General features: G+C 48.4%; 1 protein-coding gene across 5 annotated transcripts; it reads left to right on the plus strand.

Annotated features, from left to right (window-relative positions):
• Positions 1-17,218: 17,218 nt before the first annotated feature.
• ATP2B4 (ATPase plasma membrane Ca2+ transporting 4) lies at positions 17,219-117,307 on the plus strand. 5 transcript variants are annotated; one of them, XM_005891886.3, is made up of 22 exons: positions 17,220-17,641; positions 64,917-65,575; positions 77,538-77,735; positions 79,797-80,054; positions 80,534-80,659; positions 81,119-81,244; positions 84,041-84,076; positions 85,762-85,923; positions 88,233-88,447; positions 88,759-89,001; positions 89,501-89,742; positions 90,681-90,912; positions 92,004-92,183; positions 92,866-92,953; positions 93,588-93,694; positions 98,981-99,172; positions 99,608-99,821; positions 100,349-100,560; positions 101,510-101,617; positions 103,823-103,999; positions 107,651-107,758; positions 112,800-117,307. In XM_005891886.3, exons 2-22 carry the CDS (start codon positions 65,383-65,385, stop codon positions 113,112-113,114), a joined length of 3,732 nt encoding a protein of 1,243 aa, XP_005891948.2. In that variant the 5' UTR covers positions 17,220-17,641; positions 64,917-65,382; the 3' UTR covers positions 113,115-117,307. The 5 variants fall into 5 exon arrangements, with proteins under 5 accessions (XP_005891951.1, XP_005891948.2, XP_005891950.1 ...); XM_005891888.3 differs by having other exon boundaries at positions 107,651-107,831; positions 112,800-112,963; XM_005891889.3 differs by lacking the exon at positions 84,041-84,076 and having other exon boundaries at positions 17,219-17,641; positions 107,651-107,831; positions 112,800-112,963.
• Positions 117,308-125,539: the final 8,232 nt, after the last annotated feature.

Genomic DNA, 125,539 nt, shown 5'->3' on the forward strand with positions numbered 1-125,539 from the left:
CTTCAGAATCAAGAGAGACCTGGTTCAGCCTTTGGTGGACTTCTCTGCAACTTCCTTGAGTGTCAGTTTTCTCAACTGCAAAATGAAGCCAATAGTACTGATAATCTACCACTGTAATTCAGCTTTAAAATACAGAAGGCACAGCGCCTAGCCCACGGAATTCACTTAGCACGCATTAGCTCCCTCTGACTGCCTCCCTGTTACTTCCCTCCACATCCCGCTACAAGAAGCACCTTCCCTGGTGGCTCAGATGGTAAAGAATCCGCCTGCAGTGTGGGAGAACTGGGCTCCATCCCTAGATTGGGAAGATCCCCTGGAGGAGGGCATGGCAACCCACTCCAGCATTCTTGCCTGGAAAATCCCCACAGACAGAGGAGCCCGGTGGGCTACAGTCTATGGAGTCACAAAGAGTTGGACACAACTGAGCGACTAAGCACAGAACACCCTAGGCGTCCTGGGAGATAGACACTGACAACCAATATATCATGTTTACAAGGGCCAGGAGGGGAGCCCTAGGAAGGTAAAGGCTTTGGCGTAATGAGCAGGCTTCTGGCAAATGGGGCTTAAGTCTTCAAGTGAAAAGGGAGGACAGAGTCTGCTCCAAGTGCTGTCAGCATGCGGAGCTCACCTGAGACGAGAACGCCTGTTCTTGATTTAAAAAAAAAAAAAGCTTCTTTACGTAACTGAGCATATTACTTAAATGGCTTGGCTCAGCCCTTGGGAAACCTGGTCCTCGTTCTTTCAAAGAAGAAACTTAAACCAAAAACCAAAACAAACAAACAAGAAAAAACAGGCAGCATTAGCTGCAGAGTTCCTGCTCCAGCAACCAAGAGGCCTGAGGAGCCCACGGATGTGGGGCCACTAGGTGTGGCAACATCAGGATGACTTCATTCACTGAGTTATCAAAAACCACAGGGTCTGCCAAGAAAGAGGGTGAGTCACCAGGACCCACAGGAAGGAGGATCAGGGGTGGGGTGGGCAGCAAGATATGGGGAGACAAGTTTAGTATTCTGAGGACACACAGCTTCAAATCCTGACACAGCTTTGGGGTCTTCAGCTCTCTGAGCCTCAGCTTCCTCATCTTTAAAAATCAGGGGTAATCTAAATGCTGATTGCATAGCATTGTTTTAGGGATTAAATGAGTTGATGCATATAAAAGACTTTAGCAATAAATGTTACTTATTTTGACAAATGAGTTCCTAATCTTCCCCAAAGTTAGAGAAAGTGTCACATTCTCTCATCTTCCACTGCCCCTGACAAGAACCTTTGGCTTCATTTAGGCCGACCTCAACTTGAGTATTCTTCAGGAGGATGATTTCCCCAAAGTTCAGGCCTCCCTGAATTCCAGCTACTCCCTATAATTTCAGACCCACTTGGTCCATATCCTCCAAAGCTTCAAGACTTGCATCAACCCAGACAGACATCCCCTAACAGTCAGAGCGCCAGGCATCACACCACCCTCGGAACACCCTCAGCACTTCCCTTCTGATTCAAGCAACGACAAATCACAGACCATTCCGGACACTCTGTGTCATTCACATCTCATATTATTATGTGTGCATGCATGCTCAGTAACTCAGTCATGTCCTGTTCTGTGTGACCCCCTGGATTGCAGCCCACCAGGTTCCTCTGTCCATGGAATCTTATTATGCTGTTGGGTAATTTTCATAGGTTTTTCCAGTAGTCATGTATGGATGAGAGAGTTGGACTATAAAGAAAGCTGAGTGCCGAAGAACTGATGCTTTTGAACTGCGGTGTTGGAGAAGACTCTTGAGAGTCCCTTGGACTGCAAGGAGATCCAACCAGTCCATCCTAAAGGAAATCAGTCCTGGATATTTATTGGAAGGACTAATGCTGAAGTTGAAACTCCAGTACTTTAGCCACCTGATGCAAAGAACTGACTCGCTTGAAAAGACCCTGATGCTGGGAAAGATTGAAGGCAGGAGGAGAAGGGGATGACAGAGGATGAGATGGTTGGATGGCATCACCGACTTGATGGACATGAGTTTGGGCGGACTCCAGGAGTTGGTGATGGACAGGGAAGCCTGGCGTGCTGCAGTCCATGGGGTCGCAAAGAACCGGACATGACTGAGCGACTGAACTGAACTGAACTGACTGACTTTTCATAGGTGTAAGTTTTTATAGTCAACTACACCACAGACTTTCCATAACTCCTCATGCAGCTATAACAAAATTAGGCACAGACTTTATGCTAAAGCTGCTTTGAATGAGCAAATGAGCTGAGCTTAGTTGGAGCATTAGGCTAACGAGATCAGGGCTTAGGGTCCAGGCTATAGATGGCTCAGAGTCCAGGCCACCCCGGCTGACCGTGCTGCTGGTCAAGCAAAGATGGGACAAATGAGTGTGGGCAAAGCGGCCACTGCCACAAGCAGAACAAAGATGCCTGCCCTGCAGAGGGGGCTCAGAGCCCCCTTCACCTTACTGCTTTCTGTCTTACTGATCTAGTTCAAGGTGACTGGGACCTTGAGAGAGAGGAGATAACCAGATGGAACCAGATTGAGACAGAAATGCGGATGCTGCTGAACAAACTGGGCCTGGAGAAAACCTCAGGCAGCCTGGGACCAAAAGAACAGGGGCCCATGTGAAAATGGACGGCGCTGGGCGTCCAATCAGCCTAACAGGGAACAGCAGTGGGGAGTGAGGGGGACGTTTACCTGGAGTCCGTGAGGGTGCTGGCCGATGGGAGATCAATTCAAATACAGAAAGAACCCGGCCAAGGTAGCATCTAGGCTTGGGGCGGTACCTGTGGACGAAGCCACAACCAAGCTGGAGACAGAAAGACACTGGTTCCCTGTCGGATTGGAAAGAGCTCCCAGGAGCCTGTTGGGCATGGCTCCCTCTTTAGTCCTTGGTTGGAACATTCTTCAGCTTCCCTCCCGCAGGCATTTCTAGCTAGGATGTTCTTCCTTTCATCTCAGCACAGGCCAGAGGGGACGAATATTGTGCAGATAATTAATACAAGTCCCACTTCTCTCGATGGTAATTCAGAAACTGAATCTAGCCAGAAGCCAAGATGGGTACAGGAGCCAGGGAGACAGAGGAGTGGAGCAAACAGGGGAGCGCAGCAAACAGAGGAGCGCCTGACAAATCTATCTGCAACACCCCAAAGAGAGCTGCTGGTCTGATGCACTAGAACAGTATTTTGTACTTAGAGAAATCCCCTAATAGGGTAATCTGTCCAAAATGTGAGCTTTAGATTTAATACCCATAACCACAAATTTTCAGGTCCCTTTGCTCTGGTGGGTAAAATCACCCCCAGCTGATTCTCTGAATGGCAGGGTCTTGGACAGAAAAGGATAGAAACAAGACCTCCGGGTATTGTGGAGTTTTGAAGCAAAGAGAACTGTGATCTCAGTATCAAGAGTCAGAAGGTGCAGGGTGGACACCTCATTAGGCTGCGTAATTGCCCACTGAGGCCCCGCTGCTCCCTCGCCCAAGCTTAGTGACCTGTCATCCTGAGGGCTGTTTCTGTGACTCCGTGCAGCGGGAGCCACCCTGAACCGAGGGCTTTCCTTCTGTGTCCCCCCCATGGCCTCACCTGCCCCACCAGGACAACACTGTCTGGAAACTTGTTCGTTCCTCCATCATCTACACACACTAACACGCTTATCCTGATGAAATCCAGTTAAACCAAACCCTGGGGTAACCTGAAAGGGGAAAGGAAGTAAGAAAAGGCCAATGTATAGCAGAAGATGTAGGAGGGAGGAGAATTTGCTCCTGTTCCCTCAGGCCAGTAGAAAAAGGCAACTTTTTTTTTTTTTTTTTTTTTTTTTGGTAAATGATATGGGCCTCAGTCCAATATTAGTCTGGATTTTTTTCCATTACAATGAAAAGAAACCTAACTAAACCTGGCCTGAGCAAAATCCATGAGTATATGAGGCCTGGCTGCCTACAGAAATCTCACTGTCAGCATTGGTTCCTCTGCCACTTGCAGCTGGACTTTCACCGCTGGCTCTCCAGGAGGTATTGCCAAGACGGCCCCACATATCCAGGTGTTAACCCTACTTGCGTGAATTCTACTGGAAGGAATTTTGACCAAAGTTCCAGAATTGAGTTTCATCCCTTGGTTTGAAGTCAGGAGTAGGGCCAATTCTTCCCAAACTGCAAGATTTTAGCAAGAGGAAGCAGTAATTTTTCTTTTTTTTTTAATTGTATTTTATTTTTAATTGGAGGATAATTGCACTACAATATTGTGACGGTTCCTCCAGCAGTGATTTTTCAAAGAAAAAAATCCATGTGCTGCCACTCAGGGAATCAGCTCGGGGGTGATTTTACCCACCAGAGCAAAGGGACCTGAAATTTTGCAGGTGTAGGTATCAAATCTGAAGCTCACATTTTGGACACGTCACCCTATTAGGGGATTTCTCTACATACAAGGGCCCCAGATCCTGGAGTAAACAGCTGCTGTTACCAGAAGCAGACCAAGATACAAATGACCACTACAGACCCTGTCTTGAATCAGTGGGTCAAGGTTCTTAATATGAAGACATCCAGTGTAACTACTAAAGTATTTGTCAGGTGAAGCATTTATACAAATGGACGCCATGAGGAGCTTTTGACAAACTCCTGGCCCCTCAAGAACCAGAGTCAGTCTTACCCACCTTTGTTTCTTCAATCTTAAACCAGAACATTTGACTCGACTACCTCCAAGGCATTTTAAAAGACTGTGAGTTCAAGAAAAATGAATATTTAGCAAAACTTTCATTGCTCCTAGGCATCCAGACGAGGCAGAAACCTCTCGCAAAATACCAGTTTTCACAATGTAGGGGACGCGATGACTTTGAATTGAGAGAGCTGTTATGAAAATCAGGGTAACTTTTTTGCCCAGACAGAGGAGGTTTTGTTCCTGTGTGACAGGAGACGTTAAGAGAAATATCCCTGGCCATGGTCTGGGACGGAAGGAATGGGAATCCAGGAGAGGGAACTGGCAATGTGGCTGTGCAAGCTAATGTGTGATAGTCAGTGTGTGATGTAGCCCGTGCCAGCCCATCCTGGATGGCAGAGACTGCATCAGTTACCTCTTTGGGGTTGAGTTTATCCACCAAGATGCCAGACCCAGAAATAAACTGTTTTGTGAGTTCTATACTTAGAGAGGGCACGTAGAGGCAGAGGGATGGGGGTGGGACAGTCAGAAGTCCAGGAGCCACGGGCCCCAGGCTTTGGAAGAAAAATATGGGCATTCCTTCCTAGTAAGAAAACTAGGTTTGAAACCAAGTACTGCTACATACCAGCTATGTGCCATTGGATAAGTTAACAAACCTCTCTGACCTTCACTTTCCTCTTCAATAAAATGAGGATGATACTAACCCCTCAAGTTTTCATAGACTCAAATACAGTAGCCTAACTAAAACCTTTATCACAGTGGAAATTCAGAAGTGTATGATCAATGGTGGGTGTAGACCCCACCCAAGACTTCCTATTTCAAAGGATTTTGAAACTTTATTCTGCAACAAGCAGCCTCAGAAATAGATGAGGGAGCAGAGGGTGAGTTCCCAAAGGGAGAACTTTGACCCTACTCTTTACTTCCCTTGTTTAACATCTGTGGCTTGCAAGATCAGAGACTTATATCCCTGGCCTGGCAAAACCAAAATTAGCCCATACCAGGCAGATGGCAGGGCTTCCCTGATGGCTCAGTGGGTAAAGAATCCACCTGCAATGCAGGATACACAGGAGACATCGGTTTGATTCCTGGGTTGGGAAGATCCCCTGGAGAAGGGCATGGCAACGCGCTCCAGTATTCTTGCCTGGAGAATCCCATGGACAAAGGAGACTGGCAGGCTAGAGTTCAAAGGGTCACAAACAGTTGGACACGACTGAGTGACTACACACGCACACACACACACACACGCATTGTGCTCCTTCTTAAAGACCTCCAGGTGGCAGACTTCTTGGCCTGCCTACCTCTGGAATCTGATGGGATGCTCTTGTGACTAACTCCAAACCTTTAGCACCCACCACAGTTTATATTCATTCATGTATTCAGTCAGCTGTTGATTCATTTTTGCTATAATAAATTGTCAGGCACCTGTTGTGCCAGGCACTGTATCAACTACTGGAAATACAAAGTTGAGTAAGATGCTTTGCCCTCAAGGAGCCTGGAGTGTAATGCGAAGGAGACCCAGCAACAGGCCATCATTGCAGTACACAGTAAGTGCCTTAATAAAGGTCACCTCTGAACACTTTTGAAGCCTCAAGGGGCACCTAACCTGTGATTGGGAGAGGGGACTCAGGGAAGGCATCTCAGAGGAGGTTACACATAAGCTGAGGGACTGCTGAGCAAGCAGATCTGAGCAACAGTTATTTTGAGAACTATTGCTCAGCCTTTATCATACAAGAAGCCTAACAAGTTGGTTATTGCCAGGCTGGTTATCTGATGGAGATGATATCAAGCTGACGGCACTGGGGTAATTACCAAGCAGAAGTTATACCCCAATGCCTATGATTCTAGGGTGATGACGACTTGGGCACCAAGGACTCCAATGGGCTCCAGAAGCAGGTGGTCCCGTTGGAATGCACCTGTAGGTTGCTGCATCCGCCATAGTCAACGAAAAGTGAAGGAATAGAGGCCAGCCTCACGGAGACTGGGTGTGGTGGGGAAGGGTATGGAACAACTTTCTCTTCATATAGAATCAGCTAGATTGGATGGTGACAAGAACCTTCCAGCCTGGAATGTGGAAGGGGAGAACCAGATGACCTCTGGAGGCTCCTCTGTTAAGAAGAGTTTCAGAATTTGACTCTTTATTTCTAACTTATCCCAAGGATCTTGGCTCAGTCCTTCAAACCAGTTAACCAGGTTTCACACACCAGGAGAGACATGCATGCATCCCACTTCCAGGCTCCCAAACCACAGGTGTGGGGAGCCCACCGAGGCCTATAGAAGCTGAACACTTTGCAAAAGGTCACTCAAGGAACCAAAAATAGAATATTGTCTGAAGCCGCTTGAATTGGTCAGATAAGCCACACCCCTCCACACAATGCAAAGAAAAATAGCTTTTCCTACCGACATACTTTCTCTCCACTCCACAACCACCAAATCCCAGAAGAAACTAAGATGAAGGGAGCCAGCCTGGGGCCACCAGCTGCAGCAGCCCCTCTTTGTCCGTCCTCGACCCTGGACGCACTCTTTCTGGTACCTTCACTTCCAGCTCCAGCAGACGAGAGTGCCTCTAAGGTAGAGCTCCAGACTCCAAATACCAGTGTGGAGTCGGGTGCCAGGGAAGACAGCTAAGCAAAAGTCTTAAAATGTGCTCTATCTCATGTATCATCCTCTTTCTGTTTCTGGTGAGTGCCGACCAGAATCTGAATAAGAAGGATTCTGGTTAGTCCTTCTGAAGAATTTACTTATTTCTAATGGATAAAAAAGGAATGTGTAATGCAAGCAGGCAGCAGAATCTCCTTCTTCAGGGGGATTTTCAGAAAGAGGGCTCTCTACCTGGTGAGCCTTAGCAGGATTGCCTGGAGACAGGGGTGTGGACTGAGTGACTTCCTAGAAGCACAGGGTGCAACACCTCCAGAGGTCAGGCTGAGACCCAAGAGCTCTGGGGTAGGTGGTCACTGGGGAGAGACAGCACCCCAACCCTCAGAACCCTCCCTTCACCTTGGGGTCTGCCCTCCATCTGCTTACTCCCCCCGCCCCCCCACACACACCCAGGTTAAATACACAGAGTAGGTGTTCCCGTCCCTCTTCCTTCTCTCTTGACCAAAAGGCTGTACACTGGTCACAGAAACGTTCACCATCCTCAGTCCTTGCTTTCTGGAGGCTGTTACACTGAGATGGACACACAGACAAGCCAAACATTTAAAATCTCTTTTTCCTCCCTGAACTGGCCACTCTGGCTTTGTTGCAGGAAGGGGGACCCCTTCCAGGGCCTGAAAGGGGGCTCTTGTCTAACACTCAGAAATGAATTCCCCAAGGAAACACACATGCTGACAAAGCAAGAGACTTTATTGGGTAGGGGCGCCCGGGCGGAGAGCAGGAGGGTGAGGGAACCCAGGAGCACTGCTCTGCCATGCGGTTCACAGTTTCATGGTGATGGGATTAGTTTCCCATTGCCCTTGGCCAATCATTCTGACTCAGGGTCCTTCCTGGTGGTGCATGCATTGCTCAGTCAAGATGGCTGCCAGCAAGGAGGATTCTGGGAGGTGGTAGGACACGTTGCATCTCCTTATGACCTTTCCTGAACTCTTCCGGTTGGTGGTGGCTTGTTAGTACTGTGTTCCTTACCAGGACCTCCTATCATAAAATAATCCACACAAATGGTTACTATGGTGCCTGTCCAGAGTGGGTGCTTTCAGTTAGTGTGGACACCACACTCATATGTCCATTGTTTCAAGTAAAACAGAAGTGTGCGGGCACAACAGGCTTGGTCAGAATGTCTAGAGGTTGAACCAGCTCTATGACTTACTGGTTAGCAGCTCTCTCTGAGCTTCATTTCCCATGAAATTAGTGTAACGACACTTACTTCTTAGGACCTCCAGAGTGAAAGGAGATAAGGCAAGTGAGTTGGCTTGCCCATTGTCTGTAAATATTAGTCGGAGAAATGACTGGAAGGTAAGTGCTCAGCCTAAGCATTTACCCAGGTCCCCGTGGGAACCCTTCAGCTTACTCTGTGTTTGGAAGGAAATGAAGATGGGAGCTAAGGAGCTGCCTAAATAACAGGAGGGACTGAAGGGCCCTAGGTCCTGGAGTAAACAGCCTAAGCCTTCCCTGCAGAGCAAATTCCACTCTGGGTTTCTGCGAGGGCCCACCTCCTGTGGTCTTCTCCAGATGAAAACATGAAGGAAGGAGGATTTCTGGAATCTAGGACCCAGTGTCACTTTGAGAACAAACGGGAGGGGCTAAAATTCAGGTTTCTGGGATGGAGGCAGAACCACTGCTGCCTCCTCTTTCCTGCAGCCCTTCCCAGCCAGGGCTGTTCTCCCCAGGTCTCCACAGCACCTCCTGAGCCTAGAGGGTCTGAAGTCCGAAGAACTGACCCAAGATATGCAGGGTGAGAAAGCCTGTCAACTCAAGATAGGGGACAAGCACCTTGGCTGAGCAGGCAGCGGACCTGCCACACAAACTATGTGATATCGGTTCCCCGCCTGGAAAACGGGAATAATAGCTCATACCCTATTCTGCAAGGATCCAATTATTCTATGCAGAAAAAGCACTTTGTAAACTGCAAGTACTCTGCAGACATGGAAGAGCTATTAAAGACTCTGGAACAGAGGACCTGTGAGATGGGACAGATTATAAACTCTTCCTGTCTGGCGTGGAGGCCAGAAAGGATCCTTCCAATTGGCTTTTCTTTGATCTTCGTTTGAAACTTAATGAGCACTTAAGGCACTGCTGACACTCTAATTAGGTTTAAAAATTAAATGTAAAAGTCATCACTTGTTCCCTTCTTTCTACATTTACTTTCTCAGCTCTACTGAACACAGACAGTAACCAAAAATTATTTTTAAATGACACTGATTTGATGTAGACTGAAACAAATGCAAGACAAATATATCGTTAGAAAAATAAATCACGAACCAAACTTGAGTTAAAAAAAAAAAAAAAAAAAACAAAAACTAGTTAATGAGTTCAAAGTGAAATTAAAACCAAACCACTGAAGTTTCCGAAACAACTGAACAAGAGTAAAACTGAAACAGTAAAACATGCTCCCAAGTAAATCAAACCAATTTTACACATCATCAAAAGCGCTGGATCCCGCAACTGCTGCTGGCCCTCGCCTCTGCTGGCCCAGGCTTTCCCATGTTAGACCCCACACTCCTCCATTCACAGGATGCCCCGGACATCTCAGACGTGCTCAGTCACCAGGGAGGCAGAGATGAGGAAGAGAGGATTCCTTCACTCCAGGAGGGGCTCAACACACACGTTTTTCCTACTCAAACACGCTCCCACTGCCCGTCTCAACTCTTTCCCCACTATACACCCTCTTCTGCCTGAGATCACAGAAGGAGGTGGAGTTCTCGGCACCCCTACTAAGCCTCATTGTTGCCAGAATCAGAGCATTAAACCAGCAACACAACAAAACACCACAAATCCAGCGAATAACAGTTGAGTCCCAAAGGCCTCTGTGGTGACAGAGACTGGTGATCCTGAGACCAGCTCCTGAGACCAGTAGAGAAAGCATCCTTTGATTTAATCCTGCCTCACCCTTTACAGCTCAGACATGCTTTCTAACGATCTCAGTAAAGACTGTCCCACCCAGTCCTCTCCACAGAAATCCCAGGAAGTGGAAAAAATGAAATTGTTGCTTGTCTAGGGTAGATGACCACCCACACTCAGCAAGGGGTGAGCTGGAAGCCTGGCCTCCTGTGGAGGGCCCAGCAAGTTTCCTGCAGTGGAAAAATAGCCCCAGCTTGTTGCTGCGATTGCTGCTGAGACAGCTGCTGTGATTTGCGTATCTCTCATATCACCAGCCAGAGCTAGCCATCCTTTCACTGCCCTTGGACCCTCCCAGCCGAAATCATTATTGCCTTCCTGGATAGAGTGCTCCCTATCTGGTTCCTGGAACAAACCTCACCACAGAGTTGAGAGTTCCTTGTTTGAGCAGATGGGCTTGTCTTGGCTATCTGTGTTCTCATCTACCTGCAGTCTTCTTTCATTACCTGTCATCTTGACCCAGGCTCATTCAGTAGGCTTGTTTTGATGTCTTTGCCTAGCACACTGACTCCCAGTTGCTAGCAGGCATTCTTGTCCCCCAGTTTTGGGGACCAACCTCAGCCAAACTGCTTTCCTAAACTCTGTCTTCCAGTTTCCTTTCCATCAGCAGCCTTGTCTTGGGTTATGTATAAGGACACAAAAGGGCATGGGGGCAGATGTTGCTTGGATAAATGCCTTTGTCTACCCTGCCTTCAGCCATCACCAGAATTGCTCTGCAGGGGAACGAGAAGAGAGACCTTGGATAGAATTTTGAAGTGCAGCAGGAGTCCCACCAACTCTAAAAAGCCTTCCCCAAAGGCTCCAGCCCATCATCAGCTTTCCTTTCACTAGATCTTCGTTGGATTTTTCATCTGGATCCAAGCTTTAGACTTAATCACACACTTTGTTTTGTGATCTGTTTTATGTGTCTCTACAACTAGATAAGAGGCTTCCAGAGAACAGGGACTATGTTATATATAACTACACTACATAAAATTGCCCAGTGTTGCCCTGGGTATGGATTATCCCTGCCTCCCACCTAGGTTTCCAAGCTATCTACACGCTGCTGCCACAGCCAGCTTGCTAAACATAGACTTGAAGAGGCCACTCAGGGCTCTGGAGAGTCCATACCAAGCCTACCTCCCAGCCTCCACTCTGCTCTTCCTACCTCTGGACTTTTGCTCACTGCTCCAGCCCGCCCCTCTCCCCCCACCTCCCCCAGTCCAAAACAGGCTAAAGCTTACTCTTCAAGATTTTTCAGAAATCTCCAAATACCATCTATTTTCTAGAGCGTTCTAATGTTTTTGTCAAAAGTTATCACTCCCTGGAATTTCCAGAGAAGTATTTTCATACTTCAAATTTCACCATATACTATCTAGCACATAGTAAGCATGAAATAAACGTTTAAAAGAATAACTATAACACCTTCTATTGTTGTTATTTATGCTGTGAACATCTTTTTTCCGCCACTAAATGATAAGCTTTATTATCTCTGTATGCCTCATCTAGGCCCAGTGGATGTTAAAACAGTAGCCATTCAGTAAATGTATACTGAATTGAATAGTAGGTATTCAGTAATGAATAAATGAATGAATAAAATTCACTGAAATGAATGTATCTTCATTGGAAAAGACCCTGATGCTGGGAGGGATTGGGGCAGGAGGAGAAGGGGACAACAGAGGATGAGATGGCTGGATGGCATCACTGACTCGATGGACACGAGTTTGGGTAAACTCCAGGAGGTGGTGATGGACAGGGAGGCCTGGCGCGCTGCGATTCAGGGGGTTGCAAACAGTCGGACATGACTGAGCGACTGAACTGAACTGAAATGGTATGTATCGACTTAAAAGATTTCTGTATTACTATAGTACTTAGTACAAGTGATCAAAAAACCCAATTTAGTCTAGATTATGCATTGATAATGAGTCACGTAACTAACTCATTTGTAGGAAAAGCAAGGGTATAGTAGGATATGAGGTCGAGTGGATTCAAATGCTTCCAGAGCTCGCTCCTCAGCTTTCTTCTCTGCCTCTCTCTGCGTCTAAGCTTTACTCTCTCATTTACTCTCTGCGTGTAAGCTTTACTCTTACGATGGCAGGCTTCTTTCATGTGGCAGGGAACATAGTACCTCAAACTTCCAGAGCTTCATTCCTCTGAATGTCCTTGCTGGACGGAATCAAGCCTCATTTTCACTTTGGCCTTTTAGTCAAAAATCTCAGAAAGGGATATAATTGGCTCACTTTGGGTCAGGTAGGGATGGGCCTCTAATAAAAGGAGTTCCCATATTAACAGTGAGGAGAAAGACCGTCTTAAAGAAGAACTAGTTCTGGGTGTCGGGGGGAAGGTTGGTGTTCTAGACAGATAAAACAGTAGATACTCAGAGTAAGGAGAGGTAGAGTCTGCATTCAAGAAAGCTGGGGAGAACTGCCATAGGTGATTTGGGGAACTCAAGGCGGGGATCTCAAGAGGCCAGAGGAACGTGCTTTGTTAAACACCTAAGGGAGAGACAAGGCTGACTGCATTTTCTTCAAGTAAGAGTCAGCGTGGGGACAGGGTCGACAGTGATGGAAGCCCACTGGCCTGGCCTGCTCTGGGGAGGCCATGACACCTGCTGAGGAGAGCCAGGCTACAGCTCAAGGATCGGAGAACATGTGAAGGCAGGGGCACAGCAGGGAGAAGAAGGAAAAGAGTCTAGTCAGAGGCTAGTCAACCAGCCATCCACAACAGCCCGGCCAGGAATTTTCAGTGCGAGAGACGACACCCTCCCCTCTTCGTGGTGGGAGAAGGGGCACGCCTCGGCTCTCCCACGCTGGGCAGTTATTTTTATGGTAGATTTATTTTTGTCTGTTCTAGACCTCAAGCCCGCTGCTAGAAGAAAGAAGGCATGGAGGCTTCTGGGCGTCCAGCAAACACTGGCTTCAGGACTGGTTCAGTTACAGAGATGAAGCCTCGGCCACTCCACACTCCCTCCTGGTTTCAAGGGGCTGGAGTTGGGCTGTGCTGGGGGGCTCTCCCCTCATCCCACAAGCCCCACGAGGGACGGGGACACTGGGAAGATCTACCTGACACGGCCTAGGGACCCCAGCCAGCCATTGGGACCTCTTTTGACAGAACCCACCCCCCCTCCCTGCACAGCCTGCCTCCTTCGAACCCAGGGAGTCTGAGGAGACTCTCTAGCCTTTCACATACTAACCAGGCATCATTTCCCAGCCCCTACATGCCAGGCCGCCAAAGTAGATCCTTCCTTAAATGGGACCACACATCTCGTCTAAATTGTTACTCCTCCAAGGCAAACTTACAAAACAGTCAGGCAAGGCCTCCACACACAGCCACTGCAGACAAGCTTAAAATACACTTTAATCCATATAAAGCACATTTCAGAGACTGGCTTTCTCATGAATGATAAAGATGCAACTGACACTCACTGGGGACTAAAATGTCAAGTTGCTGCAATCTGGCAGAGAGCCTGACAGCCATTAAATACGAAGTTCTGTTTCGCTGATTCCGTTCCTTGCATTTCCCTGTCTTCCTCAACAATTGATCTGGGCTCCTGAAGCTGACAGTTTAGTAGGACCTTAGAAACGCTAACATCTCTATCCCTACCACCAGTTCTTCCACCGAAACGCTCTGGAGAGTGGAGTGGGATGGACCAGAGGAGTTGGAAGAGAGGTGGGGACCGAGTGAGCGGACACCTCACCTTCGGGTTCCTCTAATGCCAAGTGGAGGGGAGACTTCCACTCCCTAGGAAGAAAGGGCTGCTTGAGAAACAATCCATGATGCCTTCCAGAGAGTGCGACCCTAAATGTCCCTCCACACCTCTGGAATCCTCCATCTACTGGACTGGGAAAGACAGGCACAAGGGTAGGCAAGGGATTTATTTTGGATTCAGTTCCCAAGATAGATGGGAGCAGGCAATCTAGCACCACATTAGGAAACTCTGAGTTCTGAGCCCAGCCAACCACTCTACACAGTTTCTTTACTTTTGTCTGTTTAACCTTCCCTGGCTCAGAAATAGGACATAAATGAGTTCCTGAGAAATATTAGAATAGAAAAGTAGAGGAAAGAAAGGACCCAAATGGTAGGACACTGGCAAGGGTGCGAATAGGCAGAGGAAAACCAGACCACGAGGCTCCAACTCACAGCTCTGCTCTTCCACGTGGTTTTTCACGCTTGGGCCTGGAGGGTGGATGGCAAAGGAGGGCAGGCGTGGTGTGTGTGAGGAGCTGGGTTAAGATGGGAAGATCAAAGAGGTCTCTTCCCAAACCCTGAAGCTGTGGCCACTCACCTTCTCTACATCGTAGTTTACGGCTCTACCCTGTGAGGTGTGTTTTAATCAGCCTTCCATTAATACATGAGTGTGTGCGTCTGCCTGTGCTCACATGCCTGCTAAGGGAGGTGTGGGAATGTGTCAGGCAGTGTAGATGTGCACCAGTTGATGGTGCCTGTTTGCACTTGACAGCCAGAAGGTTTTAGGCAAAATCTAGGGGTGGCACTGTTACACAATGCTGGTGAGTGTGTGGCTGCTGGGTGTGATTAGCAGTCTATAGTCTGTGTGTAAGTGTGCGTGAATATCTGCGTGCAAGTTAAAATGGAAATGTGCGCTGGAACTTGATGCAAGTGCAGGGAAGCCCATGGGCTTTGGAGCCAGTCTGACTCAGCCTCACATCCTCACTCTGTTATTAACCAGATGTGTAACCTTGGACGAGTCACTGATCCTCAATTTCCTCAACTTAAATGAAGATAATAAGTACCTCTCAAGTTTGCCATGAGATTACCTCATACCGGTTAGAATGGCCATCATTGAAAAATCTACAAACAATAAATGCTGGAGAGGGTGTGGAGAAAAGGGAACCCTCTTGCACTACTGGGGAGAAGGAAATGGCAACCCACTCCAGTGTTCTTGCCTGGGGAATCCCACGGACAGAGGAGCCTGGTGGGCTACAGTCCATGGGGTCACAAAGAGTCGGACACAGCTGAAGTGACTTAGCTAGCTTGCACTATTGGTGAGAATGTAAACTGATACAGCCACTATGGAGAACAGTGTGGAGATTCCTTAGAAAATCTAGGAATAAAACCACCATATGACCCAACAATCCCACTACTGGGCATATACCCTGAGAAAACCATAATTCAAAAAGGCACATGTAGCCCAATGTTCATCGCAGCATTATTTCAATAGCTAGGAAATGGCAACCCACTCCAGGACTCTTGCCTGGAGAATCCCATGGACGGAGGAGCCTGGTGGGCTGCAGTCCATGGAGTTGCTGGGAGTCGGATACGACTGAGCGACTTCACTTTCACTTTCATGCATTGGAGAAGGAAATGGCAACCCACTCCAGTGTTCTTGCCTGGAGAATCCCAGGGATGGGGGAGCCTGGTGGGCTGCCGTCTATGGGGTCGCACAGAGTCAGACACAACTGAAGCGACTTAGCAGCAGCAGCAGGACATGGAAACAACCTAGATGTCCATCAACACATGAATGGATCAAGAATCTGTGGTATATACACACAATGGAATATTACTCAGCCATAAAAAGGAATGCATTTGAGTCAGTTCTAATGAGGTGGATGAACCTAGAGTCTATTATAGAGTGAAGTAAGTCAGAAAGAGAAAAAACAAGCATCATATATTGACGTATGTATAGAATCCAGAAAGATGGTACTGACCAACTGATTTGCAGGGCAGCGGTGGAGACACAGGCACAGGGAACAGACTCGTGGACAGGAAGGGCGGGGGAAGGAGAGGGCGGGACGGTGGAGAGAGGGGCGTGGAAACACACACACCACCACATGGAAAAGAGCCAGTGGGAATTTGTTGTATGATTCAGGGAGCTCACATCGGTGCTCTGTGACAACCTGGGGGACGGGTGGGAGGATAGGGTGGGAAGTGGGAGGAAGGTTCAAGAGGGAGGGGACCTATGTACACTGATGACCTATGTACACGTATGGCAGAAACCAACACAATATTGTAAAGCAATTGTTCTTCGACTAAAAATAAATAAATTTTTTAAAAAGATTGTCATGAACATTAGAAATGATGTATACAAAGCTTTTGGTGCCATAGCCCACACATAGTAGGATTCAAATTAGGCAGCTAGTATCACGCACTGGGGATGTGCCCCTGGTGGTTACTGAGGCGGTTAACTATTCTGAGGTGGTTAACCAGGCAGCAGGTTTGTGAGATCTGGGTGAGGATTGTGCACCAAGGTGTGTGTACAAGCAAAGCCATGTCTAGGTGTATTCAACCAAAGCAATTCCTTCTCCTCCAGTAGGCTCCCTACTCAGGGGAAGGAGGGTGCAGGGGCTGGACCATGTTCTCAGACACCTAGACCTCTGGGTTAGCCGAAGAATTGATGCTTTTCAACTGTGGTGTTGGAGAAGACTCTTGAGAGTCCCTTGGACTGCAAGGAGATCCAACCAGTCCATTCTAAAGGAGATCAGTCCTGGGTGTTCTTTGGAAGGAATGATGCTAAAGCTGAAACTCCAGTACTTTGGCTACCTCATGCGAAGAGTTGACTCATTGGAAAAGACTCTGATGCTGGGAGGGACTGGGGGCAGGAGGAGAAGGGGACGCCAGAGGATGAGATGGCTGGATGGCATCACTGACTCGATGGACATGAGTTTGAGTGAACTCAGGGAGTTGGTGATGGACGGGGAGGCCTGGCGTGCTGCGATTCATGGGGTCGCAAAGAGTCGGATACGACTGAGCGACTGAACTGAACTGAACTGAGACATCTGGGTCCGGTGTCTAAGGCAGTAAGAGGTTGAGAGGAGGTGCAGGAAGCCAACGACCTGCAGAAGCTTCCTTTTTCCCCTCCGCCCAGCAACCGTTGAACACCGCCACCCACACCCACTCTTCGCTCCACCCCTGCGCTGCTTTCGACAAGGGAGAGCAGGGCGGAAAGGAAACCCCACCGGAAAGAGGATTCCTCCCCTCCTTTCCCCAAGCCGCCTTAAGACAAACCAGGAAGCCACCGCAGCTTGCAACCGGGCCACCTTAACAGCAAGGAATGGCCTGGCTCCCCGCCAAGCCCCACCCGGCCCGGCCTCGCTCCGCCCCTTCTCCTCCCGCTCGGGCCGGGCTGGTGAGCCAGAGTCTGGCCCGAGTTGGCTGGAGCTGTTGCCATGACAAGCATTTTCTTAAGAAAGCTCTGCTGTTGAAACCGTCTAAATCCGGGCGTTGAAAGGGGGCGCGAAGTTCCCGGGGAACCGTCCCTCCGGGAAAAGCAAGACCAGGGACACCCGCCCAGCTCCCCGGCGCCCCTTTCATTCCAGGAACCTGAGAGGTCCTTCCCTTGGGAGGGCCGGCGGAGACCCAGCCCACTCCCTGGTCTCCGCGGGGAAGGCAGAAGAGACCAGCTCACAACTCCGGCGTGGTTGCCACACTAGGGAGACCGGTGGGTAGACACCCCCCACGGTACCCCTGTCCATGGAAGGCTGGAGGGGGAGTCCCGCGTGCAGAAGCCTGGATCTTTGCTAAGAAAGAGAGGTAGGCTTGCAGAGAATGAATTGAATCGTGATTTGCAAACTTAGTTTTTCTTTTCTCTCAATGACTTCTTTAACTCCCTGAATTTCTTCTTCTAGCATATTTCTTGCGACTGGGTTTAGGGTGTGTGTATGTGTGTATATGTGCACAGATTTGTCAAATACTGTATTTCCTTCCTAGATTCAGTTCTTAGAAACCATATAATCAAACAAGTGATTTCTCCTTCCCCCCCCCCCCAGTTGTCATTCTTAGGCTGTGGGGGTAGGGAAGTGGAGGGTCTGTATTTTTCATACCCAAATTGAGCTTTTGGCAAAAGCATTTGTTTTCCCCCATTCGTTCCTGCCCTCCCTGCCCCCTCCTCCCCCTTGGCTTGGGAATGAGACACAGAATGGAAAACTGTTGCAGAAATATTTTCCGTGTCTGTTCCCTTTCTTGAAAGCCCTAAAGAGAGATGGAAAAAAAAAAAGAACTGAGTATGAAATCTTCAACAGGAAGGAGGGGCAGCTCTGGGGGCTGAGAAAGGGCTCACTGGGGGGTGAGTGGCGGTTAGAGCTAGGAGAAGTTGGGGGTGGGGAAGGGGAATGCATACATTTTCTTTGGCTTTGTAGAGAAACCTCAGCAGTTTCTCTCTACCGCTTACAAAACATCCTCAGACTTTCACGTCTATAATTAGTCGTGGAAAAAGCTGGGAGTTCCCTCATACCGTTGTTGTTTGAGTGTATGCAGAGCATCAAGAACCAACTGTATGAGTGTCTCTGAGGGCACCGCCCCATATATAGCTGTTCCCAAAGAGGAGAAAGGCGAAGGGGTGAAGTTGGAAAGTTTGCAGTTTCACGGGGCTGGCGAATGTTTGGTGGTTAGGGTGGGCCACAGGCAACATTAGGAAGGTCCCAGCATCCTGGGCCACTGTGCTGTCTTGATGAAGAGCTAGAAATTCATGCTGGGATTGTCCCTCCTTTTGGTTCACAAACACACTCGCTCAAATACTTGGCTCGCCCCTGGGGTGGAGGAGGCAAGCTGGCATCCTCTGCAGGCGAGTCCAGCCTCACATACGCCTCCGTCATCTCTCTGAAGGATCCACCGCTCTCTTGCCGGGTGTGGAGGGTGCGGGAGTGGCTGGCCACATCCTGGGAGAGAGTGGGCACTCTGCTGGCCAGGATCACCGCCCTCCCGGGCATACCTGCCAGACTCACAGTAACTTGAAGTTAGTGCTCGCCAGCCTGGTAGGGGGGATCTCAGCTGACGCAGTAGGCCCCGCGGCGGTGAGGGCGCCAAAGGGACCGGAAAACCCCACCGCACCCACCTCGCCTGGGTGGAGTGCCTGGCCGGGAGAGACGGTCTCCCTCCCTCCCGAAGCCTCCCCCCAGAGCCGCCCCTTCTGGTCCTTACCACTTGGAGCCCCCTGCCCCCATCGCCCCCTCACCTCAAGGCCCTCTTTACAAGGAAGGAAGGGACGAGACCAAGGTCATCCTAGGCTGCGGCAGGCCCTGGGGAGAGGGGCCTCCGGGGCAGGGGGCCGGGGAGAAAGTGTAGAGGGCCGGCTCCCTCGGCGGCCAGCCCGGGCTGGCGGCCCGCGGAGCGCGCTCTGGGGCGGGTGAAGGGTGCTGGGGAGCCGATCCTGCCCCCGAGGCTGGGGAGTGCAGGTGTGTGGAACCGAGCTCCCGCCCTCGCCCTCTCAGCCAGTTTGGTCGGAAGAGTCTTAAAGGCGAGAGGTTAGAACCTGGAAAGAAGGAAGCAGAAGATTTGGGGGAGAGCAGACATAGAGGCCGGGAAGCAACAGGAACCCGTTTCCACTCTGGGGTTCTGGATGACGGGGCTGCCTGCACTCCTGCAAGGTCAGACCGCGCCTCTCCCTAGACTCTGCGGGAGGAGCCAGGGGGACATTACCCTGCGGGCAGAGGGCCCACGGCAGGACCCCGCCTGGGTTCTGAGGAAAGCCAGGGAAAGGAGCTCATCTCTTGGCCCGGGAGCCCCGTCCTCCGCGCCACCATCTTGCAGAAGCACAACCCCGAAACCACCCTCTTCTCCGCGCCCCGCGCCCTCTCCCCGGCCCGCGCCGTCTCCCACTCGGGGGGCCCGTAACCCCGGCGTCCGCGCGGCCGGCCCCCCACCCAGGGCCCTGACCCGGGGTCAACCCCGGCGGGCTCGCCGAGGCGTCTCCCGGACGCGCAGGGCGCGCCCGCCGCTTTGAGCCGCGGGCGGGGGCCGAGGGGCTCCCCGCTCCCCACGCCCTCCCCGCGGGCCAGGGGCGTGTCCGCGCTGCGCCCCCTCCGCCGCGGCCACGCCCGGCCTCCGCCCCGCCCCGGGCCTGCCGGGTCGAAGCGCGCCGGGCACCCCGGGCACCCCGGTCTCCAGGCCGAGCGCGGTTCCCTGCCCCCGGGGGTGCCCGGAGCCTGGTTCCTTCCCCTCCCGGTTACCGTCTCCGCGGCCCTGGCTGGGTTCAGAACCCAGCAGGACAAGCACAGTTGGCTTATCCACCCGGGCTTCTCAGCACTGAGGGCGCAGTCAGTGTTTGGGGGCAGGAGAAGGTGGCGTCTGGGGGGTCTGGGAACCCGGCTGACTCCTGGCTTCCCTGCGGTCTCCGGCCTCCCCTCGGGACGGGAACGCCCGCTCCCCCGGTGATGGTGGGAGGGAGTGCTGAGTCAGGTTTGTCAGGGGTCGATGGCCTTGGGTGTCCAAGAAAGTCAGAATGGGAGGGCCCGGGGTGGGGGGGGGCCGGGCGGGTAGAAGTAGCAGGTGCTGCGGGCGGGGACCCCGAGCAGGCGCTGAGGACCATGACTCTGTGCCTCTCTCGCCGCGGCCCCTTGAGAAGAAGAGGGGTCCTGGGCCACTCAACCCAGCCCTCATCCGCTGCCACCTGCCAGAGTTTCAGATCTTACAGAGGAAACTGCCTCTTATTCGAGAATAATTCAGCTTCTCTCAGCAACCCCCGTGGGCCCTTTTCTCTTTTTTTCTATTCCCCTGGCCCTTGAGCCAGAAGGCCTGCCCGCTGAGGGCATTCCAGACCCACCAGGCCTTGGAGGGAGAAAGTGAGGGTGTTCCTTCTTGGTCCCAGCACCTTGAGTCCTGTCTGGCTTAGGTCGGCCCCAGTGTTGGGTTCAGCTTGTTAGAGGAATGCCCCTCCTAGGCCCCATTGCCTTCCCTGGGGAACTCCCCGCCTCCGACCTCCTCCACCAGCCCGCTGGGATAGGGCTCCCTTTCCTGCCGGCTCCGCTCCTCAGACCCACACTGACTCCTGTCATCTCTGATGCGTATTTGCTGGGTGGGGGTAAGAAGGAGGGAGGGATGAGCAAGACAGTGGTCCCAGGGAAGCAGAACACTTGGGCAGAGTCAGCTGCGATGCCATCCCTTCCCCGCTCATTTCCCCCGGCTGCAGAGGGGATTAGAGGAGGAAGGCAGGCTGCGGTCCAGAAGGTGCGGAATGCTTTGTGCTCCACTTCCTCTCCCGGCATCTCTCTGTCTCCTCTTTCCTCTTTCCCTGCATGAGCCATTGTTGTTCCACTGACTTATTTCCTCTGCACGTGGTGAAGCAGAAATGACCAGCGCTGTTGCCCCCACTGTAAGCCAGTCCTCTGTGTTCAGCCCACAGAGACGGGGCTGAGGAGGGAAACGAGGGGACCTACTTAGAACCAAAGCCAAGGACTGCTAGCCAGTGGAGGAGCTGATGCAGGCAGTTTGTGCTGGAACAGGGGCGGATCAGACAGGCCAAAGGAGAGAAAAGGGAGGTGAGAACACAGGTGTTGGGGGCAACAGTTCCCCCATCCACCCCACCCCTGTTTGGACTCTCTTCACTCTTAAATTTTCTCTGGCTATAGTCTTCAGCCTCATCATTTCTCTCTGCTCTGGTTTCCCAAGTTAAGTACAAAACGGACTGGGATGAAATCAGTGAGACTCCTTTGCTTTGGCCTTCTTGAGCTGCATCACTCAGGGCAGAGGGAGCTTAGGGTAATGTGTTAATAGGGAGGAGGTTAAAGACTCTCAGATAAGCTCAGGGAAACTCTCAGCTTAGAACACTTCATAGCATCCTGCTGTGATCTTCCACCTGCAAAATCAGTGTCCGGGATGCTGCTGCTGCTAAGTCTCTTCAGTCGTGTCTGACTCTGTGTGATCCCATAGACGGCAGCCCATCAGGCTCCCCCATCCCTGGGATTCTCCAGGCAAGAACACTGGAGTGGATTGCCATTTCCTTCTCCAATGCATGAAAGTGAAAAGTGAAAGTGAAGTCGCTCAGTTGTGTCCAACTCTTAGCGACCCCATGGACTGCAGCCTACAAGGCTCCTCCATCCATGGGATTTTCCAGGCAAGAGTACTGGAGTGGGGTGCCATTGCCTTCTCCAGTCAGGGGTGCAAACTAGTACAACTCTTATGGAGAGCAAGTTAGCAATGTCTAAAAAAACAACATATGCATTTACCCAGCAGTCCTGTTTCTAGAAATTTATCCAGAAAATGTACTTCCACAAATACAGAAAGACAGGTGCACAAGGTAATCATTTAAGGCATATTTGTAATAAGGAAATCATTGGAATTATCGATGTCTCTTTGTGTGTGCACTCAGTTGTGTGTGATTCTTTGCGATCCCATGGACTATAGCCAGGCTTCTCTGTCTGTGGGGTTTTCCAGGCAAGAATAGTGGAGCAGGTTGCCATTTCCTACTCCAGGGGATCTTCATGACCCAGGGATCTAAATCATGTCTTCCATGTCTCCTGCGTTGCAGGTGGATTCTTTACCACTGTGCCACCTAGGAAGTCTGGAAACTGTCAATGCCCATCTTTAATAGACACAATGGAGTACTGTGCAGTCAAAAACATGAGTAGGAGCTCTATGAACTGATATGTGATACCTAGGATATGCTATTAAGTAAAAACAGCAAGATGCAAAAGAGTGTGCATGCATAGTACGCCATCTTTGGGTTGAGGAAGTGGGAGAAATACGGCTTTTTTTTTTTTTTTGCAAACTGATACATGCATACACACAGGAAGGATAAACCAGAAATTAATTAAAATGGTTACCTATAGGGGGTAGGTAGAAACATGTTAGAGAGGCTAGCGATTGGCACAAAACTTTACTGATACCTTTTTAGACTGTTTTGAATTTTGAACCAGGTAAATTTTATGTATTCACAAATTAAATTAGATAAAAAAGAAAGAAAAAAGCAGACTCTAAAGCTGACTGCAACAGAAATAAAGATCCTAACTGAATATCAATTTGATTACAAATAAGAGAGTTAATTCTAGTAGTTTTTTAGTTTGGTGCCCTGACTATATCTATATTGAAATGTATATTCTAAGGATAAAAAGAACTGCAAAAAATCTCAGAGAACTTTGTGGTAGTTAGACTGTTATTTGATGTCATCAGCCTGAAATGTTGAAAAACCTAGTAAGAAATAAGGCAGGCATCTCTGGATGTTAGCAACAAAAAAAAAAAAAAAAACCTGCTGGGGTAGAATGAGAGTCATTCTCCATGACAACTGAGACTTCAAAAAAGTGAATTATTAAAAAAAACATTAAAATTGTGTGTTTGGAGAGAAGGGTAGGGAGGCTGAAACCTCTTTGGATTTAAAGAGGTATTTTAGTCAAATACAATGCATAAACCTTAATTGGATCTTGGGTCAGAAAAAAAAATAAAAGGACGTTAAAAGAGATTCTGGGACAACTGGGAAATTTTTAATATAGATATTAGATGACATGTAATTATTGTTAATCTTTAAAGGTGTGCTAATGGCCATGATAATGATTTTATAAGAGAATATATTTATGCAAAAGTATTCAAGGGCACAGTGTCTGCAAGTGGTTTTCAAATGGTTCAGCAAACATAAGTGTGTGTGTATGTGTGTGTGTATTTATATACATCAGGAGGGCACACAAGATGCTAACTATTGGTGAATCTAAGTGAAGGGTCTGGAGTTGTTTATTGCACTGTTTTTTTCAACATTTCACATTTGAAATGTTTCCTAACACCAAGGTAGGGAGAGAAGTACATGCCAGGGAGGACCCTTGGATTCCTAGATTCCCTCACTCACCCCTGTGACTGAACCAACAGCGCGTCTGCTCTCAGCTCCCTCGCTGGCACACAGCACCCTCCGGGAAGTTTTTGTTTTCCCCTCACCGCCTTAGCATCAGGCTCTTCTTTCTGGGTGGGAGCAGCTCGGGCAGCCTGGAGTAGCAGGTGGACGCAGGCGCTTGCCCGTGGGGCTGCGATCTGCCGGGGAGGCCAGGGGGGCTGAGGCTTCCAGAACCACCGCCTGCCCTCTGAGAATGGCCCTCCGTGTAAGAGGAGGGACCCGCCACAGTTCAGAAGTTGCTTCTGCCAACCTTTCACCTCCCTTCGGAATTCTGCAATGAGGTGCCTCTGAGGGAACCCAGCTGTGCCTTCCCTGAGCCTTCTAGATGGGCTAAGCAGGGTCCCCTGCTGGAGACAGCACAGGGGCTGCACGGTCACTAACCCAAATCACGTGCTGTCACCGCTGCCTTCAGCCTGGCTCTAACTCCGGAGAGAGAGCAGGTTTCCAGGACTGCCTGCATTCTCCTCTCTTCTCTCTTCTCCCTGGGTACCCTGGGGCTTAGGTCCTGTGTGCTCAGGGCCCTTCTCAGGTAGGAGAGGACTCTGGATCCTTCAGTCAGTTCCCCTCTGTCTTGCTTGAGGAGCCTGAAAGAGCAGCAGCCAGGAAGTTGGAAGGGGCACACAGGGACGGGTTTGTTCTATGTGTTGCCAGAACTGCCAGAAGAACTCGGGACTGGGAGTCAGAAAACTGGTGATCTGGGCTTATGACTACTGAGTGACCTTGACTGAGGCAGGTGACGTCTCTGGGCCTTAATCGCTCCCACTGTAAAATGAAACCAAGGTTGGACAAACAGGCATTTCTGGTTCAAGGCTCCTTTTCTACAAAGAGGGAAAACTCAACACCCAAACCAAGCTGTTTTATCATAGAGTCTAGCACAATGTAACATCCTGTAGCTAAGTTCCATCCTTCTTCCCAGGATGACCAGTTGTAAGGAGACCTAAAAGCATCTGCCTTGTGGACAGCCACACTCTCCAGGTCTTGGAGTAGAACAGAGTTCTTAGATTCCCCATCACCACTGGCCTGAAAGTTAATTGAGTACATACTCAGCGCCTCCAAGGCCACAGTTCTGTTATGTCCTAAACCAGACATTAAGAAAGATTGGCTGGAGATACAGAAATCCAAGACTTCAAGGAGTTTACTTAGTTCCTAAGAAACATGCTTCCCCCAGAGAGTTATTAGGTCAAACTATATAAAATTGCCAGTTTGCAACTTCTTTTGACCTATAAAAGGCAATTTAATATGATTCAAATTAACGTTAATATTATTAAACACTGGAAGTCAGGAACTCCAGTCAGTACTATGGAATGGAGAGATGAGATTTCCATCTGAACAATGGATTGGGTTTAGAGAAATTTGGGTAGAGTCACCAGCTGCTAGACCGGTTTGTCCTCTCTCTCAATCCAGGCTTTTAGCCCTGGAGGTAGACACATTAGCCAGGTCCTTGTCCAGACTCTAGTTGAGATTTCAGCAGTAGTTTTCCTGGTAACTGGCCAGGGCAGTTGCCCGTGGGTAGAGAGGAGAGTGCTGTCCATCTGTAGTTGACTATCCTGTGCCCTGCTTCATATCTGCAGAGTTGGGAATGGAGGAAACTAAGAAAGGAAGAAATAGGAAATATCGATCTAATTCTCCCCCTCTGGTGGCAGACCGCAGTGGGACACACACCTGAATCCTCATCTGGCACAGGATGCTGGGAGCTGAAGGAATTAGTAGGAATGTGGAGGCCAGAATTTGACAGGTCTGGAGACCTGGAGAATCCCAGGGACGGGGGAGCCTAGTGGGCTGCCATCCATGGGGTCGCACAGAGTTGGACACGACTGAAGTGACTTAGCAGCAGCAGCAGCACCCCATCCTTAGAGGAGGTAATTGCCAAATAGGATTGGGATGAGGAGAGAAAACAGCTTTGATGGAGGAGAGGATGGGGGAGGATGGGTGGATTGGGAGGAAGGGCTGTCTGCATGTGGCCCAGGACTCAGCATCATGGAGAGTCAGGCGCTCTAGCAGGTGAAGGGAGGCTGTCTGCTTCCTCCTGCTGGGATGCATCCCGTCCTTTGTCTGAGCCGGCGCCCAGGTCTCAGGGAGGTGGCATCCGGCCTCAGCTGCAGCCTGCTGCCTGCCTGCTCTCCTGGTACCGTGGACCTTTAGGATGATTTTTTTGATGTTCCCTCCCCGCTGTCTATACGGCAGCCTTCTTTGTGGGAAGCACTTGTAGGACATCTGTTGGAATGCTAGAATGGGCACAGCTGGCATCCAAGCTTTCAGGGGCTTTCTGACCTTGGTACAGGGGAGGTTGGTCACCAGGCTTTGGGCTGGGGAGGTTTTATTTTGTTGAGCCAGAGCATTTGAGATGGATCGAGCTGGAGAAATGGTCCAATTTCCCTTTATCCCAAGTGAGAAAACTGAAACCTAGAGACTTGTCCAAGAACACTGGACTAGTTGGAGGCCAAGCCCAGTTCTCCCCACTCCACGCCTGCGACTGGGCCCCTGGGCCCCTCCATGCGTTTCTGCGTGAGCCAGATGGATGTCGAATCGCCTTGGTACCCACTTTCTCTACCCGTGTAATTGGGACAATTATTCTAGCCCCTCTTGGGATGATGTGCAGCGTGAGATCATGTACGAGAAGCTTTTTCGAAGAAAGATGCCAGAAACCATAGAGTTGCTGTGCCGTGATTGTTACTGTTGCTGTTATTAGCAATTAAGGTTATTAGGACTAGAGAAAATGCAAAGGAGAAGTGCTTTGGCGCCACCCTTATCACTGTAGCTTCTCACGGGCCTGAGCTTTTCTCTTGGTCCTTTCCACATCCCTTCTCAGGCACCCGGGCCTTGAGCTGGGAAAGGCAGAGTAATGCGGAGCAGAAGCAGAGTCCTGGAAAAGGGTGGGCAGAGCCCTCCTCCTGCCTGGGTATCCCCAGCTCTACCCTTTTTTCAGAATGTGGACTCTTGGAAGGAGTGTGGAGGGAAAACACTCTGACCTTCACTTCTTCCTTGGCAGCTGACTAGCCTGGGTTGGCTGGGAGCTCTGATTTAGGGGCTAAGAATCAGCAGAGTCGAGCCACTTGTAATAGGACAGGACAGATTGATTTTATGGCCAGAGCCTATCTGTCATTCATTTGCTGGTTCATTTATTCACTTGTTCATTCAGCACACATAAAATGAGCACAAACTGTGTCTCAGGCGCGGTGTTAGAATTTGGGAAGGAGCGGTGTCCAGAAGGCAGGCAAGGACTAAGCATCGCCTACTTTCAGCTCGAGGACAAGTGAGCCGAGCCTGGGCACCCACAGCAAGCCCTGATCGTGGCAGTGTTCCTGAGAACTTGCATTTGTGTCCTTGAAGTATACCTTTAACCCCTGAGCTCAGGAAGATCAGGCTTAGATTCCGTGATGGACTGAGCTGGGAGGGGCACCCCTGTGTCACTGATAGGACTGGCCTGATGAGGACGGACTTGCCCTTGTCCTTTGTCTTCTGGGCCAGGGCCTGGTGCTGGAGCTGGGTGTTTGTCCAGCCTGGTATACCCAGTCCTTGGGCTGGCATGCCAGTGTTGTCCGACTTTGCAATCCCCTGCTTACATTCTCAGAATCTGATGGGAGATATTCTGTTGCTAGGATGTGCAGAGAGATCTGAATGGAACCTTTGAAAGAAAAAATAAACATCTAGAGAAGCCCCCCAGTTTCTCCTCCAATCTTTATTTCTTTTTTTTTTTTCAATCTTTATTTCTCATTTCAGCCCTTCCACCCTACTTGGCAGGGTGATATTGAAGGATAGTTCAGTTCAGTTCAGTCACTCAGTCGTGTCCAACTCTTTGCGACCCCATGGACCGCAGGACTCCAGGCCTCCCTGTCCATCACCAACTCCCGGAGTCCACCCAAACCCATGTCCATCGAGTAGGTGATGCCATCCAACCATCTCATCCTCTGTCATTCCCTTCTCCTCCTGCCCTCAATCTTTCCCAGCATCAGGGTCTTTTCAAATGAGTCAGCTCTTTGCATCAGATGGTCAAAGTATTGGCGTTTCAGCTTCAACATCGATCCTTCCAGTGAATACCCAGGACTGGTCTCCTTTAGAATGGACTGGTTGGACCTCCTTGCAGTCCCAGGGACTGTCAAGAATCTTCTCCAACACCACAGTTCAAAAGCATCAGTTCTTCAGCGCTCAGCTTTCTTTATAGTCCAACTCTCACATCCATACATGACCACTGGAAAAACCATAGCCTTGACTAGACGGACCTTTGTTGGCAAAGTGATGTCTCTGCTTTTAAATATGCTGTCTAAGTTGGTCATAACTTTCCTTCCAAGGAGCAAGTGTCTTTTAATTTCATGGCTGCAGTCACAATCTGCAGTGACTTTGGAGCCCCAAAAAATAAAGTCAGCCACTGTTTCCCCATCTATTTGCCACGAAGTGATGGGACTGGATGCCATGATCTTAGTTTTCTGAATGTTGAGCTTAAAGGATAAGACAGTGGATTTAGATTCGATGCATGTTATGCACATCTTCATTGAACCTCAGCTTTCCCATCTTTAAAGTGTGCATAAGATCATCTTTCCTTATCTACCCTGTAAAGTGTTGTGATGGACAAATGAGACATGGTGGATGACAGCGTTGGGTAAACGCCAAAGTGCTGGATGTACGTAAGGCTTATTACTCCAGTGCCCCTCCTCGTTTTCCAGTTTGCATTTCGGTCCTTTCTGCTGCCCAGTCCTCTGATCCTGCTCGCCAGTGTGTCCTTCTCTGAGCTCTCACTTCCACTGCAGATTCTGCTCTTACCATGTCTTCTCTACTTGCCTAGATCAAGATCTAAAATAACTCTTGTTGCATCTTAAATGATAACAACAGTAAAAAGTGATAGTCTAGTTATGTGCTAGGTATTAAATTTGGATTATCTCATTTAATATTCTTAGTTGACGATGAAGTCAGTACTAGTATTATCTTCATTTTACAGATTAGTAAAGATGTTCATAAAACACAGGCTGAGGTCCAGCCCTAGTTTAGCCTATCTCTGAATTTCCTCTTTCTACTGCTCAATGACTGACTGGCTGACAAGAACAGGGAGAGATTTGACAGCATTTATTGAATGTCGACTAAATATGCTGCTTTCAAATTATGTCACAACAACCACCATCGGAGACAGTTACTGGATTTGTCTTAGACATCATCTGGTTGCAGAATAGAAACCAGTCCAAAAAAGCAAAAGAGGACTCTAGTAGGTTACAGAGAAATATCACAGAATTAGCAGCAAGAGGTGCAGCTTCCATGTGGACAGCATCTCTCCTCTGCCCCCCAGTCCACATGCACAGCTCTCATCGTGGTTCACCAAGCAGCAGTTTCAGTGTCCAGACTGATGACCTTCCTGCTTAGCTCTGCAAAGTAAATTAACTCAAGTTTCTCAGCCCAAATATCAAGAGATGTTGATTTCCAGATCAGATCTGATGTCCATCCCTGCTAATTATCTGTGATCCGTGTGGCCTGCTTGAGGAGAGTGTGGACTAATCAAATCATGAACACCCAGGCCTGTCCCTCCGACAGTGGCTGTGGGTGGGAGCAGATGTTTCTCGAGGGGAAGTCCTTGACCTTAGACGGATGCAAACCTACCAAGCTGTTTATCACAGAAGACTGTCCCAACGGATGTCATAGAGGTGACACCCTGCCGCAGCCCCTAAAGAAGAGATGAGTCATTTGTCCTAGAATCTGCATGTTCAGGTGGGCCTGGAAAGATAAGAATACCATTTTTGAACCCTGCTATGTGCCAGGAATTTTGTGTGTATTATCTTTCAACCTTACAACATGTCATTGTTTTCATTTTATAAATTAGAAAGCTAATACTCAGCAAGCCAAGTGTCTTACCCAGAGGTCCTCTGGTTGGTTTGGGCTGGGCCAACGTTTGACCCAGGCCTGTCTGACAGTAAGACCCTTTCTATTAACCAAAACTCACCAAAGATGACTATTTGATGTTGATTCTGCTGTGATGTATGCTCCATGAGGGCAAAGATCTTAGTCTTTTTGTTCACTGATATATCCCACCTAAAACAGTATGTGGCTCATAGTAAATGCTCAATTAAAACGTCATCAAATGAATTTTGTTTTAGTATCTTCTATACCCCGGGCTTCCCATGGTCAGAGGGAAAAGGGTAATATTCTAACTGTTGAGAATGGGCCACTGAGTTAACTAGGGTAGCCCACTGGGTGTGCCTCTGGTCCCTAACTCAACTCTCCTTTGACAGGGGACTTTAGGAAGAGTCCCTCAACATAGAGCACTCTAAAGGTTGGTATAGCTCTATCTCCATCTGTGTTTCCTGTCCTGTACACCTGATCCAAGACATTTAGCCCTGTGAAGAAGGCAGGTGAAAGGAGGTTTCCCTAACGCTAGAAAATTCACTTACTGAAGCAGGACATAGAATGCCAGGGAAAATAATGCTAATTTCCACTGGGTTTTCAGCCCCATGGTTCAGTTTACCAAATCCTGGATTTCTTCCCATGCCTTTCTGTATAGCAGTGCCTTCTGCCCTCAGTCACCCAGACAGTGTTCCCAATTCCAGGTTTGGGAGAGTCAGATGGAACTGGGTTCAAGTCGGCCTTCCCATCCTTGTGACCATGGACAAATTTTTCATGTGACTGGACTCAATTTTCTCTGGAAAAGAGGATTATTTATTAATAAAGAGTGATCCATGTTCTAAGGGCCTGGCCCGAAGTAGGTCCTCATTGACTTTTGATTTTACCCCTTCCGTCCCTCCAGTTCTCCCTTCCTTCTCCATGGATCCTGGCTCAAACCTGCCCACCTGCTCCCTGCCAACCTTTGGGCACAGTACCTTTGGGGTCAGAGCCCACTGTCCCCAAGTCACTGAAAGGCCCGGAGGCCCCCGCTTCCTACAGCTCTCCACCAAATGGCTTCACGGGCTGACTGAGGACTCCGTGGTTTCCACATGGCAGCAGTTCCAAAATCGTGCTTGACCCTTGTACAGCAAGAGTCCTGGCAAAATAAGGAGGAGTGGCAGGGGGAGAGCTACAGTCCCCTCATTTTGTTTGCTCCTGCCCTGCATTGCTTCCCCTGGAGGTAGATGCTGGAAGAGCCATGCTGGGAAATCTCTTGTAGGAGCAGGAATGGGTGACAGTGCTCTACTTGCTTGTAGCAGCTGTGGCCTGAGGATGCCATCGCTATTTGGTCGGGCAGATCATTTGCCAGCTGCCCCTGGAATTGAGCAGGCTGCTTAATAAACAGGTAGGAGAGTCCCAGTCTGGGATCGCCTCCTCTCTCTCCAGCACGCACCCACACAGAGACTTTAGCTGTTGTGAAGTGCCAGCCTGGCCAAGGTAAGGCACGAACCAGCATTTGCTCTCCTGAGCTGGAAGGGGCGTGGCAGGGAGAGACTGGGCTCTTGCTTCTGCTTCCTGTGGATTACTTAAGTGCTCCAGGCTCTTTTGGAGTGGAGGAGATAGGTTCTCCAGCTGCCTCCTAGTCTCTCAGGGATGGCATCCTGTGATGGGAGATGCTTTCAGAAGAAGTGAGCATGTGAGTCGTAACCGAGTTCATGTGAGCAGGCCTATGGCAGCGTGGTTGCTGGGATAGATCAACTTGTCAGTTCTGGCTACAGCATCCGCTTAGCCCACGCACAGCCTGTGAGCCAGGACTGGTGCCCTACCTCTGTTTAGCCAGTGTTTAGCATAGTCCTTGGAGAAGGCAATGGCACCCTACTCCAGTACTCTTGCCTGGAAAATCCCATGGACGGAGGAGCCTGGTAGGCTGCAGTCCAGGGGTCTCAAAGAGTCGGACACGACTGAGCGACTTCACTTTCACTTTTCAGTTTCATGCATTGGAGAAGGAAATGGCAACCCACTCCAGTGTTCTTGCCTGGAGAATCCCAGCGACAGGGGAGCCTGGTGGGCTGCTGTCTCTGGGGTCGCACAGAGTTGGACACGACTGAAGCGACTTAGCAGCAGCAGCAGCAGCATAGTCCTTGGGCTTCCCAGGTAGCTCAGCTGGTAAAAAAAATCCGCCTGCAATGCAGGAGACCTCGGTTCAATTCCTGGGTCAAGAAGATCCCCTGGAGAAGGGATAGGGTACCCACTCCAGTATTCTTGGGCTTCCCAGCTGGCTCAGACAACAAAGAATCCACCTGCGATCCGGGAGACCTGGGTTCGATCCCTGGGTTGGGAAGATCCCCTGGAGGAGGGCATGGCAACCTACTCCAGTATTCTTGCCTAGAGAATCCCCATGGACAGAGGAGCCTGGCAGGTTACAGTTCATGGGGTCACAAAGAGTTGGATATGACTGAGCAACTAAGCACAGCGCAGTAAAGTCCCTGGTTCTTTACTGGATGATCATCAGTAAACGTTGGATGGATGAATAACTGAATAAACAAATAGAAATTTTTCTTCAGAGTCAAGGTCACAGCAGAGTTTACCTTTTTTCTTCCCAGGGTCATCATCCCTGTTCAGCATTTCATCATGTCATGCTGAATAATTGCAAAGGACTCCTAATGATGGACAGGGTGGTCTAGAAGGACAAATTACAGATTAGAAGTCGGGAGACCTGGAACTTCAACTATTTAAGTTGCTTTATCACTTTAAGGATAAATCATGTATAAAATGAATAGTTTGGCCTAAACATACTTTGAGGAGATTTTAACTCCCAATTCTCTGCCTCCTCCTGCCTAAACAACCCTGCAGATTAATTATAGTTGGTTACCAAATTTTAAAAATAAGATTCACCATAGAAATCCAAATTTCTTGCTTCTCAAAAAGTGGAAGCTCTCACAAAAGTTCCACCTTTTTTCCATGGCAACAGTTAGCAGGAGCTAAGTAACCGCTGCCCTGTTCAGACAGCGTCTGCGTTCCCGTTTGCCACAGACGCCTCCTCTCCCTGCTGCCTAATGCTCGGGCTGCTTCACTCGTTTTTGTGGCTGCCTGGTCCATGGAGGCATGTTAATTTGCAGACCTTGAATGGGGAAAACAAAACCTCGAAGGGTGGAGGGAGAGGCAGCTAGGATGGGGTGGCAGCTCAGTTGGGCTTAGGTGCAGAGAAGAGGGGATCTTCCTGGGAGGCGGTGGCAGGGATGCGAATGGGAACAGTGGCCAGTGCCCCAGGAGACTGCTTAGGGACTTGGCCTTCAAGAATTGTTAAGGCCTTGCCTGAGGAAGCCGTCCCTCTTCACCAGTTTCCTTTTTCTTGGACGCCTGCCGGGAGTTTGGAAGGCTCCCTAGGGCCTCCTTGGTATAACTGTATCTGCCACTACACGGTAGGGAGCTCAGGGCTCCATCTAAGAACCTTGCAAGGCTGGTAATTCCCTTTGCACTTCTTTCTGTTGTCCACCTTCTGTTAGTATTTTGGTCACACAACAGTTCACCCTGTTGGAGTAAATACAACATGAGGCAACCCAGGATCCCAGCTATATTCCTATCGGTGAAGTGCCTGTTCTCCTGTTAACTTACTCAGCTTATCTCATGCACCTGTTGCTATAAACAGCAGTACTTCAGACCTCCTCAGGGCTGGCTGATCCCAGAGTCCTTTGTCTAACTTGGAGCTTACTTGTGCCCCAGTGTGAGTCAGGGCTGTTTCTCACTCAGCTCCTTAATCATCCTGTCTGAGCCCTAGGCAACTCTGCCTTCTCTGTTACCCTAAGCAGGCAGAACCTTCTTTGCATACCCATTCATAGAATTTGTTTTTCCTACTTTCTGGTTTGCATGCTCTTGTTTTAATTAATTAATTTCTTTTTGGCTGTGCTGGGTCTTCGTTGCTGCGTGCAGGCTTTCTCTAGTTGCAGCGAGTGGGGGCTTCTCATTGTGGTGGCTTCTCTTGTTTCGAGGCACAAACTCTAGGGTGTGTGGGCTTCTGTAGTTGTGGCTCACAGGCTCAGTAGTTGGGGCTCAGGGCTCTAGAGTGCTGGCTCAGCAGTGGCGCATGGGCTTAGCTGCCCTGCTGCAGCATGTGGAATCCTCCCAGACCAGGGATCAAACCAGTGTCCCCTGCACTGGACCTCTAGGGAAATCCTACATGCTTTCCTTAAGGCAGAAGTAAGATTTCCATAAGTCCAAAGATAATTGTTAACATTCTGGTATATTCTCTTTATTCTTTTATATATGTTTGTGACTCTACACATTTTTTAAACAAAATTGGGGATAGTTTGAATATCAAGTTTCTGATTCAGATTTTTTCCAACTCAATACTATATCATGAGCATTTTCTTACAGCCTCAGGAATTGGCCACAAGTCAGTCACAAATATGGTTCTTGGAATCTGATGATAGTAGGCAACCTGAAGTGAAAGATTGATGTGATTTTGGAAGGAAAATAAAGATACTGATGCTTGCATCCTTTGTCTTGAAAGTTGACAGTCTGGAGCCAACCTAGGCTGGGCACAGGGGTCTGAACCTGGGATGGAAAGATCAGAAGAGGGAAAAAGCCTGGAACCCTTGAATTGCCTTTGAAAATTCCTTCTCTCTGTGTGTTTGGATCCCACATGAAGGTTCAGGCCAACTTGTGTTTGAAGTAAGAGTTTAAAATGTAAAGTGGCTTTTACACAGGCTCAGCTAGGGGTAGGCCTTTCTGGAAGAAGATGTGGAATACCGTAAGTCAAGTCCCTATAAAGCTGTGAGTGGAGTTACTCTTAATGGCAGAACGGCTGACTTCTCCTGCTGAGTTTGGTCCCTTATACTAGCCCCCTGGTTTGAAAGAACTGTAATGGCTTTTCCTGTCTTCTTTCTCTTGAGTTTATCTCGGGCTATATTTTTAAAGAAAGAAACTTTGTTTTTTCTTTTGATTTTAAATAATCATCCAAGCCTGGGTCAGGGAGGGGCAGAGAAAAAGGAGTTAGGAAGAGCAAGAGGCTGTCACCACCACCAAAATTAGCGAATATAGCGCTGGGGACAAAGACAAGGTCTGGTGAGTGCCTCTGATGGAGACAGAGAGTCCCTGTGCTTTTGGTAGGCAGCTCAACACCCCTCAACAGTTGGGATGCTTTGAAATGACAGCCTGAGATGTCAGCCTCTTAAAAGTTGTACCAACCAGCAATTATACATTTAAGAGTGACAAAGAGTCTTGATGACCATCATGATGAATGTAGGCTTATCTGAATAATATTGGTACATGTTCAGCGTAGGCTCGAGGGCTGGGACATGAAGTCTTGGTTCACCCATGAGTTGGTGCCGCCTCCCTGTGTGACTCGGGAAGCCTTCCACTATTGTCTCCTGGCCCACAGGGAGGTTTCACCCTTGCACTTTCCTCTTTCCTAAGGAGGTTTCATCCTTAACCTTCCTCCTTCCTCCCATCTAGGGAGATAGATGAGGGAAATGGAGGGAGATGCTTTGGTTTCCATTACAAAACAGGGGAATCTTTGTTATTCTGTCTTCTATTCCGTTTACTCCAGAACCTCTTGCCATAACAGAGGAAGATAACAGACTGGGTGTTATCATCACACGTGTCACCCAGCTTCTGAACTTCATCTTTTTCATCCTCCTTAAAATATCAGATAATATAATTTTGAATACCTTACAGGGTCATTACAAGAATCGCATGAGATAATGGGTGTGACAGTCCTTTAAGGTAGAGGGCCTACAAATATATAATTATTTACGAAGATTCTTGAATGAGGAAGTCCCTCCTCACCTGACTCCTCTGAGGTTGCTGCTGCTAAGTCACTTCAGTCATGTCCGACTCTGTGCGGCCCCATAGACGGCAGCCCACCAGGCTCCCCCATCCCTGGGATTCTCCAGGCAAGAACACTGGAGTGGGTTGCCATTTCCTTCTCCAATGCATGAAAGAGAAAAGTGAAAGTGAAGTCGCTCAGTCGTGTCTGACTCTTTGCCACCCCATGGACTTCAGCCCACCAGTCTCCTCCGTCCGTGGGATTTTCCAGGCAAGCGTACTGGAGTGGGTGGCCATTGCCTTCTCCACCTCTGAGGTTAGGAAGGCCTTCTTCCAGCTCATCTAAAATTTGAACCCTCTTTCTTGGGTAGGTGCTGTACCTCAGCTGTAGGTGGAAGGTGAGATGCAGCAAGTGTGAAAGATTTGTTCAAAGTGGGTGAAAAAGCTGGAACTCTAAAAAGAGCCCCTTAATTGAGTTCCACTCTTGACCATGCCACTAGCTAACAGCATGACTTTGAGCAAGCCCCTTAACCTTTGACCCTCATTTGCCATCTGTTTCTAACCGTAAGGATTATTAATAATCTAGGAGGACAGTGTAGAATGTAAACAGAAGTGTTCTGAGAAATTAAAAGCACTATACATGTGTGATAGTACACTATTAGAGCTCAGATGTGTTCCTGAAGATGTCAAGGGGAACCCGTGTTTGATTAAGATTACACATCCTAGAATCCTATTATATCAGAATCTGCCTGCAATGCAGGAGACCTGGGTTCAGTCCCTGGGTCTGGAAGATCCCCTGGAGAAGGGAAAGGCTACCCACTGCAGTATTCGCCTGGAGAATTCCATGGACAGAGGAGCCTGGTGGGCTGCAGTCCATGGATTGCAGAGTCAGATGTGACTGAGCAGCTAACAGACAACAGTACCTCGTATCAGCACTGGAAGGGGCTATCGCTCAACTCCCTGTTTTACAGACCATAAGAAACTGAGTCCAAGCAGTCCCCCCTTGTACCCTGACCAGGCCGCACTCTACGACTCTGGTTCCCCACATGGGTGGCCCTTCTATTTTAGGTCTCCCACATCCCAGTACTGCCGAAGGAAATGGCAACCCGCTCCAGTATTCTTGCCTAGAGAATCCTGAGGACAGAGGAGCCTGGTGGGCTGCTGTCCATAGGGTCGAACAGAGTCGGACACGACTGAAGCGAGGCAGCAGCAGCAGCAGCAGCATCCCAGGACAGATGGAAGACCATTCACTCTGTGTACCTTAGTGTCCTGCGTTAAAGCCTCTCCAATTTGCCACGCCCTTCCCTTCCACCGGGATGGGAGGTGCCTTTCATGCTAACATCTCAGAGTTGCCCAGATATTTGTCCTTCCTCTCTGACATCATGCATCCACCGATCATCAGCGTTCATGCCGTGGGCATGCCGGGCAGAACGGGGAGCCGGCGGTCCGGGCAGCTTCGGATCGGGGCTGGAAGGAACGGGGCTGAGCTCGCAGTGTGGAGGAGGCCGGGGATGGCGGGCGGGGACCTGGGGGGCGCCCGAGGGGAGGTGGAGAGCAGGTCCCGGGCGCGCCGCGGTGAGTCACGGCTCCTCTGGGCTACGGCGGGTGGGGCCGCCCGCCTTCTCCGGGCTCGGCGGGCCGGGCATCCGCTGCCCCGGGCGCCCCCGGGTTGGGCGCCGGACGCGGGCAGGGACTGGACGGGGCGGCGCGGGGCCTCCCCTGGGCTCCGCCCGAGACGGGCAAACGGGCGGGGACCTGCGCGGGCCGGGGCGCTGCGGCTCCTAGCCCCCACCCCGGGGCCCGCCCTGCGGAGCCCCGTGCCTGGGTGAGGCTCTGGCGGCGGAGGACCCGGAGTCTCTGTGGGGGCTCCCCTGAGCCAGTTCGCTCTGCGCCCCAGAGGACACTGGCGTTTCGGCTTCCTCTGTCCCCGGTTACTGTCTCCCGGCACTGTAAGATGAAATGCCTCCCTTCACCTCTCTCCACCCGGAGCCGGAGACCAGGTCCCTGCTGAGCTCTCCCTCCCACCTTCTTTCCCAGCCCCTGCCGCTTTCTGGCTCTCAGGTCTCTAGAGGAATAATGCAGATCCGAACTTCTGCCCTGCTTCCCTACCACCCCACCCCCGAAAATCAGAATTGCTACGTTGGTTGATAATGTTATTAGCTAACATGGTCAAATGAGTATATTCACTGTGTTGCTAAATGGCAATTTTAGACTGTGAAATTGATAACAGAAGGGCACATCTAAGAGCTGCTGGCTTTTGGGAGATCGATGACTTTCTTTGATCATGCAGATTACAAATGTTGCAGGCAGAAATAGTGGAAACATACCTCTCTCTCTGATCTCTACCTCAGTTTTTTTCTTCCTTTTATTTCTCTGATGCACAAAAATGAATGGTTCATGATACATTTTCTTCACTGGTTTATGCATGTCTCTCTTTTACTATTTATGTTAATATATTAATGTACCCGTTGAAGGCACCACCCAGTCCAAAAATGTTGAACTCGTCACCCAGTCCAAAAACGAGATCCTGCCCATATTTTGCATCCACCTATGCGCCCTTTCTCGGAGAAGGCAATGGCACCCTACTCCAGTACTCTTGCCTGGAAAATCCCATGGATGGAGGAGCCTGGTAGGCTGCAGTCCATGGGGTCGCTAAGAGTCAGACATGACTGAGCGACTTCACTTTCACTTCTCACTTTCATGCATTGGAGAAGGAAATGGCAACCCACTCCAGTGTTCTTGCCTGGAGAATCCCAGGGACGGTGGAGCCTGGTGGGCTGCCGTCTATGGGGTCGCACAGAGTCGGACACGACTGAAGTGACTTAGCAGCAGCATGCGCCCTTTCCATGCTAGCCCCTTACCTTATCACCTATCTCAACCACTATCCAGAATTTTGTGTTTACCATTCTTTTCATAAACCTATGTATGCCTAATCAAATATATTATTTAATCTTAGTTCATATTCTTTATTTAAAATATATACTGTGTACAGTCTTCTGGAGCTTATTTTTGTTCAATATTATAATACTAAGATTTGTCCCTGTTAAGTGTAGCTGCTGCTGCTGCTAAGTCGATTCAGTCGTGTCCGACTCTGTGTGACCCCATAGATGGCAGCCCACCAGGCTCCACCATCCCTGGGATTCTCCAGGCAAGAACACTGGAGTGGGTTGCCATTTCCTTCTCCAATGCAGGAAAGTGAGAAGTGAAAGTGAAGTCGCTCAGTCGTGTCTGACTCTTCGAGACCCCATGGACTGCAGCCCACCAGGCTCCTCTGTCCATGGGACTCTCCAGGCAAGAGTACTGGAGTGGGGTGCCAGCAGTTCATCCATTTTTACTGTTACATACTCTTTTATTGGTGAAGACTACCACCCTTTTTCACCATAAAGAACAGGATTACCACAGACTTTCTTGTTCATGTTTTCCTGTGCAATTCTCTTCTAGGTATCAGTCTCAGAAGGGAGTTGCTAGGTCTTGGTATGTGAATATTCAGCTTTACAAGATAACGAGAGATTGTTTCCCAGTATGTTTGTAGTGGTTTTGCTTCTAGCAGTAAAGTGTAAGAGTTGCTCTTGGTCCATGTCCTTAGAGTACCTGGTATCATCAGACTTTTAAATTTTTGCCAACTGAATGGTATAAATAGTGTCTCTTTGTTGTTGCTGTTAAGTTGCTAAGTCATGTCCAACTCTTTCCGACCTCATAGATTGCAGCATGCCAGGCTCCCCTGTCCTCCACTATCTCCTGGAGTTTGTTCAGATTCATGTCCGTTGAGTCAGTGATGCTGTCTATGGATATCTCTTAGTGGCCTTGATTTGCATTTCTCTGATTAAGTGAAGTTGAAAAACAAAAATAATACTTCACAGATCAGACCCACAAAAATTGCAAACATTGGAGTTATTGGATATAGAAAAATACAGAATATATTTAATATGTTGAAAGAAATAGGAGAGTATTGAAATAATACAGGGACAGGAAACTCAATTGATGAGGCAGATATTCAAAGAGAACCTCTAAAAATGAAAAAAATACAGTAAAAGAAATTAATATTTATGAATTACTTGAAATAGTATTTTGTGGCCAAAGATAAAATTAATGAGTTGTAAAATATTTCTGAGTAATTACATAGACAATGGAAGATGGAAGAAATGAAGATGGAAAATGCTGAAGAACTATAGAGGCATAGAATATAGAACAGAGACTGGCCAGATAGTAAATATGTTAGGCTTTGTGGTCCACGTGGTCTCTGTTATAACTACTCAACTCTGCTGTTGTAGAGCAGTCACAGACAATATATAAATGAATGGCTGTGGCTGTGTGCCAGTAAAACTTTACTTATAAAAAGAGATAGCAGGTCAGATTTGGCCCAGGTTGTACAGTTTGCCTGCACTGGGAATAGAGCAAAAAGATTCCAATATACACTTACGACAATGTTTAAAGAAGCAATGGTTTAAGAATGGATGAGGTATAATCATTATTTATATACTTTGAGGCCTAAAGAATCCCAAGAAGGATACGTAAAACTCACCATTAGACACACAATAATGAAACTACAAAATACCAGAGATAAATAATTTTTAAAGTAACCAAAAAGATAAATTACTTTAAGGGAATGACAATTAGACTAACAATAGATTTTTCAACTTCAACAATAAAAGCAAGAGGATGGTGAAATAGGATCTTCAAAGTTGTGAAGCAAAAACTGCTAACACAATATTCTGTCGTCAGTGGAAATCTGTGAAGAATGAGGGCAAAATAAAGCCCTTTGTAGACAAACAAAACCAGGTTTCTACCAGTAAGATTTCCATGGAAGCAACTTCTAAGGGAAATAGTTCAAGAAGAAGAAAAATTACCCCAAAGGAAGGTTCAAGGAGGAATGATGAGCAAAGGAAATTGTAAACATGGTGCTAAATCTAAATATTACTCACAAAGAAAATAAGGATGATGGTGTCTAATTTCTAATGATAAAATGAAGCTATACATTAAAATTGCCAGTAACAATAGCATATAAATTGGAAGATAGAGTCCAGGAGTTCTAAGCTCCTAGTGTAGTTTGGGAAGAGGTTAAAGATATTGATTATCAGAAGTTTCTAAGTTAAATGCACATTCTAGGATTCTTAAGCTTTCTAGGCTAACACAAAAACTAGGAATAATGTAACTTCCAAACTAGTGATGGGGATGAAAATGGAAAGAAAGAAAAGAATGAAGATAATAGGAAATGTGTTATTAAAAAAGGTTCAGACTGTGACACAGAAGAAAGTAATAGCTATTACCATTTATTGAGTAGATGCTGTTAGTCATTTTGAATCATTAATCTTCATAATTTCATGTAAAATACAAAGAAGACATTAAAATTTTCAGTTTCTCTTATTACTACATGCCTATGCTTAAAACAAGATCTGGAACTTAGTAAGCACTCATTTGTTGAAGAAAATTAAATGGGAGTGAATACTGATTCCTGTCTAAAGATGAGCAAACTGAGGCTCTGAGAAACATGAGAAAAAGAAACGCAACAGACAGTATGAGAGTGAAACCCGCCTCTTCAGAGGCTGTAACCACACAGGCCCCTCTGTTTTCCTGTCTGTGAAAGTAAGTCAACAGTGCTTGAGCCACAACAGTCGTCGTCGGATGCTCCGTGCCGCCAAATGATGAACACCGTTGCTGGGGGACTTGTGCAGAGTCCAGCCCAGGTGTGTGGACTTCAGCCATACCTACTTTCCCCTCTACCGTGTGCAGACTTGCCCGCTCTTCTCTGATGCAGAAGTGTCCGTATAATAGCTGAGAGCATGAGCTGTGGAGGCAGGCAGACCTGGGTTCATGGCCTGTCCTGACCGCTATAGGACTTTAGTTTGCTGTAGGACCTTGGGCCTCCACTTCTTCAACTGTTTAAAGGGGATGAAAACAGCTATTTAAAAAGGTGAGCTTCCCAGGTGGTGCAGTGGTAAAGAATCCACCTGCCAATGCAGGAGATTGGGTTCGATCCCTGGGTCAGGAAGAACCTCTGGAGTAGGAAATGGCAACCTGGTCGAGTATCCTTGACTATAAAACCCCATGGATAGAGGAGACTGGTGGGTGACAGTCCATGGGGTTGCAAAGGGTGGGGCACGACTGAGCGACTGAGCAAATGCATCTTAAGAAAGGTGGTTGGGCTTCCGGGGTGGTCCGGTGGCTGAGACTCCGCCTGCCAGGGCAGGGAGCATGGTTTGAGCCCTGGTCTGGGACGATCCCACCTGCTGCAGGATGACTAGGCCCATGCACCCACCATAACCACTAAAGCCAATGCGCCCTGGAGCCCACGCTGCACTGCGGGAGAAGCCCGTGTCCCACAGCCCGGGAGGAACTCCTGCTCGCGACAGCTAGAGAAAGGCCACACGCGGCAGTGAAGACCCAGCACAGCCAAAACTAAATAGTCTTTTTTTTTTAAAAAAAAAGGTGTTTGTAAGATTGTGAGACTGCATGCCAATCACTTGGATGGTAGAGATCACAAATTAGGTCCCAGTTTAATATAAGAGAGAGGAGGCGCTTTAGGGAACGCTCAGAAGAGAATCGTTTCTAACACTGGAGTAGAGATGAATCTGGGTGACCTTAAGGTGTTCATTTCTTCCTTAAGCAGAAGCAAGGGAAATACTGCAGTGCGTCGCCACTCACTCTCTGACTGGTGAGCAGGCCTCTAGTGACTCCAGACCCAGCAGTTGAAATGGACTGATTGATAGCATTAACTAATAACCATAGTAATTATGTTTGAGTGCTTACTACGTGGCAGCACTGTGTGCTTTTACAGAGGCTATTTAATGATCTTAAAGTCGTGTGAAGTGTTTTCGGTGGAGTTGCTGTTATTATCCCCATTTTATCCATGCCAAAATGGCAGAACAGAGACATTAACTTTCCCAGCGTCAAGCGGGTAGTGATTGACGGTGGGTCTCGGGTTTGAACCCAGCTTATCACTGCACTATATCTTAAAAGATGACTGAGCAGAAGAGCCCTCGTGTCTGGAAAGCACATTCAAGCTTTCCAGAAGAGCATGGCCCTTGTCAAATTTGGACTTGGATTCCGGCCCTACGTGGCCAGTGAAGTGAAGTCGCTCAGTCGTGTCCGACTCTTTGCGACCCCATGGACTATAGCCCACCAGGCTCCTCCATCCATGAAATTTTCCAGGCAAGAGTACTGGAGTGGGTTGCCATTTCCTTCTCCAGGGGTTCTTTCTGAACCGGGGATCGAACCCAAATATCCCGCATTATAGGCAGACGCTTTTACCATCTGAGCCACCAGGGAAGCCCTGTGGCCAGAGACAAGGTATTTAACCAGTTTTCTTCTTTGTAAAATAAGGGTGGTGGTATCTGCTTCCCAGGTTTGTTGGGAGGATCAAGAGAGGTCATACATGATGTACTCAGAAAGCCTGGGGACCCTCTATTTTCATAGTGAGTCAGGAAGGCCTTAGCTGTGCCTGTTCTAAGCGGAAACTGACGTGCTCTGAGCTGATAATGGGGTGACTTCGGGGGAACGAGTAGATGAAGGCTGACTTTTTTATCTGCTGCTTTAAAGGATGCATTGAGCATTGCCCTGATCACTCTTCTATGCCACCGGCCGCCCCAACACACAGAGCATGGTATTCAGAAAGCCCGGTTTCCCCTCCCCTCGGCATGGCCGCGCCTCCGTGTCAGGATGGTGCGTTGTCTGATGTGCTAGACCCTCCGTGGGCTCTCAGCTCTGTGCGAGTCTGGGGTAGCTGCCCTCTGGGCCACTGGGCCTCTGCCTCCGCTGCCAGGATGGGGCTGAGCTCCCGGTGGCCGCAGCAAGGGGGTTCCACAGTCCTGAGCTACACTGTTTCTTCCCTTCTCACCTCTTTGTACCAACGCTATTCCATTTGCTCTCTCATCTTTTTTTTAAAATTTATTATGGTAAAATACACATAAAATGTACCCTTTTTAACCATTTTTTACATGTATAGTTTCAGTGATATTTATTACACTCACATTGTTTTGCTACCATCACCACTATCAGAGCTTTTCATCATCCCAAATAAAAACTGTACCATTAAACAGCAATCCGTGTACATCACCCAACCCCACCCCCAGCTGAGCCTAGGCAGCCCCACGCTGCTTCCTGTCTCTGTGAATTCGTCTAGAGTAGGCACTTTGCATAAGTGAACTCATGACGTGCTCATCCTTTGTTTCTAACGTTTGTACTTTGCATAACTTTCTCAAGCTTTATTCATGTTGTGACATATATCAGAATTTCATTCCTTTTTAAGGCTGAATGATATTTCATTGTATCGATTCATACACTGTTCAATATGCAACATTTTGTTTATCCATTCATCTGTTGATGAATGCTCCCTTTTCTTTAATCTTTGGACTTCTTTAATCTTTTCTTTCGGCACATCATAATTTGCAGTCATATGGAGAGAGCAGCTTCTTTCCCTGCAGTAGAACACGGAGGGGGTCACTGTCCCAGAGGCTGAGGGCGGGTTCAGCTAAGCGTGCTGTTTGTAAACTCTGCGCTGAAGCCTCTACTGGGTTTCACCCTTCTAGAAGTCTCTTCCCAACAGGTACGTGCTGACATCAGCAAACCCAGAAGTGCTCGTGGGAACAGAGAGCAGAGTTACCTGGGGCAGCAAGCCTGCCTTTGCCGCCTTCCTGGGGACAGAGCCGGCCTTGCCCCAGGGGCGCTGCGTTGTCAGTGCTGTAGGCACAGGTATAGAGATTCTAGAGCAGCTTTGGATCTCCTGTTTATATTCTTGAGTTTTTGTACATTTTGTTTTGTATATTTCTTCTTACCAGTCTGTGTCATTTCTGTCTCCTGCTTGGCAGGTCAGTATTTCTGCGTGTACTATACTATACTCGCAGGGTTTCTGAACAGACATGTGTCCAGTCTTCTTTATTTAGACTTTTGTACCTGGGAGTTCCCTTAGAAGGCTCTCTTCCTTTCTCTGAGTCTTCCCGCCTCCTGTTTTTGTTCTCCCTTCTCTGCTTTCCCTCTTACAACCCCTCGATGCACCAGAGCTTTGGAGCCTTTATCTGGACCACAGTCTGTGTGCCCGAGGTGGCCCTGACTCCGACAGTGACGCATCTTCAGGGTGTCTCACAGCTCCCTCTCACAGGGCGTGGAGCACTATGCTAACCCTCTGAGCTCATCAGGGTAGGAATCTCCCAGCTCCGGTGTCCTGGGCGGGGCCTAAAATTATCTGATTGTTTCATATGGGCTGCTCTCATCTCTTATTCTGGTTTCTGTCCACTTTTTAAATAGGAACTTGTAACGTGTAGTGTGTCTTAGTTTCCAGGCTCTTCCTGTGCTTGTGTGCCTTAACTGAGTCATGTCACCTTTAAGACCATGTGTGATAAAATCTGTAGAAGGACTATCATCAGTCCTGTTTATCTTTTTTACTTTTATTTTTTTAGATTTTAAACTTTTGTTGGGACATAGCCAATTAACAATGTTAATTGTTTGCTAGTCCCCTAGTTTCACGGGACTAGCAAAGGGGTTCAGCCCAACATATACATGTATCCATTCTCCCCCAAACTCCGCTCACATGCAGGCTACCACATAGCATTGAACAGAGTTCCGTGTGCTATACTGTAGGTCCTTGTTGTTTATCCACTTTAAATATATTAATAGCAGTGTGTACTTGTCTATTCCAAACTCCCTAACTATCCCTTCCCACCATAGTCCTGTTTATCCTTAAAGGCTGTTTCAGATCACATCAAAGTGCTTTGAAACTATAAAGCAGTGTGCAGACATTACCACAGTCTTCTTTGACTCTGATGAACTTTTCTGCCTTCCTCCTTGGTTTTCCTGACACCAGTTAACAGAAAACCTCAGGCCAACTCCCCAGATATGGCTGCAAAAGTTGGAGATTCTGGAGAGATCCGAGAAGGGGGAGTATCAGTATCTTCCTGGTACATAGAGGTGGGTTCCAGAACAGGTAGTAAGAAGGGTAAGAACAAGGTAGCCAGAGGTGCCGGGAGCCCCTGACAAAGGGGCGGCCTTGGTGGCCTCCCTTCTGACAAAGCTTTTTAATGCACCTGATACTCCTCCAAAGGCAATGGGCCTTCGGATACGAAAGAAGTAGTCACCTCCCAACCTAATATGAGGTCAGTTACTTACTTTCACTATCTCCTTTTTTCACATGGGAAAATTGAGGCCTAGGAAGAATGGATTTGGATGAAAGTGGCCGAGGGGAGGCGAGTCTAGTGCCGCTCAGGAAGACCCACAGGGGCAGAGCCTGGGGCCGCAGGCAGGTCTGTGCCCAGCCAAGCCCAGCAGGGCCCAGGCCCGCGGGCCGGCCGCTTCGGGTGCAGCCTCCGTCACTTCTGCTTTTCTTCCTTAGGTATTTCTTAGAATCTAGTGACCCAAGGCAGTGTGTCAGGTTGACAGTGACATGTCACTGCCAGCCTGTAAGGCACCTCTATAATGATGTTAGCAAGGTGCTCCCTTCAGATGAACCCAGCCCATGGGTGCATAACCCACCCAGCAAAACTTAGCGTGGCTCATCTCCCAGTGCCTGGCTTACTATGGGCTCATCATTTTCAGGGCACACGTGCACACCCATGTGCTGTATGGAGCAGCTCTGGAAAGCTCCCCTTTGCATATGGTGTGGGTGGGGCCCAGAGTTGGGGGGTAGGGGTTCTGTGAGTGATCTCGTCCTGGCTGCCAGCTGGCCTGCGGGGCCGACCTTGGAGGTGCTGGATACACACAGGTGGATAGGTAAGGGGGGCATTTCCACCCTTCATTTGACGCCTAATGCAGATTTCTTTGCGTTATCTGCCCTGTTTTCCCATATAGACTGCAGTCTTTTTGTCCCAGCGCCCGGCACAGTGTTTGACTCATAGAAGTTTCAGTGTGAAATGAGGGGATTTCCATTAGGCTTTCCCCAAAGGGGAAGCACTGGGGTTCTGGGAGATGTTTGGTCTAGTTGGTAGGAAACACAGAGGATCTGCTCCCTGAAAAGGCAAGGAATTTAACTCTGGAGTGCACTCACTGATAAACCTGCCTCCTAGCTTGTGGCTGGTCAACCCCTGGCCCTACCCTGCTTTGAGAAGCTGGCAGGGCATACATGGTACTTAACCTACAAAGGTCCTACAGTCGCCACTTCTGGGTGTAGAGAATCCTGGTCAGCTCTGTCCTTTCCACCTCTCCAGTGTGAGTCAAGCTGGCAGGAACTCTGGAGGAGGCATCCAAGGGGTTCTTGTACAATGCAGAGAGCTGTCACGAGCATGAAAGGGAATTCCTAGGCCAGGTGGCCCCGTTCAGCTGAGCGCTCCTGCTGGAAAGACGTGGTAGCATTCTGGCACTCGACACTCTTCTGCCCCATCTGGTCCTTTGGAACGAGAATCGGGAGTCCCAACCGAGGGCCTGGGGAGACAGTACACTGATGCTGGTGTGGGAGGTGGCCAGAGGGGTAGGCCTCAGTTCTGGGGAAACACCACCTCTGTGTATCACTTCTGGGTGAAACTCAGGGGCTTCGGAGGGCCTTGCCTTTCCCGGAGCAGCTCACTTACAGCCTGTGTTCTCCTTGCCTCCTAGGTTAGCTTGGCTGGGCATTTGATATAGAAGAGAGGCTGCTCATCTTCCTATGTAATTCCTAGGTTTAACTCTTCCCCGACATGGTGCCTTATCATCCTAAACACAGGGCCTTCACCCTAGCCTCCCCAGGAAGAACGGGACCGATGAAGACTGACCATTTTCTTTCCCCTGTAACCTTCCGTAAACTTCGCTTTGTTTTACCGTACCCCACTCCTGTCTTGGCTCTTGAAACGACTCCAATCAGAAGAAAAAGGCGGTTCACCCTCCTACCCCTCTTTAGGGCCATATTCTGTTTGTTCTCCCGGAAACCATGGCAACCTGGCCTAAGAGGCCACTTCTACCATCTTGGGAGTTAATGTTCCAAAGCCTTGTACTCACAGCTCTGGACTCTCTAATACATTTTTCCAAAGTGGGACAGAAGCCTTCAAATTTTTAGTTCTGCTCGAAGAAAGTTTCAAACAAACCAACCCTTTTGGTTAGGAATGGAAGCAACATTTCCTGCAGGATTTGGAATATGAATGTAGGCAACATTAGCTGGGAATCCTGAAGCTGTGGTCCACGCATTTTTCACTTGCCTCTTTCTTCTTTGACTTTTCATAATTACTCAGTTACTTAGAAGACTGTTGGAGCTGGTTATCTTTTAGCTTGCCCCAACTTTTTTTTCTTTTCTCTCTTGACATGTTTGCTCTGGTGCTACCTTTTAAAGTCCCAAGTTGGGCATCCAGGGAGCTGTGATGATTAACTGCAGGAGCCCGGTAGAAGAATTCCACAGCCTTAGACGGCAAAGTTTCCGTGGCTTCGCTGCTGTGGGACGTCCCCGTGAAGGAATCCTCTTGAGCTGGCTGTTGGAGGAGGGAGGGCGGGAAGCGGGGTAGCCTGTCCTTGGCTCCTCTTTGGACATGGCAGCTTGCAGAGGGAGGGCTCAGGGGCTGAAGCCCTGAAGGGCGGGCGCTGACCTCCCCCCGACACTGGAAAGGATTGTTCTCTGCTGATATGGATCTTAACTGATTTGGAACAGCTGGCCAGGATGTGTGAGACTGGAGAAGCTGGGAAGAGTGCTCCAGCAAATTTTTGCTGAAGCAGATGTTAGACAAATAGTGTGAGATGCCTACAGAGGTCTGGCCCTGCTGGGTTAGGATGCCTTTTGCAGCTCCTCCACTGGTTCCCTCTGCGAATCCTTGAATACTTACTTGCGTAGTGGTAGGGAGAGCTAGGAGAAGGCGACTGTGTCACCAGGGAGCTGAATGTTCGCCTCCATCTGTCTATTCCCAGCCCCAATTTTATAGAATCACAGCGCAATTCAAGTGAAACAGTGGAGCCACTTTGCAGCTTGTGGTTGGGTAGGACTAGCTTATCATGTTCAGTTGTGAATTTTCAGCTTCTGTGGCGGCACAGAGAGGAGCCAGAGTCCAGTTGTGGCCCCAGATGTGTTTTGTATCTGTCTAATCTCCCAGCCTCTTCCTCCATCAGGTCACTTCCTATCTATACTGGATCAGGAACTTGGCTGAGCATACGAAATCCTGATTTCAGTTTGTTACCCGTAGGAATAGTCTCGCATCCTTCCTTTCCCACTGCCTGTGTTAGGGGGTCTTCACTTCTGAGTCCCCAGTGTTTGACTGTGCTTCAAGCATGATTAGATGCTACATATTCGACTTAGCCGGGCTTCCCTTGTAGCTCAGCTGCTCAAGAATCCGCCTGCAATGTGGGAGACCTGGGTTCGATCCCTGGGTTGGGAAGATCCCCTGGAGAAGGGGAAGGCTACCCACTCCAGTATTCTGGCCTGGAGTTGGACACGACTGAGTGGCTTTCACTTACTTATTTACTTACTTATTCGACGTAGCCAGGCAAGCTCCAGGAAGGTCTGGGAGAATGCAGGTTGGTTTGGAGTTCAGCCTGACTCTGTCCCTCCGTCTCTGAGGGTAGACTTGGCCCTGTGCTGGGACTAGCCATGGCAGCCCCGTGAGCGCCCCACTCGCCTCTGAGTGTTCCCAGACTCCTTTGCTGTTTGAGCCAATGTGGACTTGACAGGGCTGATTGGTTTCAGAAATTACCCAGGTAAGGAGGATGGAATTCTGTCCAATTAGATTGCCCCTGGAAATGTGGGAGAGAATGAGAGAGATTTTGAGATTGAGATAGATAGATAGGCAGACCGATAAATAGATATGTTGTGAGGGTGAGAGACAGAGAGAAAGCGAGAAGGAAGCAGGCAGGAAGAGAGGGAGAGATGTGGAAAGTGATGTACAGAAATATGAAAAAATAAGGCTTAGATTTGAGGTATAGAGAGAAAAATGAGGAGGTAAAAGAGACTGATACTGGCTGTTTTTCCCATGATTTCTGGCAGTGCAGTGCTTCAGAAATAATCCAGAAAACATGCTTTTCTGCCACTTCCTACAGACCTCTCCCCAAGAAACAATCACCATGGTTCTCCCAGGTTTTTCCTTGGAGGTATGGCAGTGATGTTTAAAATGCTGTGCGTGGGAGTTTAGAATTGAATGGGTATCAGGAGAACCTGAGTTCTGTATAGTTGGTCTTTGCTTCTGCCTAGAGGGTGGATGATTCCTGCAGTGATTCCTGCAGCTGGTTTCCCTTCCATCCGCAGCAGAAAAGCCCTGTGGCTGTGTCCTGGAGAGCGAGGGTGACGGGCCTCCAGTCCGCCAGCCCCGCAGCCCCCGAGAGGCCGGGGGGACGGGCCTGTGCTGAGGGTGGGCCCTTGGGACTGAACAGTGGCTTCTCTGTGCAGGTTGGGTCTCCTTCCCGGCCTTCCATCTTTCTCTTTCCCTAGGGACAGAAGCGCGTGGGAGCAGAGAGGGGTCGCTCACTCGTGACCTCCACGTTTTAGGTCAGGCACTGAGGCAGGAGCTGGGAGAAGGAGGTGACACACCCTTTCCACTTGCCCAGAATACACAGTACCTTGCACTTTCTCTTGAGATGCATAAACCACCGCCAGCTGGGGCTGACTCACCTCTCTGCCTGCCCGTTGTCTCTTTCAACAATGGGCCCTGTGTCCATCTGAGCCCTTTTGAATAAACACTGTTTATAACCGAGATTTTTGGAAGCTTAGTCTGCTGTGGGGGTTCTAGGACATGTCCGCTTCTTTGTCTTTAATGTATTCCTAAGCAACGACTGCTCAGCCTGAGTAAATGCGCTGAGACTTACCAACAGGAGCTCATGTTGGGCCCTCCCTTCCTGCCTTGCAGGGACAGTGGCGTGCTGGCGACAGCTGATTTGACAAGCCTAGAGACCATGCCCGCTCTGCTCCTTTGACCTCAAGGGTCTGCCAAGACTGATTGCTGTCCCAAGTTGCTGATTTTCCCAGCAAGATTGTATCAGCTAACCCAGACTGTCAGTTAGGACCTTGACCTCTCCTGGGGCAGCAGGGGGTGCTTCCCTTGTGGAATCAACAGCAGCTTCCCCCTCTGCCTCTCTTCCCCTTGAGGACTGTTCTCATTGATAGCCTTTCTGAGCCATAGTGGCATCTGGGAGGCATTCTGTTCCAGTCTGAGATGGAAAGAATTGAACCGTCTGTGTGATTTGCTCTTGTTAAAACTGCCCTAACTTTATTTTTAATCTGATTAATATGCCCTTCGGCAGGTGGGGTTTTTTTTTCTCCTACTAAGGATGTAACCATCTGAAAGGAACTAGAATAAGGTGGAGAAAGAGGAATGGTAAAATCCTTCAGCATCTTTTGTATTCCAACCAGCTGTTTCTGCAAGGTGGCTCTCTGTTCTTTAGATGTCATCTGATGACTGGCGTATTTATCAGTCAGCACACACTCTTAGCTCAGTTGTGTACGTGCACGGGTGTGGGTGTGAGATACCACACGGTAATCTTCCACCCTCTCCCTCTTGGGCTGCTTATGCCTGATGGCGCATTTCTTTGTTCGTATTTATTACTTCACATTTGCCGGGGCGAGTGGAGAAGGTAGGAGGCTGTGTTGCCCCATCCAGTAGCCAGAAAATACTCCCTACTTCTACCAAAAGCTTTCCCCACGTGCCTAGTGTCCTGGTGTCCAAGGATAAATCAACCTTGCTTTTGATCATCCTCCAGCATCTGAACCTTGAATGCTGGCTCCTTGGTGCTGGTGAGAGGTCCTTACCATCCTGATTTGGACCGTAAACCTTGTTCTACAGGAGTATCCTTTCCCCCCAGAGCTCCCTGAGAAGAGAGAATTGAATGAAAGTTCTCTGTACAAGTGGCAGAAACAGGTGTCCCTTCAGAGGTACCTCAGAAGTCATTTCCCACGGCCCTCCAGCCAGGAGTGTCTGGGATCCATGTCGGATGGCTCTGCACCCATGGCTGGGCTGGGACCGGAGGGTGATCGTCTTGAGACTGTCTTCCCACGACCCCGTGTCTTGGTCCTGACGAAACCTGCATCCGGCAGGGGGCTGGTGGGGAGACAGGGAACCTAAGGAATGCTGCTGGCTGGAGCCAGCTTTGACAGGAAGGCATAGGACAAAGCGTCTTTGTCTCTTCTCAGAGCCAGTGGTGCAGAGGTGAGAAAACCCAGAGTTGGGGCTTCCCCGTGCTGAGCTGAGGCAGAAGCATGTAGGGGCAAGAAGCCATACATTGCCCTCTTCAAAGGAGCTGACCATACTCCTTACTTCAGTCTTCCCCTTGCTGTTTCAAATCCCAGACTCTGTAATAGAGTCTTTTTCTTCTTGAGGAAAGATGCAGTGGCTCTTTTTTTTTTTTTTTTTTTTTTTAAGCAGTTTTAGGGGTTGGGAAAGGAAAACTTTGAAAGTAAAATAATAAAAAACCGGCCGCTCTGCCATTACAGGCACATAAATAGCTACACCATCGTGGGTCTGCACACTCACTTTGCCATAGCAACCTCAGCAAGTGTTTATAGCAGCCTGTCACCCCGGCTGGAAAACAGCAGCTGCTGCGGCTCACCCGCCACACCCGTGCCGCCTGGGCCTCAGAGCAGTGGGCACCACTCCCCCCAACCCGAGGTGTGGCGGGGCCGTGGGAAATGGCAGAGCCAGGGCAGCATGGGATCCAGATGTGCAGCTGTGTCCGACTCTGCAACCCCATGGACTATAGCCTTCCAGGCTCCTCTGTCCGTGGAACCTTCCAGGCAAGAACGCTGGAGTGGGTTGCCATTTCCTTCTCCAGGGGACCTTCCTGACCCAGGGATCGAACCCGAGGCTCCTGCGTCTCCTGCACTGGCAGGAACCCACTATGCCACCTAGGAAGGCCTCAGATGTGCCGAGGAGTGGTAATATCCTGAGAACCTGAAGTGAGGGGTGGGTGTCTTTCCTGCCTATTTCTTCTCTTTCCCCTGGGCATCACCCCATCTCTTATCTCCTGCAAAGTCGGAACCAAAGTGCAGAGGGTGCTTAGCTGCACATGAACCCAAAGGGGTCCGGGTTCTGAACCTCACGAGGCAGCTTGTTTGAACTTTCTAAATAAATCCTGGCTTCTGTTGCAGCCTATTCAGGGAGGTCCTCTCAAGTCTCTCAAGGACTCACAGGACAGAGGCTTCCCTTGAGAAGATCATGGGTCTCTCTGGGAACAAGGCTGCCCTGAGATGAACAGAAGCAAAGATCAACATTCTGGAAGGACTAAAGGAGGGGGAGATGGGACAAGACCCTTGTGTGACTCCCCTGTCAGCCTGGATCCGAGGACGGTGTTGGGCCTGGGCCTCCGCTGGGAGCCTCGGTTGCTTTATCTTGGTGTCGCTGGAGATTCTCACAAGGTTGTAAACTCTGCATCCTTCTCAAGTGTGGTACCCAGACCAGCAGCAGCATCCGCTTGTCAGGGAGCTTGTTTCAATGCACATCCTCAGACTTCCTGAACCAGCAACTCTGGGAACCCTCCCAGAAGTCTTTTTTTTTTTTTTTTTTTTTTAATTTATTTGCAGGGAAGCAATGGAAACACAGACACAGAGAACAGACCTATGGCCACGGGGTCAAGGAGAAAGGAGTGGGTGGAATGTATGGAGAGAGTAACATGAAAACCTACACTACCATATGTAAAATAGATAGCCAATAGGAATTTGCTCTAAGACCCAGGGAACTCAAAGCGGGGCTTTGCGACTTCCTGGGAGTCTTGATGTTCACGCAGGTTTCAGAACCGCTGCTCCAAGGCACAAGTGCAAGAAAGTATGATCTGCCCAATTTCAGAAGCCCCACCCTGACTTAGCAGCTCCTATCTATACAGTGTATAAACAAAGAAGAGTGAACCTGGGTGGTAAGGTGACTTATTCAGGGGTGCTCCCGGATCTCTGTCCTGATACATGCCATCTTCTCGGCGTGGAGCCGTTGCCCGTTTGTCTGGAGCTTCCGGGATCTAGCTGGGCTGAGAGGTCTGGATTAGACAGGGCCGGGGGTGGCTGTCTATACTGGCAAGACTGTCATGAAGCAGACGGAGGCAACAGGAGTGCCACCCAGGCAGTGTGGTACTCCGGGACACACAGGAATGTTGTTTTGCTTCCTCTCCTCCTGAGCCCCTGGGACAGCTGCCCACAGCACGCCGTTTGGTGGATGACATGTGACCTCCCTCGCACCTGAGGCTTCCACCAGAGCCTGGGGTCTAGGAGCAACGAGATGCTGACCAACTCCAATAGCCCAGGGAGACTGACCCTTCTCCCTCTTCGTAAGCATGACATGGTTCTCTTGAAATTTGTTCGTAAAAATAATACAGGATATAATCCAGCTGCTAAATAGCACTTCCCCCCTTTTTCCCATGGGGCCAAAACGTGAAAAAACCACCTCAGCACCAAGAAAGGCAGTCTGTTGCCCACGAGTCTGTGTGTCCTGGGTCTGCGAAAGCTGCTGCCCAAGGGTCTGCCTCCTGTCTGCTGACCTAGTGCAAGCAAGCTGCTCCTTGCTTAGTGTAGGAGGAAGGTGCCCTTTTAACCCATGTCCAGCGCATTTCCCACCATCTGGCCAGCACTCCTTGCATCAGACAACAGACCTTCTGGATGGGACGGTTACTCCCGCCTGAACTCAGCTCTTGTCCTCCTTCATCCACTGAAGGAGGTTACTGTTCCATCCTCTACATTTTTTTTTTTTTTTCCTGAGCTTCAGCTTTCTGTGAACACTCCCGTAACACCCCCTGAGTCACAGGCAGCCATAGCAGTGACCCAGGCCAGTATGACTCAGATTATTTGGAAATAGGGTATATTCCCTATGGCTCTAGGCCCAAGGGACTGCCCATTTTCATTTTGCTCTATTGGTGCTATTTTTAGGATGAATCTAGGAAGGTAACAGTGCCCTGTTAGGAACATTTCAGCTTCAGTTTCCCAACCCATGTCATGAAACTTCCTGTCTTCACCTTAATGGTTCTGGGGTCTCTGACAGGGGCTGGATCAATAGATATCAGGAGCAGAGTATCATCAGCCTTTGGCCAATTCTCGGCTTCACTGTCAGAGAGAGCTTGTGCTGTCTGTGGGCCTGACCTCTCCCTGCCACCTGAAGGCGTCTGGCCAGAACTGGTAAGTTTTGTTCTCATTGTCATGGCATATCTTAGACAGTGCAGTCCCTTCAGGTCTGAAAGGCTTCAGTAGCGTAGCATGTTTTATGTTTTTCCGGTTTCGGGTGCAGACTGTTGAGTCAATCGTACTGTGGATTCATGGTCCAGTATTATCGTGATCCATGCAAGGCCCTTCCTGTGCTGTTTCCCATATTCCACATCTTTTCCCTTCCCTCCCTGTGAGCAGCATTCTAATGTGTGTCTTTTTGTTTAAATATATCCCTTAAAATGCATGTTTTTAATTTTTGTTAAAGTATCCTTTTTTACCTGCACTAAGCACTGTTTTTAAGATCAGCAATATTGTATGTACATCTGATCTATGTTTCTGTTGCATGATATTCTCTGTTATCTAGCTCATGTATTTTTCCTGCCCATCAGTGGGAGAGGGGATCCCAGGTTGCCTTCAACTCTGTCACCACAAATAATGCATAGACTTAGTTTGGTCAAGTGCAAGGTGGCTCCAAGGAGGAGGGGGAAATTCTGAATCCCTGAGACCCAGGGCTTGAGGGCACCACATCTTCTCTACACAGATGCTTTGATTCTGGCACTGCATTTCTACTACTGAACTGAAGAAGACCTTCTCAGGGTAGCTTACCTGGTGGTTCAAATGGTAAAGAATCTGCCTGTGATGCGGGAGACCTGGGTTCAATCCCTGGGTCAGGAAGATTCCCCAAGAGAAGGAAATTGCAACCCACTCCAGTTTTCTTGCCTAGGAAATCCCATGGACAGAGGAGCCTGGCGGGCTACAGTCCATGGGGTCACAAAGAGTCAGACACTTTCACTTTCTCGAAGGCTTGTGGGGAGGGAGCGGGTAAGCCAGGAGGCCTCACATAAGCCACCTCCTCACCAGTAAGTGATGTCTTCGCTTTAGGAAGGGAGTACCCACCAGAACCCAGGTCCCAGGGGCTGGCAGAGAATTAGCATCGGGTTCCAGCACCACAGGCTGCAGTGTGCCATGCTGTGGTCAGTACGGAGGCCTAGTTTTGGTGCCTCAGCCCTCCCTTGGCTTCCTGGCACCAACCTGGCTGTTGCTGGCGATGAGAGGGGGTGCTGCCCACCACCTGAACTCCCGCCAGCATCCCCTGCCCTGACCTTCTGCCCATATGCCTCCACAGGGCCTCAGAGACTGGAGGAGGGTGTGCATGCAGGTCTGCTTGGCAAGCCAGCAGGCACTAGGGCAGGGGGATAGAAGGAGAGCCCTGAACCCCAAGCAGGGTGGCTGCGTGACCCGAGTGGTGAGAACTGACGCTGGTGGGCCAGCCTCTGGTCATGGGAATAAGAGGCCTGTCATGTCATGAGGATGAAGCAAAGCAGCCTCCGCGTGGTATTTAGACCTTCAGAGGAGGGCCAGCCAAGGATGTCTCATGCAGGGCAGCCTGCCCCGTGCAGGTGCTTGCCAGCTCTCATGAAAGGCCTCTTAGAGGTATGCCAGCAACGAGACAAAGAGTGAAGCTTAAGACACTGCAGGGAACTGCCCCTGCGGGAATAAGAAGAGAAGAGGTGTCTCTGTGCCTCTCCCCATCCCAGGGCTGATGCCCCGAGTGTGAGGTGATGGAGTGCAGGGAGCCCTCAGCCCCCTCCTTCAGCCTCTGAGTGGGAACTGGACATACTTGGAGTCATGCCATCCGGAGCCAAGGGCATTCTGGCCGGGGCATATGTATGTGGGGGCAGGGCTGGAGTGGAGGGTGTCAGCCCCTCATAAGCTGTGACCTACTGCTGTGGTTGCCCAGGAAGCTGAAAGAGGTAAGGAGGTGTTTCCCTGAGGTGTGGTAGAGCCTTTAGGGGCTCTGGGCCATATAGATTTATATGGGCTTCTCGTCAAGCTTTAGGTAGTAAATCTGTAGCTTTGTTTCCTTTTTCGTAGAGGATTGACCTTGTACTTGAGGCTTTGGATTCAGGCTAGGACACAAATCCTCGTTCTCAGAATCTGTATTTCCCTCCTATAAAATGGCTTGCCCTCCTTACAAGGCTGTTAATGAAGATTCAGAGAAACGATATGTGGAATAATGAGAATAACTATGTATGGACCAACCACTACATAACAGCTGCTATGCTAGGCTGCTGTTTATGTATCAGTAATAACACGTGTGTACTTACATGAATCATTTCTCTCTGAATGGGAAAGGGTGGGCCTGAAGCAGATTCCGTGCTCAGTTTGGCGCGTTATAAGGTGTCTCGATCCTGTTCCTGTGCCACCCCCATCTTAGCGGCCGCCGGCAGCCCAGAGGCTGGAGCTGAGCTCCTTACCATTCCCGGCAGGTCTCGCTGCGGTCGCCAGCCTGCAGCCTGGGCCCGCGGCCCCCTGCCATTTCCTTTCTCCTGTTTGCATTCATTCTTCATTTCCCATGCATCACGCCAGATTCATTAGCAGCCTTTGGCAGTGGAGATTCAGGGAGTGGGTTCCTTTCACATCCTCAAAATACCCTACTCTGTCCCCTACATAGGAAGTTAACTTTTTCCCTCATATTCTGAGGGCACTCCAGGAAGGTTTCTACGAGTAAGGGATTTCTTGGCAAAACTGGAGGGAACAGCGTCTGACTATTGTTTATGGCTTGGTGGCTTAAGACATGGTTTTTTTTTTTTTTTTTTTTTATCTCTGGCAGCTCCTCACTTTGGAACTTGCTAGGGAGGTTAGCTGCAAATTGAGTTATCAGGAAGTGTAGGGCGCTCTGCTTCTCAGGTATGTGTAGGAACTGGAGGGGATCTCTGATCCTGACTGTGTGGAATGTGAGGGAACTGGTTCTGAAAGAGAAAGAGCAAGTGCGAGAGTCAGTACTTCCTCTAAGTGGTGGTAAAGAACCTGTTAGATATTTGTCAGAAAATGAAGAGGCCCAGATTGGAGGGGAGGAGTAGGTACAGCAAGAGGACGGCACAGGAAAGGCCACTGACTTGCGGAAGAACAGGCACTTTTTAGGGCTTTGAATCTCAGCGTCTTCACCTGTAAGGTGGGAGTCACAGCCGTCCTACCTAAAATTGGTATGCCAAATCCTGTCACGTGTCACGACAGGTTGCACAACAGGTGTTACAGAACTTTAGGAGGAAAAAAATTACAATGATTTAGTGGTCATGTAAGCAGTAGGATTTCTTGACCCCACAGGAAGGGAAGAAAATTCCCTCTTCTATCCCGTCATCATTAGGCTGGCAAAATGCTAGAAACGGGGAGTGAGAACATGCCTTACCCAGAAAGCCCCGAGCAGCATGACTAATCCTGACTTGACGGGAGGCAGTGGCCTCCCGGACATCAGAGCGTTGCGCCCGGGGCTGAGGCTGCGTGAACACTTACCGGTCGTTCTTTGCCAGTTGCCTAATAAGGGTAGGGGCTAGGCAAGCTCAGCCACAGAGAGAGAGCAGTATTGGCTCTGGCTCCTGCAATGCCTCCAAATTCCAGAAGCACTTTCGCAGAGAGCCCGGCTTAAAAAGGGATCCCAGACGGGCAGCACCCCTTGCCTTTGTGCCAGCAGCTTCGTGCCTGGCCTGTGTGTGTCTCAAGGGCGGCCTGAAGCAGACCAGATTCACCCTTTTCTACCTGCCGCACGTGTTCTGACCTTAACTGGCCTTTTCGCATTGGTTGTCTGTGTGAGTGGAAGACTCTGGTCTCTTCAGGCTGCCCCTCCTTCTCTAGAGGCCCAAGGCTGCACTGCAGTAGTTGTTCCGTTGCCAAGTCACGGCCGACTCCTGCCACCCATGGACTGCAGCACACCAGGCTCCTCTGTCCTCCAGCATCTCCCAGAGTTTGCTCAAATTCACGTCACTGAGTCAGTGATGCTATCTAACCAACTCATCCTCTGCCACACCCTTCTCCTTTTGCCTTCAATCTTTCCCAGCATCAGGGTCTTTACCAATGACCCGCTCTTCACATCAGTGGCCAAGGGATTATAGCTTCAGCATTAGTCCTTCCAATGAATACTCAGGGTTGATTTCCTTTAGGATTGACTGGCTTGATCTCCTTTCAGTCCAATGGACTCTCAAGAGTCTTTACAACATCACAATTTGAAAGCATCGGTTCTTCAGCACCCAGTCTTCTTTATGGTCCAACTCTCACACCTACATGCCTGCTGGAAAGACCATACCTTTGACTTTACATACAGACCTTTGTTGGCAAAGTGACATCTCCACTTTTAATGTGCTAATTTCATGGCTGCAGTCACCATCCGCCGTGACTTTGGAGCCCAAGAAAAGAAAATCTGTCACTGCTTCCACGTTTTCCCCTTCTATTCACCATGAAGTGATGGAACTGGATACCATGATCTTAGTTTTTTGAATGTTGTTTCAAGCCAGGTTTTTCACTCTCATCAAGAGGCTCATTAGTTCCTCCTCACTTTCTGCTGTTAAAGTGGTATCATCTGCATATCTGACTTTATTGATATTTCTCCTGGCAATCTTGATTCCAACTTGTGATTCATCCAGCCTGATATTTCCCATTATGTACTCTGCTGCTGCTGCTAAGTCACGTCAGTCGTGTCCGACTCTGTGCAATCCCATAGATGGCAGCCCACCAGGCTCCCCCGTCCCTGGGATTTTCCAGGCAAGAACATTGGAGTGGGTTGCCGTTTCCTTCCCCAATGCATGAAAGTGAAAAGTGAAAGTGAAGTCGCTTAGTCGTGTCCAACCCTTAGCGACCCCAAGGACTGCAGCCTACCAGGGTCCTCCATCCATGGGATTTTCCAGGCAAGAGTACTGGAGTGGGGTGCCATTGCCTTCTCCATGATGTACTCTACATATAAGTTAAATAAGCAAGGTGGCCACAGGACAGGAAAATGTCAGTTTTTCATTCCAATCCCAAAGAAAGGCAATGTCAAGAATGGTCAAACTACCACACAATTGCACTCATTTCACACACTAGCAAAGTAACACAATTCTTCAAGCTAGGCTTCAACATTATATGAACCGAGCTGAATTTAGAAAAAGCAGAGGAACCAGAGAGCAAATTGCCAACATCCGTTGGATGATAGAAAAAGCAAGAGAATTCTAGAAAAATATATACTTCTGCTTCACTGACCATGCTAAAGCCTTTGACTCTGTGGATCACAACAAACTGTGGAAAATTCTTAAAGAGATGGGAATACCAGACCACCTTACCTGTCTCCTGAGAAACCTGTATGTGAGTCAAGAAGCAACAGTTAGAACCAGACATGGAACAATAGACTGGTTCCAAATCGGGAAAGGATTACATCAAGGATGTATATTGTCACCCTGTTTATTTAAGTTCTATGTAGATTACATCACGCAAAATGCCAGGCTGGATGAAGCACAAGCTCAGTCAAAATTTCCAGGAGAAATATCAATAACCTCAGATACTCAGATGACACCACCCTTATTGCAGAAAACAAAGAGGAGCTAAAGAGCCCTTTGATGAGTGAAAGACGAGAGTGAAAAAGCTGACTTAAAGCTCAACATTCAAAAAACTAAGATCATGACATCCAGTCCCATCACTTCATGGCAAATAGATGGAGCAACAATGGAAACAGTGACAGATTTTATTTTCTTGGACTCCAAAATCACTGCAGATGGTGACTACAGCCATGAAATTAAAAGACACTTGCTCCTTGGAAGAAAAGCTGTGACAAATCTAGACAGCATACTAAAAAGCAGAGACATCACTTTGCTAACAAAGATCCATCTAGTCAAAGCTATGGTTTTTCCAGTTGTTATATATGGATGTGAGAGTTGGACCATAAAGAAGACTGAATGCCGAAGAATTGATGCTTTTGCACTGTGGTGTTGGAGAAGACTCTTGAGAGTTCCTTGAACAACGAGGAGATCAAACCAGTCAATCCCAAAGGAAATCAATCCTGAATATTCATTGGAAGGATTGATGCTGAAGCTGACGCTCCAGTACTTTGGCTACCTGATGCAAAGAGCCGACTCATTGGAAAAGACCCTGATGCCGGGAAAGATTGAAGGCAGGAGGAGAAGGGGATGACTGAGGATGAAATGGTTGGATGGCATCACCAACTCAATAGAAATGAATTTGAGCACGCTCCAGGAGATGGTGAAAGACAGGGAAACCTGGCGTGCTGCAGTCCATGGGGTTGCAAAGAGTTGGACATGACTGAGCAGCTGAACATCAACAACAAAGCAAGGTGACAGTTTGCAGCCTTGTCATACTCCTTTCCCAGTTTTGAAACTGTCAATTTTTCCATGTCTGGTTCTAACTGTTGCTTCTTGACCCACATGCAAGTTTCTCCGGAGACAAGTAAGATGGTCTGATACGCCCATCTCTTTAAGAATTTTCCACATTTGTTGTGGTCCACACAGTCAAAGGCTTTAGTGTAGTCAATGAAGCACAAGTAGATGCTTTTCTGGAATTCTCTTGCTTAGTCCATGATCCAATTAATGTTGGCAATTTGATCTCTGGTTCCTCTGCCTTTTCTAAATCCAGCTTGTACATCTGGAAGTTCACAGTTCACATACTGCTGAAGCCCAGCTTGAAGGAGTTGGGGCATAACCTTTCTAACATATGAAGTGAGTGCAATTGTACAGTAGTTTGAACATTCTTTGGCATTGCCCTTCATTGAGATTGGAATGAAAACTGACCTTTTCTGGTCCTGTGGCCACTGCTTTCCAAATTTGCTGGCATATTGAGTGCAGCACTTTCACAGCATCATCTTTTAGGATTTTCCATAGCTCAGCTGGAATTCTGTTGCCTCCACTAGCTTTGTTCATAGTAATGCTTCCTAAGGCCCACTTGACTTCACACTGCAGGGTGTCTGGCTCTGGGTAAGTGGCCTCACCATCATGGTTATCATTAAGACCTTTTTAATATACTGTATTCTTGCCACCTCTTTTTAATCTCTTCAGCTTCTGTTAGCTTCTTACTGTTTCTGTTCTTTGTCATGCCCCTCCTTGCACGATGTCGCTAATGTTCTTAAGGAGATCTCTAGTCTTCCCCATTCTATTGTTTTTCTCTATCTCTTGGCACTGTTCATTTAAGAAGGCCCTTTTATCTCTCCTTGCTTTCCTTTGAACTCTGTATTCAGTTGGGTATATCTTTCTCTTTATCTTTTGCTTTTCTCTTCTCTTCTTTTCTCAGCTATTTGTAAGGCCTCTCAGACAACCATTTTGCCTTCTTGCATTTCTTTTTCTTGGGGATGGTTTTGGTCACTGCCTCCTGTACAGTGTTACAAACCTCTGTCCGTAGTTCTTCAGGCACTTGTCTACCAGCTCTAATCCCTTGAATTGATTTGTCACCTCCACTGTATAATTATAAGGGATTTGATTTAGGTCATATATGAATGGCCTAGTAGTTTTCCGTGTTTTCTTTAATTTAAGCCTGGAATTTGCAATACGGAGCTCATGATCTGAGCCACAGTCAGCTCCAGGTCTTGTTTTATAGAGCTTTTCCATCTTTGGCTGCAAAGAACATGATCAGTCTGATTGCGGTATTGACCATCAGGTGATATCCATGTGTAGAGTCATCTGTTGTATTGTTGAAAAAGGGTGTTTGCTATGACCAGTGTATTCTCTTGACAAAACTCTGTTAGCCTTTGCTGTGATTCATATTGTACTCTAAGGCCAAACTTGCCTGTTATTCTGGATATCTCTTGACTTCCTACTTTTGCATTCCAATCCCCTGTGATGAAAAGGACATCTTTTTTCGGTGTTAGTTCTAGAAGACAGTGTAGGTCTTCACAGAACCAGTCAACTTCAGCTTCTTCAGCATCGGTGGTTGGGGCATAGACTTGGATTACTCTGATGTTGAATGGTTTGCCTTGAAAATGAACCAAGATGATTCTGTTGTTTTTGAGGCTGCACCTAGGTACTGCATTTCAGACTCTTTTGTTGACTATAAGGGCTACTCCATTTCTTCTAAGGGATTCTTGCCCACAATAGGAGATAAAATGGTCATCTAAATTAAATTTGCCCATTCCCATCCATTTTAGTTCACTGATTTCTAAGATGTTAATGTTCAATCTTACCATCTCCTGTTTGACAATGTTCAAACTTGATTCATGGATGTAACATTCCAGGTTCCTATGCAGCACTGTTCTTTACAGCATCAAACTTTACTTTCACCTCCAGACACATCCACAGCTGAGCATCATTTCTGCTTTGGCCTAGCTGCTTCATTCTTCCTGAAGCTATGAGTAATTGCCCTCCACTCTTCCCCAGTAGCATATTGGACACCCTCTGACATGGGGGGCTCATCTTCCCATGTCATATCTTTTTGCCTTTTCATACTCTTCATAGGGTTTTTGCGGCAGGAATACTGTAATAGGTTGCCATTTCCTCTTCCTGTGGACCAAGTTTTGTCAGAACTCTTCACTATGACCTGTCTGTCTTAGGTGGCCCTGCACTGCATAACTTACAGCTTCATTCAGTTATGCAAACCCCTTTACCATGACAAGGCTGTGATCCATGAAGTGGTTTTTGCTAATGGTTATAACCTAGATAATGGTTATTGCTAATGATGCTGCTTGGAATTTTCCACTTGTTTGGGGGGTGAGGGAGTTTGCTCTCACAAGAAAAGATGGAGGGGCACATGGGGATTATTGCTTTTCTGCTTAAAGGACTAGATAACAAAAGTTCATTAAGATCAAATTAACCTTTTCACATCACTTGACTGTCCTATACAGGACACTGGTCATCTTTTTTTTTTTTTTTTTTGGTCATCTTTCATCTAAGATTTCCAGGTACTATTTCTATTTATAATGCCATTCATTTATCAATTTCTTCTCCCAGATAAAGGTGGGAGGAACTGAGCCCTAAAAAAAACTGAGCTCTAAGAAAGCTAAGTGACTTGTTCAAAAGGTTCTTGGGAAGATGGTAAATCTGGTTCTGAATCTACTATGAGTTATTCAGCCAAAAAAATTAGCTGAATGCCTGCTTTGTGTAGGTGATTGTCTGGGCACTGGGGAGAAAGCATTGAGCAAGACACATGAAAAATCTCTGCCTTCGTGAAACAGCCATGGCAGTAGGTGGTAGAGATAAAGAAAAAAAAAGGTTATAATTTCCAGTTAAGCTGTCAATCAGCACTGCCCTCAACATCCTCTCCAAAGGTTAAGGAGTTCCACTTAAGGGTCAAATGGGCTTCTTGCTGCTGTAGCCCTTCCCAAGGCTTCCAGGCTTGGAGAAGAAACCGAATTGGAGAGAAATGTCCGTGGTACTGCCTGTCCCGGTGCCAGGAGGATTGAAAGGAGTGTGATACACTGCCTCAGCTTCTCTTCTGTCCCCTAGGAATGTCACCTGAAAAGAAAAGGGAGCATGATGTTTGAAAAACAATAGCAACAAGAACAAAACAAAACGCTGCTTGTATAACCCTTTATAAGTCAGGGTAGCACTAGAAATTCACAGTAGAAGGAGTAAGCTGCGGGCATCCTGGGAGAGGGAGGGGTGTAACCGCCTCCATCCCCGCGGAATCTACTAAGAACAGTGCTGATTAGAATTAGTAAGAACTTTGGCCACATGTGATTTTTGGAAATTAATATAGTAGTCAAGCCCTTATCTGATGACCCTTGTACTTCCTGTTCATCGTCTAGAAGCAAGGACGTCATCCACGTATAAAAGAGGGGCTGACCAGGGCTGGGCCCTCAATGCTTTGGCGCCGTGTTCAGAAAGATCCCCTTGGCATTTAAGTGGCTGGTGTGTGGTGGTCCTCTTGCCTGAAGCTGAGGACAGGGCTTAGGCTTTTTCTCTCCTTCATCCTCCCCGTTCCCACCCATCTCTCTCTCCCTAGTCAACATGTGTGAGGTGACATATGGCTTCCCGAGAGAACTGCTGACCTGAGACCCTCCGTTGTCACTCACACACAAGCTGACTTTGCTCCCCTACTGACCTTGCTGTGGCCCTAGGCTCTGGCTGAATTGATAGCTGTCATATTCCTGCAATCCCAGAGAAACTTGAACACTCACAGGCTTCAAACTATCTTTCTTCCTCAGAGGTCTTTCTGTTCCCATTATGTATAAATGTTCCACCCTGCATCGCCTACTGCTGGAGGGTTTTACTCATCCTTTTCTCCCCAAAGCTTTTTAGACTCCAAGATCTGAACATAGTACCTGATCTATTGACAACTGCAATATTTCTATACAGAAATATATACAACTGCAGAATTTCTATACAGTGTCAGGCCAAGTGTTCTCAGGGGCTGCAGGGGATGTGGCCGTCTTCTCCCAGGTTGCCCTCCTGGTTTGTACATGGGTGTGTTAGGAATGTGGTAGGGTACAGGGTTTGGAGGAGGGTGGCAGACTGGCAGGCTACCCTCCAGATCACTCTGGTCTGGACTCCTTTCCTGATCTCTTCTCACCTCTTAGAGGTAAGATTAAAACATTCTAAGATTAAAAGAGACTAAAACATTCTGTTGCAGGGCCCTCAAATAGACAGGGAGAGCCATTAGAGGTCATATAACCCGTTATTTCCAAGTTTCTCCAGTTGTGGGGTTTGTGTTGCTTGGTTTAGCAGAGGTGAGGTGTGAAGGCTGGGGTGTATCTGAAGTTATTTCTCTACACTGGAGTTTACAGGCTGCCGAGGGGCCCCCAGGGAAGAAGGGGCCTCTCCTAAGTCAGTCCGCTCAGCTTAGGCCTGAGCTATCAGTTCAGCTCAGATATCAACTGTCACCTAAACCCTTGCGCTAGAATGAGTACCTCTTGTCCTTGCTGTTGCTGGATCCCATGCTGTTCTAATTGTTTCTTTATGTCTGCCTTTGAATCTTTATTCCAGAGACCCAGTTGTCACCGGTTTCCAGGGAGCCCTCCTCGTTCTCCTCTCCTGCCACCTCTCTGCCACTGCAGTTGCTGGTTGTTGCTAAGGTTGCCTCCATGGTAACATGGACATCCTGTTTATCCCGCCATCTGGGAAAGTTGGTCTAAACTAGGAACCTACCTACCCTGGACAACTGCTTCCATCACCACCTGGGGACACCAGTCATCGTAACACGTGGTCCGGCTCACACTCAGTTCCCCCCTCCTCTTCCTCCTTTGGCTGACACGCTTCATACACAAGAAAGGACCTGGACCACAGGCTGCTGCTCTGAAGCTTCCTGCACAAGATTTAGTCGGTCTTAATCGCATCTGGACTCTCAGAGAAGAAAGAAGTAAGAAGTGAGGAAGAGAAACGAGAGACCCTGAATCAGTGGAAGGGAGAGTTCACATTTTCTCTGTTGAGGGGCTTGGTAACAGCAGGCAAAATGACGAACCCAACAGAACACACCTTGCCGTCCAACTCGATACTTGAGAGCCGTGAAGGGGAGTTTGGCTGCACAGTGATGGACCTGAGGAAGCTGATGGAGCTGCGCTCAAGTGATGCAATAGACCAGATCAACGTCCACTACGGAGGAGTGATGAACCTCTGCAGTAGACTGAAAACCAACCCTGTGGAAGGTAAAGGCCACGCCAGGGGGGAGGAAGGCGGCCTGTGTTCTGTCTGCGTCTAGAGAAGGAATGTTTCTGGAAACCTTGCTGCTATATCTGTGCAGGCAAAGTACAGTCTCCATAGCACTGAAAAGATGTCAGGCTGTGGAGAGAAACATTATTTCTTTCCCAGAGATGAGGTTTAGTGACTGTGGTATTCTCTGAAGATCATTCTTTCCTTCTCTTGTACAGAAGGGGGAATGTCTCTTATAAATGTTTATGTTAGAGGTGTGTTTATCAGTAAATAATCAAGTCCCTAACTCAGTATCAGTCTTTGATTGCAAAGGGTTGAAGATATGATTCTTCCCTACCCTGATCTTACAGTATAATAGGAAGAAGGGTGGGTGAGTCCGTCTACCTAATGTAGTACTTCTCTATGGTACACAGTTAGAAACAGGGTGGAAAATCAAAATGTAGAGAGTTTACCCACCATATCTTTGGGTTACTCAGTTTTCTTTCAGGAAATTATTGATGACTTTTTCAACCCTGTCTGATGTATTTTTAGTATAGTTCTTCTTAATCTATTCTCTAAAGAAAATGAAAAATCCAGCTTCATGCTTACCTGGCTCAGCCCAATTGCCCAGTGAGCCATGGTAATTTTATTTTGTTGAAATGGAGATATTACTAGAGAAATCTTATTTGCTTCTTTCTGCCTAGTTTCAGCATCTCTGTTACGGGTCCTTGCTTGGCCCTATCAGTCAGGCAGGCCTTGATTGAGTAGCTTGAGGTGGAGCAAAGATCTTGTCCTTGAGATGCCTTCAGCCTCTTGAGGTGTACCATTTCTGACCCTTTCTTGGAAGCCACATCATATTTTTTGCCAATTCTAAGAAGTTGTGACCCCTAGCCAGTGTTATAAATTAGTGACTTGGAGTCCAGACTCTATGATTAAAAGGAAAAAGGGAGAAATTTTTATCTAGATATCTGTCCATTGCCCATGTTTTATTTTCTTTACCAGCAGGGAGAGCTGCCTTACATGGTCTCTGTACTTCTAGAGTTCACTTTCTTATCTTGTAGGCTTTGAGTTCAGTACTGGCTCTACCATTTACTAGCTGAATAACATTGAATAGTTTACTCATTCTCCGTAAGTAAAAATCATTTTCTTGTTTGCAAATGATATTAATACTTAGTCTATAGAGTTATTGGGATTAAATAATGTACGTACAATGCTTATTCTAATAATGGGTGTTCAATAAATTAGTTGTCTCACATTAAAACAGAGCCCATGCGTCTGATGATATTTGCCAGGATATGAGAGCCCATGGAGTGCAGGGTGTTATTCATCTGTCAGGCTGCTGCAGTCCACCTGCTGCCGCTGTCCATTCTCTGCATTCACCATCGATGTCAAAAGAAGCCTGCTTAGTGTGGCAGTGCTAAGCTGCTCTCGTGCGGCTCAGTCGTTGCCGTCTGTCCAGTTTCTCATGACTGCCCTTTGGGTAATGCCTTCTTCTTGTCAGCTGGATTTCTTTATTTTGCCACTTTCACAGTGGCTACTCCTATGTTTTCACTGAGATAATGCAGTACTTCAGGAACACTACTCAGAATTTAAGCAGGATCTTCCTTTCCCTCTTCCTGTTACGTTCTTTTCCCTTGGCTCAGTTGCTTCCTTCACAAAGTGAAACTCCGAATAAACTGGAACCTGAGAAACTTCCAAGAGCAGAGTCCAGACTTTCCTCCCAATTTCCCCGCCCCTTTCTCATAGCTGCTACTGTGTACTTCTAGTTCCCAGAGAGCTCCCATTCCCAAAGGCCAACATACGTGTTCTTTCATGTCAGAATCAGATATCAAATGCTTAGATTCTCTCCCAACCCCAGTTGTAGACCTGTAGTTGGAAGTCGCCTTCTGGTGTCAGGGGCTTCTGTTGCCGCAGACCCTGGCCACGCCAGGACCCCTGCCACCGGCACAGCTGTCTGCTGCCATTCCCCTGCTTCCTTGGATCGCAAACATGTGTCCTGATGGTTTTCAGTATTACAACTTACCATTGGGCTGGTCCTGGAACTGGGAAGCAGGCTGTCAGAAACAACTTTTCCATGAGTGATTTTTAGCGCTCAGGGCCAACAGTGACTCGCTCATGTGTGAGAAGGGTAAAGGGGTAAGAAAAGAAGCCACAGAAGAGCTATGACACGGGACTCTCTCCCCAGACAGAGGTGATGCTGCGCGGTTTGTTTGGACAGGCTGAGAAAAGAGTGTCAGTATCCAGGTGGCAGAAAAAGCCAGCCAGTGCACAGAGAGCACACGAGGGCGCCTGACAGCCAAGCACAGCTTTGTCTCCTGTGGTAGGTCCCTGCAGGCTGATAATAACATAAAGAAGTTTTCCCAGTGCTTGAATTCCGCTGATTGATTGGGAAGATCGTTCCCTAGAATATGACCCTTCCTCTTTATTTTCTGTTGGATTGATAGTATCTTTAGGATAGATTGTTTTACACCATAGCTACTAAGGGACCTTATGCAACTTGCAGTTTATAACTTTTCTGACACTAACATAGTTTTATTTCTCTCTCTCTCTCTCTTGTTGAGTGATCTCAACAGACCAAAAAAATTAAATGACTTGCCTAAAGTCTTACCACAGGGTAGAACTTGATGGAATAATTCGTGTTTTCTGACTTACAGACCATTAATGCTCTGCTGCCTCTTCAGCTAGAGCAGCAACACAGAGAGTCTCAGAAGCACAGATAGTTTTACAATTTGTTTTATATTCTGGTACCTGATAAAATGCCTAACTGTGACCCGATATTAATATGCATTTAATATTGGCTTGTGTTCCTTGAGGAGGAGGCAATGGCACCCCACTCTAGTACTGTTGCCTGGAAAATCCCATGGATGGGCTGCAGTCCATGGGGTCGCTAAGAGTCCAGTGACTAGTTGGAACAAGAGGCGGTGCCCCAGTGGCTAAGAGTTGGTTACATCTGAGATGACATGGAGGTGCTCAGCCCCCTCAGCACTCATCAGTGAGCAGACGAGGCTCAGCAGAGAGGCAGAGCTGATTGTGTCGGTTGGGTAAGCGGCTGCATTGTGTGTGTGTGTGTGTGCTCAGTCGTTCAGTCATGTCTGACTCCCATGGACTGTAGCCCGCCGGGCTCCTCTGTCTGTGGAATGTTTCAGGCAAGAACACTGGAGTGAGTTGCCATTTCCTCCTCCAGAGAATCTCCCTACCCAGGGATCAAACGCACACCTGCCGCACTGCAGGCAGATTCTTCACCGCCAAGCCGTCGGGGAGGCCCTAAGAGGTTGTGTTGCCTGAGGTTTATCAGCAAGAAAAACCTGAGCGTTTTGCACTGATGGGATCTTTTCAGTTTGCTCCTTTCCTCATTCCAGTTTCTCTCTCTCTTTTCACTGCCGCTTGGTTCCCGATTCCATCCCCACCCTCAGATTTTTCCAGTCCTCAAAGAGCCGGATGATACCCACTGGAAGGTAGCCTTTTATCTTCTGATTAATTTTCCATGCTATCTCCTGGCTTCCAAGAGCAAGAAAAACCTGTGTGAATCTGAACTGAGAAAACTGATAGCGCTGAAAAATTGATGCTTTGGAACTGTGGTTTTGGAGAAGACTCTTGAGAGTCCCTTGGACTGCAAGGAGATCCAACCAGTCCATTCTAAAGGAGATCAGTCCTGGGTGTTCTTTGGAAGGAACGATGCTAAAGCTGAAACTCCAGTACTTTGGCCACCTCATGCAAAGAGTTGACTCATTGGAAAAGACTCTGATGCTGGGAGGGATTGGGGGCAGGAGGAGAAGGGGATAACGGAGGATGAGATGGCTGGATGGCATCACCGACTCGATGGACATGAGTTTGAGTGAACTCCGGGAGTTGGTGATGGACGGAGGCCTGGTGTGCTGCGATTCATGGGGTCGCAAAGAGTCGGACACGACTGAGTGACTGAACTGAACTGAACTAAGGGGAAGAAAGAAGTCTTTTCCTTAGTCTCCCTTGGTGTGCAGGAAGAAGAGAAGATCTGGATGAGAGATTCTTCGGTGCAGATAGAAAGTTGTATGAATTCTCCTTCCCCACAGAACCTTTCCACATGGGTCCTCAGCTGTGTTACCCTTTTTCAGAGAAAGAATGATGTTTTCTGAGGAGGTGCTATGCCAATATTAGGGGAGTCAGGGGACCTGGGCCCAGATCAGAAAGGGCAGAGAAGGGGAGCCTTGACTAAACATTGAATAATTACCTGTGGGCTTCCTTCAGAAAGCTAAAGGCTATTTATATTGAATTTGGATCAAGAAGAACGTTGTTGGGAGTTTCTATTTCATCTTTCCTCTACATCCTGCTGTTTCTTTTCTCCTCTGCAGAGCTGAGGTATGGCTGTAGGACACAGGGATTCTAATTTCTTTTCAATGACAGTGAACAAATAGTGTCCAGCAGGTAGTGGGGACACAGTGGTGAACACAACAGGGACAGTTCTTCCTTCCATAGGGCTTGACAGGCACTAAGAGAATACACAAAAATTAAGTCAACTTCAGAAATAGTGTCATAGTGCTGTGATGGTATTATGGGGACCTGGAGGGGAGGACAGCTGGGCTTAGGAGTTGGAGATAGGACTCCTCGATCATGTGACTGTCTAGGGAAGCTCTGGCCTGGCTGTGCTCTAGGGTAATTGCTACCACTTACTAAATGTTCCTGGCGTAATTATTGAGCAGCTACTTGGTTTGGGAAGCTGAGATTCTTTGGGGAGTAAATGGCAGGAAGGGGAAAGAAACTGCTTTGAGACAGCCCAGATTTTGATTTTTGGTTCATTAACTGTAGGATTTGAGTTGATATCTCCCGCCAGCCTACGGCTTCTGGGGTTCAGCAGTGTCCCTGTTGTGCTTCTGTTGGCGTGCCTTTTGAGGCCAGCGGCATGTCCTACCATGAACTATTTTTCCAAAAGCTGGGACGTGCTGGGGTTGGGCTGTTCCTCAGTGCGGCAGATTGAAATTTCTAGTAGCATTGTCAATCTGGGAGAAAACTGCACAGGTAGCCCCAGTAAATGTTCAACTACATGCTACTGTACTTCTAACACTAATATCATTTACATAATAGACTCTGCAAGAAATAGGAATGGATGAAGTAATACAAAAAGTTCTAGTACCTTTCCCATGCTCCAACAGATGAATGCATGCCTCCTGTTTAGAGACCACTGCCTTGGAGAATGTTAATGTTGCCAGGGGGTGTATAAAGAAATTGGCAAGTGGATATGGGATAGAATGGATGTGAGAGGAAAAGGGGTAACTGGCTTCTCTGAGATTTTCCTCCCTATCATTAGTCTGTTTATTAGTCTGTTATAGAAAATTAGTCTGTTTCAGAAAATCCACTTTTCAGTTAGTTCGGTTCAGTCACTCAGTCGTGTCCGACTCTTTGCAACCCCATGGACTGCAGCCCGCCAGGCCTCCCTGTCCATCACCAGCTCCCAGAGCTTGCTCAGACTCATGAGCAGTCTGCTTTTAGGAGTCCATCCAGCTCAGCTTAGAAGTACAGCTAAGCTGCCTCTCTCCTTGTGCCCTCTGCCCCGTAGCTATCACCTTGAAGATGTCAAGTAAATTACCCTAAAAACCAGTCCCATGGGCATGCCTGCCAAGATGAACAGTCTGTGGTCCTCTCTGCCCATCATACGTTGGGTGCCTGCCAAGATGAACAGTCTGTGGTCCTCTCTGCCCATCATACGTTGGGTGGATATATTAAGTTTAAGGCATGAGAGAGACTCATAGCAGAACACTATCTTTGAGGGAGGAGAAGGGGGCAAACCAGCTCAAACAGCCAGAGAGCAACTACACTGTGATGAGAATAGCTGAGGCAAGTCCAGGAGCTTCAAAAATGAAATATTTAGTACATGGTAGAGGGGTGGAGGTTTTCACAAAACCTGTAGGAAGCAGCATCAACAGTGGGATGGTAGGTAGATGGTTGAGAAAGACAGGAGAGAAAAAGTGCCCTTGCTGAGTCCCGCCTACCCTGCAGGGAATTCCATGTTGTGTCCTGGGAATTCCTTGTCTGCTTTGAGTTATACGCCTAGGGCCGAATTAGGCCAACGGTGCATGACAGCCACGGGCCTGCTGTTTCCCAGGCCAACTCCAGGCTCTCTGAATTCTTTCCTAGCCAGCTCCTCCTTGCCTGGAGTGGGGCTTCTGGCTTAGCTGGCATAATGCTGCCAAGCAGGGGATAGGGAATTCTGGAGGCAGGGAGAGTCGCTGCGTCTTCTCAACCCGAGAACCCTCCCCGCTTTCTCCCCTTCTACCAGGCCTAAGACCTTTGGTGCTCCATTCATTTGGCAACTCAGCAGAATCTCTTGCAAGTTTTGTTTTGCTTTCAACCTTGCGGTTGCCTTGCTCTGAATGTCAGCTGGGGGTGGGAAAAAAGATAGCATTCCTTCTTCAGCCAAGACAGATGTTGCATCTGCCCTTGGAAGTGGGGCTTTCACTCTTTTTATTTAGCTACAAGGTGTGAGCACTGGGGGTGTGACACCAGAGGGGCGGATGAACACACAGCCTGGGAGAGGGCAACCAAGCAGAGGGTAAGGAGGGCACTCTGGGCAGCTCTCTCTTCTCTGTGCTGGAGTTGGAGAGTTCACAAAAGGTGCACAGCAGAAGCCCAGACGGAAAGACACACCCCCGGACAAAGCTGTCCACCAAGGGCAGGCTTTGGGATCGAGAATGAGGAAAGGGCCATTCTCTTCTCAATCCGTCACCTCTTGCTGTGGCTTTAGGGAGGCTGCCTACTCTCTACAGGCAGGAAGGCCATAGGCACAGAGCGCGTCTCCAAGCTGCGGGTGTGAGAAGTAGGAGACGCAGAAGCAGGAAATGCTCTGACTCCTCAGAGCAGTGGCAGTGGCTTAGCACAGGAGCTGGCTGAAGCCTTTCAGTCCTCATGCTGATTTTAAGCTGCTCTTCCCTCTTGGTTTCCCTTGTGGCTCAGACAGTAAAGAATCTGCCTGTCATGGAGGAGACCGGGGTTCAATCCCTGGGTTGGGAAGATCCCCTGGAGAAGGGAATGGCAACCCACTCCGGGATTCTTGCCTGGAGAATCCCATGGACAGAGGAGCCTGGTGGGCCACAGTCCGTGGGGTCACAGAGAGTCAGACACGACTGGGTGACCAAGACTTTCACTTCTCTTTTACCCCATAATCCAGGGTTTTAAGGTAGGACTTGAAAGATATTCTGATGTCTGTTCTTCTCATGAACCAAATAGGATTGGCTTCTAAGCAACCCAGAGAAACCTCTCCCTGGTACTATCTGTGCAGCAGAAGATTCTGCTCTCCCCTTGGCAAGGCGTCATCGCCCACACCGCTGGGAAGTCCCTCCTGATGTCTGACCTGGCCGCACCCTCTCTGCACTGGCTCTGATAAGGGGTGCCTCTGCCGACAGTCCTCGGCCGCCCCTCCCTCCTTCCCGCTGGAGCCAGGCCATGAGGGGCTGGGCTGCCGCTCCTCTTCCAAGCCACAGCCCGCAGGGGCTCAGAGCAGACACAGATTTTCCACCGCCGCCCATTCCATCTCCGCTGGCCGGGCAGGGGCCGGGTGAGTCCCCAGCCTGGGGTGCGGGCGGTGACTTCCCAGGCCGCCATTCTTGTCCCCTTTCCCGGCTCATGTGCTAAATCTGGCTGAGGACCAGAGGTACTCCCGGTCTGGGTGGGACTTTTTGTCATATGTTCTTGGGGACACGGTTTCTGCTCATTTTCTTGACATATTTCTAGGGGAAACCCCTTTCCAGTTTCCCGCATTCTCTTCCTGCCAAGTCCTCCTTCCCCACTTTGGGAAGCGGTGTACTTGAGAAGCAGCTGTGAAGATGAGGGACTAAAACCCCCTCCTGGCCTGGGCAAGTATTTATGTGAAATCACAGCTGCTGAGATCAAGGCCTGAGAGCCTCTTGGGGGCTGGAAGAATTGGAATGGAAAGCCCCACATTGGGGGTTGGCGGAGCTCCCAGTCCCACATGGCTCTCCTGTGCAATGCTGCATGTCAGAGGATTCCCAAGGGCACCCGCCAGCAGCCCCACACTGCCCCTCCCTGCCAGAGGGTGTGCGGGGTCCTGGGGCCACTTGACTTCTTAGGGGGGCTTTTATTTAAGAGCTGAGGGTGACTTAAGGTGGAGGAGAGAGGTGAGAGAAAATACAAAGAGGAAGTAAATGTGTGACTTTGAGAGCATCTAGGTAAGAGCAAGGCCTGACCTCTTTTTGTTTTCCGTAATGTATCTTGTTTCATTTGCTTGGGTCCAAAATAAGGCCAATAACGAAACTTTTATTGAATATAAAATTCATAGGTTGGACTCTTGACAGGCCTGGTGTCACCATGCCTGAGGACAGGAAAAAGACAGGACTCATTCACCTCAATTGTAAATAAAGGGTAGGAACAAGGCTGATTTGCCTAGAGGTGCAAGTGGGCCGGCCCTGCGGTAAATGAAGAAGGCTGACCAACCATTCCTGTTTGCCTGGAGCTGAGAGGTTGTCCCAGGAGACAGGCGCTTCAGTGATGAAATCTGGAAAGTCCTAGGCGAAGTAGGAAAGGTTAGTCACAGCAAAATGGAGCCTCAGCTGAGTACAGCTGCCTCCACGCCCCAGCCCCCTCTGTGTGTGAGTTGGAATCCAGCTGCTGCTTGTGGAGCAGCTACAGACTGCCACATATTTACTTGAGTAGTTACCAAACCTGTCTAGGCCTCAGGTTGCTTGAATGAGAAATGGGGTTAATAGCAGCTATCACTCAGGGCTTTGCAGTGTTTCAGTGAGAAGACACAAATGTGCCTAAATGTTCACGATAATATCTATTACTCATGCAGTTCATTCAACGAATTTGTGCACATGTCAGGCACTGCTTTAGACCTAAGGAACAAAGACAAAAACCCTGGCCTTGTAGAGGGAGATAAACAAATGTAGAACAAATATATCAAATAACCTATTCCAGGAGAGGACCTGTAGAGGGAAACAGTTGAGCAGGCCAAGGGGATCCCATGCGCTGGGGCAGAGACGTCCGCGTGAAATACGCTGGTCAGGGTTAGGGCGTTTGTCTGAAGACCTGAAGGAAGTGAAAGGACAAGCCCTAACTTGTGAAGGGAAATCTGAGAAAGAAAACAACATGTGCAGGGACCCTGAAATGGAAACATGTCTGGTGCACACAGAGAATCGCCGGAAGGCTAGCTTGGCGGGATCTCGGCGAACAAGGCGGAAATGGTAGCACTCCCCAGGTGGGGAGCTGGGTGCTCACAAAGGGGGCCACCAGGCCGGCACAGACTTCTGCTCCGTTTCATTCCACGCGAAAGGGCAGACGAGTGCCACGGGAGTGTTGAAAAAGATCATTCTGGAACCAGAAGAAACTGAGGGCAGAAAGCTAAGGCTGGAAGCAGGAGGCCCATTGGACAGTCGCCGTAGCCTAGCTGAGAGACGGCCAGGGCTTAAACCAGCATGGGAGCAGTGGGAGATGAGAAGTGAGGGGGACCTGGATGTATTTCGAAGGTAGAGATGATACATTTTCTGACTAAATGGGTATTGTAGATAAGAGAGAGAGAGGCGTCAAGGATGATTACGAGGCATTAATATGAGAACAGAGTGGGGCAGGGTTACCTCAGTGGAAATGAAAGTGTAAGTCGCTCAGTCGTGTCCGACTCTTTGCGACCCCGTGGACTGTAGCCCGCCAGACTCCTCTGTCCATGCGGTTCTCCAGGCCAGAATACTGGAGTGGGTTGCCATTCTCTTCTCCAGGGGATCTTCCCAACCCAGGGATCGAACCCAGGTCTCCTGCATTGCAGACAGATTCTTTAGCATCTGAGCCACCAGGGAAGCCCTTTCAGCTAGACTGGTGTTGAGTCTTTTGGCCTTTTGGCCTTCACTGGACTATTGGCATGTGATAACCTTCTGTATCTGATGTCTTGATTTGCCCTCATAGTCGTCTACTCGCCCTTCTTATGGAGGGAATAGCATCTCCTCCCTTTACGTCGTAAATCCTGCTTTCTTAAGAAACATCCCGGCTAGATTAACAAGTATCAGAACTGTTTCTCAAGAGCAGGCCTAGCCATCCAGCACAGCAGTTCCAGTTGGCACACATGTGTTATCTCAGGTCCCTGGGAGAAACACCCCACACGGCCCTGTTCCCTAGCAACTCTGCCTCTGCCCGCCTGGGGATCGAGATGCCCTGCCCAGGAACACTCCTTTCCCAGGCTCTGGCGTTTCTTGCCTGCTGAGAACCGACTCCTCAGAGTGGTGGGGGCAGGGAGCCTCTGGCAAGCAGCCCGTGTTGCTTCTAGTGCTTTGGCCAACCCCCACCCCCACCCCCCGCCCACCCGTTCCCCTGCAGACCTCTGCTGTGCCTCTCAGCTCTCTAGCCAGGGTCCTGCTCTTGGCCCCGAGGAGGCAGGAGGCCCTGGATAAGAGCATCAGGGGCCACTTCCCCAACCAGCTTCCTGCTTCTCTCTGCCGAGCGCTAGCAGGTAGAAGGAAGCAGTCTCCAGTCCCCATTCCACAGTCGTGGGTGCCAGTTCACACCCCTGCTGTATCTCCAGGCAGGGTCCCCAGGTATATTTCGATACCTCTCCTGATGGTTTTTGTCTTTAGGGTGGAGGATGGACCCTGCAAACAGTACTCCCTTGGGTACAGATTTTCCCATTTTCAAAATCCCTGTCTGAATGTCTTCCTTAGTTCTAACCCAGATCTCTTTCTTTGCCATTTAAAGTAAGGCGCTTGGGTCCTATTCAGTGGAGACAGAAGTCTGCCGGCCCCCAGTGTCCCTCTCCCCCCAGCGGACCAGCCCTTCAGTGTGGAGAGGGCTGAGGTCCTCGCATCAGTAGCCCGTCCTTTCCTTGCAGCTTCCAGGCATCTCCTCGTCCCGTGCCTCTGGGTAAAGCTATGTTAAGTGTCTCCATCCTCTGATTCTAACCCTCCACACTGCTGATCTTTTTTCAAGACAAAGGTTGCCTCACCCTGCCTGTGGGGAACCCATCAAGCAGTATAGCCAACAGCTAGTGCCAAAGCAAGGCTATTCGCTAATCAAGTTGTGTAAACAACTTGATAAATGCCGCCTGGCATTAATGTAAATTATATGCATTCTCCTCTTTCCTTAAAGTGTAACCCCTCCTGGGCGCATGAGAAGAGCCTAGGACTCTGGGAATAACTCTGCCTCTTATTCCCTCTGGGGCCGTGCCTGGACTCTGTGTGCACACTCACACGGGTATGTCAGCACACGTGTGTTAGTGGAGGGCGTGCTGCTGACCGCGGACTGAGCGCTGTCTGACTTTCCGGCTTTCACCTCCACTGTTCTCTCTTTTTTCACTCTGAACGACAGTGCTTCTCCCAGTGCTTTGTCTAAGCAGTACTCGTAGCACTTAGTACATCTCCAAGTACGTAGTTCTTAGTAGAACAGTAGTACCTCTTAAAGATGTGTGTGTCTGTGTGTGATGGAATGGGACGGCTCTGTATGCCTAAAGGGGATGTTTGAAGCTGGAGTCTCATGAAGTCTGTATTCTGTTGATGTCCTGAAACCTCTGGAACTTGGAGTCAGGACAATTGGTTGGGCTCTGTCTCCTAGCCTCCCAGCATGACCTTGAGCAAATAGCTTATTCTTTATGGCCTTTTTGTGTGAGCCAGTAGGTAGAAGCCACCTCTTCTTTTAAATCATGGCCAGCATTTACATGTTAATATAAGAGGAAAATTCTGTGTCTCAGGAAACATTTTAATGTACTCTTAGAGCTGAAGCCTGGTGCAAACTCAGTGAGGAAGAGATGAAACTGTAGGTCTGGGTTAGCTTACCCTGGAGACCAAGAGGAGTGAGCAGCCCCTGTGACCAGCTTGTCTTCGTTTGCCCCCATTTCACACCTGCTGAGTCTGGGGAAAATGAGGCTGGTTGGTCACCCTAATTGGATCTCATATTTGGGCAGATTGGGAAGCAAGGGATCCTTTTTAAAGGGCTCTTTTGACTGCCTTCCTCCGTCATTCAGCTCTTCCTCTTTTTTCTTGCTCGTTCACTCCGCTCCTGTCTCTTTTTCAGGCCTATCTGGAAACCCTGCAGATCTGGAGAAACGTAAACAAGTGTTTGGACAGAACTTGATTCCCCCCAAAAAGCCCAAGACCTTCTTAGAGTTAGTGTGGGAAGCCCTCCAGGACGTCACGCTCATCATCCTGGAGATCGCGGCCATCATCTCCCTGGTCCTGTCCTTCTACCGCCCCCCGGGGGGAGAAAACGAACGTGAGTACCTTGAACAAACAAGCGTGACTCCTGTCTGGGCTCTTTCCACTGTCACTGAAAAGCACGTAGTGTGTGTTGACAAATTTTATTAGGTTGGTGCAAATATAATTGCAGTTTCAGAGCATGAATTTTAAAACATAACTAGTTTTAATAGGAACCATTACAATAAACACATTTTTGCCAATGAGAAACGTTCATTTATTCCTGTAGTGTAAAAATCTGTGTTTCAGGATGCGACAAACTCTTGGGAAGCATTTTTCTGCATCCTTAGGATTGTGGAAGCATGTTCCCTGCAAAATGTTGTCAAGATGCTTGAAAAAGTAGTCAGTTGGTGAGAGGTCAGGTGAATATGGGCTTCCCTGGTGGCTCAGATGGTAAAGAGTCTTCCTGCAATGCGGGAGACCCGGGTTCGATCCCTGGGTCGGGAAGATGCCCTGGAGAAGGAAATGGCAACCCACTCCAGTATTCTTGCCTGGAGAATCCCATGGACAGAAGAGCCTGGTGAGCTACAGTCCTTGGGGTCACAAAGAGTCAGACATGACTGAGCTTTGAACTTTGAACATGGTGGATGAGGCAAAACTCTGTAGGCCAAATCGTTCAGCTTTTGAAGTGTTGATTGTGGAGAAGAATTGGGCCCTTTCTGTTGGCCGGTGCCAGCCGCAGGCGTTGGACTTTCCAGTGCATCGCGTTGATTTGCTGAGCATACTTCTCAGATGTAATGGTTTCTCCCAGATTCAGAAAAGTTTAGTGGATCAGACCGGCAGCAGACCATCAGACAGTGACCATGACTTTTTTTGGTGCAAGTTTGGCTTTGGGAAGTGCTTTGGAACTTCTTCTCAGTCCACTCACTGAGCTGGTCATCTCCAGTTGTCGTGTAAAATCCACTTTTTGTCGCACATCCCAATCCAATCGAGAAATGGTTCGTTGTTGTTTTGTAGAATGAGAGAAGATGACACTTCAGAATGACGATTTTTTTGATTTTCAGTCAGCTCACGAGGCTCCCACTTACCGAGCTTTTTCACCTTTCCAATTTGCTTCACGTGCCAAACAACCGTGGAATGGTCAACATTAAGTTCTTCAGCAACTTCTTGTTTAGTTGTAAGAGGATCGGCTTCAGTGGCGGCTCTCAGTTGGCCGTTGTCAGCTTCTGGCGGCCGGCTGCTACCTTCCTCATCCTCAAGGCTCTCATCCCCTCTTGGACCGCCACTGCCCTGCACGCTCGTCAGCAGTTCCTGTACCAGACATTACTGATGTTGCAAGTTGTCTCCACTGCTTTACAACCCATTTTGAACTCAAATGAGAAAAGCATTCAAATTTCCTTCTTATCTAACATCATTTCCATAGTCAGTATAAAATAAACAGCAAGAAATGTCATTAACAAAAAAAAAAAAAACGTAAAGCAAATAATGCACATTAAAATGATGTACAACATAACCACATTTATTAAGAATGTATTCCAGTAGCAAATGGCAAACTTCAATAATGCAAAAGCTGCAATGACTTTTGCACCAACCTAATAGCTTAAGTGTTGTGCATGTGCCTGCCCCCCACCCCGTTATCTGAGTGGGTTCTCCAAAGGAAACTAAAAAGTAACTAGTAGGCTATTCTTCCAACTCATCCTGATTCCAAGGTCTTCCCCCCCTTTCCTAGTAAATCCTTATTCAGAATGTTATGAATCCTCTGCCCTCTCTAAACCAACAAGACCATGCACCTCAAAGTTCCCCCGTCCCCCACGCTGGGCATCACGGGAAATAGCAGTGGGAACTGCCATGCTGGGGTCATAAGGCCTCTCTATGTGTCTTGCCTGTAGTTTTCATTGACCTGTTTCATGCTGTTTAGTCATATGCCTTTTTTGGGTAAACATAAGTAGTTATATATTGGTGACGAGACGATGCCCAATCCTGCCGTCCTCTGCTATCTTCAGGATAGCTATTTTACCCGAGTTTTCTGTTCTTCTCTTCCCCTGGCTTTCTGTTCTGGGGAGTTATGGAAGCACAACCCCCATTGTTAATGTCCGCAAGGGCCCCTCGGTGACCCTTTTCTCTCCTTTCCCTGGGCTAGAGTGTGGTCTAGCCGTCACTAGCCCAGAGGACGAAGGGGAGGCGGAAGCTGGCTGGATTGAGGGTGCAGCCATCTTATTCTCGGTGATCATCGTCGTGCTCGTGACCGCCTTCAATGACTGGAGCAAGGAGAAGCAATTCCGGGGGCTGCAGAACCGCATCGAAAAGGAGCAGAAATTCTCCGTTATCCGGAATGGCCACATCATTCAGCTCCCTGTGGCTGAGATTGTGGTGGGCGACATTGCCCAAATCAAATATGGTGAGAGCTCTGTGGTTCTTTTCTCTTTTAGCTCTGTTTTTTACACCTGTGCCACCCTCCCTATCGGAGGGCTAGGTCCTTTGGCATAAGGGGGCTAGGAATTGCTGAGGACCCAAAAAGATAAGACCCAAATTGTGTTAGCTTCTAGGTTAGAGTTTAAGGAGGTTATGGAAAAGAAATTCAAAGAAAGCAGTAACTGAAACTGCCAAAGACTGTCAGACTGTACCCTGTGTGTCTTAGATTTCAAGTATGTAATATTCAGGCCATGGGAAGGTGTTTGGGGATCAGTAACTGTTTGAATTTATAATACCCAGAGCAGAGTTTTATCGCAGGTTGTCAGATGTGAAGTTGTCTTTCAGAGGTTCTCCAGGCTCTCCCGGGCCGTTGCCTACAGGCAGGGCCCTGGGAGCAGCCCTGAGATGAGGCTGGATGGTCCTCACCTGCCCTCTCCCTGTCGGCCCTTCACCTCCATGTCCTAGGTGACCTGCTGCCTGCAGATGGGATCCTGATCCAGGGCAACGATCTCAAGATTGATGAGAGTTCTCTGACTGGGGAATCGGACCATGTCAAGAAGTCCTTGGAGAGGGACCCCATGCTGCTCTCAGGTGAGGCCCCGACTGCACCAGCGCCCAGCCCCCCTCCCCGCAGACACTCGGCCACAGAGACCATGTCCAGACCTTGCCCTGTCTTCCGATCGTGCCCCGTCTCCTGCCCCAAGGCTCAGCGGGGGCTGTAGCGTGTCAGTGGGTTGAATACAAGGATATTAAGCAACCTAACAGAGGTTGTCCATGGAGCAGATGCTACAGGAGCCTGCGAAGGGCTCTGCTGGCTGGAATGGGTGGTGGGAAAGGAGCCTTACCCCAAAGCCGTTACACACATTGTTCTCCTTACCCCCACATTGCTTGCTCTTGATCTTTTCCTACTCTCTGCCAAGTATAACACCATGCATGGGAGAGGAAGGTAGAGGGATTGCTTTTTTCCAAGTTTATGTTTCACACCAAAGAATGGCCAGGTATTAAAAAAAAAAAAAAAAAAACTCTTCTCCCATCTTCTTTCTCATATAGGGACCCATGTAATGGAAGGTTCTGGACGAATGGTAGTGACGGCTGTGGGTATCAACTCTCAGACTGGAATCATTTTTACCCTCTTGGGAGCCAGTGAGGGGGAAGAGGAAGAGAAGAAGAAGAAAGGTAAGGGGCTTTCAGAAGAGCCTCTCCCCTCCCAGCCCCACGGACAGACTAGGAGAGGGAGCGGGTCTGGAGTGGAACACCTGGTTGGCAGACTCTGCAGGATGATGAGGACAGATCTCCAAACCCCTTGTTTAGCTAACGGTTTCATCCCTGACTCCCCACGGTGCTCTAATGAGAACCGGATCCGGCTCTGCTCTGCGGTCAGGTTGCACTGGTTCCTGCATTTACTGGTCGACTGTAAGAGAATGAGGTGGAAGGCCCACGCAAACGGGCGAGCAGTGTGCTCTGGCTCCAGCCTTCACCACTTTCTTCTTCAGACACGGGGGGCTATACAAACCATCAAGGCGTCTTTGCCATTCACTTGTTCCTGAAAGCGAGAAAAGAGAGAAGGGAAAAGCAAAGGAGAAAAGGAAAGATATGCCCATTTGAATGCAGTGTTCCAAAGAATAGCAAGGAGAGATAAGAAAGCCTTCCTCAGCGATCAATGCAAAGAAATAGAGGAAAACAATAGAATGGGAAAGACTAGAGAGCTCTTCAAGAAAATTAGAGATACCAAATGCAAAGATGAGCACAATAAAGGACAGAAATGGTATGGACCTAACAGAAGCAGAAGATATTAGGAAGAGATGGCAAGAATACACAGAAGAACTGTACAAAAAAGATCTTCACGATGGTGTGATCACTCACCTTGAACCAGACATCCTGGGATGTGAAGTCAAGTGGGCCTTAAGAAGCATCACTATGAACAAAGCTAGTGGAGGTGATGGAATTCCAGTTGCACTATTTCAAACCCTAAAAGATGATGCTGTGAAAGTGCTGCACTTAATATGCCAGCGAATTTGGAAAACTCAGCAGTGGCCACAGGACTGGAAAAGGTCAGTTTTCATTCCAATCCCAAAGAAAGGCAATGCCAGAGAATGCTCAAACTACCACACAATTGCACTCATCTCACACGCTAGTAAAGTAATGTTCAAAATTCTCCAAGCTAGGTGTCAGCAATACGTGAACTGTGAACTGCCAGATGTTCAAGCTGGTTTTAGAAAAGGCAGAGGAACCAGAAATCAAATTGCCAGCATCCGCTGGATCATGGAAAAAGTAAGAGAGTTCCAGAAAAACATCTATTTCTGCTTTATTGACTATGCCAAAGCCTTTGACTGTGTGGATCACAATAAACTGTGCAAAATTCTGAAAGAGATGGGAATACCAGACCACCTGACCTGCCTCTTGAGAAATTTGTATGCAGGTCAGGAAGCAACAGTTAGAACTGGACATGGAACAACAGACTGGTTCTGAATAGGAAAAGGAGTACATCAAGGCTGTATATTGTCACCCTGCTTATTTAACTTATATGCAGAGTACATCATGAGAAATGCTGGGCTGGAGGAAGCACAAGCTAGAATCAAGATTGCCGGGAGAAATATCAATAACCTCAGATATGCAGATGATACCACCCTTATGGCAGAAAGTGAAGAAGAACTAAAGGGCCTCTTGATGAAAGTGAAAGAGGAGAGTGAAAAAGTTGGCTTAAAGCTCAACATTCAGAAAACGAAGATCATGGCATCTGGTCCCATCACTTCATGGGAAATAGATGGGGAAACAGTGGAAACAGTGTCAGACTTTATTTTGGGGGGCTCCAAAATCACTGCAGATGGTGACTGCAGCCATGAAATTAAAAGACGCTTACTCCTTAGAAGGAGTTATGACCAACCTAGACAGCATATTAAAAAGCAGAGACATCACTTTGCCAACAAAGGTCCGTCTGGTCAAGGCTATGATTTTTCCAGTGGTCGTGTATGGATGTGAGAGTTGGACTATAAAGAAAGCTGAGCACCGAAGAATTGATGCTTTTGAACTGTTGTTTTGGAGAAGACTCTTGGGAGTTCCTTGGACTGCAAGGAGATCCAACCAGTCCATCCTATGATGTTGAAGCTGAAACTCCAATACTTTGGCCACCTGATGCAAAGAGCTGACTCATTTGTAAAGACCCTGATGCTGGGAAAGATTGAGGGCGGGAGGAGAAGGGGACGACAGATGGTTGCATGGTATCACCGACTCAATGGACATGGGTTAGGATGGACTCTGGGAGTTGGTGATAGACAGGGAGGCCTGGCATGCTGCGGTTCATGGGGTTGCAAAGAGTTAGACATGACTGAGCGACTGAACTGAACTGTTCCTGAAAGAAGGAAAACAGAAGGCAGAAAGATAACAAACCAAGTCTGCACCTTTCCCTAAGCGTTCCTTCTCTTGGAGGAGAGAAGGATTTGTACTATTTGGCTGGAGGTGCATCTTGGGCTGTTTGGGGAGGGGCAGTTAATGAGAAGGCAACAAAGCTCATTCAGTTAGGAACCAGCCTGTTTCTGCAGCTGCCTTCAGAGTGAGTAAGGAGGCTTGCCTGGTGCTGGTGAGCTGACATGGAGGCACCTTGCGCGGCCTTTGCCACCAGGTGGAAACAGTTCAGACCTCTCACTCCCTAACCCCCACCCCATTTCTCCAAGTGGTTTGACTCAAGCCAGAAGCACCTCCTAACAGCAACTGTGCTCCAGGAGAAAGCAGCTCAGAAGGGGGTGTGCACTCCCCTGCATGAGTGGCCTGGTCCATACCCCAGGGATTTGTGAGCGCCTCTAATAAAAATGGGGATAAATAGAGGTGTGAGCTTCCTTTACATCCCCTTCGCTGCAACTCAGACCCTTTGATGTCGCCCTTTTAGGCTCTGAACAGGACCGGCAAATTGGATATCTGATCTCTGAATAGTCATTTTGGGTCCCCACCCCATTTTTTTCTTTCTTGTTCAAACAGGTAAAAAACAAGGAGTCCCTGAAAATCGCAACAAAGGTAACCTTTCCACTCACTCATTTACCATCTCTACCTGCCCACACTCAAACCAGACCTTTCCAGGCCATCTGCCTTCCCTCTCTTCCTCTCCATAAATCTGTTATCTGCTCCTGTGGCCCAGATGCCTCATCCTGAGGACGGTGCAGAGATCTGGGGGTGGTCCCAAGCTGCCAAACCCAATCTAAGGTGGGACGCAGCACCCTCTGCTGTTAGCTCAAGGGGCCTTCTGTCAAGATTTCTCTCGGGAAGCCTGTGTGGTGATCTGCTCTTCCCAGGGTGCTGACCTTGCTTCATTGCCCTTGGCCAGAGTTAAAGAGCAAGGATCGTTAGTCTCTGGGTTGGAAGTCTGCAGGGTCCTTATGGGGGAAGGGGTTAGGATGGGCAGTCCCTGCACCCTCTTCTTCCTCTTTTGGTGCTGTCTTCCCATCTAGATCCCTTCTCAGCTAGTCTTCTCTGGGGTGCAGAGAGCCCTTTCTCTGTAACCTCTTTCCCCACTTCTTTGTTCTCTCCACAGTCTGTTTTCTTCTTCCTAATTTGATGTGTGTTTCTTTTTTGGTGGCTGTGTTTACATCCTGTTTCTGTCTTATTTGTGAGTCTGACAGCAGAGACGATCTCTCAGGAAGGGCACCTAAGCAAAGGAGCAGAGCTCTTCAGGGTGAAGCTGGAGGGGTGCTGGGGGCCAGCAGGAACTGCTCTCTTGAGACAGCTCCTGGAGCCTTTTTCCTTTCATAAAGACATCACATTGGAAAACTAGGGCTCAACAAAAGTAATTCTTAAATTTCAGATCTCTTTAACTCTTCTTTTGAAAGCAAAATGGATTTCTATGTCTGTCTTTATACCTGCTTTCTCTTGTTCCAGAGAGTCCCTCATACCAACTTCTTCCCTTAGGGAAAGGTACTTTGTACCTCCCTACCTTCATCAGACAGGGGAGAAAGGAGATTTCCTTCCCCTATTGCTCAACTAACATAAGCGAGAACTGGAAAATACCCTGTGTCTGGGGTCTGTGTTTCTTCTATGAAAGTCTATATCTACGTAGAGAGAGAGGGGAACCTTTTAAAGAGCCAACTAAGACCCTAATGTGTTTCCCATGTGGCTCAGTGGTAAAGAAACTGCCTGCCAATGCGGGAGATGTGGGTTTGATCCCTGGGTCGGGAAGATCTCCTGGAAAGGGAACTGGCAACCCACTCCAGCATTGTTGCCTGGGAAATCCCATGGACAGAGGATCCTGGTGGGCTACAGTCCATGGGGTCACAAAAGAGTTGGACACGACTTAGCAACTAAACAACAAGACCCTTATGCTGTAGGAACATTTATCAACCTTCCCCTTCAGCCCCTTTCTGCAGTAAAGATTCACTGATTTAAGCACTGAATTCTAGGAAGGATGGCTGTTGGTAATAGCACTGACTGGCAGGACAAATCCTCTTGCTGGAACAAACCTGGCTCGGGGCTCTGAGACAGTGCCAGGAAGCTGCCACTGGAGAGGAGAGCCATCCATTTCACCTGCAGTTGTTAAGATACCGTTCCCAAGGCCCTAAGAGAAGGCCAAGCTCCCCGAGGTCAGATCTGATGCCAGAGGTCCAAGCTGTGTTCCAGAAGCAGACAGAACGGTGTGTTAGCTTCCCCTTGCCTACTACTCGGGCTGCTGCCTTGCCTGCTGACCTGTCCTCTTCGTGTGTGCACCCTAGCAAAGACCCAAGATGGAGTGGCCTTGGAAATCCAGCCACTCAACAGCCAGGAGGGGATCGACAGTGAGGAAAAGGAGAAGAAGGCCGCCAAGCTGCCCAAAAAGGAGAAGTCCGTGCTGCAGGGCAAGCTGACCCGCCTGGCTGTCCAGATTGGGAAAGCTGGTGAGTAGGCGGGGACTTCTCAGTGTGTCCGTCAGTCTTCCTCTGGGTCCTCGCCACTTTGACTGCCTCCTTTCTGTACCAACCAGGCCTGGCAGGAAGGAGCCGAAAATTCCAAGTGGCTGGTGCAGTTCAAGAATCCATGTCCCTCCCTGTGACTGTTGGACCCTTGGCTTTAGCAGAGAGACATGTCTTCCTATTTAGAGATAAAGGCCCAAAACAAATGGGAGATTAACATTAGCAAGAAGGAAGACTTTAATAACTGCTCACCTGCTCAAGTATTGGCTTGAAAATTCCTGAAGGGTAGAGAAGGCTGCTGTTGGCTGGGAGCAATTCTCTAGCATAGGAATGGCCAGGCACAGGACAATCAGTTCAAAATGAGGACTGGAAGGCAAAGGAAGACAATGATTAAAGAGGTGCTTTGCAGAGCAGAGGTCACTAAAGGTACTCCTGTGCATCGTGAGAGGAAACAGCTTCTCCATGCCTGACTCTGGAGAGGGTGGTGGGGAGGGGGCGGGGAGGGACAGAGCTGAAAGAGGCAGCGAAAGGAAGATTGCTCCCTCAGCGGGTATCTCTCCAAACAGTCTCCTCCCCCTGTTTACTTCCTGACTCCACCTCTGTGTTCACCACAGAGTCTAGCCCAATGCATCTCTCCGTGTACCGTTCACCTGGGACCTTGTTACGGTGCAGATTCTGACTCAAGCAGTCTGGGTGGGACCTGCGTTCCTAACAAGCCCCCGGGTGGGGCCCGCGCTGCTGCTCTGCTGAGCACATAGTGAGAAGCAGGGACCTGCGGCGATCCACTTGAGCATTCAGCTCCTCGGTCACATCAGCCTGTTTCAAGTGGTCGGTCACCACATGTGGCCAGTGGCTCCCTATTGGACAGTGCCAACAGAGAACATTTTGAACATCACAGAGTTTACAGAGCGTCAGCCTGGCCTGGCCATTCAGCTCCAGTACCCAGCTAATTTTGACCACCATGAAACCCCTTGCAAAGAGACAATAGATGAACAAGAAAAAGAAGTATGAAATCAAATCATTGAGCCTGGCACACAGGTTTGAAGCATTAAACACTTCCTGCCTCAGGCCTCCTGCTGTGCTCCTAATCCCCACCTTATTCTTTAGGGAGAACAGGCCACTGAGGGCTGTCAGTGGTGTCTGTGAACTTCCCACATCAAGCGAGGCCAAGGACCAGAAGGAAGCAAGGGAATGCACTACCCTGAGAGTGAAGGCCTTCCTGAAGTTTGCACCCTCGCTTGATGCCATGCTCATCCTGACCCTGAACATGCCTTCACTGATATAATCACCTCTAGCCTTGCTCTGATTTCCCTGAATCATTGGGCTCTCGGGAAAAGCAAAGATACGAATCAGAAAGCAGAACTCTTCCCGGATATTGTGCCACAGGTAGACCCAGGTGCCCACGTATTGATGCCCCAGCTCTCAGAGTAGCCAGGCAATACGTAACGGCAGTTGGAGCCCCCAGGCCGGTTGTTTTCTGACCCAGAGCTTATTCTTCTGTTATAGGATGTGTAGGATGAGCAACTGTGGCAGTTGGCTTGAGACCTTCTCAGTTTCAGTTCTGAAAGTCCCACAGCCCAGGAAACTGCTCAGTCTCTCAGGCAACCCAGGATGGTTGGTCCTCCTCTGGTGTGCCATACTAACACCTCCCCGTGCCTTCATCTCCTCATAAAAGAGGATGATAATAGTAACGTACCTCACAGGGTTGTTGTGAGGATTAATGAGTTCCTACCTGGAAGTGCTTGCCTGGCTCATAGTAAGCGCTGCCCGGACAGTTGCCGTTGTTGTCATCTTCTGTCTGTGCCACGTCAGGAGGAAGGCTGGGAGGCACACTTCTAAGGCTTAGTTATGTAGGTGTTGTGCTAACACCATAGGGCACCACTGTGAACACATGAATTGCCTGACATTCTCAGTCTACTAGAGAAAAAGTCAATAAACTGCTAAGGAAAGAGGTAACAGTAGTCACTACATTATGATTTCTGGGAAGATAGTAGCTCTGAGATAGAATCTTAAAATGCTGTTTTTGGAAAACTGTACCAACCCCCTTATTTATAAATGAGGAAATAGGCTCAGAGAGGGGTCAAGACCAGTCCAAAGCCACGAGTCAAGTTGGTAAGCACCGAAACTGATACCCATGTCTTTAGAATGCAAAACCATGTCTTTCGCCCACACCGTAATGTACAAGTACCAGAGACCAGCTAGGGCCTTGGGGTATGACCAGATAGAGATCTGTCTCAGTTAGGGCCCTAGGAATGCCCTCAAGCCTGGGTTCACGTGATTTCTTTCCTGGACAGGTCTGATCATGTCTGCAATCACAGTTCTCATCCTGATTCTGTACTTCGTGATCGACAACTTTGTGATCCAGCGCAGACCATGGCTGGCCGAGTGTACCCCCATCTACGTCCAGTACTTTGTCAAGTTCTTCATCATCGGCGTCACGGTGCTGGTGGTGGCTGTGCCCGAGGGGCTGCCCCTGGCCGTCACCATCTCACTGGCTTACTCTGTGAAGGTGAGGCTGGGGTGAGGCTCTGCTCTTTGAGAACACAGACCAGAGGGAAGGGCGCCAAGTAGCTCTGCTGAAAGGACGGCCACTTTGTCTTCATAAACTCTGGGTGATGCCTTCCAGGGGCACAAGCTGCTGAAATCAACGTTTACCTAACCCAGTAGCATCTTAAGAGGGTTTACAAAAATCGTATCTTGCATTTTTGTATGGGAGCGGGAAATGAAACGTGGAGAGTTGCTGGCTGGGAAATGGCCTCTGCCCTGTGTTTTGGAGAGCTCAGCTGGCCGCTCTGCAGTCTCCTCTGTTCTCCTTTGTAGAAAATGATGAAGGACAACAACCTGGTGCGGCACTTGGACGCGTGTGAGACCATGGGCAACGCCACAGCCATCTGCTCGGACAAGACGGGCACGCTGACCATGAACCGCATGTCTGTGGTGCAGGCTTACATTGGAGACACTCGTTACCATCAGATCCCAAGCCCTGATGACCTTGTGCCCAGGGTCCTGGACCTTATTGTCAATGGCATTTCCATCAACAGTGCCTACACCTCTAAGATTCTGGTAAGCTCTTCTTTTGCCAGGACACTTAAAATGGGTAGTTGGAAGGAACCATTGATTTTTCTCGTTTATTCTGCCTGAACTGCCATCCCAGTTCCCATTTGCCACTCCCCAGTGAACGCGTTTGGGGTGAGACTAGGGAATAATCCGTGGAAGGAGACTGGGAGATGGGGTGGGGGAGTGAGGCAGGTAGGAATCTGGGGCTGTGAAATCACCGTGGAAAGGCAGTATCTCTAAAAAGAGGCCTCATGCTGGTAGCAGAATTGAGCTTATCACGAGTAAATCACTTAGTTTCTGGAAGCTAAGAGACAGTGTTAGAGGCACCAGCACCAGCCCCACGGCGGCTAAAAACACCCCAGGCCCCGGGTGGCTCCAGGGCCAGGTCACCACGGCCATGGCCCGCGCCCCCGTGGGCCCCGGGCACACGCGCGAAAGCCTCCTGAGGGAGCCCTTCCCCGGCCGGCCCCTCGCCCCGCCGGCCCACCAGTGCCTTTCTTTCCAGCCTCCGGAGAAGGAGGGCGGCCTGCCCCGGCAGGTGGGCAACAAGACCGAGTGCGCCCTGCTGGGCTTCGTCTCGGACCTGAAGCAGGATTACCACGCCGTGCGCAGCGAGGTGCCCGAGGAGAAGCTCTACAAAGTGTACACCTTCAACTCGGTGCGCAAGTCCATGAGCACGGTCATCGAGAAGCCGGGCGGCGGCTACCGCATGTACAGCAAGGGCGCCTCCGAGATCATCCTGCGCAAGTGAGCCCCCCCAGCTTCTTCCTCCAGGGTCCTCTCCTCGGGGAGGTCTGGGTGTCGGCCCCATGCTGAGCCACCCGGATAATAGCTGACCCTCCTTCCGGGTGGTAACATCATGACAAGATCTGAGCTTGGTTCTGGCCAAGCCATGCAGTTATATACTTTGGATACTATACTTACACTTTACAACTCAGGGAGGCAGATGCTGCCATTATCCCTGTTTTACAGATGAGGAAACAGAAGTGTAGTGAAGTTCAGTAACTTGCTAGAGGGGATACAACGGATAGTGGTCCAGGCAGGATTCAGACCTAGGCAATCCATGCTTCCATTTCCTATTCTGAAGAGAGAATACCCACTTATCTCACAGGGTTACTCTGATTAAATGATTGAATGTATGAAAAACGCCTTGCACATAGTAAGCACGAGAAATGTTAGTTCTGTGTTCCTTTTCCTTTTCATTCTCAGTTCTGATCACAGGAAGTTGCATAATCAAAGTGGCTAGACGATCCATAGGGCATTAAAAGTTGACCTATGTGGATACAGGGCCAGTAGCTAAAAACCAGTGCCCCAGCATGGGTTAGCGCCACCATGGGTGAGACTCTGTCATTGCCCACACCCTCTGCCCTGAGCCCTCTAGAGACTGGGGATTGAGAAGGTCTCTCTACCACTGAGAAGCTCAGAAGAGTAGGCGACCCATGAACAGCTCTTGGTGTTGCGTTCCCAGATGAGTAGGAGCAGATGACAGGGGAGAGCGACACACTCTGCCCACCTATCAGCCACCCCACCCTGGATACAGGGGCTCAGCTTTGGGCAATGAGTGGAGATTACGGCCACCCAGTAGTGTCTTTAGGAGTCAGGCAGAGTGGTCAGGGTGTCTGCAATGTGTCGAAGCACACTGGGCGGGAGGTGGGGTGCTGTGTTCTGACTGTGCACCTCCCCAGGTGTAATCGAATCCTGGACAAAAAGGGGGAGGCCGTGCCATTCAAGAATAAGGACCGAGATGAGATGGTCCGCACCGTCATCGAGCCCATGGCCTGTGAGGGGCTGCGGACACTCTGCATCGCTTACCGGGATTTCAACGATGGAGAGCCCCCGTGGGACAACGAGAGCGAGATCCTCACTGAGTTGACCTGTATCGCAGTGGTGGGCATCGAGGACCCCGTGCGCCCGGAGGTGAGGCTCTGACTTGGGAACAGGTCTGGGAAGCATGAAGGGGAGTCTTCCAGCGGCCGTGGCCCCTGCACGTGACCTAATGAGCAGCCACGCAGGAGTCACGGGAACCGCGGTACCAGCTCCGTTTCTAGCTGTGACTTAGGAAACTTCGGCAAGTCACCTAACTGCTTCTCATTTGCTGGGATAGGTGTTTCTGTGCTTCCTGCTTCACAGAACTGCTGGAGCTCACTGAAGTTATACAAAGTGGCAATCCCACTTCCTGTGGTTCATGCCGTCTATGGGCTGAGAAGCACAGGTTTCACTGGGCTAATAAGAACAGTTTGGCACTCAAGAATAGTGAGGAGGTGGGATTAATTGAGACACCAGCTTTGGCTCTAGTCACGTCCCTTCGATCCACACATCTTGTCAGGCGCCCGTAGAGTAGCTCCACACTACTCGCAACTTTTGGAGGCGTGACAGGGTGTCATGCAGTTGGGAAACTTGGAAGAACTGATGTGGTTGGAGTACGTGCCAGGGGTGGAAGGTAGTTAAAACTTCTGCTGGAAAGGAAGGCAGTGGTAAAATCTCAAAAGGTCTAGCGTGCCTGCTAAGAAATCTAGATTGTAAGTGAGAGAATACACTTTTACACCTGGCTCCTGAAGCAGTACTCGTGGCCCATGCAATCGTGCCAAGTCACTCAGTTGTGTCTGACTCTGCGACCCCATGGACTGTAGCCCGCCAGGCTCCTCTGTCCATGGGATTCTCCAGGCAAGAACACTGGAGTGAGTTGCCATGCCCTCCTCCAGGGGATCTTCCCGACCTAGGGATCAAACCTATGTCTCCTGCATTGGCAGGCAGGTTCTTTACGACTGGCGCCACCTGGGAAGCCCTCAACTCATGGTGCAATAAGGCAAATTCAAATGTGAGTTTCATGGGTAGGCCAGAAGTAAGGGGGCACCAAGCAATATAAAGCTGACCAGACTCGGCCTGCGCCCCGGGGTTCTACTTCCAGGGTGCCTCTCTCCTGTCCGCAGTGAGGGACAGCTGAGCAGAAGCCGATGGCGGGCCTCGCCGCCACCACCTCTCCTTTCTGCTTGCCTCACTCTCCGCAGGTGCCAGAAGCTATTGCCAAATGCAAGCGAGCTGGCATCACTGTCAGGATGGTGACAGGGGACAACATCAACACAGCCCGTGCCATCGCCACCAAGTGTGGCATCGTGACTCCCGGGGACGACTTTCTGTGCTTAGAAGGCAAAGAATTCAATCGCCTCATCCGAAACGAGAAGGGCGAGGTGAGCTTTAGGTGGTGGGAATCAGAGCCTCCTTCATTAGGGGAAGGCTGATGCATGTGTAAGGCATCTGGGACAGCTAGGAGAAAGTAGATGGTTTTTAAATTAAAATCTATTCATAGTGAGACGTGCCTTTTACCAAAGCTGCTCAGACAGTAAAATTGGGAATTTTTTCTTCTCACTGTATTCATTCACAGGCTATTTTTGAGACTCACTTTTTACATCTCCGCATTTCCTCCAGTCGTGGGATGATTTTCCCTGATTTTCCTCTACCCCACCCCTCCTGTACCACTGCCCTGTGACTGGCAGGGCCTCAGGCTGGTGACAGGGTACGATCTGGGTGTGGGAAGGCCACAGCTCCTGGTCTAAGTAGAGACTGAAGCTAAGACCTCAGAGGCACTACTTCAGCCAATAGTGAAGGGTCTCACCTTCCGTCACGGGTCTCAAAACTAGGGGGTTGGCTCCCAGGGATGGAATTGGGAGGAAAAGGAGACAAGCAGGGCCTGAACGGTCAGCGTCCTTGAACCCGCCCTCAGAGCTGAGCTGGCTGCTTTGCCTCCGCTGGAGGCCAGGGTCACGCTCCCGGGGGGCCCTGGGACACCAGCTGCCAGGAGCTTGGCGCATGTGCAGACTTCCCTGGCGGCTGCTCTGAGCTTGACTGACCCAGGTGTGTCTGCTGCTGCAGGTAGAGCAGGAAAAGCTGGACAAGATCTGGCCTAAGCTCCGAGTGCTGGCGCGGTCTTCCCCCACTGACAAGCACACGCTGGTGAAAGGTGAGGTCGGCTCCTGAGCAGGTGCCTGGGATAGGGGAAGGCAGACCAGGGCGAGCACAGATAAAGAACCGAAGCCAAAGCAACTCTCATCCTGAATAGGGAGGCCTAGGAGAGCTTCCCAGCTCATGGGAAGAACATGCAGGTTAGCAAACGTCTGAGCACCTGGTGAGTATAAGCTATATGATGAAGTTGTTTTTAAACATTATCGTATCTTGTTTGTCGATAGTACTGGGAATTAGGCAATATAGGTTAAGCTCTTCCCATTCTGCAAAAAAGAAAGTTTGAGGCTGAGACGACACATAACTTATCCAGACTGCCCAAGTGGTAAATGGAAGTGTTATCGTTCAACCTCTGGGTCTCTGCCTTCAAATCATGCAGTGCTTTTCCGACTGCATTATAGGTGTCTTGATGTACCAGACAGGATATCTGACGAGGTCAGACTTTCTTAGCTTAGATTGCTACCTGTGAAACAATTTACCGCCATTTGGTGACGCTGTAAAACCTCCAGCATAGGGAAAAAGAAGGAAAGAGCGTAAAAAGGGAGGTAGTGACAGGGATTAGAGAGGAAGACCGAAAAAGCATCTTTTGTGGGAAAGCGGCCCCTGACCTCACTGTGGTGCACCTGTCTCCCCAGGCATCATCGACAGCACTGTTGGCGACCAGCGGCAGGTGGTGGCTGTCACCGGCGATGGCACCAACGACGGCCCAGCTCTGAAGAAAGCAGACGTTGGTTTTGCCATGGTAAGCAGCTCAGCGTAGCATCTCTCTCTGACTGCAAGCTGCCTGCGCCAGTGGGAAGCCCAGACAGGCTCTGATACCCTTCTGCTTCCTGGACCTTCACAGCCCGCTTTGTGCTCTTTTCTCTAACTCCATCTCACCTGCCTGCCTGGCCAATAATAATATATATAATGAGGGATTCATGAAGTATGAAGACAGGGAAATCACGAGGTTTCATTACCCAGGAAAATAAGACAAACTGAAACTTACCCATGAATATGGTAATATTGTCTGCCTAGGCACACTAGAGAAAATTCACATTCCATATGGAAAGTGTTTATTCTGTAGTTAGTGCTGTTCATCACTCTGCTTATGAGGCCAGGAGCATCAGAGTCACTTAGAAAGTTCATTTAAAATCACGTATTTCAAGGTTCGACAGTCAGCGATCTTGATTCAATAGCATCTGGGCCAGATCCCAGAACGTATGTTGTTGTTCATTTGCTAAGTTATGTCCGACTCTTTGCGACCCTACGGACTGCAGCACACCAGGCTTCCCTGTCCATCACCACCTCCTGGAGTTTGCTCAAACTCTTGTCCATCGAGTCAGTGATGCCATCCAGCCATCTCATCTCTGTCGTCCCCTTCTCCTCCTGCCCTCAGTCTTTCCCAGCATCAAGGTCTTTTCCAATGAGTCAGCTCCTCGCATCAGGTGGCCAAAGTATTGAAGCTTCACCTTCAGCATCAGCCCTTCCAATGAAGAGTCTTCTCTAACACTGCAATTTGAAAGCATTAATTCTTCGGAACTCAGCTTTCTTTATTGTCCAGTCTCACATCCATACATGACCACTGGAAAAACCATAGCCCTGACTAGACGGATCTTTGTTGGCCAAGTAATGTCTCTGCATTTTAATATGCTGTCTAGGTTGGTCATAGCTTTTCTTTCAAGGAGCATGCATCTTTTAATTTCATGGCTACAGTCACCATCCACAGTGATTTTGGAGCCCAAACAGAAATCTTTAGGTTTTTCTTAATAGGTACACTTGTTGATTCTAATGCTCAGGGACATTTAGAAGCCCTCAGATAGCAAAGTACATTCTCACATTCAAGTAGGTAATGATTGTAAGCTTCCCATACATTTTGAACTGTTGGTGATTTTTAAGCAGTAGAAGGTGATTCAAGAAGAAATCTATCTTTAGGATGCTCTCTTTACCCAGAAAATAAATTTTAAAAGTTTTTGTCCTAGGGAATTTCAAGAACATACAAAAATAGAATAGTTTATTGACTCCCCGTGTACCTGTTACCCAGAATAAATCTTGCTGGGTGGGCCAGTGTTGGCCCACACATACACATTTCCCCTTCTCCAGCTGGCTTACTCCAAAACATTTCCAAGATGTTATATCATTTCATCTAGTATGTGTCTCTGGAATAGAAATATGTATCAATAAAATATATTTAAAAGAATTGTATGCCATTGTCTCACAGCAATATTGATCCCTTGCTATCATTAGCTATCTAGTCCGTGTTCACATTTCTCTTCATAAGTTTTTGTTTTTCTAAATTGTTTGTCCAAATCGGAATCCAAACAAGATCCATACACTGTGGTTGGTTGATATATCTCTTAAATGTATGAATCTATAATAGTAGTTCCTGAAGTGTGCTCTTCCGCCTCCGCCTGGAAACCTACAGAAATGCAGATTTTTTCAGGCCTCGCCCCAGATCTACTGAGTCAGAAATCTTGCAGTGGGGGCCCAGCAGTCCATGTTTGAACAGGCCCTCTGGGTGATTCTCACGCATCCTAAAGTTTGAGAACCACTGACCCCATAGGACCTACATGTCAGGGGTTCCCAAGACCACCCTTTACATTTGTGGATTCACTGGAAGGGCTCAGGGGACGCGGCCTCTAACTGTGCTCGTAGCTAAGATTTAATCCACTGGTATACTAAGAATCTAGTAAAACAGAGTCACAGACAGGGTCTGGAATCCACATGCAGGCTTCCTGTGATTGCTCCCTGCAGTGAGGGGGTCAAAAAGAGGGCCTGCTTTCCCTAGCAACGAAAATGTAGCGATGCAGGTGATGTTTCTGCCCAGAGAGATACATCAGAGACTTGGTACCCTAGAGTTCTGTTAAGGTTGGCCATATAAGCACCATCAACCCAGCATATGCTAAGATTCCAGACTCCTAGAAGGAAGCAGGTTTTCAATGGAAAATAAGAAAAATTAGTGAATCACTAACTAATTTTCAGTTAATGTTGACTGAGAGCATTCTGAGAGCCAAGTTACCAGATGCTAACCAAGCGCCAACCTTGCAAACAGACGTTTCGCAAGATAGCAGTCTCAGCCATGCTGTTAATTCTTTTCTGCACAAGCCTTTGCGTCTTTTTTCCTAGCTATTTGATTTTGAAGGAAACAGTTTGTTTTTCTATGTAGGATATACCACGTCATGGATTTTGTTGATTATATTCCTATGTCCTTTAACGTGCCCTTGTATTTCCTATAAAGTAGTATTTAGTTCTGTGAGCAGTCAGATTCTACACCCCATCTTTCACTAAGGGCTGCAATATGACAATGTTCTGATTTTCTTTATTTATTAACTTGAATACTTCTATAAAAAGAAAATTACCCTCATCAACCCTTTGGTTCAGCTCCTATGTGAAAGATAGGTTAAATGCTTGATTTTTCTCCACTATTTACCAGTTCCCAAAGCAATGAGTTGATTTTTGGGGGATCCTCCACAGTTGTCCAATGAACCTCATGCAAAGAGTTGACTCATTGGAAAAGACTCTGATGCTGGGAGGGATTGAGGGCAGGAGGAGAAGGGGGCGACAGAGGATGAGATGGCTGGATGGCATCACCAACTCGATGGACGTGAGTTGGAGTGAACTCCGGGAGTTGGTGATGGACAGGGAGGCCTGGCGTGCTGCGATTCATGGGGTCGCAGAGTCGGACACGACTGAGCGACTGAACTGAACTGAAACTACTAAAAGTTAATTGTCTGTTTTTTTAAAGTATCATTATGAGCTCATATTCTTTTGAACGTATGTGATATATTTCCGTCCATTGCCCATATTATTATTTTGATGTTCATACTGACCCATCATTTGCCTCTTCCACACTGCTAAGCACTTGGAGTATAACCTCAGTTCTCTGTGTAATGGCATTCTTGGTCTCTTGCATGATAAGATGTTCCACATCCGTCATGCATATTTCTTGTTCTAGATCTAGAATTATCCACTTTTCAAAGGAGTTCTGCTTCATTTTAGTGAGAAATGGTATTTAGAGAACACAATCTGAATGTCAGTATGTTCTTTACTTCTGAGTAAATTATTGTTTCTAGAACTTTTCAGTGGACAAAGCTAAGAAATACGTCTTTTATATCCGTTTTTGGTTTTGTGTTTCTTTGTTTTAAAGGTAAAATACTTTATGAATTCATACTGGCATTTCCATTTCAAATTTAGAATTCTAGAACTAACTTCCTAATTTTACTTCCCTGATTTTACATTGATCTAAGGGTATTAACATAATTATTACTTGCTTTATCCTAATATATATGTAACAGTCTCAAGATAACCATAATAATACAATTCCTGTACTAAAAACAGTTAAAGATTTTTCTTAGAGTTCTTTTTATCCTGTAGGTATATCCTACTACAGATGTAGGATCAAAGTACTGTGTTTTTCGAAAAGTCATTGAGAACTTTTCATTTTGTGTGGTTTGCTATCAACCGGTTATACCAGTTCATTTATACCATGTGTTGGGTTGGTTTTTTTTTTTTTTTTTCCATTTTTGAGATTGCTTATTTTAAATTTAATGTTGTTTTATACCTATATGAAGTAGTTACATAATTCTAAACTTAAAGTATATAGAACAGGATCTGTTTATAGAAGTCTAGCTTCCATCCCTGTCACCTCTAGCCTGTTGCCTCCTTGATTTTTGGTTTATCCTTCTGTTTGCTCCTTTAAAAATAGAATCAAATGTGTAGTATATTTATATCCCATTCTCTTAAATAAGTGACACTTAGCTATATTTATCTGTATACACACTATATACTCTTTTTTTTTTTCCACTTTGCTGTTTTTCATATAACAACCTAACTTGGAGAGTATTCCATAGTAGTACATATTTAAAGACATCCTTTCTTTCTTTCTTTCTTTCTTTTCTTTCTCTTCTTTCTTCTAACAGTGCATAGTACAGCATTGTGTGGATATATTAGAGAATCTTTTGAAAGGGAAATTGAATTATATAGTATATCTAACAGATATTCATTTGTTGCAATCTGGATAGGAAAATAATACTACCAGGTAAACAGAACAAATAATCTAGTGGTACAGGTCAGATTCACAAACAGGCTCCTCTGTAGGCTTTAGGAGTTGTAAGACATGGCATAGAAGTACGGTCTGGGGGTGTTAGGAACAGCTTTGTTTAGCAAGCAGGGCTTAATTAATTTACAGGGGCCTTAAGGATAGATGTCGGACATGACTGAGCAACTTTCACTTCATTAAGGATAGATAGGATTTAAATGGAAGGGGAAAGAAGATGTTCCAGGCTTGGACAAAGGGTGTAAGTAGAAGACTGAACTCTCGAAGTGAATGAGAGAATTCAGGGAGTTGTGAATAAATCAGTAGGTTTTGAGCAGAAAGCTTATATAAGAGCAGTTTGGAAAATGAACCAGAGCTCACTTGTTGAAGGCTTTGACTACCTGATTAGAGAGTTTACTGTTTCTCAAGCTCTGCTTTCAACCACTGGTATGTCTATTTACAAACCTTGAGTGGCAAAGAGTCGGACACGACTGAGCGACTGAACTGAACTGAACTGAGTGGTTCCCCGGAAATCGGATTTTGAATAAGGACAGGATATCTGAACCATGCTGCTGGACTGCTCCTTCTAGGAAAGAACGTAGGGTGACTTCAAGGTGTGGGGGACATAAGGATTTAAAGTGGATATTTAATTTGAAGGTAGAACAGAAAGGACTTTTCCCCTATCTTCTAATTGCTTTCTGAGATGGAGAAGTAGGCGGGACAGGAGACCGGAATATCCAAGGTGGCTGTGATTTCCAGTCTCAGTTCAGGAGTGCAGTGCTGGCATCACGGCCCAGTGCCCTTTTCCATGAGTGACAGCGGCACATTCCCCTTCCTTTCCTCTGGGAGAGAAGACAGAACACGGTGGTTTAGTTTGTAGAACTCGTGTGGCTGCTGTGCCCTCTGATGTTTGTGCCGAGTTCTGAAGCTTCTTGGAGTTCAGGAAATGGGTTCCGAATACAGATGAGCTCCTTTTCCAGTTCCTCACTGTTTTCCTCCCCGCTCTTACCTAAGGGTATTGCAGGCACAGATGTGGCAAAGGAGGCCTCCGACATCATCCTAACAGACGACAACTTCACCAGCATCGTGAAGGCGGTGATGTGGGGACGGAACGTCTACGACAGCATCTCCAAGTTCCTGCAGTTCCAGCTCACCGTCAACGTGGTGGCCGTGATCGTGGCCTTCACTGGAGCCTGCATCACCCAGGTTGGATGAGCTGAGACGGGAGGGATGAGGCTAGGGCCAAGGAACAAGGGGTGTGACGTTACAGTGTGTCGGCTGAGGACCAAGGCCCAGCGTTTCTGCAGGGGTGTTGGGGCAGGAGTTCGCTCTCCCGAGTCTGCATCTGCTCCTGTGGGAGGATGATCATGTATTCACCATTAACGCAGCACTTACATGTTAGCCAGCATGATAAGCACTTATTTGTGGTTCTCTGATCTTCAAAAACAGCCTTGCAGAGTAGGTATTATCCCCGTTTTACAGGTGAAGCACCCAAGGCTCAAAGAGGTTAAATAAGTTTCCAAGTGTCACTCAGCTGGATAGCAGGAGGTAGGCCCTTTCAGGGGCAAAGGTGAGGCTGACGAGTGAGGTGAGGGGTAGTCTGCAAGGCAAGCTAAAAGGAGTGGTTCTTCTTCCTGCCAGGATTCCCCACTGAAGGCCGTGCAGATGTTGTGGGTTAATCTAATCATGGACACCTTTGCCTCGCTGGCCCTGGCCACAGAGCCTCCTACAGACTCTCTACTGAAGCGCCGGCCCTATGGCCGCAATAAGCCTCTAATCTCCCGCACCATGATGAAGAACATCCTGGGTCACGCCGTCTATCAGCTCACCGTCATCTTTTTCCTTGTGTTTGCGGGTGAGCCACGGGGAGGTTGGGGAGGATGGGGTGGGGGCCAGCGTGTGGAGTGCGAGAGGGAGTGTGGAGGCAGAGATGGGCCCAAGAGGAGGAGGGAGCAGGGCGCAGGCTGAGCCAGCGGGGCGGTAGCATCTTCGCGCACTGAGTTCACCTCTGTTCCCGCGCCGTGGTGCATTATGGCATTCTCTGACTCCTCTTAAGAATCTCTCAGGGGTAACTTTATGATACCTTTCTTTAGATCATAAAACTGAAGCTTAGGTCACATATTGAGTAAATAGCAGCACTGTGTTTCAAACGTATGTCTGCCAGACTCCAGTGCATGTAGTTTTACCACCATGCATATTGACGGAACAAACAGAGAGAAGGTCAGAAATGTTGAGACCAGGGCTAACGCCGAAAACGTCTGATGACCGTGTGGCTCGGACACTGAGCGGTTAGAATGGACACCAACCCTCATCTGTCTTGACTCGACCTCAGCCCTCCCTGAGAGTGTACTCAATCTTGCGGTGCACCCCTCTCCCAACTAGGTGAGAAATTCTTTGACATTGACAGCGGGAGGAGAGCGCCTCTGCATTCTCCGCCCAGCCAGCACTACACCATTATTTTCAACACCTTCGTGCTCATGCAGCTCTTCAACGAAATCAACTCCCGCAAGATCCACGGGGAGAGGAATGTCTTCTCGGGCATCTTCCGCAATCTCATCTTCTGCTCAGTGGTGTTGGGCACATTCATCAGCCAGGTGAGATTCTAGCTAGGATTGGGATAGAAGGTCTGGGAAGATAAAGGCCAGAAGCTGGAAGCCAGGATTCCCTGGGTGCCCCAGAAGAGGAGTAGGAAGGGGCTAGGGACCTAAGTTGTGGGTTGCACCCTTTGGGGTTCCCAGCTGGTTCTCATTTGCTCATTTCTCTAGAATTGGATCCCTCTGTGTCGAGTGCTCCAGTGCACGGCAGCATGTTGGTAGTGAATAAAATAAAATTTGTAGAATTCTCTCCTTAACTTTCTAGAACACAGAAATTTAACATAGTGACCGGGAGGAAGGTCACTGTCTTCTAACCCCTTTCATGTCTCGTACCAGCGCACTCGAAATGTGCATGCAGCTGCCAAATAGGCGTCTCTCTGTCCCTGCCGCTTTGTTCTGAAAGGGCTCATGGTACAAAATGCTACACGATTCAAGAGTAAAGGAGAAGAAAGAGCATGGTGCCACATGTAGTTGTAGATAAGCCTGATGTGTATTCTTTCTGTGAGACTGGAGTCAAGGGCATGACTGCCCTGCTGGTGAAAGGATCGAGCCACCCTCAGAGATATCCCAAGACAGGTGCCATGCAAGAGATGATGAGCACAAGAGAGTCTGCCTCTTCCTTACTTGCACCCCTCCTAAGTTTCCCTTCTCTATCGCTGTTGGCTTCAGTCACAGGAAGCCCTTAGCTCCCCTTGATCCGCTCGCCTTTGCATTAATAGTGTTCATAGTGACTGGGAACTCCCCTTCAGAAGGCTCTGCAAAGACTGTTGGTGTCTGTCTTCCCTTCCCCATCTGGGTCTCTTCTTTCTCCTTCCCCAACAAGCAGACCAGGGTTTGCACTGCAGGGATCCTGGGGCAGGGAGCTGACGTGGCTTTGGTGGCCTTGACTAGAGGGCTGGCTACCTGTTACTCGCCTCCCAGTCACAGGCTGCCTCCCTGTCTGTTCTAGATCATCATCGTGGAATTCGGGGGCAAACCCTTCAGTTGTACGAAGCTCACCCTGTCCCAGTGGTTCTGGTGCCTCTTCATTGGTATTGGAGAGCTGCTGTGGGGCCAGGTGAGTACGGACACACCCTTCCCGCAGTTGCACAGCCGGCAGACCTCCCCTTCCCTAGACGAGATGGAACGAGCGGCTTGGAGACCCCCAGCTCCAGACCTTCGTGTTCTGCTTCCCCGTTCCCTCTGCCACCAGGCTTTCAGGTTCTTTCCATCTTGCAGGATTCCAAGCAGAATGATTAGTGCCTGCCACTTCAGAGGCTTCTGATCTCTTCTCTAATCATGCCTGGAGACAGACAAATCCCTTAGCTTCTCTGAGATGGAAGTGGAAATTTTCAGTGCTAATTTTGCTTAAAAAAAAAGGGAAAAAGTAAGGGTCTTAGAAGCAGAAGCGTTTACAAAGCCCATGTCTGCAGTGAAGCTGAAGTCTGGTTGTGCGTGCTCTGCGTCATGCTGCAGGACTCCCTTGCCTCCGCTGTTTCTCACCATCACCTTATTCACAATGAATGCCTGACCATCACCTAAGATAAATTCAGACTCACGCGGTCTCTAGAGAAGCAGTATAGCGTATGGTCGAAAGCCCAGACTTTGCAACCGACTACCTTGGTTTGAATCCTGGTTGTTTTTTACAAACTGCATCATAGTGAGTATGTTTCATAGCAGCCCTGCCTCAGTTTCCTCAACTCAGGATAGCAAGGCCATTGTGAATCATTCTTAATCAGCAACCCAGTTTCCATATAGAAATGACTTAGACAAATGTCTAATACCTTGTAAATCCTCAATAAATGTTAGCTATTAACATTATAATAATATAATCTGGTTTGATAAGAGTTTGATTCCTTCCCTAGTACCACTTTACAACTCCCCCTCATCATTAATTCTGCCCTGGGCTATGCTTCTGCTTTGCAGACCCCAGGTCTCCACTGATCGGTGCCCAGCCACCTGCGTAATGGAGGCTTTGCTCTAACTGGCCCCAAAGTTTCCTCCTAGGACTGCGGGCTTTCCCCCATAGACCTGCTGGTTATTTCTTCCCTACCTCCTAGTTGCCTCCCTGATTAACCCCTATCCCAGTTCCTAACACACGTCCCTCCAACCTGCTCTGTTTGCTGTTTGTTTACCAGTGGGTCCCTAAAGCTTTCTTGTTTCATGTACTGTTTGAAACACTCACCTGGATCGCGTTTCACATGTGCCCCTGTGGCCTTGAAGCCTTCCTTCTGTATCACAACAGCTCCTTCCAACATCTGAAAGCAGCATGTGGACGTTCTGTTTCAAATGTTTGGCTCCACGTAGGACAGCTCACACGGCCCCCTTTCGCAGCTGAGCCCTGTCTGCTCCTCTTCTTGTTTGTAAAGGAGAGCTGACCGGCAGGCACTGAGCTTACTGAGTGATTCACTTTGAATCGCAAGCCCGAGCTCCTGCTCCATGTCCTCTGAGAATACGCATACGTCCCTTCTGTGGGCTGCCCATCCACTTTCTCACCCGAAGCCCAGGAAGACCCTCAGGGTCCTCTCACTGTAGTTTTATAAAAGAGGAATCACTTAGCATGTGCAGACTGAGAAGAGGACCCCTCCCCTCCGACAGCCTTCCGTCCCCCTTGTGCATACACACACATTGTGACCATCTTGTCCCCAGCCGTGTTTTGCCCCAGATTCTTGTCTGTGTCCCCTCCCACTATGTACCACGCATTCCCACCCTGTAGCACACATTCCCACCGTGTACCATGCATTCCCACCGTGTACCATGCATTCCCACCGTGGACCAGGCATTCCCACCGTGGACCACGCATTCCCACCGTGGACCACGCATTCCCACCGTGGACCACGCATTCCCACCATGTAGCACGCATTCCCACCCTATACCACGATTCCCACCCTATACCACACATTCCCACCGTGTAGCACGCATTCCCACCCTGTAGCATGCATTCCCACCGTGTAGCCTGCATTCCCTTAAGAGACACACTGCAAAATGAAAAGAGAGAACTGAGACAGGAGGAGGAGAATAAAGTGTGTCACAAGGCAGATGCTGGTCAGATACTAGAATTTAAGTTCTCCTTCAGACGTGGGAGACAAATGCAGACAGCTGGTCGGGCCCTGGCAGATGCTGGCCTTAGGCGGGCTGGTGCTTCTCCCTCTGGGGCCAAGCATAGTGTTAAATCCTGTTCTGGGGCCAAGCGTGACTTGCCCAGAGCCTGACCCACGCAGCCGAGTGACAGCTCTTCTCGCCCTGATCCTGGTTTCTCCCCTTTTGCTGTACCTGCTCTCAGGTCATTTCCACGATACCTACCCAATCCCTGAAGTTCCTGAAGGAGGCTGGGCATGGCACCACCAAAGAGGAGATCACCAAGGATGCTGAGGGGCTGGACGAAATCGACCATGCAGAGATGGAGCTGCGCCGAGGCCAGATCCTCTGGTTCCGGGGCCTGAACCGTATCCAGACTCAGGTATGGTGATGGTGGCCTGTCCTTGCCCTGGAGGAGGAATCCTGTCCGTCTTTATTGGGAGGTGTTGGGAGGGCAGTAGTTCTTGGTGGCCAGTGTCTCTACCCTTCTTAAGGCCCTTTCACTGGTGGATAGCCCAAGCTCCCTTGCTTCAAGATAGACAGAGGCAGAGGCGGCAGTTTGGGCTCCTCTGAGAGGAGAGTGATCGTGGAGAGCCCAGAACACAGGACCCCAGCTGGTAGCATGGTCCTCTAGCTTTGGGTTTGTCTGAAGGCCACTTCCCACCCTTCACGGCTAGGCAAGCTTCCGGCTTACAGTCTCTCGTAAGCACCAGGCCTAACCTCCAGTGGGAAATGTTCAGAATCTTTCCTGGCCCTGCAGAAGAAAGGGTTCAGACAGTATCTCTGTACCATCATCCCCAACATTTACTGTACATCCTCAAGCTGCTATTAAGGGAATGTAGGTATTATCTGGAGGATCTTTGTAAAAGAAACTCACTCTTTGATGTCTTCCCCACTCAAAATGTAAGACCATGATGGGGAACCTTATTGCTAAGTGTACATAAATAACAGTAGTCTCTCGGTGCCTGAGTGTCTTTTACAGGTTCAGATTTTCTCCCCAGAAAAGAAGAGGCTATAATTTCTTCACACCATTTCCCTTCCTGTGATCTCTGAAATGGGATAGAAGCTGCTCCTGCTGCTCTTAAGTCCCTTGCCTCTAGCCCTACAGTAACTTTTTCTCCCCACCTTTCATGCAGCAACTGTAGCTACCTTTTCCTGGGTAAATGGCCTGGTCTAGGTATTGATAATCTTAACACTTCCCCATTCTTATCTCACATACCTCTATTGTGTTAGTCCTAAAATTTCCTATCTCAGGGACCTGTAAATCCCCAAGTTCTCAAAGGTGTTCTCCAGAGAACAGGCCTGTGCATCTCTGCAGATTGGCTAGAGATCCCAGAAGTAAATTTCATCCTCTAAACAACACTGCAGGTGGTTTCAAAAGTTCCTTTGTCAAACCCACCACTTTCTAGGGAAGAAAGGTGAAATGAATATTCTAAGGTAAATACAGTGATCGCCCCTTATCCATGACTTTGCTTTCCTTGGTTTCATTTACCTTTGGTCACCCACAATCTGAAAATATTAAAAGAAAACCACCATAAATAACTCATAAGTTTTCCATTTTATGCCATTCTGAGTAGCTGATGAAGTCTCATATTGTCCCACTCTATCCTGCCCTGGATGTAAATCATTCCATTGCCTATCATATCCTCACTATATCAGCTACCTGCCCATTAGTCTAGGAAAAAGCATAGTATATACAGGATTTAACACTATGCGATTTCAAACATCCACTGGGGGTCTTGGGATTTATCCCCTGCAGATAAGGGAGGACTCCTGTAGCAGCTGGGAACTGGTCTCCTGTAGACAAGACAGCAGATGAAAATGGGGAACTAGGGCTAGGGAGGGAAATCCTGGGGCCCCTTTCCCCTGTCTTGAGCTCCTCCTCACAGAGGGAAATCCCAGGGGTCTGCAGAAGCCGCCTTAGCACTTGCAGAGTCTCCACAGCAGCCCCACTCCAGGCTGCACGTGCACCCCCAGCCAGGGCCCCCCGGACCCTGAGAGCTCGGTGCCTGTGGCTCCCATCTCTGAGGCCTCGGTGCTTCCCTGCAGGCCTGCTCTTTTCAGAATAACCTGTCTTCTTTTCTTCCCTTCAGGATCATCTGCCTCCTCTTCTACTATGTACATTTTTTCCTAGCCAGGATCCCCTCGTTCCAGTGTCTCGTGGCTCCTTCCCAGGCTTCTCTCCTGGGGCTGAGACTCATGGATCTGCCCTCCCCTCCATTACCAATGTCCATCCCCTCGACTATACCTCTCTGGTTCTGCTGCCTACATAGCTTTAGGTATACTGCCTTTCTCTGTTAGAGCAAGAGGCACTTGGACCAGAATGACATTAAAGCCTGAACTTGGGCAACACAGGCGACCTGTTAAAGATGCTGTGAAGAGCAGTCTGCGCCATCAGCCCTGAAGCCACAGCAGCTGCGGCTGACTGCTAACCTTCACCCTGGACCCTAAAGCCCTCTCCTGGCCTCAGCCCTTCCCTCGGCAGAGCTGGTCCTTGTCATCCTCCTTGCAGCACCTGAGATGGGAAGTGCCAGGCTCTGTCCCCTCCTGGTCCCTGTAACTTTGGGAGACTTAAAAGCACTAGAGGGCGGAAGTTAGGGAAACCCAAGGGCTTGAATCTTGGTAAACTTCCAGCTTCATGGTTTGGGGCCTTGTGGCCTTAACAAGCCCGAGGAGTGACTCTCCAGCCCCTTGTTCCATGTGGCTGAGCCCTTCCCACATGCAGACCTTTTTCTCCCACAGCGTCAGGCTCCTCCATCCCTTGGAAGTGAGGACTGTATCATGTGATAAGAGTGGTATTTTACCTCAAACCTGGTCTGAATCCAGAAACTAGCCCTAAACATTTCATGGCTTCTCCGGAAGCTTTATAAATAAGAGCAACTGTCTGATTCACAAGGTCCCTGCACTCCCATCTTCTCACCTGGGGAAGAGAGGTTAGATGAGTGGGGTCAGCACCTCTCCTACCTCCCTGGTAGACTGACCCGTGGTGTTAAGCATTTGGGCATTTTTAATGTGATTCTACCAGATCTTGAAGGGTAAGGAAGTTCTTTTTGATTTGTTCCTTGTTAGTCAGAAGTCAGGGATGAGGGCGGTAGGTTGCCGAGGCCTCAGATCAAGGCCACTGTCAGAAGACAAATGGCCTTCGTTGCCTCTGTCTCTGAAGAGTTGGACCCTGAAAATCAGAGGCAGTTTGTGCAGGGCTAGACCCACAGCTGGTGAGCACCGCCGCCACTCTCAGCCAGCTCCTCCTCCTGGGCCCGTCTACCTTCTGAGCTCATGACTGACTTGTGCCGGTGCTTCCAGGACTCCACGACTGCTGTTGGAGGCCTTCTCTCTAAGGGCCTGGCCCCTGGGCTCCTGAGCTCCGCCTTCAGAGGCCTTGTCTCCTCCACCCAAAGAAAGGGTATCTCAGAGAATAACCCAGAAGAGGGTGAGCCCAGCAATTTCGTGGTCTAGGAGCCTTTTCCCCATGGCCACTTGTGTGTGGGCTACTACACTGCCTCTGTTTAAACACATAAGTTGTTTTCCTGGAAAATCTGCAAGAATAGGTAATCAGTTTAATTGGTTTAGAGTTCCTGAGCCTCAAAACTCAGTAATATATATTTTGCCTACTATCTTAAATTGCATGCTTTATTTTTTTAAGAGTATGGGTCAAAGCTGTGAATAAGCTGTCACTCTCTGTCAGGAGTCAGGAGTGGGGAAAGTCCCTTTAAATTTTAGATATGTTTGGACACCAGCACACCTAAAATGTCCCTCATAGGCTACAAGGGAAGGGAAGGCTAGATTCTGGCTGGGTATGTAGACTCCACGGCAAACTGTTCCTTAAATGAAGTGTGATTTGCAATTAACGTTTTCCCCCCCTTCTCCTGACTGTCGTTTTGTGTGTGAGGGATTCTCTCTGGCTTCCCATCTCCTGTCCCCTTTCCCCAGCTCTTTCCATCCCCTCCCCTAACCCTCTTGGACCCTCCCTTCCTCTCTTCTCACTTCTCTCTGACTGTGGAGCAAAGCTGTCTCACTTTCTGATTCTTTGCAGATCGACGTAATTAACACATTCCAGACGGGAGCCTCTTTTAAGGGAGTCCTAAAGCGCCAGACCATGGGTCAACACCTTGATGTAAAACATGTTCCTAGCTCATCCTATGTAACAGTTGCACCAGTCAAATCTCCCCCCACCACTTCTGTTGCTGCTGCTGTTTCATCTCCTACTCTGGGCAGTGAGTGATAGTCTATTATGATGCATGATTTGCTAAAATGACCACAAGAGAGCACGTGGCATTCACTTTAACCAGTCGTGGTTATCTTTTCCTTTTGGTTTTTCCCTTTGATCTTTGAGTTAAGGAAAGAAAAGTTGGGGCAAAATCCCCACTCCAAAACTAGCTGTGTGCCCTTTAATTTTATTAATTTTTTAATGTTGAAAAGCTATTAAACCGTAACCATTTTAAAGACAGTAATCTTGTTTTCTGATTGTTCCCCTGCATTGCTGTTCCTTCCTTGAGTTCTGTTTGTTTTACTTTACTTTGTTTGAAGATGTTGTTGTTCCTTTCCTCTCCTTCTGCTCCTTTGAGTGTCAACTCTGTCCCCTAAGGTTAGGTGTAAGGTTAAGCGAAATGAAGACTTGGGAACTCTTCATCTGGGGGCAAATTTGAGATCTCCTGAAAAAAGGCATGAAAGGAGCTATTATTCCCATTTTTTTTAAGAGGTAGATCTGTCATAGTTGAATCAGCGTTGAGTTTGGCCAATACTAAGAGTGTCTTCTTGGCCGCCACCCTTCCGTTAGCTGGCAGCATTGGCATAAAAGTGGCGGCTGAATATGAAGAAAAGATGTTCAGTTCACGTGCACAGGTCTGAGCAGTCCCGCTGTTTTACTTTTCAGGGATCTTAAGCCAAACTCTGGTTTAAGAATCTATTCATTCACATCTCATAGGAGAAATATATAAAAAGATCAAAATAACTTATTTTTCACCTGTTAAAAACAAATTTTTTTTTCTTTTAGGAATTTCTGAAGAGCAACCTTTTTTTTGTTTTCCTCCTTTCCTCTAATCTGATTGTTTTACTTATAACCAACACTTCATATTTTATTTTGGCTGTAAAGTTTTAGGACCCCTTTCTCAGTCATCCCGTCAACCAGAATGCCATCAAGGCTCACCCTAAGATCTGGTAGATTATAGGTAGATTATTGGATTATTGCTAATGCTTATGCCTTCCTATTCCTGATCTTTTTACCTTCCCCAAGTGGGACCCAGAGAGGAAACAGAAGTCTCTTTGCTGATAGTGCTGTTAAGGTATTTGGTGGGGAAGGAGTCTCTCTGTATTAAGTATATTGTGGACTTCAAATATCTGAGTGTTTAGTCTGTTTCTTTGTCCCCTGACTCCTGGATACCACCGCTCCATCTCTGGGATGGGGGGTAAAGAAAGAGCAACTGCTTTATCTGTGGTTCACTTGATGGTGAGTGTGTAGGATGATCAGACCTAGATTATCCATTGTCTTTCTAGCCAGCCCTAAGTGTTCTTACGTGAGGTGTGAGGAGCAGGGGGAGAGGAGGTTTATGTAGATGCATATTCTTTAGGCCCAAAGGCAGCCAAGATCTACGACTTACCCCACCAACATGCAAGGCTCTCTTGCTCTAGTCTTCCCGTATCGCTCGTGTTCCCTGCTTTCTTCTGGCTTTACCACGTCCTTCTGATTCGTCTCTGTTCTGTTTTAAGCCCTGCCTCTCTGTTGGGAAGGGTTGGTGCCAACCGTCCTGGTGATTTGAGGGTGGGAGGACACTAAGCCACTGGGCTCGTGTAGAGTTGCTGGTGGAGGGTACGGTGCAGACCCGCAGAGGTGGAAGATCCGGAGAGTCAGGCCATACCTGCTCTTTCTCCAGCTGTGCCTTCTTACTGGAGGGCCCAGAACTTACAGTCATGCATTTTAAAACCCGTTTCCCATTACAGATTTCCAAACGGATTCAAGTATTTATCTAACCTTCGGCAGACTGATCTCTAAGATTTCCCTCTCTGCATGCCAAGTCACTTCAGTCATGTCCGACTCTTTGTGACCCTGTGGTCTATAGCCCGCCAGGCTCCTCTGTCCATGGGATTCTCCAGGCAAAAATATTGGAGTGGGTTGCCATGCCCTCCTCCAGGGGATCTTCCTGACCTAGGAATTGAACCTGTGTCTCTTATGTCTTCCGCATTGGCAGGCAGGTTCTTTACCACTACCACCGCCTGGAAAACCCAAGATTTCCCTCTCTAGGAAGGCCCTAATTCCTTCTCCTCCCTTAATTTCTGCAAAGGAAAACTGCAGAATACCAGCTGAAGAAAAGGAAGTCTTCATCTTCCCATTCACTGAACTCCAGAGAGTGGCCCTTAAGCACTCATGCCTAATCTAAGGTCCAGCCTGGTTCAGGCCTCTGAGCCATGAGAACCAGTTGCTCTTCAATCTGCCACTTTCACTGGTAGGATAAGCGCCCCAGAAGTGACGTTTCCCAGAGACTCTGAGTGACGGTGATTGGGGAGGGAAAGGTTGGCTGGCCCAGTGGAGGGGCCTGAAGCTTGCCCAGCACCCACCTCTATCTGTGTCTTATCCCCCACACTGCTCGGGCACCGGGCACTGTGCATCAGGAGGGGAGGCTGCCACCGCCTGGGGTGGGCTGTGATGAGGTAGCTGTGCGGTGGGCATCCGTGCGTGTCACAGAGTCTCCGAGGTCAGCGCTGGGATTGAGGGGCCTTCTGGTGCAACACACACCCTCTGCCCACCACCCTCCTCTCCGCCTGCCAGGCTACCAGGTGGTGCTTCCTAGCTCTCTGACTCCTCTTCTCGAGCTTCCCTTACAGGTGGCTGCTTTCTCTTTAGAGTCCAGAGCCCTGTTATCTAGCTGGATGACTGTTCCTTGCTCCCCTAAAGAAGACGCTGTCCCTATCTTTTCCGTCCCCATCCCCACGTCACCTTCATCTCCCTTATTGCCTGTAACAGTGACTCGTCCCCCCAACAGGTGAGAGGAAAAGCCAGCAAACAGGGCTCCAGAACCTCATTGCGACCCCTGTTTATAAACATCTGTTTTCTAGATTGGACTTAACATATAATTGTTTTAACAAAGTATTCAGTTGCTTCAAAAAAAAAAAAAAATAGAAGCAGGAAGTTTGAAAATCACTGATACTGAAGATGATCAGCTCATGGTATAGAGGTTGCTGTCGCCTGTGGCACGTGTTAGAAACGTGGAGATCGGAAGAGTGGAAAGTGTGGGCTGGGCCAGCACTCCTGCGGGGGGAGTGTGGCTTTGAGCCCATTACCTGACTAGGGCTTTGGATTCGGTCTTGCTTCATCCCAGGTGCTTTGCTCTAAGATTTGATGTAGACCCATTATAACTCGGGACTTCCTGAAAACCAGATGTAACCTGTATTCCATCTGATCTTGCCAAAGGGATAGAAGAGTAGATCCTAACTTTGTGTGCAGCAAGGTGAATCTGTACCCGGGTGCCTCGATCCTTCTTGGCTGAAGCACTGAGCGGATTTCACCGAGTGCCAGCGTCCTCTGCCTTCTGAGCTCTGAGCGCCCTCTGTCCTGTGGGTCTGCCAGTGTGCTGTGGAGTGAGGCAAGATAAAGAAAGCCTTAGCCGCAGAGATGCAACTTCAGTGAACCTTCTTGTGCATTACTTTGGAAGGTTCTGTACAGTGACAGGAAGCACTGAGACAAGCTGTACAGTTTACTTGCCTGTCTGTCTGCGTGCTCTGCTGGATCCATATTCCTCAGGAAGTATTCTTTGCTGGAAGAGGTTCCCCGCCCCAGCCCCCATCACTTCTTTCCCCTCTCCCACCTCAACAGCCTCTCCTGCGTTATTTCCATTTCTTTTCTGATGAAGGAACTTTGGGATCAGTCTAGGATCAGCCACCTCCCAAGAACTGAAACTGTCCTACGACCACTTTCTTTCCCCTCTCTCTCCGCCTCTCAGGATCCCACCTTGCCCCCTACTCTAGTACTACCACCCCAAGTTCTAAAGCATACCTCAGAGAGCTTTCCAGTTTGGAAAAACAGCTGCCAGAAGAGCTGGTGCCTATGGATAAAGTAGTCAATGCTTGTCAAGTGTTTCTTCTTCTCTTCTAAACTGAACCCCTTCCTCTATTGTGCAGTAGGACAGACTGTGACACTCACAGGAGTGTATCCCCTTTGACAAGCCGCAGGTGGCTCCCTTTCCTCCATCCTCTTGATCCATCCCATCAGGAAAGCCTCCTGGCCTGAGTGGCTTCTGTTCTGAGCCCACGCTCTCCCTCCCCTACCTAAGATCATGTTCCTCTTCGTAGTTTACAAACAGCTGGAGAAAGCTCTGTGACTCGGCACAGCTGCTGTGCGTCAGAGTCATGGCTGCACGCGTCCAACCGCGTCTGAACTGAGAGAGCAGCCCTCTGTCAGCCTCAGAGGGGGCAACTGTGATGCCTGTATTTATCCACCTCTTCAAGGGGAGGGACTGAAGGAGTGGAGTTCTGCTTTGTTTGGGGGAAGAGGACACAGTGGAGACTGTGGGATATAAACATGTGCATGTTTCCTGATTGAAAGAGCAATTATTAAATTGGAGAGTATAAGAATTTTGATTTCTTGCATGCTGCTAACACAGCTGCATGGTATTGTCTGCCTTGCCACACAGTATTCATGGTCGCTTATCACCCAACGTGTATTGTGTGCAAATTGATATGTGTTTGGCTTATTGAGGGTTTTCAACAGATAACTAAACTTCAGTGTGTAATCTTCCATTCCACATTCACAAATTATTTGGCCCCAACACAGAAATCCACATGTCTGGATCATCTTTTAAGTTTGACTATTAAACTGCACCTACTTCCAACGTCCTTGCCTCCCATCCAAAAGAACTAATGAATCTTTTTGTTTCCTATTTAATTTTAAGAGTAGATTGTTTGGGAATGCTAACTTTGCTTTGGGTTTTCTACTTTTTTTATGCAGCTTTGAAATATTCTAGTTGTTTGTCATTATTCACTCTCCCCACCCCACCTCAGTGCTTGAAATTTAAGTCACGTGGTGTTCTGGTGTTTCATGATCTCTTCTCATACTTTTGGTTTGGGTTGTGGGGCGGTAGTGTTCTGTAGTTTGGGCTTTGTTTCTGTCATCAAACCACCCAGTCCCCTGTTCTGCTGACCAGTTCTCACCGCTGCGTTTTCTCACCCTCCTTTTCCTTCCCCTGGTGTAGATCAAAGTGGTCAAAGCGTTCCATAGTTCCCTCCACGAAAGCATTCAGAAACCCAAGAACCAAAACTCCATCCACAACTTCATGACCCACCCTGAATTCACCATAGATGAGGAGGGGCCACGAACACCACTCCTGGATGAGCAAGAAGAGGAGATTTTTGAAAAGGTGTCTAAGCCTGGGACTAAGACGTCCTCGCCGGATGGTGAGGTCACTCCACAAACCAACAAAAACAACAATTCGGTGGATTGCTGCCAAGTACAAATTGTTGCTTCCCACTCGGACAGCCCTCTACACAGCCTGGAGACGTCCGTGTGAACTTCTTCTCTGCTCCCCATTCCTGCCTTCCCTGTCTCCCTTTTCATCTGTCCCATCAGTAAGGTGATGATGGGAGTTTTCACCGTCGTGTCAGCTGCTCCCAAGTATGTGTGAACCCTCACCTGCCATGAGGAGGCAAGAGCACAGACCTACGAGCGTTTTAACTGAAACTCGAGTTGGGGTTTGCAGCGGGACCCAGTTAAGCCCCAGGCAAGTGATGAGTGGTGGATCTGTCCCTCGGACGTGTCAGTAGTCATTTTGAAAGAAATGACGAAAATCGTCTTGGCGTCTACCCCACCTCCAGTTCTCCCCAACATTCATACCCAGGTCACCAGTCTCCTTACTTGTGGATTTTTACCCTATGAGTCTATGCTGTTCAGGAGCTCAAAAAATTCAGAGCTACAAACGTTATCAAATGAAACGTGTTGAGGTAAGAATGGAAGGTACAGGATCAGCCTATAGAGTGATTGTTTGAAAACAGTCTTTCCATTTTGAAAACTTGTACCCGAGGCCCTTAGCTTCTTTCTGCCCTTCCAATCAAACCTCCCCACAATCTCTTGGTCCTTTGTGACCGCCGTCTTCCTTACCTTCACTCTTTTTTAAGTTGTGATGATTAAGAAAATGGAAAGAATATAGGTGAGTTGAGTCAACTTTGACCTTTCTCCCTTCCGGCCCCAATGGAACTCTTGATTTATTTCTAGAGACAGATAACATTTCTTTGCTAACAGCCCTTTGGAAGCAGTTGAGAGCAGGTAATACTATAGCCCTGTTGTTGCCAGGTTGTCTGCTTCTAAACTGCCATCTTGTCCGGTGTGTGTGGTTTCTAAGTGCCAGGAAGATTAGCCTTGACCATGAAGCTTACACATACGTGGTTTGTAGTTTTCACCTGAAGCCTGAGCTTCCTCCTGTTCCTAAAGTGGTGGCAAAGGAATGAATTAAGATTGACCCTGCCTCCTAACTGGACTTGGATATTAAGGAACAGAAGCTGGCAGATCTAGGACAAGACAGACCACCAAAGCCAACTAGGAGTCCTCCTCGGAGTAACCACTGCTGCTTTCAAAGCCATCTGCTAAGGCTTTTCTCCGGTAGGGCCTGATTGTTGGGGGAGTGAGGACTGAGAAGGCGTGGGAGAGGCCAAAGTGCCCTTGAGCAGGATCTGAGAAAACCTCAGAGAAGCCGGAACCCTGGAGCTCAGGTGATGGGTCAGCTTGAACATTGCCTTCAGTTTTCGAATTCTACTCTGCTGTGTCCCCTAGCTCAGCTAGTTGCTGAAAGGGCCCCAGCCTTTCTCAGATATTCTGATTTTGAAAATATATGGTTCCAGTGACACTCCGCTGACTTAAAGGAGCAAAAGGAGGCTCCCCTCCTTGCTCCTGCACCCTACACCCTGCTCAAGCCCCCTCTAGAACGCTCAGTGCGGCACAGTTAAGCCCTGTGCCTTCTCTCCCTGAGCACTGCCCAGAGCATCCCCTTCCCCGCCTGGCTCTCAGGAGCCAGGGAATTGGCTAGGAGATTTTTTTAAGTGCTCCTCAGTGGGACGGGGTGGAGCTGCATTTGCAGTTTCTCCATTTCTCTCCCTGCTGCGCTGATATAAGCTCTTCTGTGCAGGAGTCAGCTCATGTCGGCCAAGTCCCATCTCCATCGGATAAATGAAGCCTCTCCCCTCTTTCTCGAGTGATGGGGACAGGGAGAAGGGCCTTGAGGCGGCTGGGGACTGCCGCATTTCCATCTGGGGGTCCGCTGACATGAGCTGTCCTCTCCAGCCTTTTCCTGTGGCTCCCTCCCCCCTCCCCCTCACCGGAGCTGCCCTAGGAAGGTGGCTACCTACCCCCCCCCCACCGCCCCTCACCAGAGCTGCCCTAAGGAAGGAAAAATAAAGAAACGGTACCCCCTGCACATTCCCATTAGTACATCAGCCCCCAAATTCAGTGATCTTTTTTTTCTCCGTCTTCAGTACTAATGGGGGGAAAAATAGCTCACCCGAGGTGTTCGATGTTCACATACATATTTATTAAGTAATTGGAAGATTTAGTTCTGTCGAGTCTTTTATTACCTCAGATCAGTTTTTAAAACAAACTTTGGAGGCTATTTTATCATTCCTGCTCCCGAAAGACTCTCATGGTGCCTGACAAGTTTCCTCTTGAGGGCTTGTGTCTACTTGTTTAAAGTCAATGGGATTTTTTGTGTGTATTCTAGTTTCCATAGTAAGAGAGAAAATATAGAAATATTATGCAAACAATATATAGTTTTCTTTAAATCATAAACTGATATTTTTTGAGTCAGCCATATGTATTTTGTTTAAAGGATTTAAAATAAAGTGCTGTCCTGTAACCCTGTGGAAGGGGGCACAAAACCAACTGTTAGACACGACAGGTGACTTACAATGTATTTGCAATTGGTTTTAGAACCAATGCACCATACTACCTTTCTCCAAACAGCCATCTTTATCCTTAGGGGGAAGAATTTTGTTGGATTCTAGAACTTTTTAATATAAATTTTGCTGATATGGAATTGAGCAAGTTTAAGTGCTTATGTGCATATATTTTTATATGTTTTTTTTTTCCTATTCAGTTTCAGTGATCCAACTGGCAGTGAATAAATATGGCATAAGTTAATAAAGCTTTCCCCCAAAAATGGTGCTTTGGATTTGAAAAGAGTCTGATGGGGAAAAGGGGGAAATATTATCCTAGATTCCTCTCTTGATAAAACTAGAAAATGGGCAGTAGATTACCAATGGGAAGGAGGGCATCCAGGAAGAAGGAACAGCTGGCAGGAAATAAGTGCACGTCCCCATGGAAATGGGTATCAGGAACTAGTGATCAGGATCAGGGACCTCAGGTAGATATATATTTCTTGAAGAACAGCTAGCAGAGTGGTACCCAAGACACTTGGGCTGCACGGGTACTCTGATTTGGGGGTTGCATTTTTTACAGTTCTTTCACCTCCTGTTGCCCCTGGAGTTTTCCATTAGTGATTTTTTTGTGCAAGGATTTGATTTGAGACTTCTCCCCCTCCCCTAGAAAAGTTTCATGCAATATATTAGATGGGAGATAATAGCTGTACATGGAAAAATAAAGGCTGGTTCTAGCCCTAGGTGACAATGTTGACTAGATCCTTCCCATAGGTGTCCTCTGCTTCTAAAATGACTCTCCATCTCTAAGTGTGGTAGAGAGACCAAGAAATCCCGCAGGCACTTGTGAGTTCTTCAGGGTTTGCATTTCTTCTTCCCTTGAGCTTCAGAGGGGAGAGTCCGCACAGTTAAATCTGAGTGATTACCTCACTGCCAAAACCCAGGGTCATGGCAAGCTCACATGTGTCCTGAAACCTCTAAACTCATCACTTCTCTTTCCTGTCTTCCCTGCCTAGTGACTGAAGCAGCCCGTGATGCCATCCCAAAGTGCACACTTCCTCTTCCTCCCTCTGCACAGCTGGGGACCCCTCACTGCAGTGGTGAGGGTGGGACCCTCTGTAAATGCCTGCTCTTCTTCAGCCTTTACAGGTTCTTCCTCAGAACAGACCAGACACCCCTCCGTTTAGCTCAGTGCTGCCCTTACCTTCCCAGCCTGCTGGTAGACCTGCTGCCCCCTTTCCTCCTGATCAGGAGAGGTGGGGGGACGTGAGCTCCCCATGACCGAATTGGCCTTTGGTTCATGTTTTCTCCCTGTATGTATATATGCCATATGTGAGTATGCCATATATATGTGCCAACAAACCTATCTACATTGTTTCAAATTAGCGCACAGATAGGAATTTTGAGTTTCTTTTTTTTTTCTTTTCAGTAACTAGTATAACAGGCACTGGTATTTTGTATAAAAGAAAAAAACAACCAAAACGGAAGATTGATTATCGTGATCTGCATGACATACACAAGTGGTGATATCAAAGCAATGTGTACCCCAGTGTGTGCTATAACCTACAGTTCAGCTAAGCAGTACACCCAATCTGTATTTGCATTTTAATATTATTTAAGCTCTCTGTACAATGTTTTGCATGTATTTATATGGTTCTTAGGAAAAAAACGCTATAAATGGCAATTCTGAAATTCAAATACGTTGTTCCATTGAGACAGGAAGAATGGAAGGGGAGTTTTAAAAGAAGGAAAAAAGAGATCTTTTTTTTTTTAGAACCAATGATGCTGTTGCTGATGAGCAGAAACCAAACTATTGTGCACTGAGAATAAACATCCATGCCCACTTGTGACTGTGCTATCCTCTGTGTGTATCCACTTTTGGGTAAGGTCACCGGTTGTCAAAATTGAGAAGGGCCCTGCCACGGCCACGTTGAGAGCCTATCTGTGCAAGCCCAGGACTCAGCCTATTACTGGATCCTGAAGTGTTTCTCTGCTAACACTTCGGTGATTCACAGCCCTGGTTGCCAGTGTCACTCCCTTAGGAAACGAGCTTTGCTCTGCCCACCTTGGTTAGAGTCTGCAATCAGAAAACTATGAAGCTGGGGCTTTTGAAAAAGGATGAATCTGGAAGGATGAAAGAGTCAGGCTTGGCAGTCCTTTCTTTCTTTGTTTTAATTTGTAACGAAATGCCTATCAGGAAAATTAGTTTCCTTTATATTAGCAGCTAGACTTCCCTCGGAGCTCAGTCAGTAAAGAATCTGCCTGCAACACAGGAGACCCAGGTTTGATCCCTGGGTGGGAAAGATCCCCTGGAGGAGGAAATTGCAACCCATTCCAGTATTTTTGCCTGGAGAATCCCATGGACAGAGGAGCCTGGCGGGCTGCAGTCCACAGGGTCACAAGAGTTGGACACGACTTAGCAACCAAACCACCACATATTAGCAGCTATTCCCTACCTTCCTTCCGGAGTTCTTCAGTTCCCACCTTCCCAGAGGTTTTTGGGGGGTTGAGAGTTTGTTGTTTGTTTTAGCTGTTCCATTCACTGGGTCTCTAGCATGACTAACATTAGGCCTTAGTTTCAGGTCAAAGCAGCCTCCTGGCAAGTCCTTTAGGTTCTGAGCTTTCACTTCTCAGAATTCAGAACTCCTTCCAGCAACTCTCATCCAGACCATCGACTCTCCTTTAAAATAGCAAGCAAGGAAAGGAGTTGTTGGCTCCCCAAGGTATTTCAGGGCAAGCATGATGTTGAAGAACAGCCCAGTTCTCCTGGCTGTTTGAAGAGGTCGATTCTGAAGGAGGAACCAGCCACGGTTGATAGTCTTCTGTAAGGAGAACTCTTACCACCTTTCCTGCCGGTCCCAGGTTGCTCTTCATGGGCACGGCCACACTGCCCACCTAGGTTCTTTCAAACACGCTGAGGAGAAAATAACTAATAACCAACCAAACAAACAGAGTCTGGGAGTTATTTGAAAACAGAAATCATTCACAAAACAGGACTGAAGTCTTTTTCCTTCCTTTGTAGCTTCCATCCCAAATATCCTTACTTAAAATGGATGCAAAATACACACACACACACGACTCGAGTCCTTTCTAAAGTTTGGCCCCATGCTTCCCCCCTTACTCACCTTGTCTTGGGCCCCAGATCTGTGCGTCTGCCACATCAAACAGGATCTCAAGGAGCCGTACCTCCCAACCCCAGTGTGTGGTGAGGCGTGAAGCAGAGCTTCAGAGCAGCTTTCTGGCAGAGACCAGTGTTCCCTAAGACATTGGTTTAATGGGGTATATAGCCAGCTTAGCTCCTTAGGCTTGAGTTACCACATGGGAAAAAAACTGTTCTTTTCTTCCTTCTTTTCCTACCCCTGTTTCTTAAAAAAAAAAAAAAAAAAGCAGTTTCTTTGCCCTCCATCTTTAATAATGGTTTGTGAGTCTCCCCTTTCTCAATGACTGTATCCTCTCCCAGTGGTCACTGGGTTTGTTTGAAACTCTCCACCAGGACTGACTGACTCTGCCCCCAGCCCCACACCCCCACCCACCCCCCACCCTGCCCAAGTGTATACACACAGCCAGACAACTCCCTAACTTATTCCGGGCAAATCCAAGGATGATTCACTAGGTACCAGTAAGCTGGTTACCAACCTTTGACCTGGGTCTATTAGGGAATGGCCTCCATGCCACTGCAAGCAGGATAAAAATGGTATGTCCTTTACCAGCAGATTTTGAAACCTGTTATAAATAAAACATGTGAACCTGTTACTATCTGTGTAACATCATTAACATCCAGTTGTCCGCAACAGCAACCCACTCCAGCACTCTTGACTGGAAAATCCCATGGACAGAGGAGCCTGGAGGGCTGCAGTCCATGGGGTCGCTGAGGGTCGGACACGACTGAGCGACTTCACTTTCACTTTTCACTTTCATGCATTGGAGAAGGAAATGGCAACCCACTCCAGTGTTCTTGCCTGGAGAATCCCAGGGACGGGGGAGCCTGGTGGGCTGCCGTCTATGGGGTCGCACAGAGTTGGACACGACTGAAGTGACTTAGCAGCACTCCCCCAAAAGAACCTGAGCTATGAGGAGTAATAGTCAACTAGATTCATAGACCAGGATACTTTTAGCCTTGCCTTGTAGCCTTTTAGGCAGTGACTTCTGGGTTCTGGGCTTGCCTGTATCCTGATGGAACTAATCATAAATCATAAATCTCTGAAATCTATTTCAAAGCAAACCTCCCAGCTCTCAGAAGATACAGTGCTTGAGCTGAGTGGCCAGTGCCATCACACTCAGAGCTGGCTGCAGCGTCTCCACTCAGGCCTGGCCCGTGGATTCAGGCCTGGGCACTACGTGGCTTCTCTGGTGTCCCCTGGACTAATGGCCATGGAGACCATCCTCCAAACAGCACAGCTGATTAGGTTAGGGTTCTTGTTTTAACTCCAGATCTTCATATCTCGGCCTTATTTAAAGCAAATATAGGGGATTCCCTGGAAGTCCCCCTGGAGAAGGAAATGGCAACCCACTCCAATATTCTTGCCTGGAGAATCCCATGGACAGGAGCCTGGTGGGCTACAGTCCATGGAGTCACAAAGAGCAGCCACGACTGAGCGACTTTCACTGGAAGTCCAGAGGTCAGGACTCTGGTCACGGCCAGCGGTGCGGGTTCAGTCCCTGGTCAGGGAACTAAGGTCTCGCATGCTGCACAACATGGCCAAAAAATAATAATAATACAATTTTAAAATGAAGCAAATATATATGAAAACTTAAAAGAGGATGCGAAGGTGGGGAGAGAAGGGCTGGAAACTCCTGATTGCCTTCAGATGCGGCTACCCAAACTCTTCATTTGAGTTAAGCTTTTCTGCATCTTTCCCATTAAACCCTTGAACTGAAACTGCTGCTGATCAGGTAGGAGAGAAAAGGAGTTTGAATATTTTTCTGCTCACCCTATGGTGGAGGAGCTTAAACACAGTAATTAGATGGAGTAAAACCCTGATATAAACTCTGCTTCTTGACTGGCTTGATTTTCCATCTCTACAAGGAAAAAGTGGAACTACATCAATGATTTTCAAGCTACATTTTAAAGACCTGAAAGGGATTCCTTAGTGATGATTCAGAGCCCACGGGTATTCAACAAAAGGAGCTTTTTTTTTAACATATATAAGTATTTGACTTCTGGGTCAGCTGTAGCTTTAAAAAATGACTTAAAAGCCTTACGAACCAGCCATCTCTAAGGGCCCCCAGCTCTGAAATGCTGAGGTTCTAGTGAACAAATCAAATCGTCAGTGCTGAAATGATCCAAACGTGGGTGACAATGTCATAAGTTGTGTGAATAAATGCACAAGCCAGCCTAACTGGGATCCTGTCTTTATTGTCTCCTACTATAGTTATTAATGTAACATAAATAATACAGAGTAAAACTTTGTGATTATCGATCCTTCGGCTGAGATTGTTATCTGGCTGTTCTGTGTTGGAATTTATTGGGAAAGAGCAATAGGTTGGGAATCCAGAGACCTAATCCAATGGAATGGCATGAAATTAGAGAAGCAAGAGGGCTCATCTGAGCTTTGGTAGAAAGAGCTGCTGCTGCTGCTAAGTCTCTTCAGTTGTGTTCGACTCTGTTCGACCCCATAGACAGCAGACCACCAGACTCCCCCGTCCCTGGGATTCTCCAGGCAAGAACACTGGAGTGGGTTGCCATTTCCTTCTCCAATGCATGAAAGTGAAAAGGGAAAGTGAAGTCGCTCAGTCGTGTCCGACTCTTAGCGACCCCATGGACTACAGCCTACCAGGCTCCTCCATCCATGGGATTTTCCAGGCAAGAGTACTGTAGTGGGGTGCCATTGCCTTCTCCAAGAAAGAGCTAGCCAGGGAATTAGAAGGCCTGTGTTACAATCCCAACCCTGGGACGTCCCTGGTAGTCCAGTGGCTAAGGCTCTGAACTTCCCAACGCAGGCAACCAGTTTTGATCCCTGATCAGGGAACTAGATCCCACATTCTGCAACTAAGAATTCCCATGTCACAGTGAAGACCTGGCACAGCTAAATAAATAATTTTTTCTTAAAGAAAACAATCACCAATTCTGCTGCTAATTTGCTGTGACCTAAGAGTCTCTCCAACTCTGGCACACTTTCCAAGCTTGCTCTGGCGTCTAAAATTGCTATTAATAACCATAAGAGAATATCTAGATGGCATTTCTCCATTGCTTTATTGCCTCTAGAACGCAGCACTGTGTGTGCATTGAGCACTACTGCTTACTGGTACCTGCAGGCTTCACCTGGGGCTCAGACACTTATACCTGCAACAAACACAAATTGTTCCCCGGCCCTTAAAGTACAAGAAATCAATTTCTTTTCTAAATCCAGTCAACTCTAGCACCAAAATAGCACTGGCCAAGATCTGCGAGAGGCCTCTGCTAGTTTTTTTTTATGGTCTCATCTCCTCCCCTTGGATATTGGGCCACTCCTTCATTCATCAAGTATTTATTATGCCAGGCACCAACGTATGTGTTTGGGATACTGCTGCTGCTGCTGCTAAGTCGCTTCAGTCGTGTCCAACTCTGTGCAACCCCATAGACGGCAGCCCACCAGGCTCCACCGTCCCTGGGATTCTCCAGGCAAGAACACTGGAGTGGGTTGCCATTTCCTCCTCCAATGCATGAAAGTGAAAAGTGAAAGTGAAGTCGCTCAGTCATGTCTGACTCTTAGCGACCCCATGGACTGCAGCCCACCAGGCTTTTCTGTCCATGAGATTTTCCAGGCAAGAGTATTAGAGTGGGGTGCCATTGCCTTCTCCTTGGGATACAATAGCAAACAAAACAAAGACTCTGACACTTTTAAATTTAGTCTTGTGGAGAGAGACAAAACAAACAAATAAATACAGAGCTTGTCAAATGGTGAGAAGGACCAAGGAGAACAGTGAAGTGTTGTGAGAAGAAAAGGGAGCCCAGGCCATGAGGATTGGTCTTCTGTAGAAGACTGTAAGGAGAGGCTATGGAGTGAAAGCCTGAGCTAGTAAATGTAGAGGAAAGAGATTTCAGGAAAAGGACACAGCAGGTGTGAGGGACCTGAGGCAGGCACTCTTGCTCTGAGGACACGCAAAGAAGACAGGAATTGGCACTGAGTGACTTAAGTGGGAAAGCGAAGGAGTAAGTTCAGAGATGGAGGGATGGGAACGTGTAAGCCAGCATAAGCTTGGCTTTCTTAAGACAGGAATTCATGAGAGGGCTTTAGCTGAGGGTTCCGATGATCTATCTTACAGTTTAATGGGATAACGAAAATGGAAGGAACAACAGTGCACCGCACGCCTCACATGGGCCTAGCCCAATACTAAGGGATACAGGTCAATTCAGCCCTCCCTGTCTTGCTGTTGTCCTATGACACACAAAAAAGAAAATCCGTGTTCAAAACAGAATTGAACTGTTTGCCGCCCCAGCTTGTTCAGGAGGCCCTGGTTCATGAAACAGTTGAAATGATACTTTGTTCACCCCAGGAGAAGGGAACAGGGAACCGTCCTGACGTCCGCCTTGCTCGCTGCGTGTGGTGCTCCGTGTGGTCCTGCTGCCGCGGCGCCTCCCCGGCGCGCTCTGCGCTCTTCCCGATTCCTGCCGCGACGCCCCGTCCTCCTCCCGCCCGCGTGGGCCCGGGCCGATGGAGGGGAGGCCGGCGGCCAGCCTCCCGGCGTCTGAGCACGGCTCCGCAGCTGCCGTTGCTCTCAGTGACCGCGCACAGGGGCAGCCTACCCTCAGACCGAGGCCTAGGAAAGGCCTGCTCGGCAGCGGCGCCCGGCGTCCCCCCGGGCCTCAGCCTAGCAGGCAGAGGCTGTCTCCCAATCCGGTCACACTTCTTGCTTCCAAATTCTCCTCAGCTCTTCCCAAGGATCTTGGGTTGAATGAGAGCAGGGAGCAGAGAAGTGAAAGAAATATTTATGCACTTTCCAAATTGCTCTATCCGAACCCTGCTTGCTCACAGGGTTAACTTAAAAGGAGGGCGTTTGCTGCCTTTGTTCTGCTTCAGACATGTCTGGACTGGAGAAGGCCTCTCCACGAGCAAATGCGCAAGGAGGGACGGGGCTGTCAGCCAGCTGTCATCCTGCTCCACTGTCTCAGCTCCTAGACCTTCAAAACCAAAGCCTGGCTGCAGCTGTCTTTCACACAGGGCAATTTTGGCATGTTGGGGGAGCCCAGAAATACAAGAGTCACTGATAACCCCTTCCTAGGGCGAAGGAGACCCGACACAGGCCCTGGGTTGCCCTTCCTGGGAGGAGCAGCGAGGGCAGTGCTGAGATGGCTTTGTCCTTCAGCCTGTTCCTGCACAGCAGGCAAAGACTAGGACGCTCATTTCTTTCTCAGTATCTCATCCTGTTACGCACTTAGGTCATAAATTCACAACAGCAATAAGCACCGAGAGAACTTCTGAGAGGACCCAGTTAACTCTTAAGAGTCAGGCACTGTGTCAAATGCCAGAGATGTAATAAATTAAAACACAGTCTGGCTGAGAAGGTTCAAAGTCTACACGGGGTAACAAACATTTAAACAACTCATCCCAACAATTGGGCAGTGCTATTACACACAGGGCCATGAAGATACAGAAGAGCAAGAATCCAGTTCCAGATGCAAAGGGCTTTACAGAAGTGGTGATGCTTATGGCAAATTTTTTAAAATAACAATTTTGGTTTTTTATAAAAATGACACTTCAAACAATGGGTCCAAAAAAAAGAAAATAACCAAATATCTCAAGTCACACACCCAGAAATAAACTCATAAAGGTGATTTTTACTGGAATTCTACCAAAGAAAAGGACACTCTGTTAAAATGAAGGGACTAGTGCAAAGGCCCAGAGTATGAAAGGACAATGAGCTGGGTCTGCTTAGAAGGCAAAGGGGTGGCTGTCTGGAGCTGACCACAGCAGGAGGACCGGGACCACATCTGGTTTTTGTGCAAACTGGCACTCTGGTGGAAGACATCCCAGAGACATGTGCTCAAAGAATAAAGGAACACACAAAAGGTAGGCAGGCTAAGCATCCAGAGAGGAAGAGAGAAAGGCCTGAGGGAGTAGTCCATTAAGTGTAAAGAAATGAGCCTCATGCATCAGGAGATGATACTGTAATAGCAGCCCCATTTAATGAACCCCTGCACATGCCAAGTCCTAAACCAGGCATTCTTCATGGTTCAACCAATTAATTCTCACAACAGCATTACCTAAATATCATTATGATTGTCATTTTACATCCAAGGACACACCCGAAAAGATTAGAGGACTTGTTCAAGATCTCCCAGGTAGTAATTTAAGATCTGATACTCTTAACCCAGTGCTTCTGTTTTTCCAAAGAGGATGTTTAGCATGTTGCCCCTCCACCTCAAAGGGCTTTGGTTGCTTGGATGCTTACATTCTGTCCATTGAAAACCAATCTTAGAATCTTTAGAATCATATGTCACATTCAACTCTTCAAGTCACTCAGTTCAGTCAGTTTAGTCAATTCAGTCGTGTCCAACTCTCTGCGACCCCATGGACTGCAGCGCTCCGGGCTTCCCTGTCCATCAACTCCCAGAGCTTGCTCAAACTCATGTCCATCGAGTTGGTGATGCCATCCAACCATCTCATCCTCTGTCATCCCCTTCTCCTCCTGCCTTCAATCTTTCCAGCATCAGGGTCTTTTCCAGTGAGTCAGTTCTTCATGTCAGGTGGCCAAAGTATTGGAGGTTCAGCTTCAGCATCAGTCCTTCCAATGAATATTCAGGACTGATCTCCTTTAGGATGGACTGGTTTGATCTCCTTGCAGTCGAAGGGACTCTCAAGAGTCTTCTCCAACACCACAGTTCAAAAGCATCAATTCTTTGGTGCTCAGCTTTCGTTATAGTCCAACTCTCACATCCACACATGACTACTGGAAAAACATAGCTTTGACTATATGTACTTTTGTCAGCAGAGTAATTCTGCTGTTTAATATACTGTCTAGGTTGGTCATAGCTTCTCTTCCAAGGAGCAAGAGTCTTTTCAATTTCATGGCTGCCTGCAGTCACTGTCCACAGCGAGTTTGGAGCCCAAGAAAATAAAGTCTCTCACTGTTTCCACTGTTTCCCCATCTATTT

This window comes from Bos mutus, chromosome 16 (assembly GCF_027580195.1).
Source record: "Bos mutus isolate GX-2022 chromosome 16, NWIPB_WYAK_1.1, whole genome shotgun sequence".
In the NCBI taxonomy this organism is placed as follows: Eukaryota; Metazoa; Chordata; class Mammalia; order Artiodactyla; family Bovidae; genus Bos; species Bos mutus.

What these genes read in the sequence shown, in the direction of transcription:
- ATP2B4 (XM_005891886.3), top strand. Translation starts at nt 65,383, where the DNA reads ATGACGAACCCAACAGAACACACCTTGCCGTCCAACTCGATACTTGAG. An exon ending in CAGACGTTGGTTTTGCCATG is followed by an intron (nt 93,695 to 98,980) that starts GTAAGCAGCTCA and finishes CTCTTACCTAAG; the next exon opens with GGTATTGCAGGCACAGATGT. An exon ending in GAGAGCTGCTGTGGGGCCAG is followed by an intron (nt 101,618 to 103,822) that starts GTGAGTACGGAC and finishes ACCTGCTCTCAG; the next exon opens with GTCATTTCCACGATACCTAC.